Genomic DNA, 140,753 nt, shown 5'->3' on the forward strand with positions numbered 1-140,753 from the left:
GTGGGGAGGCACTGGGATTGGCTGAAGTTGTGGACTCCCCAACCTTGGCACTGCCCAAGGCCAGGTTGGATGGGGCTTAGGGTAGCCTGGGCTGGTGGGAGATGTTGGGCAAGGGTTGGGACTGGGTGGACTTTAAGGTCCCTTCCAACCCAAACCACTTTGTGATTCTGTGATAGCTTCTCACGCAAGATAGCTGTGGAATTTCTTGCCTCAATTAGTTGTAGATGTGGAAGCTCATGTGAGCTCAAGGAATTACTGAAGGTTCCTGGAAGGATTCCTCATTAAATCAGAGCCATGGGCAGAGGCACAGTGCTGCCCAACCTCACTACCTCATTAACGGTGTTTGGAACTTGGCCTCATCTAGCACCAGTCATGGGGAGTGCTGACAGTGCTGGCAGTGTGGGGAGGTGTCCTAGGACTCCAGTGAGGGAAACTGGTCCTCGGTGGGACCTCAGATGGACGTAAGCCCTTGCTTGGAGCCACAAAGCACTGCAATGGAACTACACAGGAACTCTAGGAAAGAAGACAGACTCTTTAGCAGGGCCTGTTGTGATAGGATAAGGGGAAATAATTTCAAACTAAGTGAGGGGAGATTTAGATTGGATATAAGGAGGAAGTTCTTTACACTATGGGTGGTGAAGCTCTGGCAGATTGCCCAGAGAGGTGGTGGATACTCTGTCCCTGAAGAGGCTCAAGATCAGGTTGGATGGGGCTCTGAGCACCTGAACAAGTTGCAGGTGTCCCTGTTCACTGTGGGGAGTTGGACCAGATAGCTTTTAAAGGTCTCTTCCAACTCAAACCATTTCTATGAGTATATGATTTTGAGTACATTTCATAGGAACGTAGGAGCATTTGGACTGGAAGAGGTCCCCAAATCCATCCCAGGCTGAGCAGGGCACTTCCCACAGCGCCTTCAATGCAACCCCTGGAAACAGCACAGAGCTTCTCCCTCCACATGGGCAGCTCCTCCTCGCAGCTCTTTCCTCTCGGATTTGAAGCTTTCTATCAGGAGGTTGGAGGATTTTTAGGTTATTATGTAAATGCTCTGCTACCATCTAGCGCTGAAGGGGAGAAGGGCCAGGGGGAACCTGGGCTCAGCTCCCCAATGTGAGTGGAGTCTGACAGCTCCTGGAGCCATGCAGGTCCTGAAATAACAAAAAATCTGTGAAAACCAACAATGACCAGACCAGACCAAACCAAACCAACCAGTAAAAATATCAACAAATCCCTATAAAATGACAATAAAAGCTGTAAAAATTGACAAAACCTCAATAAAATATCAAGAAAGCCCTGGGAGATATCAATAGAAAAAGTAACCAACTGCTAAAAAAAGTAATATATATGTAAACATTAAAAAAACAAGACAAAAGCAAAAATAAAAAACAGTAAAAATCAATAAATGCCCTGAAATATCCAGAGGGCTGTAAAATATCAATGAAAGGTAAAATTCAACAAAACTCGATAAAACATGGACAAAACCCAGTGAAAATCAAAGCCCTATAAAGAATAAAAACAGAAAAAATGACAAAACTCAATAAATGAACAATAAAACCCCTGAAATAACTGTAAAAACAGTAAAAAAAAAGACAAACTCAATAAAACACCAAGAAACTCCCGCAAAATATCAACACAAATCGTAAAAATCTTCCTAAAAAGTTATATATAGAAAAACATAAAAACCCAAACATAAAACCAGAAAGAATTAATAAATCCCAATAAAGTATCAAGGGAACTCTATGAGATAGCAACAAAGCCCAGTAAAAGCCTACAAAACCCTGTAAAATATCAAGCAAAACGTTTTAAGCCAAAAAGAAACTTCTATAAAATATCAAGAAAATCCTGAAAAATATTTAAAAAATGGTAAATATCAATCAAATCCTATCAAATGCCATGAAATCCTGGGAAAATATGTACAAAACCAGCAAAACCCAAGAAAGCCAGCTGGAAATCAATGAGCGCCCCAACCCTCACTTCCGGGTTCTACCACTGCCCGTTCTGCCACAGCGCCCCCTGGCGGTTGGCGGAGTTACGGCATGGAGGCATACGCATGCGCAGCGCACCTCTCCCGCTCCCCCCGGTGTCTTTCCGTCGCTTTCCGGCAGCGCGACGCTTTTACGACGGGCGGCGTGGCTTTACGGCAGCAGCCCGTGTGTGAGCCGTGGGGGAGCGGAGGCGGCGGGATGGGGCAGAAACGGAAAGGTACCGGGCGGGGGGGTTGAAGCTTTCAGGAGCTGATGGCAGCAGCTGGTGCGGCAGGGTTCATGGAGCTGAGTTCTCCTCGTTGCATGCGTCTCTGTGTGCTGTGCGCGCCTTGCCTCGTCTGCTGGCAGCATCGCACCCGTCTGCTGGTGGGCCTTGAGTCAGAGAGTCATTCTGCTCGGAAAAGGCCTCAGAGATTACCAAGTCCAATGTCAACCCATCCCATCGTGCCTCTGACCACATCCCCAAGTGCCACATCCGTGCCTCCAGGGGCCATGACTCCACCAGCTCCATGGGCAGCCTGTGCCTCTGCATCACTGCTCTTTTTCCTAATGTCCAACCTGAACCTCCCCTGGCAATACTCGAGGCCGCCACCCCTCATTCTGTTGCTGTTACTTGGGAGAAGAGGCCGACCCCCAAGGTGGGCTTTGTCCTCGAGCGTCACTGGGTATGCACATCGTTTGCTTTGTTCTCATTTCAGACCTCAGCCATGCAGAGCTGATGATGATGACGATAGCTGACATCATAAAACAGTTAATTGAGGCTCATGAACAAGGAAAAGATGTGAATCTGAACAAGTAAGTCACTCTGATGACACTGAAGGGCTGGTTCACAAGTGTTGAACATGTCCTGTACTTTAATTTATATTATATTGGTTTGGTTTTTTTTAATGTTTTATTTTGATAGAATCATTTGAGTTGGAAGGGACCCTTAAAGGCCATTTAGTCCACTTCCCCTGCAGTGAGCAGGGACACCCACAGCTCCATCAGTGCTCAGAGCCCCACCAGCCTGACCTTGGCTGTCTGCAGGGATTGGCACCACTGCCTTTCTGGGCAAGCTGTGCCAGTGCCTCATCACACTAATTGTAAAAAACATTTTCCTTATATCCAGTCTAAATCTCCCCTCTTTTAATTTGAAACCGTTTCCCCTTGTCCTATCACACCAGATCCTGCTGAAGAATCTGTCCCCTTCCTTTTCACGGCTCCCTTTAGATACTGACAGGCCACTCTCAGATCACCTTGCTCTTCTCCGGGCTGCTCAGCCTCAGATCTCAGCCTGTCCTCGTAGGGAAGTGTTCCGTCCCTGGGGTCATTTTTGTGGCTGTCCTCCTGTTGGATGTGCCCCAACAGGTCCACTCTCTCTTTTCATAGGGTAGTCTCACTACTTTTGTCTGCATCTGATGATGAAGGTACTGTGATCTGTTAATTACTGTAGTGACTTGAAGTCATGCATTGCTTATTCATTGGTAGTGCTACATGGCTTGTATTAAAATAGAATAGCTCAGTTGGAGGGGACATTCCAAGATCATCAGATCCATCTGCCTGATTGCATCATGGCTAGCTAAAAGTTAAAGCTTATTAATGAGGGCATTGTCCACTATTGTGCTGTTGAAAAGTACTAAGAAACTTGTCATGGCCTTTAGGTGCTTCCTCCTGTGTTCATCTTACTAATTCCAAAGCCCTACTGGGGAAGAGAGGTTTAATTATAGATAAAGTTGAAATGAAACTTTCTTAGCAGCATTTTTTGAGTGAATTTGCTGCTAAAAGAAACCTCTTCCTTCTTTATATGTGTAGAATACTAAAATGTAGTAAAACTAAAACAATAAGACATTGTCCCAATGCTCCTGTTTAAAGTACACAACATAATTGCAAACTTTTTGCTGATACTCAACTAATATAAATGTCTTTAGAAATGAACCGAGGTGGAGTTGGTGTAGTTTGGAGGTTAATTGTATAGAAGTCTTATGAAAAAGGTTAAATTGCTGACAGTGGGTGAGACAGCCTCTGGGCAGCTTTGGCAGTGCAGTGTTTTGGTAGAACCATATTTAGCTGTAAACTTACAGAAACTCAAAATGTTGGCAATTTTTGCATGTCAACTTTGTTTGGAGTTTATTTTGTGGAACTTCAATACCCAGCACATCTGTTGCAAGGAATTACGCTGTGCTTCAGAGGCAAACTGTGTGGGCACACCTAGATCTGCAACAGGCAGAACAGAAATGCTGTGGAGGAGAGGTACAGAAGTCTGAATGGGGTTGTTAATGTGAGGTGTTCTTGCTTCCAGGCTGAAAACCAAGACCTCAGCAAAGTATGGACTCTCAGCACAGCCACGGTTGGTTGACATCATCGCTGCTGTTCCACCGCAGCACCGCAAGGCGCTGGTGCCAAAGCTGAAGGCCAAGCCCATAAGGACAGCTAGTGGGGTAAGCACAGAGTTATTCTCTCCATCTATCCACCACCATCCTTCTCTGGTCTCAGTTCTGGTAGGTCTAATTGTTTTCAAAGTCAAGGATGCCCAGAAGCTTTAATGAAGATGTGCTGGCTGCAGTGCCAGCTTCCAGCCTTCCTTTGTGGTGATGTCACAGGGCTGTTGCTTCCAAAGCATTTGGGAGAGGAGAAAGAAGAGTGGAGATTTTTTCTTCAGAACAATGTATCTAGTTTTTTAGTTGCTGTAGAAACTGCAGCTTAATTGTTAGACCCTCTCAGTGCACAAAGGTTAAATGGTAGGATTAATGCCTTTCTTTAAAAGGTCTTTCATACTGGAATCAACAACAGAGGTACAGCTGACGTTCAGCTGTGTGCTTATGAGTTTTCTGACTGTACATATGGCATACCTAAGATGAAGTTAAGAAAAAAAGAACAATGAGACCACCAGAAACCAGAATCACAGAACTGTAGGGGTTGAACCAGACCTCCAGAGATCATTGAGTCCAATCCCCCTGCCAAAGCAGCTCCCCAGCCCTGGTTGCACAGGTAGTCATCCAGGTGGGTCCTGAACATCTCCAGACAAGGAGACTCCACCTCCTCTCTGGGCAGCCTGTGCCAGTGCTCTGTCACTTAATCCCAGAAGTGTTCTGTTTTTATAAATTAAACATCTGAATTTTGTTAAGAATTTCTTGTTTGTGGTTTCTTCTTTGTAGTTACAGAATATCTCACTGAGCTCTTACTCCAACCAGAGTTTCTGAAAACTGGAAATGTGGTATCCAAGATGGGTGCTCCAGATGAGAAGACACCAGAAACCTTACATGTGTGTCTCTCTTATTCCCCTTACTCCTGTGGAAAGGGAGGGTAGCTTCGTATGTTACATTTACATTTGATGTGTGAAAAGCTGTGTGAGATCAGCCTGCAAAAAAGGCTCATCTCAGGTGGAAGGAAGAAGCTATTGCTATTGTCCTTTTGTCTTTTTCTTTCTTGTCACCTCCCCCATTTTCACCTTGCAGGTGCTGTTATTGGTGCACTCTCACCCTTGCATCATGTTAGATGCGTGCTAGGTGGTCCTGGTCAATACCTGCATGTACAGTGGGATATCTTTTCAGTATGGTTGTTAATCACATTTCATAGGACACCTGCTTCTTCATAAAACTCTGCCAGCTTATTCTGAATTGTGAAAATACTTAATAATAGGATTCATTTTGCTTGATCCATTTGTAATCTTCTTTTTCTCAAGAGTTAACACGCAGATATTTTAGGTGGCAGACTGAGCAGAGAACATCTTTAAATAGAACCTCGCAGTTGCACGTTTACGTAGCCATCATCATGCACTTCATCTTTGTAATTACTGTAATTTCTCTCTGCTGTGATTCTGCTCATTACAGATTGCTGTCGTGGCTGTGATGTGCAAACCACACAGGTGTCCGCACATTAACTTCACGGGCAACATATGTGTGTAAGTATGACTGACTTGGGTGACCTAAAAGAGGACTGTTTCCCAGTGTTATTGTATAAGATTGTATCAATTGCAGTGATAGCTTTAGGGATAGACTTCCTTTCTGCATAAGTGCAAAGTTGCAGCTTTGCTGGCACCTGAATGTCACACTAACAGTTAATCTGTTGACCATTTTTCTTCAAGCAGAAAACCTTTCATTGGTCAAACCCTACTCTTTCACACCTTTGTGAATATAAGAATCAGAAGAATAAGTGAATGACCCAATAGAAGTTGTATTGCTGTGAAGGTCTGGGGGTTTGTTGTGCTCATGAGAGTAGGGTGGGTGTGAAGCAAGATAGGAGAAGACTCAGTGAGAAACAAGCAGGGCTTAATCTAACAAGTTTGAAAACTGCTGAATTGAAACCCACCCGAGGAGGTGCAGGTGTTGTCTACCAAAAACTTGCTCAGTGCTGGCATTGCTTGGCTCTGGAACAAAACGAGAGCACAGATGGAAGACCTGTAGCTGCCAAGAGCTTGTGGTATCAAGGGAATAGTTTCGGAGTTTTATTTGATTTGAGGAACCCAAGCTCAATTTACCTTGAAATATGTTGCCTCTGGTTTTTGACCTGCAAGTCTGTGCTCCTGTAGTCTCATCTGCTTTTTGTGGTTTTATTTCTTCCTGAGCATATCAGTTCATTATTTAAAAACATTGTTTTTCTTTTCCACTTGTGACTTCTGAAACATCAGTGCATCTCACTAGCAGCTGCCCAGCAGAGCGAGCTGGCTCCATTCTTTCTTTTTTTTTGTTGTGTTTGTGATGTTCCAGGTAATGACGTACGTGAAATCTCTTCAGCTGAATTGCCCAAATTTCACTAGCAAATTAATTTGGCCACGGTAATTTGGTAATTAATTTTATAACGGTGACAGGTGATTTGGATTGAGTTTGCAGGGCAGGCAGTAAGGAAATGAATCCGTTATGCTGTGAATTACATATTTCTGGTTTGATAGAGGTGGTGTTTTGACAGCTCCGTTACCTGTCTGCTGGCTCTGTTTGGTACATGCACTGTCAGCCTTCCTGCCTCAGGTTGTGTTTGACTGTAGAATGACTATAGATGGGCCATTAATCCCATAGCTCTCAAAAGAAAGCTGGAGATACATCAGAATAAATTTACTTTCTTTTTAATTGCTGTCTGCCATCTACTAATCCTCTCATTGCTAGCAGTCATACTGTGATTGCTGTGAGTCTTCCCTGCTCTGTCACAGAGTTTCAGACCAACCTCTGGAGGCAGCAGTTGTCATTTAACACCAATCTTAGCATTATTTGAGTTGGAAAAGACCTGTAAAGGCCATCTGGTCCCACTCCCTGCTCTGAGCAGGGACACCCACAGCTCCATCAGTGCTCAGAGCCCCACCAGCCTGACCTTGGCTGTGTGCAGGGATGGGGCACCACCACCTCTCGGGGGAAGTTGTTTCTGGTTAAATAATTGATATTTTAAAAATCTAATAGTCTGTAACTATTTGTCCAAAACTCTAGAGCAGCTCCCTAACGTAATTCCATGTTCCAGAACTGTGCTCACTGTGTGGCTGTAGTCATTTGAAGGGTCTGCATTGGTTTTGACTCTTCATTCTCATTTGAGTTTGTGCTCCCCCACCTTTCTGATGACAGTTGGGATTGTCAGAGCAGTGCTTGCTCTGCCTATACTCTTCTATATTATATATCCATACTTCAGACAAGTAATAGCTACTGTAATTGCAAGAGTTTGATGCCTGATTTTCTATGTTTTAATATTTGCAGGTACTGCCCAGGGGGCCCTGATTCCGATTTTGAATATTCAACTCAGTCTTACACTGGATATGAGGTATTACTTCTGTCTGCCACCGTGCTGTGCCTACCCTCTCTGTAAGCTTGGGTTAGGCAGCTCATTCTTTCTACGAATTCACCCATGTTGCAAGAGTAAGAAACAAAAACAGACTTTGTAAATGCAGAAGTCTAAAGCAGCTCAGCTGCAAGACTGGAACTTCTTAATTCTTGCAGCAGTTGTTTTTTTTTTTTCCTCGTCTCACTTCTTCTGATGCTCTTCTATGCGTACTGTGCTGTAGAGCAGCCTGTGACTCTGAGCAGGGCAAATGCTGCTCCTGTACTGCAGCTGTGTGGGACCTGCTGGTGTGAGAACAGCTGTTAGCTTGAGTTTCCAGCTATGGTAGGTGATGAGTGAGTAAGAGCAGTTGAAGGTGACATTACTGACTCCCCTGGGGCACTGCTGCATGCAGCTTGTAGAACCACAGCTAATATTCATTTCAACAAGAGTTATCGGTCTGTGTCAGATTTTTCCTAACTGAACAGCCCAGCACAAGCAGAAAAACTTTGCCTGTGGCTCTGGAAGGGTCTGAGGGAAGGGTATAGAGAAGGCAGAGCTGTATCCCTTCTTGGAGCTGCCCACTGGAAGGATAAGAGGCAACAAGCATGTCTGGAAACATGGAATGTTGTGACTTAACATAAGAATGTTTTAACATGAGGGTCTTCAGACACTGCAGAAGGGATCCAGGAGGTTTTGGCATCTCAGTCCTTAGAGGTACTCAGACGTTAAGTGGACAGTGACCTGAGCATCCTGCATGACTGGACCTGCCTTCAGTCCTGCCATGGTGTAACAAAGGTCAAGCTCTGGAAGAAAGCTTCTGGTTGAGTTAGTGCCTCTGAAATTCCATCTGTGCCCTTAGAGTATCCTGATCTGAGAATGTGTCTCTGTCTGCGGTGATATCCCACCGATATATTTAGTGAGCCAAACCAAAATAGCTCTCTCCTTTTGTCTGCTGAAGGTGTAACAGCAGAAGATGTCATTCTGACTAAGTTATTGTGACTACACAAAAGGCTCACAGCCATTGCACAGATACAGTGTTGTAAAGTGAGGTAAAATGCAGTCTGGATTAATTTGGGAACTGGTGATGCAGCATCCTTCTAGCATGATTTTTTTTTTCAGTGGTTGTTCATTTTTCAATGACTTGAAATTCATTTCTTAAACATGAGCATAAAGCAGAAGAATCTTGTATGTATGTAACTGCTTTATAATGCAAGTTGTTTTGGATATGTTTTAGTCATTTGTTTAGTACCAGCAGCATGTGGGAGTTGTGCAGGATTAAATGAGTCCTTATCCTTTAGAGCTGTTAATATAAGTGATATGAAATACCAAACCAATGCATGATGCACAGGATTCTTCAAAACCTTCTCTTGGAGGATTGCTAATAGGCTTCCATCAGCTAGTTGCATAGGATGGAAATTAGGGGCTTCAAATGGAAGACTGTATTTAGCTGAAGGAGTGTTTAACTGGGCTCTAGAGGACTCTCCTTGGATAAGTTGGGCGAGTAAAGAGAAATTGAAATGAACAGGACAGAAAAAACAATACTTGGGAAAACATTTTAGTTGTGATTTGGCAGTGTTTTTTTGTTTTTTGTTTTCAATTGCTTCAGAGGTTCTTTATCCATCCCGTTGTAATACACTGAAAAGTTGAGAAGTTGTATCATCCCCCTGATGTCATCTTGTCTTTTGTGGTTTTTGTCCACTGTTTTGTGGTTGTTTAAAGAAGAAAAATTGGGGAGCCAAATTCAAACGTGCGGTTGGGTGAGCTCTCTGGTTGCGAGTTTGAAGACCTTAGGGTTGAGTTTTTATAACAGTAAAGCATCTGTTCCTATGCTAAAAATTGTCTGGGTTTTTTTTTTTCTTCAACAGTCTTGAATGCCATTAACTTTTTTTTTAATTCTCTTTGTGGTTTTTTAGCCTACGTCCATGAGGGCCATTCGGGCTCGGTATGACCCCTATCTCCAGACAAGGCATAGAGTGGAACAGGTACTTTTTTACCGTGAAAGGGGAGCATGTTGTGGTTGGGATCAAAATGATGAAAATACTTTGAATTGCCTGAGATGGTGGGTGGGAAGGGTTGTGATGAGAAGCACTTCTTCCAGCTGCAAGCCAGTCGCTAGCTGTATACCCCAGCTGTCAGTATAGGTTGGGGGAGATTTACATTAGATATCAGGAGGAAATTTTTCACTGAGAGAGCAGTGAGGCCCTGGCACTGCTGCCCAGAGAAGTGTGGGTGCCCCATCTCTGAAGGTGCCCAAGGCCGTGGATGGAACCCTGGGCTGCCCATGGCAGGAGGTTGGGGCTGGATTGTCTTTCAAGTCCCTTCTAACACCAGCCATTCTGTGGTTCTGTGACTTCATGGTGGTGGGGGCAGTAGTATTGGACTTCTCTGTGAATGAGCTAGGTGCTGGGCTAGAGCACGCTGTTACCAAGTGCAGATGACACAGAACTGGGAGAAGTTTTGGTGCACCAGGGGTTATACTGCCAGGACAGGCTGGAGGAACAGGCTGACCTCAGGAAGGTCAGCCAAGGGAAGTGCCAGGTCTTGTCTCTGGGGAGGAGTAATCTTGGGCAACAGCACGTGCTGGGGACACCCAGATGGGAAGTAGCTTGGTAGAAAAGGTCCTGATAGGTACCAAGCTGAAGGTGAGCAGCACTATGCCCTTGTGCCAAGAAGGCCAGCAGCCTCCTGGGCTGCATTGGCAGTGCTGCCAGCAGGACAAGGGAGGGATCCTTCCTTTAAGCTCAGCACTGCTGAAGCCACATGTGCAGAGCTGTGATCAATTCTGGGCTCCCCAGTAGAAAGTCACGAGGCTCCCTCTGAGCAGGAAGTGCTCTTCTGCTGTGTGAGAGGTGGAGCACTGACACAGTGACCCAGAGAGGCTATGCAGTCTCTGTCCTTGGAGATCCTTGATGCTTGTCTGAGCACAGTGCTAAACAAATTGCTGCTTTGAGCAGAGAGCCTTGGCTATGTGACCTTCACAGGTCCCTTTCAACTTCAGCTTTTCCATAATTCAGTAAGTATAAATTAGCCTGGTGGAGTTGAGGTGGGTCTGCTCATTGCAGGAGAGTTGGACGAGATGACCTCTGAAGGTTTCTTCCAACTCAAATGATTCTATGATTGATCCCCATTGAGGAATTATTTTCAAAGCTTTTAATTGTCTGTCATTTCCTCTAGATGACTAACAAATTTTGAACCTCTTGTAAGGTGTCATCTTTTTTGAACAGTGCTCGATTACTGATGGGAGACTATTACAACAAAGTTTTAGAGGTTTTTATGCTACTTGCGTGTTCTTGATCATGTAGAATATAATTCTGAAAGTGCCTCCCAGAATGATTTTTTACTTTTACTTTTTTTTTTTACTTTTTTTACTTTTGTCTTTGCTGGAGGATTAAATGATCTGCTTCTGAATCTTGTTCCAGTTTTTACTGATTTGCAGTTTATCTCCAAATCCATTGGAAAAATTTGCTGTGGATTCAGTGTAGTCTCCTTTTTCCCTCACAAGCTTTTGAGGACAGTCCTACATGGAGCAAAGTAGGAGCAAGGAAGCTTTTCCTACTGGCCACATCTAAGTCAGCTTCAGATTAGAGCACTTTTAACTACACTGGCAAGCTGCTGTGCTCCAAGTACTCTGCTTTGTCAAGACAATCTGTTGCACAGGGCACAGTGTCTCTGCTGTGCATGATGAAGGAGTCCCTGGGTTTCTTGAAGGATTGTAAGAAGCCTTTACCAAAGTGTTAATGGTTTGTCATTCAAAGGGGATAGGATAGCTGATGAAGGAAACAGTTGAACTGTGTAACTGTTTTTTCCCCTGGATCTTTTCTAGCTGAAGCAATTGGGTCACAGCGTGGATAAAGTGGAGTTCATTGTGATGGGTGGAACTTTCATGGCCTTGCCTGAAGATTACAGGGATTACTTCATCCGAAACCTTCACGATGCACTTTCGGGTCACACTTCCAATAACGTAGCAGAGGCTGTCAAGTAAGGACCTTGGTTTTCTTTAATGTAATTATTTAAAATGAATAGAGGATACAGAATATTTGGGTCTCATTTTTTGACAGGCAAGATTTATCCCGATATATATTTAGGCAGGGAATATTTATAGCTCAGCTTCCAGCATTGCTGCACGTAGTGCTGTGGTTTATCTGTTTTCTCAGGTAGGAAGTGCTAAGCTTTTTCTCATTTTCTGGCATTCCATCTGGACTTGTGCCTTTTTATGCCTCATCACCTTGATTTGGAGTTGTGACGAATCACATTGCCATGGGATTTATTGCCTTTCTCTGGGAAGGGGAACTGATCCTGGCTTGGAGGGAGGCCAGACGTCAGCTCCGTAAGGGATGACTCAGCCCCAGCAGCGTCACTGCTCCGCAGCTCTGCGCCCCTCAGCTCTCCAACGCAGTTACCCTTGTGCTGATTCTGAGTGACAGCAGACGTTCTTCTCATTTTACAGTAGATGGAGTGAAAATCAGAGACTGTTTTGTGAGCACGTGCTTTGCTTCATCAAATACACAACTTCCACTACGTTTTGCAGGCTAGGACTGAGAAGGAAGGTGAGAAGGATGTGATGTTTTGGAGCTGTTAAAGCTAGGTGGTCGTCCCTGCTGATAGTCTGAGTTCACTGCCTTGTTGTACCTCAGTGCAGTGGATTTTCCCTGCTATCACTGTCAGCTTCTGAAGCAATTGGTTTTAAAGCTGGTTAGGACTAGCCCTTGTCTCACCTCATGCCTACTTTCATATTTCAAAGCTGTAATTTCACTTGGTTTTCCTCTGGAGGGCAGCAATCACTTCTGCTCTTATTTTTTCCTCTATTAGTATTAGTACTATTATTATCTTCCCATTCAAAGACCAGACAAAAAGTGCTGTGCTGCTCTTTGCAAGATGAACCATCGAGGCCATAAAGTCACTAACAGTTTGGGAAACAAACTGTTCTTTTGCTGTGATGGTGAGCAGCTCATGATGGGAAGAGGGGTGGAGTTTGCAGGTTGGCTGTTCAGTTTGTTGCCGTGCCTTTGTGTATGTCAGGTGGTTGAGGACATGGTTACTCAGGGCTTTCTGCTGCAGGTGCCTCGTTAATATTACTGGAGATGAAATTGCTGTCTGTCCTTTGCTCTGCAGATGACTGAGGAAACTAATTACGACACAGACTTTGTCACCAAGTAATTTTAGGTGCGCGTGAAAATGAAGCAACTCTGAAGTCAGTGTACTGCCTTGCAAGTACACAGAGTGAGCAACATGAGAAAACTGCACTAACAGTGTGGGTTCTTTTCCAGCACATAAATAAACCCATCTATATATATATATAAACATAAAATTCATGTTAAATGCTCAGTAAATGGAAGTATGTGGGAGTTACTCAAGTTGCATTTCGTAAGTATTCTAGAGGCATGAAAATCATGTTTGGGATGAATCAGACCTTTTTAAGCTTCTTGCTTACAGCTGTTGAACTGTGTCACTGCAGTGCTGTTTTATGCTGGTCAGTGACACTTGGAATAAATAAATGCAATTTTGCATGTTTCTTTTTGTACTTGAGGGTTCAGCCCTTCTCCCTCACTGCTTCCATTAATAGAAGCCATGTTAATGATATTTTTGTTGGTTTGTTTGCCTGTAACCTGGGATCTGGTCTCTTGCCCCTTAGAATCAGAACAGCCTGGGTTGAAAAGGACCTCAAAGATCATCCAGTTTCAAACCCCCTGCTATTACAGGGTCACTAGCCACTCGAGCAGGCTGCCCAGGGCCGCATCCAGCCTTGCCTTGAATGCCCCCAGGGATGGGGCATCCATAACCTCTCTGGTCAACCTGTACCAGTGCGTCACTGCCCTCTGAGTGAAAAACTTCCTCCTAACATCCAACCTAAATTCTCCCCTGTCTTAGTTTAAAACCATTCCCCCTTGTCCTGTAACTATCAACCCATGTAAACAACCCTTCTTTTTAGTGGGACCTTGAAATTTTTCCTTTTCTTCAAAACACTTCAGGTTTTGTACAGTGATCTCCTGCATGGCAAAAAGGCCTTCAGCCAGGTTGTTTCTTTTAGAAGCATTTTTAAGCACGACCTTTGATCAAACCATCATCTACTTACAGATAGGGCTTCAGTGCTCCTGTCTGTGAACTGTTTTCCCCTTCAGTCCACTCATTTCCTGACTTTGTCCTGAACTTGTGGTCTAGTTCCGCATCACATGCTGTCTTTCCAATGACCGTGGTAAGCTGACCTTTACTGAATTGTGCAGCATCAAAGGACTCATCCTCTTGATGTAATTTTGATTTTTTCTTCGTAGAATACTTTGTCTTCACCGCCCTACTGCAGCATCCAGTCCCAGGTAATCAGATAAAAGTGATGTGACCCCGTGTGGTTTCAGCGCTGTGACTGCAGCCTGCCTGGAGGTATCTCCTGTTCCTCACAAAGCCAGCACTGCATGTCTGACTGAAGAAATAAGTCCTCAGATTGTGTTGGCCCTTGAATTCCTGCTGACAAGCTCGGCTGTTTCCTGGCTTGCTTGGAGATCTGGAGTCTTACCCTGGCCACGTGCTAAACCCCACAGCTGGAAAGGCAGCAGTGCATATAGGGAGCAAGTTATCTCAAGGGAGTGAGGCTGCAGCCAGCTGCTGTGGGATGAATAAACCTCAAACTCTGAGTGCAGAGAGTAAGACCTTCATGGGGTAGTTCAGAGCAGCTAAGCTAGATGGCTGCTTTTCACTGTTCATGGGCAGGCTGGGGCAGCTAACCTGGGAGATGTGAAGAACTCCCTTCATGTCTCTGTTTATAAAGCAGTAAAAAGATCCTTTTTTGTTCATAAGTGGACCTGAAGTGAGCTCAGTCTGTCTTTATTTTTACAGTGGATGAGCATAGAAGGGATCTTATTTACAAACAAGATCTGGTCAACCAAAAATGCAATTTCTAAAAGATAAACAGAGGATCTGTGAGGCTTTCAGAGAGATTCTTTTGCAAATGGAGGAAGGAAACATATTCTCTGAGAAAGTGCTGCTGATATTTCTGCAGTACCTTCCCATGGAAGCAATGAACAGTTTTTAGACTTTTCAGACAGAAGTCTGCTTGAGGTGCTGTGGTATGCTTCAGAAACGAGCTGGCCAAGGGATGAGGAGAGACTGTCTGCCTTTGCTCTTTGGTGAGGACAATGAGAATGTGAACCATGAAGGTGTAAAATCCACATGGAAATGAAAATAACTTCTCCCCAGCATTTTGCTCCTCTCACCTGACCTGTGAGTCATTAAAGGTGCTGGGCATATTTAACTGCAACTATGAGTCACCACTTAACCCTGGGGGCTGAGCACCTCTTCTCCAAGCCAGGATCTGACTTTTAATTAGTGATTGAGGCTACAGGAGGACTCGGATAGGTCTGTGTGGACTGTGCTCCCATGCAGCTCCTTGCACTGCAACTTCAAGCCTGGCTTCTCTCAGTGCATTTAAAATGCACAGGAAGTATTTGTCAAATGTTGGTTTTTAACAGCATCCTGTTTTTTTTCTTATGTTCCATCTCCTTGTAAGTCATGTTCCTAGAGGCAAGGTAAGAAGGGAATAAAACTGCTGGAGCCTCTCTGCAGTGTGAGCATCTTGTATACCCACTGTTTATGTAATGGTATTTGGGTATACAGCAGGCATAAGAACAGTTTCCATAGCAGGTCCGTTAACCAAGGCTCATTTTCCATGTGCATCAGCCACTGACACCCAGAACAGAGCACAGCTGGCTGTGTTGGATTCTTTGTGGAGCAGCTGCAGCTCCTGGTGTTGGCCAACATGTAAGTGCCTCAGTGCTCAGGCTCATCATGCGTTGTTTTTCTCCCTTTTGAAAAGACTCAGTGGGTCTTATTGGTTTTGTGATTGGTGTTTGCACCCTCAGCTGGGCAGGAGAGCAAGCAGCAGTGCTTCCCTTGTCACAAATGTTTTCATTGTTCCCCTGGAGAACACCTGTAGGCATCCCAAAAGCTGTGCTGGTCTCTGGCAAGCTGGAAGCGGATGGATCCTGCTACTTGAGGGCCTCCTCTGAAAGAGAGGACGCAGATTTTAAATAACCACTCGTTAGGTCTGGGTTGTATCTCCAGTTTTCAGACTTGTTAGCCTGTCTGGGGGAAAAAGCCTCAAACACTGGTGGTTGCAGCAGCACTCTGTTGCTCAGGGATGTGTTGGAGTCACCACCCCTGGAGACAGTCAAGAACCATTAAGACGTGTCACCAAGGGACATGGTCAGTGGGTATGATGGGGTTGGACTAAGTGATCTTAGAGGTGTTTTCCAACTCTGTAGTTCTACAGTTGGTTTGTATGTGGAGATCTTATGCATTTTAAATTCCATCTGGAAGCTTGAGTGCACCAGGTCAGGAGAACCTGTGAAAAATGGGTTTGGTTCAGTTACAAGATGATGTGCTTTCTTAAAAGATCCATATATTAGAATCATAGAATTGTAGAATGGTTTGGGTTGGAAGAGACCTTAAAGATCATCCAGTTCATGTATCAGTAATAACAGAAGCTGCAGTTTCTCTGCGGGAAGTGGTGATCGTGCAGGCTGACTGCCTCTGAGCAATTCCTAATCTTGCTTTACAATAGCAAAGAATAAACCCATCTTTAAAAGGTCACTGTTGTCAAAGTTGAGGTCTGCTTTAAATTTCCCATTCCCAGGACTTGAGGAGTTTTGTTAAGATGTAGGTTTCTGCAGAATGTCGCTATGATTTTAGCAGGGTTTAACTCATCCATGTCCTCTTGGTTGCCTCTTAGGACACAGCTGTGCAGTGAGGCTGTGTGGGGCAACATGTGAGCACATTGTGCCCGTGCTGCTCACCTTGTGCGTGTGTTTCTCCCTCCCCTCTGTAAGAAACTCTGGTTCACCATGAATCTCAAGGAAAGAGGTTTAAGCACACATGCGTTTCCTTGTGGTTAGCAGAGGCTAAGGAGTACCTATGGCCTGGGTGCCTCGACAGAGATATGGTGCTTGTTATGCTGATGTATCTTAATTGAGCTTCCTGAGTACTAATTGGGACTCCAGCTATGATGGCTGAGGAGCCCCAGTGATTGATGCTGGAGCGATTTGGGAAGTCACTATTCTCCTTTATCTACCTTGACCCTCTGCTTGACGTGACTGCTTCCAAAGCAGTTGTCCACCTGTCAGCTGCCAGAGCTCATCCTTGCCAGGTGAATGGAGCTGCAAATTGCCCTGCTGCAAATGGCCCAAACTGGATAGTCAGATCTCACCTCGTCACTCACCATGATGGGTAGGTGCTGTGACAGGTAAGCTCTTGCAGCACAGGCTGCTTTAACTGCTGGTTTAAGCCCTGTTGTAACTGGAATTTGGGCAACTGGAGTGTGGGGGTACTTGACCCGCTCTGCAACTGTACGCAGGCAGCAGCTCCTGGCAGAGGAGAGTGGATAGCAGGAGGCAGCAACAAATAGCTGTGGCTGTATCCATCAGAGCTTGTCTGTCACATCCCTCCCTTTGCTGTGCCAGGCAGGAGATAACTGGCTGCTGGTTTGGTGCCAGATCATTTACAACAAAGATTCTGCCTAAATTTCCTTTTATTTCCAGAGATTTAGAGGCTGGTTCCTAATGTTCTAGAGAGGTGGGTGGATTTGCTTTGTTTCCAGCTTTTGATCCAGCCCTTCATGGTGTAGGGGCAGCACTTGCAGTTAAAACCTAATATTTTTTTTTTGGAGAACATCTACCCCTAAATGCCTTCAGTGTGGCTGCTGGCAGAATTAGAGGAGGTGTACCCCAAAGCTGACTGCCCTTTGTAGGTTCCCTCTTACTTTGGCATTGCTTATTTCCTACTGCAACATCCCACTTCCAGCTGCTGAGGTGTGATTTGTGAGGTGCAGGAGTGGAAGTCTGTCCGTCAGATTGCATCCTAACCTTACTACAAGAAGCTGTTTATCTTTTTCCTCCCGTCGCTATGGAAGGTGATTGCCTCTCCTGGTATCTGTCCTGCTCAGTATTTCCACAGCGGTTTTTTTCCAGCGTTGAGTACTCAGGTTTGTGCTCAAACATTGACTGGGGACTGTCAGTTGAGGGATCCATACCCACATGTGTAACAGGGACATGGGCACCAAAATGCTTTTGGTGTAGGTCTGTGACGTGGTGCTGTTTATTCCTAACAGACATTGCAGCTATGCCAAATTCAGCCCTGTTTGTAGATCTGTATTTCTTCTGCATTGCTGGAAAGGACAACGGCCGTAGCGGTCGTGACATTGTCAAAACTAAATAATGAATTTCAGTGTGGTTTGTTGTTTTTTTTGTGGTCCATTTTCAGCAAATTACTGCTGAACACCTGCCAAAGGGAATACTTGTTTCCTTTTTGCTGCTGTGCATGTGTAATATGGCAAGCATAACAAGTTCTCTGGCGACCTGCACTGGAGTGTTAATGCTAGGATGGGATCCAAGAGGTCAAGTGAGATTGGGAAGTGGGAATGGAGTTGGATCATGGCTTGGTCACATGTATGAACGTGAATTTGACCTGTTTATTATACACTTCTGGTTCAAATTTCCTGCTGGTCCAGAGGTGATGGCACAAAGAGAAGATGCATGGTGTGCCAAGTCAGCTTTCTGGCTTAATCTCCTTGGGCTTCTCTGACACATCACACCTTCCTGAGTATCACAGAGGGAGCCACCCCTTTGCAGGCAGGGTCTTGTGCTGCCTGGATGAGGTGTGGAAGCAATCCCTGATGGATGCCCCGTGCCCTGGGACCTCTTGTGTGACCTGTGCTGCCTTTTCTCCTTCCTATAGCAAAGTCTGCTTTCCATCCTGAATTAAAATGTGCTGGTAGAACTGAGCTGCCGTTTTATCATTCCCTCTGCAGTGCTGTGCTTGCCTCATTGGTGTTGTAAGCTGAGATCCACTGCCTTTCTGCAGCACAAAGCTAGTTTCAAAGGAAAGTCATATTCTAGTAATACGGTGATGCAGTATGCACACCAAAAAATGGCTTCTTCCAGTGGTGGTTCCTGCTCCATCCAGGTTTCTCCTTTTCTCCACCTTCTCCTGTCCGAAACCACTAGTCTAACACAAGTGCCCACTCCCTAGCTTTGGTTTGCCTGTAGTCCTGTTTTCCTTGTTTCATGTGGTCTCCTCTGTGCTGTGTTTTGGTCCAGGCGTGGCCTTTGCAGGGAGGAGGAGCAGTGGTAGGAAGCTAGAAGCTGAATTACTTAAAGCAAGGTGGAAATCTGCTCATTAAGGATCTGTAGCTGTTGGTTGGAGCTGTGACAGGTGACAAATGGAGCCCAGGAAACAACTCTGGGAGTCTGGTGCACGAAGTGTCTTCTTGAACACGTCGCGGAGAAAAGAAATGACTGTATATTTTTGTAGCACCTTTTTGAGGGAGCTCATATTGCTGCTTTATAGGTGAGGGAGTTAGTTTGGCAAGAGAACAAGATGAGCTAAACCACAGCCTTTCGTCGGCACTTTTGGCTGATGACTGCTTTTTATTAGCTCTGCTTATAATTTTATTGCTACAATTCCTTTGTTTCCTCAAAGCAGCAATCAAGCTGTTTTCCTTCCTCAAGCTCAGTTTTTATCGGATTGTCAGGCGGGGGTGAGAAGAGCTGTGTGTGTTGGGTTGGGTGCAGGAACTACAAAGTGAGCTCTTCGCTGGACGCTGTCTTTGTGTGACAGTAGCTCTTAGGGCTGGTGTTCCTCAATAACAGCAAGGAAGTGGTTGTTGCTAAAAATATGCAACCTTCCCTAGGCCACGGTGAGTCAATATCGGGACTGAAATTGGAACGGGATTTTTTATTTTAATATGCATTAAATCTCACCTGGTGCAATCTTTCTCATCAACTGTAGCAAGAGAAGCTTCGACTTCAGTTTAGATTTAATAAAAGAGAATGTCACATCGCTTCGTTCATAATTTTAGATCTAAGCATTTTTCTCCCCAGTCCCTTTTTAGCCTGTGTCTATAACTGCATATTGACTATTCTGCGGTAAACTGTCTATATAATTATGACTTGATCGTTGCTCATATTGATTTGGTAACAGGCATTTCAATTGTTGTTCCTTCAAGTTTCCCTGAACTAAATTGCACAGCAAAGGTGTGAGAAATGAAGAGCCAATCGCGGGCATCTCCCGATGCGGGTTTTCTAACAAACAGTCTTTGTTTGGCTGTATGGAGGAGGCTGACGAGCTGCCCGCATCTCGTTGTCACAGCAGTGACATTGTTCCTTGCTCGTGGGATGTGATGTCTGCTTCTGTGCACTTGGATGAGAAGAGAAAGGGACGTAGAGTAAAACATGTCCTCTGGGAATAGCACGTATCGATTGCCTGGTGGAGGTGGAATTTAACTAAAGGTCAAATAAAATTGTAGTGGAATCCACATAAGGAACGGTTAAAATGGGGCTAAAAAGCCACTTCTTTTTGGGTTATATGTTGCCTGGTGGAAAGATGCCAGAAAGTCAATAAAAAATGACCAGGATGAAGTATTAACCAAATGCAGCCAACAGCTACACCTTCTCCTTTTCTTCCTCAGTGTGGGTCAAGGCTGTCATGCTGCACGGGGCTGATGCTTAGAACAAAGAGTGGGATTCTGTATTTAGGGCTTATCCTGCATTACTGGGCAGAATTTCCCAAATTGATCATAAGAAATGCATTTGGTTCTTTCTAAAACTTTGTAGCTTGAAGCATCTCCAATTTTCTTCCGTTGTGCTGAATGTATTTTTTTCCCAAGCATTGCTTCTGCACCACAAACCAACAAGTACTTTTGAAAATAATGCTGTTTGAAGTTGTGTGGGCTTTTTTCCCCACTTCAGGAGACATCTACGTGGTTTGGGTACCCTGGGAAGGTACATGGTCACTGTTTTCTTTTCCAAATGCTGAAATTCAAAACTGTTTTCTTTTTTCAAATAGGAAAAGAGCTCTGCTGTTTGGCACAGGAAATCTTACCCTGTAGGAAGCCCAGGTCTTTGTAGTGTCTTCAAGCTTCTGGTCATCTTAATCAGTTATAGAATCATTCAGGTTGGAAAAGACCTTTGAGACCATCAAGTCCTACACCAACCCATCCCCACCACCAACCACGTCCCTCAGTGCCACATCCCCACAGTTCTTGAACACCTCCAGAGCTGGTGTCCTCACCACCTCCCTGGGCAGCTGTACCACTGCGTCACCGCTCTGAGAAGAAATGTTTCTTGATGTCCAACCTGAACCTCCCCTGGCACAAGTTGAGGCCGTCACTTCTCGTCTTATCATTGTTACATGCAAGAATTGGCTGATTCCCACCTCCCTGCAACTTCTTTGTTGTTGGGAGCAATGAGATCTCTCCTGAGCCTCCTCTTTTCCAAAGCTCATCTCCAAACTTCTTCCATAGCTCCTTTTCACAGTTCTATGGCAAGTCTTTCAGGTTTGCATTCACAGTTTCCTCTTTTTTTTTTCTTTAGTCATTTTCAAATGCTGTTAGCAGTAATCAGAGGAGGTGAAAAATTTGTAGAAGCATCCTGGGAGCAAGGGTAGCAATTTTACAATATGTGGTTGAGTGCATAGGTAGCTCACCTGTAGTGTAATCCACATATGGTTCATAGAACTGTCTGTCCTGGCTTCTGGAGGCTCAGGCTGGAGCACTTGGCATGGCGTGCTGGCCTAGCTGCATCTTCTATACACGTGATGGATGTGGTTTGGGATTTGTATTATTTTTTACTTACATTCGTATATTAGTCTGAAATTTAAAGTATTTGGCTCATGGTTAAGATTGGATGGGGTCCTGGGCATCCTGATCTTGTGGTTGGCGACCCTATCCATGGAAGGGGGTGGAACTGGATGGACTGCTTGAAATGGCCCAAGGTTTCAGTGGAACTTCTGGGTTGTAATGGTTGGTTTTGGAGCTTTTGACAAATGTGTGAAAATTCACGTGGATTTTTCCTAAGTGAGATCTTTCACCAAAGCCTCTGAAAGATTGTGGGATCAGATTAAAGGTCTTGCATGCATCAATGATTGAAAGAAATTGGGAGGAATTAAGTCATCAGTCTTTGCAACAGAGGAGGGTCATTAATTGGTGCCCCAGAAGATCAGTGCAGATGAAGAGCAGTGTGTGTGAGGGTTCTTGTTTTGCTGTGGGACAACAAGCTCCAAGTTGACTAATGCTACCCAGGAGCCCAGGTAACAGTGAGAAACATGGGCGTGTGTTTCAGCATTACTTAAAAGTAGCTCAGTGTGAGGAACTATAATGAAGGGAATTGGGAGAGCGGAATGGGAAATGTTGTTGTGCTTCTGTGTGATACTGTACAACAGGGGGGAGATATCAGAGAGTGATACGATAGAGGATCTGTAAAATCTCATGTATTGTGGAGAACAGATGATTATCTCCTACAGCTCAAGGACTGGGACCCCCAGATGAAAGGGGAATTCAGGATGAAGGTGGCACTTCTGCTGTGGGATGCACAGGAGGGCTGTGGGGAGTGACTGAACACATCTGTAGGAAAAAACTCTGTGCAGAGCTGCCAAGTGCTAATGACACCTGCTACTAAAGACATCTCTGGAGAGAAAATTAGGGGTATTGTAGGAAAGCAGCACTGCAGCTTTCCCTGCTTGTGCTGTTCTCATGAACGCACCTGCAACCAGCCATCGTAGGGTGGAGAGCTGGGCATAGCAGAGCTTTGGGCTTGCCCAAGGGACTGTTGGTGTTACTGGGGCTAATTGTTCCCCCCTCTAGAGCAGGTCAGTGTGTTAGTGGCATTCCAGCTGCTGTCTGAAGGTGGATTTGTGGTTTGTGTCTCCCTTGGCTGCTGTGCCAGGAGGCTGGCACTCATCCTGCAGCCCGTGTTCTGCAAGAGGCACGAAGAGTTCAGCTTCCAGTGCTGCCACTTGGCTCCGCTCACTGAGACAGGTTTGAGAAGGGCAGAGAGCTAGCATAAGGGAGGAGGAGATAAGCACTCTCCTGCCCATTTAAGGCTTATTTCTAGGGTGTTTTTTCCCCTCAGACCTTCAGCTTTGACAGAGAGGGAAAACAGAGGTTGTAACTTGGCTCTGGGTAGAACCATGCATGTGCAATTTTTCTTGTTTGAAATATTTCACTCTAGCATATCCCTATTCATCCTGTTGTTTTCACTTACAGCTTGCTAGTAATTTGTAGCTGGCACAAACATTATCTGTATTGCTGTCGCCTTGAACTTGATGGATGGGAGCTCACAACATCAGGCACCTATGTCAGAGGTTCTGTCAGGGTTCCTGCTTGCAGCCTCTTTTATCTCCTGAACTAAGAAAAGCCTTTCAGGCCCTTCTCATGTGTCCTTTGGGAACAGGCAGTGATTATGGCATTGGAAATGATCGTGCACAAGCCCCTTCACCCAGCAGTCCTTCACCCCTGCTGAAGGCTCTGTGAAAGCTGTGAGTGATGCAAAAATAAACCCAATGATGCCCTCCATCTCCATACCAGCACTGGTGCCTCTTTGTTACAGGCAGGTGTTGAAGCTGCACTTCTGGACAGGATTTTCTAATGTCAGAGCATTTCATTGTGATTACAGTTTGATAAATGAATTAAGAAAGAGAGGAAAGTAGCAAGTTGAGATTTGCTTTATTTTTTTCTTCAGAAGGGGTATTATTTTAAATGTGGTTCCTGTCGAGGATTTCTAACACCAGACTGTGCAGCAGGAGGGAGCAAAATGCCTATGAGTTATGTTAGTGGCATTTAGGGGAGAAAAAAGAGAACAAATATTATTCTAAGGGGTATAAATACTGTTACTTTATCAACATTGGGAAATTACATTTTAATCAGTAGATTATTTTAGGTGGCTGAGTTTTTCAGCATGTGAGAGCTGAACCTTGTGGAACTGATGTTAAGAAAGCACTGCAGTATCTCATACTCCTGGTAGTGATGATAAAGGAATCTCTGAAATGCTGTAATGAAAAGAGAGCTGTGTGAAGCCAAATAACTGGAAGTTGAACTCTGAAATATCTGCTCTGGGCAATCATCAAAAATGCAACTTCTGAGACATGTTTGGTGAGTAAGCTGCCACCTCTTTTGTTTACTAGCAGGAAATTGTAGACACTGAGTTAATTACTCTAGCTGTGTTTCAGAGATTGGCATAGTAATAAAGCAGAGCTATTACAGATCAAGAGAAAGGAGGTCATTTGAGAGCAAAGATGAACGTGTGGTGCGTAAGGTACTTGTGTGTTTTATCAACACTTTGCTCCTCAGAAGCCATCGGTGTCACTTCTTTGGTCTTAATTCCATCGATATAGATGCCATCACCTGTCTGGAGCCCCTGCAGGTTAGGGTTCCTTTGGGCAGTGCTTCTTACAGTCAAAGGTGCTGTTGGGACTGGGATGAGGAGTATGGAGCACCATCTTTTGTGGAGGCTGTTGCTGCCGGGTGATTCTCTAGCCATGATGCTGATGGAGTAGAGTGAGCAGCATCGTTATTTGCTCCATCTTCAAGGTGGTTTTCTTTGACTTTTGAGGTCACATTGGAATACCTGGCAGGGGATTATGGGGCTGGATGAGTTTTTCTAGATCTGTCCCTTCCTCCCATGCTGACAGGCACACCTAAATCTCCTTGCTCTTGGTAATTAGTTTCTTTTGGTGTTACCTTTGAACTGTTCCTGCTGTTTCTTCTAACTTTTTCTGCTTTTGCCTCTGTGTTTACCTCTTTTTGTGTACTTTCCTACTTTGAAACATGTAAAATGGTGTACAGGCGTGCGATTACCACGCTGTGCATGCAGTGTGTTGACCCTTGCTTGATTCTTACAGTTTTTCTTTTCTGGGCTCACTGGGACGAAGCAATGCTTTCTGTTCTGCATGGCATCCTGCCACTGGTGCCAGCCAGGGAGTTCGGATGCTGCTGTGGTGTGGATTGTAAGTAATTGATTCTTTGATGTTCAGGTCTCATGGCTGATGAGGCTTTTGTCTCTAGACCAAAGTTTAATCGAGGGAGAGCAGAGGCTTTGTTAAATGAGTTGTTTTGTGCCAGGGCTGCACTGTCTGTTTTTTTCCCTCTAAATAAGAGAGTACCTGCAACCCTATGTCACGCTGCTGTGTCTGGTGGGGAAGGAGGTACTTTTTGACATAAAATCCCTGCTTATTTAAGAAGCAGATTCTGATGTGACACTCTATTTTATGTGCCAGCTTTGTCGGAAAAATCACTCAATTATTCTCTAATGATTCAAATTAATAATCTTTCCTGCACTTCATCTTGATTCAGACGGTTCCCTAATCATACTGAAAACTCACTTAACACCAGCTTTGTCTGTACTAATCTAAGTTTCTCTGGATCTCATTTCTTTCTTTTGTATGGCATCTATTTTATTTGCACAATTCAGCACTGTGATTGGTCTGTTATTAAAATGGCCCCCTGTCATCTTGTGCTACATACTTATCTTGATTTCTGATTGTTCTCGGAGTGTGATTTTCAGATCTTATTTGGGATTCTTCAGCATTGCACAGGTAGCAAATAAGACTGTTCCATGGAAGGAGAAATACTGTGAGATGTTTGTGAAGATAGAATTCCTTTGCACTCTCAGACATCCACATCATAAATACTACCACCAGAATGAACCTGGAAACCTGGTGGACTTGTGTATACAAGACCATCATGGGGGGTGGAGTTCTCAGCTTGTTGAGTTCGTCTTGATTTTTAGGTCTTTCTCTGTCACTTCTTTTGGTCTTTGTTCACCTTGGCCATCATCAAGGTCATCTTAACCTCTCGTGACTGAGCATCCTGAAGTAGCTTGTTTCAGAGCTGTAGATATCTGTTTTTCAGCCTCCCTGCCTAGTTGGATAGCATCTGTTCCCTATTAATATGTTCCTTGGCTAGCATGCCATTCCTGCAGGATATGTGGCTAGATGTCTGTTGTTTTTAAAGATTAAGTAAAAGCAAATCCATCATCTCTATTATCATGATAAGTTACTGTATGCTGTTAGTGAGCTTACAGGGCTTGTTGGAACATTGAAGTGTAACATGCCTAAACTTCTCCAAGAGATTTGGCTTGGTATGGTGAGATATTTTCACATTAAGAAAGAGACGACAACAACATGTCGCTGATTACATTGGTTTTTGAAACAGGCATAGCAGAAAATTATTCTCATTGACCTGAATGATTTCTAATAGGATTCTGTTGTTTTTGCCTCTGGGCCTTGTGTTTAATACTTGTGTTAAAATAGTAATTTCTGAGGGTTGGCAGATGCTATCAATATTGGAGATGGGCAAATAAGGGATAAATCTGTATCCTATAGTAAGTTGTATATGAGCAAGCTGGGTACTTTATTATGGGAAAATGTAAAGCTGTTTTTCTAGGAATGGTTCAGGATTCTATTCTGAGAAGCAGCGAAATATCTAGAAAAGACTTAGGAGTTAAGTCACATTATCATGAGCTTTCTGTATGATTCAGCAGCCAAATTACCCTTGACTGTATAAATAGTGGAAAATTGGATAGGAATAGGCAAATTATATTCCATCTGGATTTAGTACTGGTGTGTCTGCAAAGTTCTGTGGCTGTTTTTGATATCAGAGGCAACAAGAATGCTTAAAAACCGGAGAGAGTGCTGAGAAAAGGCATGAAAATGATGCAGGGATGATAATAGATGCACTACATGAATGACATACTGAACTCCTTAAATCCAATCTGATGCCCTGAGACCTGCTAGAAGGGCGATATCATTGAGCATGATTAATTTAGTAGATTTCTGGAATGCATTACAGTGATATTTCGGGTAGACCATGAGCCAAGTGGGAGAGCTGGTCTCCTGGATCTGCTGCTTCCAGAGAGCTGAGGGACAACTTTCAGGTTCAGGATGGGTATTAGGAAACTTTCTCAGGTTGGTGCTGCACTGACACAGGTTGCAGAGGGAAGTGCTGTGGTCACCATCCCTGGAGGTGCTCTTGAACAGAGCTTTCAGGCAGGAGGGGGATGACTTTTTACGTGGTCAGACAGTGACAGGACAAGAGGTAATGGTTTTAAACTAAAATGGGAGATTTAATTTAGATGTTAGGAGGAAATTTTTAACTCAGAGGATGGTGAGACCCCAGCACAGGCTGCCCAGAGTTGTAGGTGCCCCATCTCTGGAGATGTCCAGGCCATGGATGGACCCTGGGCAACCTGAGCTGATGAGTGGCACGCAGACCACAGCAGGGGGTGGAACTGGATGGACTTTAACGGGCCCTTCCAACCTAAGGATTCCATAATTCAGTGATCTTCAGCAAGTTGGGCACTCTGGGAGGGGATGTGATGCACAAAAGGGTGAAGCCCTTGTGAGACCTCACAGGTTGAAGGGGCTGTGAGACTTGAGAGGTTCCCAGTGAAGGAAAGCAGCACAATTCTGCCCTTGGGAGGGAGAGAAGAACGCCTGGGCTCCCTGAGATCAGCACGGCTTTGTGCAGGCAGCTTCCAGGGTCAGGAGGATGACCAGGAGGAAGAGCCTGCCACTTGAGGTCCACAAGTCAGTGTGACGTTTGGAAGACGTACTTAATCACACACACAAAGTTGTTGTATCAAGTATGCATCTGTTTGTCATTTCTCTTTCTGTGCTGGCTGGTAAAAGTGCATCTCATGTCCTGACTGTTATTTTAAAATAAGAGACACTGCCAGGCTGACAATAAAAATCAGTTTCTGTCTAGATGGAAATCCAGTGTTTAGTAGGTAACGTTTTAAATAGTATTTCCTGCCCCTTTCAGGTCTCTGAGCTCCCTTTTGTGGCGCACCGTAGGCCCTTTCTGTAAGAGCCTGGCATTCAATGTATTTAGAGTAAAATTACAAACAGAAGATTTTTGCAAAGGGAAAACATGCTGAATATCCAAATGACTGTTTAAAGTTCAAAAGTCAAGAAAAAGAACAAAAGTCAGATTTATTTTTCTCTGCTTGGGAAACGATAAAGATATGTTGCCAGAACTGCCTTCAGTGGATGGTTGACTGTCACATGTTTTTCTCTCTTCCAGTTAGCTGAAGGGAGACTGATGAGTTCAGACTTTTACACTGTTAAAAAGTATTGGACTGCACTCTTTCTGCTTACCAGTACTGTTCTGTAAAGCCTTATTAAACCTGAAGCTGATGCTTGACTGGATTCAGCTCTGTCTTTGCAGGCATCTCCTGGTTAATTTCTTAGTCCCATGCAAGGAAGCTGCTGGGTTCCCAGGATGTGCAGGGAGAGCTGGAGCATGTGTGGCTCAGGCTGGGAATGTGTGCTACTGAGAGAGGATGCTGATTTGAGGATGTTCATTACTTTTCTTGGAAATCACAGAGTCATTCAGGTTGGAAAAGAACTTTAAGATCACCAAGTCCAACCCCAACCCACCCCCCTGTGTGCACTGACTGTGTCCCCCTGCCACATCCCCACGGTTCTTGTTTCATCCCAGTTAAGGCACACTTCTTGCAGCACAGACAAGACAGCTCTTCCAGCCATGGCACCAGGCTTCCATCCTGTTGATGCTCTTAGTAGATGTTATAGTCTGGGGTCTGCTGGTGTTCGTTAGATTCAGCATTTTATAACTCGGCCATAAATTTGGTCCAGGGGGAGAAATAGAATGATTTTTGTCTCCCCTCTGTATTTCTAGCCATGGTTGCAGGTGCTTGGTACAAGCACATTTCATGTGGCGTAATGGGTGAGTTATCCGGTGTCTTAGTTCTTCTCCCTTAGCTAAAACTTCTCTCCTTTTTTTTTTTTTAAATTATTTGGAAACAAAATGCCTTTAAAAACAAGCATTTTTTGATTTGCTGCTAATGAATCACATGTTGGCAATGTTTTCTCTGACATGATAAACAATGTTCTGGTTGTCTGTCAGATTAGTGAGCCACAAACCCTGAAATGTTTTATGCCTTTTTTAAGATGCCAATTTTGACAGCCATTATAGTCTACCCCCCCAAATATCTTAGGCTTTATCAGTCTGAGTGGAATTAATGCTTTTGCTTTGGGATCTGAATGTACCTGGTTTTTGTCAGGTTTCTTTTTTTGCTTTTTGTGATATTTTTCTGTTATCAAATTGGACCTCCATCATCCTGAAAGCTGAACTCTGGAGCTTTCCACCCATCCAGAGTCAGCAATCAGTTGATGAATCCTTAAAAGATACCTAATAGCGATCTGAAGTTCATCATCCTTGTGATTTTGGTGCGCAGCATTCTTTCAGGTATCAGCATAACATCTCTCTTACTCTGTCTCTTCTCAGTGACATTTAATGTGAATACTGAGATCTTCATCATTTGGGACCATTAAAGAGGCCAATGTGCTTCTTGGAGAGTTGCTGTTAATCCTGCACACATCACGGTTTGGGAATTATCCAGCTTATCTCTGCAGTTCTACACGGCTTCCAAAGTGGAAGTTTTCTTCTTGCTGTAAATCTTCCCTATGCTGCAGTCGTCTGTTACACAACCACCAGGTTGCAGGAAAGGCCACTGCTATGTTGGGGAGAAGTGAAATGATTCTTCTATGGAAATGAATGTGACCCCTGCTGATGATGTAGGAGATTGTGTTGATTTATGGTTTCCTGTTGTGAACTTTGTTTCAAGTCTGCTGTGGATTCCTATTTTCTTCTGTTTTATTCTCTCATAGGTCAATAACTTACCATTTGTCATCAGCAGAGGATTTTTACACTAGCTGGAACAATTAGTCTCACTTAGACATCCAGTGATAAATAGGGTGGATGGGGAAAAAGGCAACCAGTGAGTTTTGTTTCACTGTTAGGCTTCGATGGAGCTGGGACTACGTGCCTTGCTCAGAAATAGGGAGGATGTGTATAGTTTTCGTGGACCATCTGGTATGTTTTCAGAATTTGACTGGCTTTCGTCCTAATCCCTGCATCTTATCTGTATTTTGTGTCAACCAAACAGAAACATGCTGACTGTAACAAGCTCTCCCTAACACAAGATCCCCCATGGTCATCATAAACTGTGTGGGAGCTCTGCTTGTCTTTGGCTTGTCCCCAAAACCAAACCCAGTTCTCATTGCTCCTCCAGCTTTCCCTTTTTCTGGGTGATGATGAGTGCTGAAGGCTTGGTCTGTTCTGTGAGCACCTTCCTAGGAAGCTGTGCTTCAGAATGCCTGCAGGGCTACCACAGTCCTATTCTCTTATGTAAAAAGCAAATGCCAGACTTTTATCAGCACTTGGCATGCATGTATTGTTTCCTCCATGCGTTGCAATAAAGTTGATGGCATCCTGGCTGCCAAGACCATTGGGTTTTTAAGCTGGAAGACAGTGGAAACTTCTCGAGTGACAACTTCCCAGTTTTAATAGAAGATGGTTTTGTTGCAGGTATTCTGAACGAAGCTTGACAAAATGCGTTGGGATAACCATAGAGACCAGACCAGATTACTGCCTGAAGCGACATTTGAGCGACATGCTGTCCTATGGCTGCACCAGGCTGGAGATCGGAGTGCAGAGCGTGTACGAGGACGTGGCCAGGGACACCAACAGGTGGGAAGAAACTTTTTCAACTCATTGCATGCTTTCTGGAAGCAAGTCTTAACCTGTTAAGAAAAGAATAATAAACTGCAATCGATTCATGGAATTCATTCTGACCATGGCTTGAGTAACGTAGAGTTTTGCGATATTTTATTGTAAAACTTATGATCTGTTGTATATTTCTCTCTTTTTTATTGCTTCGTAAATAAATGCAGTATTGTGAAGTAGAAAATATGCCTGGAGAGCGTTTGTAGATCTTGTCCTACATGATTCACAACCTTTAGTCTTGAGTAGATATAATATGGTATAATTTACTGTAGGTCCTTTGCTAGCCAGCAGCCTCTTCTCTGTACCAGATACCTTATTTGAGAGGAGAGATGACATTGGAAAGTGCAGGGGGTAAGGCACAGCCAAAACCAGCACCTATTGACGGATTAACCACAGTCATTCTAGGTATGAAGGATTTTTAGGGATGGCAAAATATGTTCTCAGGAAGCTTGTGATTTATTCCTCGTAGTCCTCGACCTGTAGCCAAAAGCACAGCTGTCCTACGTAGGAGCGTGTGCAATGCATTTTTCATCCCATCCCTTACGGGCAAGAAAGCTAATCTTCTTTTTTTTCCCACTGCAAGTCTGATAATTCTGTAGATATTTTGAAAGAAGTGATTCTTCTGTCGATGGTTTTTTCACTTGTACAACTTTCACTCGTACAACTTGCCTTCGTTCTTATTGTGTATTCCTGTCACCTAGCAATTGTCTTTGATAACTGTAATCATGCATAATGATAAATGGAGCATGGTTCAATAAGCAGAACGTATTTTTGTTAATGCTCACCTTAAAGGCAGTAGTGCAAAACCGAAAATGTTGGACATTTTCTTTTTAGAGCTTTAAAGAATTGTAAATGAGTTTCTTCCTGTGGGTTTGGCTGTAGTTTTGCTTGTTTGTGGAAGTGCAGGACTCAGTGGAGAGGAACGGCCATTGATTGAGCAGCCCAAGAGTTAGCAACTAACACTTATAGGTGGTGCTTTCCTCCTGTAGATGTCAGAGCTTTCCAAAGGAAAAGTTCCATGCTAGGGAGTTTAGCTAGATCTCACTCTTAGGCTGGATGTATCCACTAACGGTTTTTACTGACACATCATAAATTTAAGAAATCATTTCTTTTAAGCGCTTGAAATCTTTTTTTTTTTTTCACAAGCTCCTTTTCAAGATGTCCTGTCCTGAAGCGGAACTGTGAAGCTCCACTTAGCTCTCACTGCAGTCATCTTCAGGTTTCCTACAGCGTGCTAGATCAGAGCTGATGCCATAAATCATTCAGAGCTTTATGTCACTTCTGGCTTGTGAACTGCCTAATGAACCCTTGCTTTCCTGCTGATGAACCAGAGGAACAATGAAGTTGTATATTACTATTTCACTCAGAAATAATGCTGTATAGAATTACAGTTCTAAAGATTTTTGGTGTTTTTCAATGCTGCTTGCCGATTTCCTAAAAGACTTTGCAGGCTCTCCCAGGGCAGACAAAATAAAGGCTGTCGTTCATGCAACCCGCTCCAACGTTTTTGAACAATGAGTTGGAGTGCACTTCTAGAGAAGGGTGATGCAAGTTTCTCTTCCTTTTGAAATGACCTCATTTTGCTTCTGTTCTTCTACTTTGTGGGGGATGTGTTTTGCTTTAAACTTTTAATATTTTGCTTGTAGCAAAATGTCAGATTACAACCAATTAGGCTAACTGTTTGGAAATTACTTTCTATTATGTTCCATAAGTCATTAGTGAGGTTTTTGAGTGCCTTGGGTGGCTGTGAGGCAGAAAAATATTCAAGAACAGATCTAGGCATCAAATAATCAAGTTATTGATGCAGCTCAGATTCCACTTCTAATAAGAAAATAATTTTTATTTATGAAGCAAGTCTCCCATTTACTCCCCTCAGGCTACTCAAGGTCTTGAGTAATTCTGTCCTTGAACAGTTTCAGAAAAATACTGTAATACTTCTGGAAAAAAAAATCAGTAATAAACCTATAGTCATAAAACTACAGGAAGGGATTTAGCAGAAGTGGAATATAACAGTAGGGAGAAAGAGAGGAAAGGATACTTAAAATGAGGGAAGTAGCTGTTCGGTTTTGTAGAATCGTGGCATCATTAAGGTTGGAAAAGACCACTAAGTTGATCATGTCCAAACATTAACCCATCCCCACCACGTCCACTGACTGTGTCCCTAATGTTTGGTTAACATTAGGTCTCAGCAGAAGGTATGCATTCGTAGAGATGCTGCCATTGCATTGATTTTTCACCCAAAAGACTATTGAGTAGAGGAAGAGCCACCTGCTGAGCTGTCCTGTTGTCAAGGGGTGAGCTGGTGGGAAGGTGTGATGTTAACAAAATGGGCTCCATAAGAGAAAGCAAGTGGCAGATGTTGACAGATAGAAGTCTCTAGAGATGTCAACCAGTGCTGGAAGAGCCTGCAACTGGGCAAGATCAGAAACAAGAACTTATTACTGTCATGGGAAGGCTGGTCAGCTGGGATGGGAACCTTCCTGGAGCTGTTGAGTGATTCTGACTGCTCCATGGAGGCTTTCAAGAAAAATGGTCAATGTGGCACTTTGGGACATGGTTAGCGGGCACGGTGGGGGATGAGTTGGTGCTTGGACTTCATGATCTTAGTAGTCTTTTCCAACCGTAATGGTTCTGTGATTCTGTGGGGAGACAGAAGAAGTCTCCTGAACTGCAAAAAGTGGAAGAAGAGGACTTTGCTTGAGGCTGATGAGCTAGATGTGATTCAGCCTTTGTTCCTGCAGCCGTTTCCCACTCTCGATGAACTCCTGCAGAGCAAATCTGAGCTCCTGTGATGTAATGTCAGTGACAGGGAGCTCAAAATACTTCCAAACTCTCAATCCAGCCTATGATTGGGAAGTTTAACATCTCTCAGAAGCCACAAAGAGTTTGTTTTTCTCTAAAGGGAGTGCTTGAAAGTTTGGAAAGCCTGGCGCAGAAGATTTTCTAACTAACTGGCTTTATGTAGCACCCATCCTTCTCCTTTTCCTGTTCTAATACTTCTGTTTCTGGTTACACTTGTTTTGATTATACGTTGTCCTCAGTGCAGTGCGCCCTAGCTCATGCTGTGCCATCTCCTTCTGTCACATTGAAAGTGAATTTCAACAGCTCACAAAAGTTCCTAAGGCTGTGGTTTGGAAAGCTGTCAGGTGGTTCATTTGCTGAAGAAGCAGTAAACTTGACTACTATTTGCCCTTAGTTTAGCTTATTGTAGTAGAAGCCGTGTTTCAAGATGTGAATGGTGGTAGTCTGGTAATAGAACTCATCCATCCTTACTTCCTAGAAAATAATCTGAATTAAATATGTCAAAATATGTCTTCTTCTGTGTGGTCCTGTGTTGCCTGTCTTGGCTGTTTGGGGCTCTGAGTCTCTCTTTTTCTCTCTTCTCAGAGGTCACACCGTGAAGGCTGTGTGCGAGTCGTTCCACTTAGCCAAGGATGCTGGTTTCAAAGTGGTGGCACACATGATGCCTGATTTACCAAACATGGGGATTGAAAGGGACACCGACCAATTTGTTGTGAGTATGGCTCAGGATAACCAGGAGTTTCTGGTTTATTCCATCTTATGCTGCCTTTCCTTCTTAGCTCAGCTACTAGTTACGATCGAGGCCAGAATTGTTTCTTAAGGACAAACAATTTAAAATTCACTTTTGAAGGTGGAAGGTAAGAAAGATTTGTTGAACTACTTCATCCAGAAAATTATATCCCTGCCTCATGAAAGACTGAGTCACTCAGGTCTCTGTGGAACAGAGTTCTTCTGATATTAACTAAGGCTCTTACTTTTCTCCTAGTTGGTTCTCTTTCCTTGGCTTTAGAACAGTACCTGTTTCAAAGTTAGAAGTGTACTATCTCCATGGTAATTAATTGCAAAATGGAGTGTATAGGTGTATTATATAGCGACTCTTTTCCTGGCTCAGTGCTGTTCAATGTCTTTATCAATGATGTGGAAGAAAATTTAACATTATCTATAGAGAGATTAAAATGAGAAATGAAAGAGCAAATGGTAAACATTGTAGGGAATTAACCACTTTGTCTGATAATGTAGATTTTGTTTTCATGATCTCATTATTGTAAAGTCCAAATTCATCATCTTTTTAAAGTAGTGCAGAAATTGCAGTCACAACACGGGAATCATGGGTATATTTCAGTGCAAAGTCAGCTTTCTGGCACTAAAAAGCTGTCAGTGCAAGTGGTTTTGTGCAGGATTCCTTGAGTGTATTGGTATCACGACCTCATAGTACATAGGAAATACTATGTTCAGGTGACAGTATGAGGTTGGGGCAAAGTGATAAAGTGATGCACACAAAAGCTAGGGATGTAGTCAGTGACAGAGCTGAAAGTTAACTCAAAATTCCTGCTCCAGATTCTGTTGCTCCTGGACTATTTTCTTACAGTGCTGAAGGAGATGGAGGGTAACAGTGGGCATCAAATTAGCCATGTTGTCGTGTAAGTGTTTGTGCTGAAGGGTATGGCAAAGTCTGACTCAATATCTAGTGTGGTTGCAACCGTAGTTCTGGATTCTTTAATGGATCTGTCTTTACTGAGGTTGAATTAGTCTGGGGAGGATTTATGATGGAAGAATAGCAATACCGACTGAAAGATTTAAAGAGCTAACCTTGGATAAGACTCAGCAAAGAGAACACAGTAATCCAAAGTATTTGCAAGATGTAAAACTGGAGAGGGAGGAATTATTTAAGGCAGAATTACAAGCTTCTATGAAAAGTGTTATTTTATTTAATGATGATTATTCTATGCTGCTTATCCGTGATAAGTGGCTGAGGCTTTTCCACTGCAGAATCTGGAGTTACTCCTGCAGGAGCTTTGGGGAAGTATTTTTCCAGGAGTCTGCTTCAAGGGTATGGCTTCATGTGATGCTCAGCTGCCCGCAGGTTGTGCAGCTTAAGGGCTGCCCTGCTTGTCAGGGTGGTGCCATGCTGTGTTTCATCCATTTATTAAGGGCAGTTGTTGGAGAAAGAGAAGATTCATAAGGCAAAGTCCTTGTCCAAAAACAAGAACACGGTGAAAATGCAGCAATTGTGTGAGAAGGGATTAAAAGAAAGCTGGGAAAATCTTAGAACCATAGAATTATTAAAGTTGGAAAAGACCTCAAAGATCACCAAGCCCATCCCACCCCACCATGCCCAGTGACCATGTTGAAGCTCGTATGATTGGCCTCAGCCCATTGATCAGCCCGTCCATCTCCCTCTGCAGGGCTTTCCTACACTCAAGAAGATAGAGCTTAGCATTGAAAAACAAGAGCAGAAAGCAAAGTGGGGAAGGCCAACTCATTTAGAATAATTTTTCAAGAGAGATCTCAGCTTTAGAAGCTGGGAATTTGTCTGTGCTGATGTTGTGCCAGCTCTGGAACATGGAAGGAAGGAATTCACATGCTGTGACCAGGAGGGACAGTGAGGCCAAACAGAGAATGAGGCCTGAAGAGCATTAAGAAATCATTGTTCTTAGGAAAGGAGGAGTCAGAGAATCATAGAATTCTCCAAGTTGGAGGGAACCTGTAAGGATCATTGAGTCCAACCCCGAGCTCCACAGAGGACCACCCAAAAATCAGACCATAGTGGAAGGGTAAGATGAGATCAGAAGTTTGGGATGAGGGACTGGAATTGGCTGGAGGACCAGGAGAGCAAAATGTGAAGCGATGGAAAAAGAAGAGCTGGTGATGGCTTAGGAGGGGGATTCAGGAATGCAGAGGGGGTGATGGGGTGATCAGCTCAAGTGACAGCCACGTTAATGAGTTCAGAAACATGAAGTGGGGCTCACAGATCAAATTAAGATTGGATGCCAGTGAGTGTAGAGGTGAGGAGCCAGAGGATGAGTAATCAGTGTGGAGGATAAAGCCCTCAAGTAGTAATGTGAATGCTGCAGAGTGAAGAGGAGAAAAAGGACTCAAAGAGGTGGGCTGCTGGAGAAGGGCTGAGAGATGGCAGCAACACAAAGAATTATAGCCATGTTGTTTTAAATAGAGGAAAGAGAGAGGAGATCTGCATGAAAGAGGCAGCAGCAAGGTGGGTGCCCAGCAAAGTGATCACCGTGTGCTTCACAAAATGAAGCTGCAGGGGATGGGAGAGGAGAGGTTGTGGATCACTGTGACATGTTTCAAGATGGAGTGGTAATACGGGCATGTTTTCTCTTTCAGATTCTCAGTGCTTTTCAACCTGCCTTAAATGTTTTATAACTTATTCTTGAAAGATCTTTTGTCTTAAGGGAGGAGGACCATTTGTTTCTTTTGTTTTGCCTCACACTGGCAAGCATAAGAGAAGTGCCCAGCAGATCGCAGTTCCTTCTATCTGGCTGAATCCCCAGGAAAGTACATTCTCTATTTCCTACCCCAAAATTTTATATCATGAGTTTTTAAAAACAGCTTATTTTTATGTTGTGCTGTGTAAGTGTTGGCACCTACTGGTAAATATTTAGACACTTCTGTTGCATAAAAAATACTGTGATAGCAAAGAGAGGAACCAAATGGAGAGCACCTGTTGCATTCATGCGAGAATCCAGAGCTGCTCATCAGTAGAGTAGTGCTCTGTTACACAGTTTGGGATTGCTTGTTCCTCTGCTTCACAAAAACCTTTATCTTGCTATAAGATAGCTCTAATTTTGGAGCGACCAAGACAGCTGCACTTTATCGAGGATCCCTACAGATTTTTGCTTGTGTGATATTTCTAACCAAGTCTAGAAATTTATTTACTGTGGTGCTAACTGTTTCTTGACATGTGCTTTTCAGAGCAGGGAAAGGTAGGACAAAAAGGAACCAAGATGACTTTAGAAGGTCTAAACACTGCCTTCATTACCAGTTGATATATTAAGGATGGAGGTTTCTCTTGGGAAGATAATAACTTGCTGATTGTGCTGACTGCGTACTAAAAATACTGGGTGCTTCTTCAAATTGAACAGGCAATTATGGTGTCAGGAGTAACATTGCTTCTGTCCCTCATGACCTATTGATTTTGAAGTGTAACCTGCTACTTCCACCCAGCAGCGAGGTCAGTTACTCTTTTGCAGGCGTTTGTGTATTGCAACTCTATTCCTGGAAAGCATCTTAATAGTTATTAAGAACTGTAATTTATGGATAGGAGCCAATATATTAGATCTGCCTTTTGGTATCTGTATGTGTTCTCTCTTTCACAGCGAGTAGCAGGTGGGTGGCTTTCTGTCTGCCTTCATTATGAAGATTATTATGTTCTTTTTTTTTCTTTAAGCAGAGTGGATGTGCTAGCTCTCTTTCTCAGCTATGATGTGCTTATCCACCCCTCCTTCCCCCTTTTCCCTTTTTTCCCCTGTTACTGTTGATTCTTTTTATAGCCTCAGAGGATTTCCTTTCCACTTCAGATCTTCTGCCTGCATTCCAAACATGGGAAGATGCTGCAGGAGGCAGCATGCTCTGCTTCCCCCCACCACCCGTGTCCTTGTGCCAGGAAGGGAGGTAGTGTAGTGTGCCCACACGCGTGCACGCGCAGCCACACGCAACTCCACTGCTTACTGTTGGCAAATGCAAACAGAACAGATTAAGACTGCTTTGCAGTGTCTCACGTAGCAGGTGGTCGGAGAAAATAATTAGAATAATAGCTAGAATAAATCAAGGGCTCAGCGGGAATAATGGAATTGTTACCAGAGCAGACACCTCATTCTGTGGAACACGATAAACACTCGGCTCTGCTCTTGTAGCACGAGAGAGATGAGGTGACTCTAGGGGCAAATGGTTGGGAGGATTCATGAATCACACTTGCCAACAGGGCTACCAAGCAGAACTTTAGGATTGAAGCAGAAACTTTAGGAGGTTGAAGAATTCCCAGTATACTGTTGCTAATTCCTTGTTCTGCATCTGCAGAGTCACTGAGTGGCAGTGGTATAACCAACAAACTGTATCTGTTGTATAATAATTACTGCTAAGGTATTAACATTTTCTAGTGTAAGCTGTGTTGCTGTGTTTGCCTTTACTTTGTTAATGATATCTGCCTAGGCATGGTTTGCTGTTGGTGCATTCTGAGAGATGGGTGTAAGCCCATCTCAAATGACTTGAAGGACCTGTGTAAAGGAAAAGAACAGGGAGGAGGACCAGAACATCATGAAATCATTCAGGTTAGAAAAGACCTCTTGAGATCACCCAGTCCAACCCCACCCCACTGGGCCCACTGCCCACGGCCCTCAGTGCCACATCCCCACGGTTCTGGAGCACCTCCAGGCACGGTGACCCCAACACCTCCCTGGGCAGTTGTGCCACTGCATCACTGCTCTTCTGGAGAAGAAATTATTCTTAATACCCATCCTGAAATGAAGTTTCAAGTGTGGGAAATGTCACAGCAAGTCACTGGCAGAACCTTCCAGCTCTGAAGGTAGGCATTGCATAAAGTTAGGAGATGCTGCCCAGAAACATAGTGTTGGTCCCTCTGTGCTGAGAAGCTGTTTTTCCATTGAGGAAATCCTTGAGGAATCCTTTTGATTTCATTCTTTCCATACAAAGTCTCATATAAATAAAAGAATGAGGGTCAGAGCACAGGGAGGGCCGATTACTGGTCAGTGCTGGAGTTGAGTATCAGACTGAAGAGGTCTGGTTCCATTCAGTAGAGCCGTTCTTACAGTCTTGAAATAAAATGCGCTCATTGAATTATTTTGGTCCGGTAAAAAAGAATCCTTTTCTTACAGTCATGTGTCAGGCTGTATTTTTATTTTTGTATTTTTTTCCTAAAGGAATCGCTAAATAAGCACTTCTCAGAAATAGACTAATTTTAGTGAAGTGCCCGATGCATCCGAGCTTCGGTAAGCAGAAAGCAGCAGCCTCACTTTGGTGTGGTGAACATCAGGGAGGAAAGCGATGGCCAAGTCAGGCAATGGCTGCTCCTTCCCACTCGGGTGTATTTGCTGTTGTAAAACTTTAAATACTGTTGTATCACCTTTAGCTGTAAATAAGGAGACAGTTTTCCCGAGGGCTTTCGATTTTATTAAGGAGCTGAATTTCATAATGAAGGTAATATATTACAACTCTATCAGGAGCTTTTAATAACTGTAATAAAAAAAATAGTTAAGCTGCTGATCTCCATTGATTTTTTTTTTCTTTTACTCGTTTGGGAAGACAATTATCTGTGTTTTTAAATATAGCTCTGAAATGTTTAGTGGGGTAAATGATTTTCCTTTCAATTCCTACTAAACATCTCATTGAAACACCACTGCTGGCAGGTAGCCAGCATTACCTCTGAAAACTTTTTCTTTTTTTTTTTTTTCTTCATGAGCACATTTGGAGAAACTGATTAAGGAATATTTAACGATCTGCCCTTCTGCAACAGCTCCGAGAGCCTCTCCTGGAGGTTTACTGAATGTTAGAGTGAGAAAGCTCTTCACCAATTCGAGTTTCATGAGCTATGGCCAACGCCGTGGTAATTTTTATGTTAATGGGAATCGTGGTAGTAAGGAACAGGCTATTTTTAGGAACTGTTTTCACAGATAATTGCACTCATATTTCTGTGGATAAAATACCCAGATAAAGGCCCAGTGTGTGCCCGCTTCTGCAGATGGTCAAATTGTGTGCACAAAGCTTCTCTCCCTTCTCCAGTGTCTGTGTGGAAGCAACTTTTATTTGCTCACTGGGTGTGTTTGCAGCAGCTCTGGGTATGCTGCCTCTAAAGCACATCAGATTTCTCTCATTGGTTGTGTGCAAAGCAAGAAAGAAGCGAGGGGTAAAGCTGCAGCACTCAGTGTGATGATGTGCAGGAGCAGAACTGGTTGAATAGTACAACTGATCCCTTCTGCATCACCTGGGGACCCACACGTAACGTGTGTGTCACAAATGGGAAATGCAGAGGGTGAGGATTTCAGGGGCAGCACAATCTTAACCACATTGCATTGCCTTGCTCAGGAACAGCGTGTGTTCTTATACCTTTGGTATGAATATGATAAATTGCAAGGCTCCGTGGGGAAAAGCTACGCTTATTATGGGTCTTGGATTGCTTCCTTTGTCTTTCTGAATCAGTATTTTGTCCACGCATGCAATTTCCTGCAGCGTGCTGGCCGTAAAAGTTATGATAATAACCATTGCTATCTTTAAAATAGCTTCCCATTCAGAAGAAGCTTCCACTAAATATGAAGGTGCAGATGAGACCCTTTTTCTACCCAAACTAAAAGATCATTTTGGCACTTAACAATCCCCAAACAACTGCGTGTTGCGTAGGCTCACGCAGTTGCTCTATCTGTTCAAGTGGTGATTTTCAAGCCAGCATTCTGCAGTTGTTTTCTGGGGCTCTTTCGCTAAGGCCCCTTGCTGCTGAAGTCAATAGCGAGCATATGTCTGGGAACATAAAGCCAAATGGAAAGGAGCAGAGGAATAACATGATGCGTCCTGGGTAGGGGATGCAGATTTTCTGGTCATTTTAGGCAAAATTTTTTTTCTTTTCTCTAAAGCATACTGGAAAAACATAGTGGTTCTGCTGTGAACATAGTAATGGAAGGAATGCTTTGTAGGGCTGCGTGGGGTGGGAGAGAGCATGTGGTCATATGGGTGCCTGTTATGGAAAGGAGAGTTCTAACAAAGGAGAATCAGATTATCAAAAACATTGTAGAGTTGCTGGTCTCAATGATTTTTCAGGTAGAAGACATTCTTTAAAGTGATCCGTGTTGCAAAACTTGTGTACTGATTTCAGACAATGAAAAATGTGTTATTTCCTGTACTTGGCCCTAGGGGAAAACTGACCCTCCCAGAAACGTGAAGGACCAGAGTCCTGTGCTTGGTAAATGTGAAGGTGAAACTTCACAGCAAATTGATTGAGGTATTCTCATGGGTTTCTCCAAAACTGCGTAATAAATGGAGAGTCACTTGGAGCACCTGCAAGATGGAGCAGATGGGACTGCTCGGTGCGGTGAGCACAATCTGGAGAGACTTGTCTGGTGTTCACGTAAATACTGTGTTCAGGAGTCAAAAGCATGCTCCAAGGTCGTGCTGTTGATGCCCAAGGCGTCTTCCAAATGTTAAATGTCTCTTTTATTATTGAGTTGTATTGTGGTGCCTGGGACTGTCATAGATGAGGATCATGCAGAGAGCGACTATCCAGCAGTGTTTGACAGGAGGCAACCTGTAGATCCAAACCAGAGATAAAAGAGACTCTGAGAGGTACAGGATGGCAGTCAGGTTCCTTGTTGACCTGGCAGCAGCAATGTTCTGTGCCGTGTGCAGAATTAGGGTATTTATGATACTGAGATGCATGGTGTTGGTAAATAACTTATTGAGAACAACATGTCATCTGTGGACTAAATACTCCTGTAAATTAGTTTGTCTGCACTGTCATTGTGGTGTTGCACTCCAAGCAAGGATCGTGTGATTCCGTGTTTAATGTGACAGTGCTTCCTTAATGAAGCAGACTATCTAACTTGTGTTAGACACTTCGATATATCCAACCAATTGGGGTATCAGGAAACATTTCTTCTCCAAAAGAGCAGTGATGCAGTGGCACAGCTGCCCAGGGAGGTGGTGGGGTCACCGTCCCTGATGGTGTTCAGGGATGTGGCACTGAGGGACGTGGGCAGTGGGCACGGTGGGGTGGGCTGGGGTTGTGCTGGGTGACCTCTGAGGCCTTTTCCAACCTGAATGGTTCTGTGTAGATTGTGTCTTTGAAGCTACTGGGGAAGGTGAATAAATAACAGCTTTCTGCTCCTTGAAGAGTGAATTACAACACCTTTTACAGTGTTTTTCTCTGGACACTGGCAGGCATGTCCACTTTCCTGATTTGGCACTCGACGTCTATGTATGAGGCATTACAGAACAACCTCAAGGAGGCATGTAGCTTATTCTGTTAAGTGGCAACTAGAATGTCTGTTTTTGTTAACTTGAGCTATCATAACAGTTCAGTGTGAGATATCAGGGTCCTCTGCAGCGTGCTGCTGGTAAAATTCTTCAGTATTGTGAACCTGTACCTGTAGGAATTCAAAGATTAGCAAAATGAATGTGAAACAAATTTCCTACTGTGCCGCAATGTGCTCTGGTGTGTTTGGTGCTTTTTTTTCCTGCGGGTGTTAATATATACTGTTCTTGAAGAAATTGGCAGACAGGTGGGCTAAAGAGGGTGTTAGTCATAGTCACAGAACTGACCTTTTGTAGCAGATATGTTGGGCGTTATGGCACTGTTTTCTTGGCTTAGTATTTCCCAAAATCACATTTTACCTATGATACGGTGAAATTTGACAGCTTGAATATGTCAGGAGCAGAAAAGATTTTATTACATAGCTGTCAATAGGCAGGAAAATTGTAACAGTCAACTGGAAAATGGTCTTTGTTCTCTTCATTACAGAATGCTTTGCAGCTGCCATTTGGAGGCTGGAAGTTGGGATCATTGGCTTTAGAACCTTTTTGCCCCATGGCCACGTCTGTAGATTTTGTCGTGAGTGCAGGCATCAAGCACAAGCAATGTGATTTCTCTCAGCTTTAGGCCTGCCTGCCTTTGAATCGGTTTTATAGGGATTCATTATCATATTTATTCACATTTATATATATGTTAATGTACGTGTTCTAGGGGAGGTTAATTAAGAATGTTGCCACGTGGTATTGTGTTTGCATCAGACATCAATGATGCAGCAAGAGGGTTTTCTAATTGCAACGTGGAGTCAAGCCCCTAAAGAGCTCTTTGGTGGACACAATGTCCATTCTTTCTGAGGGTAATGCTCCTATGCCTCGCAGGTCTCGTTTTCTTCTCTGGAAATATTCAAAACCTGCCTGAATGCTTCCCTGTGCGGCCTGCTTTCTCAGAGGGTTGGACTGGGGGATCTCCAGAGGTCTCTTCCAACTCCTGCTGATCTGTGGTTCTGTGATTTGACACGTATAATTCCTGCATGCCATCTTTATATAAACCCAAGGCAAGTTTGGAAATTCCCAAGGTTATATTAGAAAAATATTTCAATTGTATTTTAATTATATGTATTTAAGATAAGTGCCTGTTAAAGATACTGTGAAGTGTGGGTGTGCACAGACAGCAGAACAAGCTTCAGCTTGCCATAGGTGAAGTACTGGAGTGTTTGCTTTTCTCTTTCATAATGGGCTGATCTGCCTTATTGTCACTGCATGTTTTGCATTGTCTTTGTGTTCACATAGGCCTTGCTGGTTTTGTGCATAAGATATTTGCAGAGTTATGGAGTGGTTGGGGCTGGAGGCACCTTTGTGTCCTTCTGGTCCAGCACCGTGGCCAGGGGCTATGGGAGATCCCCAAAGAAGAGCCACCACAGCTCTCTGTGCCTGGGCTCCAGTACACACCCAGCACAACAGTGCTGCTGATGGGCAGCTCCTGGGCTCCAGGTTGTGCCTAACACACAGAGCCCAGCTCTGTCTCCTTGCATCTCCCGTGGGGATTTATGGCCATGGTGGGGTTCACCTGAGCCTCCCTGACTCTCAGCCAAGCAGTCCTAGTGCTCTCTGCTCTCCTTCCAGCTGAACTGTTCCAGAATAGTGATAGCTTTCTTAGCAGCAATTCCTCCATGCCTAAAAAATTGTGTCCACATAGACACTTGTGAATATTTATGGAGACCAAACAGTGCATCTGGGCACAGTCAGGTGGTGGTGGTGTGTTTCAGCAGTTATGACAGTGATGTGAAGGGAGAGCCATGATCTAGACAGCCATGTGCAGCTAGTGCCAGTGTTGGCAAGCATGGTGAAAATTTGTTCATTGCTGGCAAAAAAAACAGAACTCATGACTGTTGAAAACTGGTGCTACGTCGCTGAGAATTTTCTCTACCAAATATTGTTATTGTGCTCTTTGTGTCCATGTAGTATCCAAGGAAATAAATAGGAGGCATTACTTTCAGAGCAACCAATATTTATAACAGCGGCCTATTCCAGCGTGCAATAAAAAGGCACTGCTTGGTCTCTGCTTCTCGGTCAGTAGGCCATTGTAAGTGTCAGTGAATACAGATCCTATCATTACATTTTAATTAGACCTGCATTTACAAGAGAGAGGGGAAAATGCAAATCTCAAGTTAAAACGGAGCCACATTTTTGAGCCACGAGCTTCTATTAATGCATATAATTAAACTACTAAGTGATTGTTCATTCCCTGTAGAGTTGGAAGTGTCACTCAACTCAGTAGCTTTCAAGTGTTACCACTATTCATGGTTATAAATAATACAGCTGGTGGAGATAAGGAATGCTGTAATATGGAGAGTGAAGATAATGTTCATCTTAATGCAGACGGACGTGAATTTAATCATCTGCTTAATACAGGGGCTATAGTAAAGGAACAGTTTCAAATGTGTTTATGGAATTAGATTGAGAGGCACGTGATTTCTAGTGGGCAGTCATTAAAAAATAGGCTTTGGTGACCTTTATTTTTAACAAAACCTGGCATTTCTATAAATGGCTTAACAAAAACTGCCTCACTTATCCTATATCCTATCTCCTACAACAGCTGAACATCTTGAGAGCAGGAAGATTAAAGAAGGCAACTGGATGTTTTGTAAGAAGGTGAAATGGAATCCCATAAAAAAAAAAAAAAAAGGAAAATGATCTTTTCGGACCAAGGGGAAGAACTGCAGCTTTTGGGCCCTTTCAAAATACGTTTCTAATTTCTCTGCTCTTAGAGCTGTACAGTCGGATTAAAGCAGAAAGATGCTATCTTTTAATATGGGCTGGTGTGTGCTATGGCCAAACTTGAGAATGGGGCTGAACCACTGCGTAGTCTGATTATGGTTCCAAATTGCTTGACCTTTCTGTTGCAGCTGTGGACAGATGCACGACGGACGGATGGGTTTATAATTCTAAAAGCTTGCTGCAGATGCACGTGGAAGTGAAATATTTGAGCACAGATCTTCATCTCCTCGTTCCATCTCACATTCTGAGCTTCTTTTGGGTTCTGGTTAGCGTTACATTGACTTCACATTGTAGTGTCAGCGGTGTTGGACGGCAATCACAGTGTCGTGCAATTTTCGGTACTCAAAGCAATTGATGGGAGTTGAACAAAAGAATTCCATCGTGCACTTTGATACGTGTGCCTTGATGGACAAATCAGCAGCTTCTTGGCATCTAAATGACTAACTTCACACTCATCGGGCCCTGGTTGCTCATAATGGCAGGCAGTTTATGAGGTGCTGGATGAATGGATCCTACAGATGCTGTTAGCTTTAATAACAGGGAACTTTCTTCAACAAAGGTGTATGCTAGTAAAATCAATTACTGTTCTCATAAAACATGTTAGCAGCTAACTTGTATAACCTTGTAGGCTGAATGTGTGCTGATGGGATCTTATTAAGATTCATTGTTTGTAATTCATAGAGCAGCTGTTCCTATGAGGAAAGTATGTTTAATGGAGCTCAGGTGGAGCACAAGAATGTCTGAATCCCAGGATTCTGTGGTTACTCAGTATATTATTTGTTGTGAAAGAGCACTTAACTTTTCTCCAACACTGCATAAATAGGGCAGTGTTACGTGATGTTATTTTAGAGTATGAAAAGATCTGTGTTTGTGAACCTCCTGGTTTAAAAGTTTTGGCTGATGGTAATTTTTATATGTACTTACATTTATTGAAACACAATTGCCAGTCCCTCCCTTCCTGTCTTTACGCACACATCTTAAATTTTACTCTAGCATTCCATCTTCATTATAAGAGAAGTGCTAAGTGCTCCTTGGCTTAGTCTTTAGCTAGAGGGGAGAAAATGTGAAGCTGAGAGAAAATTAGTTTCGTAGCTTTGAAGTTGTTTGTATTTCTGTTTGGAATAGGTGTGAGAGAGCACTATGCCGCATCCTCAGGTGATTGAAAAAGGCTGGAAATAGATAGGAATCCTTTCTCCCAGTGTCTTCTTTAACCTTTTGTATCACAGTGCATTAGCAGATGTGGATTAAGTCACGATGGAGTGCTTGCTAGGCCTGATGGAACCCCTCCTGTGGACTGCAGTGATCTTCGGACAGTGATCTATGGAACAAATATTGTTCAAGGGATTTAAACTGCTCTGGCTGGAAGCTGTTCTGAACAATTTCATCTGTTGAAGACACCTTCTAAGGTGTCTAATTAAAGAAAAAAGGGAAGGGAGGGGAAGGGAAGGGAAGGGAAGGAAGGGAAGGGAAGGGAAGAAGAAAAGGAAAAGAAAAAAGAGAAGAGAGAAGAGAAGAGAAGAGAAGAGAAGAGAAGAGAAGAGAAGAGAAGAGAAGAGAAGAGAAGAGAAGAGAAGAGAAGAGAAGAGAAGAGAAGAGAAGAGAAGAGAAGAGAAGAGAGAGAGAAGAGAAGAGAAGAGAAGAGAAGAGAAGAGAAGAGAAGAGAAGAGAAGAGAAGAGAAGAGAAGAGAAGAGAAGAGAAGAGAAGAAGAAGAAGGGAAGAGAAGGGAAGAGAAGAGGGAAGGGAAGAAAAGAGAAGAGGGAAGGGAAGAAAAGAGGAAAGGCTACAGTTACTAGTAAAGCTTTGAATGTGTTGTCATTTTATAGTTTTTCTGTTTCATGGGAGACTTAAAACTGTTAACAATTGTGCAGAGGTGAAGCTTTTAAATGTTGGGATTTACAGAAACCTTTTTAAGTTTACCACTGAAAGAAAGGGCTTTAGGAAGAAAGGTGGCACTGCTTTGCTGTGTTTTCCATTTTATTTTTCAAAAATAATGATAGTTATGAGTTCAATATCTTGAGAATATCTTGATAAGTAGTTTGAGAAATACATATGGAACGCTGTTACTATTTTAACATCAGCGTTACTGAAATCCGAAGCAGCATTATCAGCTGGTGTAATGTATTGACATAAAATAAGCAATACGTAGGAAGTGGCAAAATTCATGCTGTGATTGGAAACCCTAACTTTGACCTTGCCTGCGACTGCTGGGTGATTTTAACTTTAGCACTGTGTTGATGCGTTTGCCTTTAATCTGCAATGTAAATCAGCGACTGTTTTAAATATTCTGACTAGTGAATCATAGATGCTTTTGCATTCAGTTCAGTGTTGTTGCAAATATTAATGCACAGCCTCACTGGAAGCTTTTTTCCTTGCTGGAGTGGCATATTTACCTTCCCGTGGCTCATTGTGGAAGCATCATTGCTTTCTTACTGTAATGTTTTTCTCTTCTTCAGTGCTGCTTGGCCACATTACTCCTCTTATTAGAGAAGTCACTTACAAGATTGTCTCATTCTTTCTTTCACAGTTGCTTTCTTTTATGTCAGAACACATCTAAGCACCCACAGAAGTCTGTCCTTTTGAATTCAAAGAATTACACAATGGCTTGGGTTGGAAGGGACCTTGCAGATCATCCAGTTCTAAGCCCTGCCGTGGGCAGGGTTGCAACCCACTAAATCAGGCTCCAGCTCAGGCTGCTCAGGTGGGCATGGATGGCTGCCTTCTCAACCAGCCACCAACAATATCCATCTGTAATGTCGAGCTGACCCCTCGGTGCCAGCAGGCCACTCTGGAGGAGTGCACTAAGTGGACATGCTGTTGTCTCATGAGCACAGATCCTATTTCTGATTCACTTCACCTCTGTTGCTCGATAGTCTGCTCTACGAGCCCTGGCCATTGCTAAAACAAAAGAAAAGCTCTGCCCAGGTTGGCTGTCCAGGTCATGGAGGTGAGTCATCCTGGCTAGGGCTGCAGGTGTGGGCAGGGGCCAGCCCAGGGTGCCCTCAGTACATCATCTGTGTCAGAGATGACGGTGTTTTCACTGCCAGTTGATTCTCCTGTAAACACCAGCAGATGAAAGAACATGCTTACAACGAAGAGGAGCATTATAGAGAATGCACAAAGAGTCATGGCAAAAGAAGCACACCAACCTTTTAACCTCTTTGATACCCACACACGCTCCAGAGTGAGCACCATGGTGCTGGGGTCTGCTTCTGCCTGTCTTTGACTCATTTCTTTTTAGGCTAGTTCCTTGCAAATAGCAAAGCTGACTGGGGCTCACACAAGGTGCCTTGTCCCATCTTGGATACTTTACGAGAAGAAATGCAGGATTGGACAGCTCTGTAATTTTGTTGTAGCAGTGTAGGCTTGACCCATGGTCCTCATCTTGTTTTATTTTTCAGACTGATGGTGGTGCCAGTATCTCTGGGTGTGTGCCAGTGACTCAGGCTGCTGCTGGCACTGGGGTCCAGCGTTAAGGGCTTTACACCCAGCAGCAGGAGACCTTGCAAAGTCTCCAGGTGGAGCTGGGACACATGAATGAGTGGCAGTCAGCACCAAGGCTAGCACAGGGCTGCCGTAGCAAGCCATCAGCTCAGCTGAAAGAACTTGAATTTCTTTTTATTACAACAAGAACACCGTGCTGTAAGTAGGGTCAAGCTGTAGATTTCACATGTGCATTAGTGTAATGCAGTGCTTGTAGCTGGTGTTGGAAGGAGGGCCATGCCATCCCTTAAGGCAACTTAATGGTTGGTTGGTTCAGAGTTCCTTGCCCATCATTTTTTTATTATTATTATTGTCTTTTTTAAGTGATTTTAATTATTGTTCTTAAGATTTAATCTGAGAAAAAAAAACCCACACCACTTGCTGTGCAGTGTAAGCTAGTGGTGTTCAGTTTGCAGCTTTATAGTGGGATTTGGGCATAGACATTAGCAGGAGATACAGTCTGTCCTCCCGTTCTCCGGGATTGTTCAGAACATCATTGTAGAATAAATCTGTTTTTCGTCATTGCTATTCAAATGATGTGTCCCAGACACATTGATTAATCTCTAAATGTGGCCTGCTGAGATTGAAGATAAGTACGCTCATTTCTATTGTTCTAATTCTGAGCAGAGTCTGTTACAATAAATGGAGCGGTATCTATTGAATTCATGCTGAAAGGTAGCAGTAAGGCACAGACTTGATTCATTGCATTATCATGTGGATTTTTTCTTCAGCAGCTTTTTCTTTACATCTATAATATAATATAAATCTAAAAGTGTTGGAAACTGATAGGTACTGGGAATGCAGTGCAAGCCTGTCCTCCGTAAGGCGCACTCACAATTGTGTTTTACAGAACCTGAACGTGAAATTCGTTTTGTTGGGGCACCGAAGCCCCAGGAAATCTGGTTTGTTTCTCTCTGACTCACACTTTCCTTCCACGTTGGCAGGAGTTTTTTGAGAACCCTGCTTTTCGCCCGGATGGCATGAAGCTCTACCCAACCCTGGTGATCCGTGGCACCGGGCTGTACGAGCTCTGGAAGACTGGGAGATACAAGAGCTACCCCCCTAGCACTCTTGTTGATCTCGTGGCAAGAATCCTGGCTCTCGTCCCGCCGTGGACACGTGTGTACCGCGTTCAGAGGTAATTTTCTGTGGTGGGCTTTGTGTATTGATTTATTGCACTTGGAGGGATTCTTACTTTAATTACAGCCAGATCTGACTCAGCCTGTTAGTATTTTTCAGTCGTAATCGTTAACGCGCTAAAGATTTTTAAACTGCTTCCGATCTGTTCCGAATGGGAAAGGCCACATAGAATGAGAAGCTATTTAAACTGAGCTGCCTCTCTAATGCACCCATAAACTTCAAGATTTCTGGAGGCCCCATTTTCACTGCCAGTCAGATGAGCATAGGATGTGGCACACGTACTCTAATGATAGTGATGGATAATTGCCTCTTGGCTGTGGGCGAAGTTTCCTATATTTATTACAGGAGCTACAAGGCATTTCATTTTTTTTGGCTCTAAAGACTTCCTGTCTTCCCCCATGGGCATTGCAGGGTTTTTCATAAATATATTACGTTGGTGCTATTATTTCCATTCAGAACCCTCACTTCCAAGGACGATAGGTGCTACTTGCCCTAGCACTGTGTTTTCAGTGTGGGGTCCTTCTTGAATTATTTTTCTTCTTTTATCTCCTATGTGTCTAACATTTGGAAGGGAGGCTATGGCATACTTACCTGTTCTTGCATGTGCAAACTGTGCTCTGTTGGCTTCCAGCTGTATGAGCTGGAGACAGTGCCAATGCCTGGCTCTTTGAGAGTCAGAGTCATAGAATTGTTTGAATTGGAAGGGACCTTTAAGGGCCATCTGGTCCTGCTCCCTGCAATGAACAGGGACACCCACAGCTCCACCAGGCTTTCAGAGCCCCTTCCAGCCTGATTTTTCTCCAGGGTCAGGGCACCCATCACATTGCTGGGCAACCTGTGCCAGTCTCTTATTGTGAAAAAACCTCTTCCTTATAGCCAGTCTAAATCTCCTCTCTTTTAGTTCGAATCCATTTCCCCCTATCCCATCACAACAGACCCTGCTAAATAGTCTTTCCTGTTACTCCCCTTTAGATACTGACAGGCCTCAGTCACCTGGCAGCCTTCTCTTCTCCAGGCTGCACAGCCCCAGCTCTCAGTCTGTCCTCATAGGAGAGCTGTTCCATTCTTTGGATCATTTTTGTGGCCCTCCTCTGGATGCACCCCAACAGCTCCATGTCTTTCCTGTACTGAGGACTCCTCATCTGGATACAGCACTCCAGGTGAGGCCTCAGCACAGAGCAGAGGGGCAGGATCACCTCCCCCACACTGCTGGCTCATGCCCAGCTGCAGTCCACCAGTTCCCCCAGGTCCTTTTCATCAGGGCTGTGCTCCATCCTCTCATTCATCAGCTTGCACTGATAGCAAGCACTGCTGTAACCCAGGTGCAAGAGTGTGCAGAATGAGAAAGCCTTGTGTGGTAGACCTCACCTGTCTGGACTGCTGTATGGCATCTGACTTTTGTGCTCATTCAGAAATACGATGGAAGGACGGGAGGTGGTTGAAGGTGAGAAACTTGACAAAATATGGGCTGAGGCTTATTAGTGGAGTTTCTCAAACATGTCTTCAAAAACAAGACTTGTCAAAATCTTACTTAAATCCCATGACACAGAATGTAATCGTGCACTGAGGAAACCTCACAGAAGCTGAGAAGCCTCATTGAAAGAAATGATGCACCAGCAGGATCTGATGGTGTTGAAGCTCAGAGTGATAGAGGTGGGAGGAGATGCAGTTCTTGGTTTGGAAAGGACCTCAAATATAATCTTGTTCCAGCCCTCCTGCTGTGGGCAGGGTTACCAACCACTAGATCAGGCACCAGATCAGGCTGCCCAGGGCCCCACCCAACCCAACCTCGAGCACTTCCAGTGACTGGGGAATCCACAACCTCTCTGGGCAGCCAGAGGAGGAAGTTTCTAGTGCCTTGGTCTGTAATATATACAATCTACTGTTCAGTGCAGCTTGGGAAAATGTTATTTTAGGATGCCTTTTTAGAGACAGAAGTATTAGTGCAGACAGACTTTCCTAAGACCTTATCTGAAATAATCCCTATCTTCAAGAAAATGAACTGTGGAAGTATGTGCAGGGGCACATCAGTCCTTTGTTTGAAGGGCAGATGCAAAGAGAAAATCTCTGCAAATCTGTAAGAGATAGAAAATGACTCTATAAAAATGGGAAAATTGATTTGGGCACAGAACAAAATAGGAAATAGCCCTGCATAAAGTGAGAGCAGGAGCTGGGAATTTCCTGTCAGCCAGGGGAATGAGATTCTGGAGCAGCTTTGTAAAGTTCCCAAAGAGGAATAGAAGAAATTATGAATATGGTAAAGCTTGATTGGGCTGATAAGCATGATGGTGATTCAGCAGGCTGTTAACAGAGACATGGGTGAAATGTGTGGCTGTACCTGAACTCTAAGAAGGATGTTTTACTAATGAAGAAGGCAAAACATGTCTTATAGGAGACATCCACTTGTTGTTGCCTCAGGCTTTTCACATCAGTCATAGAAGCATTATTAAATACAAACTCTGGTCTTTTTTTCTCTCTGCATATCTGTCTCCCTCTCCCTGATGGATTCCAGCATAGGCAGAGTGTCCCATTTCATGATGCTGTTCCCATAGAGTGTATCTGGCTTTGTTCTTAGGGGGCTGCAGGAGTTTGCAGCCTAGCAAATCTTTCTCTGAACACAAGCATGGAAGGGTGTCTACTTGGCATACTGGTTTCCTTGAGCTTGACAATGGGTCTCTTCAGTCACCAGCAGCAGCCTCCATCCAGCTGTCATCCAGTTGTCAGTTATTATGTTCCAGCAGAATAACTGTTTTCTTGCTGACTGGCTCACGTTATCTCAAACTTGTTCTTGGTGATTACAGATTTGTACACCTCCAGTGCGAAGTCCAAAATCTATTACTTTGATCTAAATTGCTTTCAGGGTCATTGTGTGGCTCTGCAGCACAATAATGAACGAAGCTGGATTTCTGAAACATTCGTGGCCTCTTCCCAACACTGCTTCACTGAGGATAGTGGTAGGACAAAGGGGAATGGTTTTAAACTGAAAGAGGAGATTTAGATTAGTTGTTAAGGGGAAATTTTTCACTCAGAAGGTGGTGAGGTGCTGGGCACAGGATACCCAGAGAGGCCAGGGATGCCCCATCCCTGGAGGTGCTCACACAGCCAGGTTGGATGGGGCCCTGGGCAGCCTGATCTAGTGGCTGGCAGCCCTGCTCACATCAGGAGGTTGGAACTAGATTGTCTTTGAGGTCACTTCCACCCCAAACTTTCCTATGATTCTATGACAACCCTTTGGAATTTTCTTTCTGTTTCGGGAAACCAAATTAAATGTGTAGCATACTCATTGCTAGTGGTTGTTTGGAGGGGAATATCTCTTCATGGCTACTTCATAACTGTTGGAGGTGCTTAAAACTGTATTTGTCCTGAATGTTTGTGGAGCTGATTGGCACTGAAGTGCTTTGTGTGGAGAGGTGTGAATTGACAGCAGCAGTGACACGTCTTGAGCTATTTCCTTTGGTGGATCTTGGTGTTTTGTATGGATGTTATTTTCACTGGACTGGTGGGGACATGCAGGTATGAAAAAATAAAATACTTAACTGAGATCCTACAGCAGCTTGTGGCTCAGAATAGTAAAAAAGCTCCTGTTCATAGCAGGGAAGTTGGACTAAATGACTTTTAAAGATCCCTTCCAGCTCAAACGGTTCTATGATTAGAAAGGGGTTTTGACTTCCACTGTCTATTCCAAGCAGCTGGTTAATAAGTGTCCTAAGTGATGCTGAATAGTTGAAAAACAGAAGGTGAGATGGTCCCCATTGAAGCTTCTGGCAAATGGAACACTAAAGTTAATAAGGTCAGGATTTAATCTCCCACATCCCTCCAGTTGTTTAGCATGTGAACAAGTCCTGAAATTGTGAGGACAACACTGTTTGGTGTCTGTTCAAAGTAGGCTGTTATGGGTGTGCTAATGATGCTCCCAGGGTATTTATTTAAATGTCGTGCCCTGGTTTGAATTGGTGATAGAAAACCACTTTGTTTGCTTTTTCTCAAAAATCTTATTTTTCACATTCATATTTTAATTTGGTATGTTCCCTAGCAAGCAGTTGAGAGATGCTCAAGTTACCATATCTTGTAATCTTTCATTTATTTACAGTAGATTATTTACTATTTCACATGCCACTCTGGATTTAGCTGAAGACTTAGCTCTAGAAGATGTCAGGGCATTTTATCTGCGTCCCTCCAGGGGAAATGCATACAGTCTGACTTCTTGGAGTCGTTCCATAATTAGAAGAAAGGCGTTTTAGTTAGATTATCACTGTAGATCTAACATGCCCTGATGAAAATGCCGTTCTCCTCTGGTGTGTCCTTTAGTCACAACGTGAAGTGCTCATTTCCTCTAATTGAAGCTCTTTGAAGTACGTTGTGTTGGCTCTATGGTTTTGTATTTACTCAAAGAAACCCACTGAATAAATGAGCTGGTTAGCTAATTGTATTTTGCCTCAGCTTTTGGCACACGAGTGTAAGAGCTGAGAAACGTTTTGTGTATCTTTTGCTTCATAGAAAGAATAGCAAGAAAATCAGGGTGGGGAAGTAAAACCCAAGACATGGTCAGTGGGCATGGTGGAGTGGGCTGGGGTTGGACTTGGGGATCTCAGAGTCTTTTCTGACCTTAATGGGTGCACGACTCTGTGCTGAAATGGGATAGATCCCTGAAGACTGAAGCATTCGTTTGCATTCTTGACAGTAAAGGAAAAATTCCTTTTCTTGCCCCCTTGCCATGTGTCTCACACTTGTGCAAGGCTAAAGCAAAACAAAGATGTAGTCTTTAGGACCCATGAAAACCTTTTTATTTTTTACAGCTACTGCCAAAAACCAGTAATTGTTAATGATGTGAATGCAGGTCCTCAAGGAACTGAATAGATCAATTAATACGTTTTACAGAGGTCATCAGACAGCTGCTAGATGGTGATGAGTTTCAATCACTACTGAACCAAGATGGATTAAGCTAATTACATTACCAATTCCCTGAACCATCCCGTTCTCTGCATGTTTTTATGGTACTCAGTTCTCTTCCTTGTCTATGCAAACTTAAAAGAGAATAAGAGGATGAGTACTCATCAAGGAATGTAGATAAGCCACATTTTAAGACCAGCCTACAGAAAGTCTTTCTCACCTGTATAGTCCTCATTTCTCTGTAGAGGATCGGAGGGATTTTGAATTATTTACTAGTGCATTTGGGTGGTGTGTCATCAGAAGTACCATGGTGGAGCTGCAGCAGGAAGAGGGAGAAGAAGGGTTTGGAATCACTGGAATACCACGTTAGACAGAAGGGCAGTGTGGTTGGGATGTCCAACTAATTGCCATGCTTCTTTTTCAGTGTGATTGGTTGCATAAATCCTCCTTTCCCCAGTGGGACAATATGACTGCTGTGAGAGGCAATGGAGAAGCCAAATCTGGTCTTCCTTTCCAATTTCGTTTTAGAACCTCCCTCAGAGAGCTCAAAGAGAGGGTCTTGCCATTTGCAGACTCGCTGATTTACATTCCCACAGGAAGACTCTAGGTTTTCTGGCTGCAAATCTTTGGCTCAGCAGAACTCTCTGTCTTATAAGCAGCAAATTTCCCATTATAAACATCTTGTAATTCTCTTGAACTTTCCTGATGGTCATTCAGCTCAGAAAGACACGGTCTGGTTCCCAGTTGCTGATGTCCAACAGAAGGCATTGTGAGGAGTGACTGACCTGGAGAACTGTGCTAGTCATGGGCTGGAAGGTCCTTTTTTTTCCCCCTTTCTTAGTGAGGAGCTAAGAGCAAAATAACAACCTATTTCTCAGTGTTGTAAAAGCCTACTTTTGTCCTCAGTCTTATTACTAAGCTTTCTTCCTTCATTTTTCTCCTGCTTTTAGCTGTTTATTGTTTGTTTGTTTTGTTTTGTTTTGTTTTGTTTTTTCCCTGTGTTATTTCTTGTTCAAACAAAGACTTGAAACGAATGTATTTCAGGTAAGTTCTGTGCTCTGCTACTTGGGATCTTGGCCCAGGTGACCATCATGGTGCTTTATGGTTTATTGTCTGCTAATGCGGTTGCTTGAGGTTGTTTTGTTTTCCTTTAATACACAGAGACATCCCAATGCCACTGGTGAGCTCTGGAGTGGAGCATGGGAACCTGAGGGAGCTTGCCTTGGCCAGGATGAAAGATCTTGGGACACAGGTAAGGTATTTGTTAGTCAGTATCTGCGGAGAGCTGCTTGGTGACATCACACGAAGTAACATCATTTTTGAGGAGTGACCAGAAGACACATAGGAGCCAGTTTTACTGCTGAATTTAAACAGTCTGCCAGCCTGATATTTCAGTAACGCTGGACTAGAACTTGTCCTATCCCTGAAGGCACTTAGTAATAGTTTGTAATATTCTGGTTGGGTTTTTTTTTTTTTTTTTTGACAGGAGGAAACCTTTTAAGCCAGAGAGAAGGATTTATTTTTAATTTTATGCTATTAGAATTTCTCCTTGATTTCTATTTTCCCATGCATGCACTTACTTGACTGAACAATTGGAAGAAAAGCTCTTAGTCTGAGGCCAGACAAATCTTTCAAGAGACATTTCAGCGCAAACAAATAAGACTTGATATTCCTGATATTTCTAAGGTCAAATAAAGATATGAGCAGGGGTGGAGAGAAGGAGGGGGAAGAAGGAAGTGCATTTATGTTTGAAATCAGAGGCAGGTATGTGTACCCAGCCAAATTTTTCTCAGGAGATTGCTGTGGCAGTCAGCATTCGCAGAGCCCCACGCTGCCTGCTCTGACACTACTTGCTGGTTGAACCTCTCTCCAAAAAGCATTCATCAGCCACAGTTTGCAGGCTCTGTAGCCTCTGATAAAGATATGCCCAGGGTCTGCCTTCTCTTGGGACAGCCAGCTTGGTAGACAGAGCATCACATGAACCCTGTGCTCCCTCCCACTGCTCCAAAGGACTTTCATTGCTTCGGTGTCCTGGTGCAGAGGCAGATCCTCGCTGCAACACTTGCATGCGTCTGTGATGTGACTGAGTGCTCCCTCCTTCTAGCTCACCTTTTCTTAAAGTGGTTTTAAGGCATTACTGCACCCACAGGAATGGGAAAGAGGCAAAAATGAGGTGACCTAGGCTGGAGTGGGAGCCTGACTCTGCTAGGAGGGAATTGAAAGCCAAGTCCATATGTGTGGCCATGTGTGCTTCTGAGGATACTGAGTGAGTTAGATTCTGTGTTATTCTAATAGGGGCACAGGGATGGGATGGAGAAGGCTTGGGAAAAAAAGCAATGAATACAAAACAAGTAAAGGAGTGGTTTGGGGCAGTGCAGTAATGACAGTTTTTGCAGATGTAGCCTCTAATCTTTTTGCTTAAATACCAAGGATACTGAAGAAGCAATAACGAAGGCTTCATCTCTTAGTAGCTCCATATAAACTTGTGTTGCTGAACCGTATGATTGGTGTTTAACATGGATAGCTCCTTACTGCCTTTGCCATCTCACTCAGATCTTGCAGCTGCAGTGCAAAAGATCAGCAAATAAACTGCAGTGTCTTCCTTCCTGCTGGGCTTTCTTTATCTACTTAATCTCTCCTAACCTGGTGCCCTGAACTTCCTCCTTAAATCATTCCTCACAATCTTTCTCCAGGAGGAGGCCAAGATTTGGCAGAGAGCTTTGCTGGCCACTAAAGTTTCTATCCCTCCCACTGATTTTTCACTCCTAAGCCAGGCAGGGGAGTCAGCCTCCCTGCTGCAGTGAAACCTTTTCAGTTGAACTCTTTAGGGCTGCTAGTGGACCCTTCCTGGGTTTGATGCTAGAACTACATCGTTTAATCTGAACTTGATCAAAACCAGCTGGAGAAGCAGGGTTGTCTGATCTATGGCACTCAGGGCTGAGCCCAGTAATGGAGCTGAACTGTTAAGGGCTTGTCAAGCTGGCAGTGTTCACTGTTAGAAGAACCAAATCTGTAAAAAATCGCTGCTGTGCACATGATTATAGATTTTAATTTAGTGAGGCAGAAACACTGCAGCTGGTGGAATGAAGGACCAGTCTGCTGCAATACAGCTTGAAATATAAGGTACTGTTGTGATTTTCTCGTGTCAGAGGAGAAAGCGATAGATTTGCTTTGTCCTTTCTTCTTGAGCTTGGAAAAGGAGAGAAGGCCAAGGCAAGGACCTGCAGGAATTATATTTTTGTAGGCTCCCTAGTGAAGATCAGCTGGCTGTGGCAGTTTTGGCTTATCCCATCTTTGGGGTATGGATTAGTGAGGAGTTTGTTTAAGGGATGGGGATCAGTTATGCCAGTGGCACAACTGGTGTCTGTGATTGCTGGAATGGAGTTACTCCTGAGCATCGTGGTTGGAGGCACAGTGTGCTCAGCCACTGGGTGCAACTGGAGACATGTGAATGTTGGATTGGGACACAGAGTTTCAGAACATCTTCCTGGAATACGTTGTCCTGGGGTTCCTCATGAGGAGTGGGTGTTGTTCAGCCTTACTGTGCCATTCATGTAGTCAGAAGTCATAAAGCAGAGAAGAGTTTGCTCTAGAGTCCTGGTGCTCCAGTAAATCCCAGTTTTACGACAGCCCACTGTAACAACCACACTTCTTTTCATGCTGTATGGGTTTTCTGTTGATAATGGAATTTAAAGGCGTTCAGAGAAGAACTGGACATGAGAGAGAGAGAGAGTGCTTGTTCTGGGTACCCTGAATTTCTGTGGGAATTGGATTTTCACCCATTCTGTTCCTGTCTCAAAGTCTGGCTTTTGGAAGTACACAGCCAGGTTGCTGCTGATAGAGCAATTACAGCCCATTGGCAAAGGTTGTCTTCCAAGCCACAGCTCTTGTGGAGTGAGCAAGCATTTGAAACAGCTGCTTTGGGTAAAAGAGGTACTGCTTTGGACTGCGTTTGTCTGACAAAAGTTGGATTAACCTTCACTTTGGATGTTAACGATAAACCCACCAAGATGTGAGTGCCCTTGGTCTTTGCAGTAGAAGTGCTTATACTGTCACAACTGCTTACTGACATGAACAGCTGTCAAGTTAATCAGCTTCCATTGGTTTTGCTGAGATGCACAAAAGCTTATGCAAGCTATAACCCATCTCAGAAGCACTGAGTTTGGGGCTTTTTCTCCTCTTCTGTCTGACTTGTAAAAGAAGAAAGATTTAGGCTGTCTTTGTTTTCTTTTTTATTGGTCCCAAGTGTCTGTGATGCACCGTGGAAGGCAGATCAGCATTATATTTGGGTAGGACTTCTACAGCAGTTCTGGTGTGATCATTTAAGAGCAAGTGTAGGCTCACAAAAGGATTATTTAAAGACTATAAGACCTTAGCATGTATTTGCCGATGTTACACCTTTCAAGTGTAGGGTAAAAAAAAGGGTTATGCCAAAGCCTTTTCTGTTCTTTCATTTAGGCTGACTTCCCCTCCAGACTCTGTTAGTTGTGAATCAAAGGGTATATTTCCTGGTTGCTTAGTGAAGTTATTTTATACCAGCATGTATTTCCTTTTAGCACTAAGACCTCTTTCCAAGGTGTATTAGGGATGGATTGATGAGCATTTTCATTTCACATTCACCCTTGCAACCACATGCTATTTCAGCTTAGTTTTGAGCCCAATGGGTGGCTAGAAATCTGTGTGTTTCAGAGCCTAATGTATTTGTTCTTTGTGTTTCTTTCCCTTTCTTTTCCAAGTGTCGTGACGTAAGGACAAGAGAGGTTGGAATTCAGGAAATTCACCATAAAGTGAGACCATATCAGGTAAGTTTTGTCTCCTCTCTAGGAGCTTGCTTCAGACACAGTTTGTTACATGCATTTAGTGTGGAGGTGTTGGGACCCATTTGTTGCACATCCATTCCTGCAGTTTGCCTTTGTAGCTGGATCTGATTTTCCATTTATTTTCTCAGCAGCTTTGGATGTCTTTTCTTTAAGTGCTGTCACGTGCTGAAATTTATGGACCACCATGTTCAGTAAGCTGACTGTAGTCACCAGTTATTTGAGTATTTGCACTGCAGCTCTTTATTTTGCTTTTCAACCTTTCTTTTTATCCCCTCTCATTTAAAAACAACAACAAAAAAGATTTAGGGTATACCAAAGCCTCAATATATGCATACTGAACAGGAATGAATATTTAGCAAGATGAACTCACAACCTTTTGTAGAAACATCCATGTTTATGTAGGCAAACAGTGCATGTATAAATCTGCTCTGCGTGTGTATGTATATATTTCTGAGTAGATCCATTTAGCATATGACACATATGCTGTGATTTTCCTTCCTAAAATACTCCACGAAAAGATTACTGTGCTTGTTTTATGGGAAGGAAAATATATGCTGCTGAATTTCAAAGCGTCCAATTCAGGAAACCAATTCTCCATCTCACTGTAGTTACAAGGAGGTGTCCATCTTTCTGGAAAGTGGTCAGGATGTCCATGTTTTGGACCCAAGAAGATGAGCTCTCTAAGATCACATTGGCTTGGGATCCATAGAGTAGAACCATTAGGGTTGGAAAAGACCTTTGAGATCCCCACCCCACCATACCCACTGACCTCATCCCTCAGTGCCAGATCCCCAGGGTTCCTGAACACCTCCAGGTGACCCCACCCCTCCCTGGGCAGCTTGTTTATGAGAAGAAATTGTTCCTAATACCCAACCCGAACCTTCTGTGGAACTTAAGGCTGTTACATAGATGTGTGCTGCGGCCAATAAATGCAGCATGAAGTGTATAATGATTCCTAATAAATTATCTTGTTCTTACAACTTTTTAAGAACTGATGTTGTGCAGACTCTTTTGTACGTAGGCCATGCAGCCTTTCTGCTCTCTCCTAGTTATCTGATCTGTGGTCATTTCACAAAATACCTTCCAAAGATGTCCATGCCAGCAGTGCCAGTCTTATCTAAATTGTACATTTCTTGAGTAGTTAGCAAATAGCTTATCACAGGGTTTTCAAAGCAACGTTATGTTGAATATTCCCTTTGTTCAGCTCATCTGTCTGAGTGGCAGGAGGATGTCATTATGTAGTCGTAGCAAAATTTATCATGACAGCAAGCAAGGGAAATATTCTGAAAATGGTATAATTTTTCATGAGCTATAGACTAATGACAAGGTATGGTGTTTTCTTGGCTTTGTAAGTAAACAACACATCTTCTTGATAAGATTGGCTATCATGTCAGAACAAAAATGAATTAATTGTTTCCTATAATTAGTTCCACTTTATGCAGCTTCCTTCTGCTAAGGATCAGTAGGCTGTATGTATTTTTGTAACAGTGATGGTGTGTCTGCTCTTAAAAAGTCTTTGAAAGAAAAAGAAAATCAATTTGGAGTAGATTACTTGCCCATAGCTGCTTATTTACAGAGCTGTCTCCAAGCTCCCTTTTCAATTAGTGTCGTTTCTCCATAGCAGTGGAAGGTACTTGCCTGCTCTCAGAATGGTCAGAGCAGTGCAGCACTACATAATGGCCTTAAAAATACTCTGCTGAATTGTCGCTGTGAAGTGATGTTGGACTGGCAGTTTTTGAAGGGCAAGAGGCAATGACACTCCTGCTTTAACACTCATGTGGGTTTGTATCTGTTACAGGTACAAGCTACTGTTTCTGCAAAACATGTTGTTTTTCCCTTATCAAGATAATTATCTTAATACAGAGTGAGAGCAGCACAGATTTCAGAGCTCTTTTAGGTTGAGTATAATCTGCACTTGGGTTTTCCCTTTGTCAGGATAAGTTTGGCAGTGTACAAAATGTCTGCATAATGAAATGGACATTTATCAGTTGACCAGGAGGTGACCTGGTTTGATTTTACCACATTTCAACAAGTATCTCAGAAGAAAAAGGCTTTGGCCATCTCATGAGTCACTGCAACCTCTTTGAGTGGAAGTTTTTTTCAGTGCTACGACCCTCTGTTATGCCCAGAAGAGTGGGGAGTACAGAAGGCTTGATCCAGCAGGGACTTCTCTGAGCAGTTCAGGTGGTCTGGTATGTGCTATAACATGCACGTAATACAAAACCTGCTGGTGAAGGTTCCTCTAGGCTTAGTTCACTTCTGCCTACCAGAGCCTGTTGGTTGAGCTGTGCGAATACCAGGGCAGCTGGGCACTAAGGTGGAGCAAGCAACGAAGCCATGTTTTCTGTGTTACTTTGAGTTTGTTCTTGGGATAAATCAGGACTTCTCCAATCTTGCCATTTAGAGCTCTCCGTATGACATTTTTGGCTTTGTTTTTTGAAGTAAGCATTGAGTTACAGTGCTTTTCCACAGCAACATCCCTGAATGTCTGTAACAGCAGAACCTGCTTCTTCTAAAAACCCTCGTGCTCTCCCGTTTCCCTGTACGTTTCCATATTCCTCGTGGTGTTAGGTACACACCAGCAGACCCAGATCAGCCCGTGCCAGCTGTCCTCAGCAAGCTGGAGTGTAGTTGTGCTCACAGAGAGTTTGGCATGTTGACAGGCATCTGTTTGGGTGCTTACCCCACGAGCTGTGTGTCAGTGTTGAAATGACACTGCTTCTGCAGTCAGTACGGGATTTAATTGCGAGTTGCGTTCACCCAGGCTTTGTCACGGAGCAGAGCAGGCAGGCGACAGGATCCCTTATGGCTTTTCTGTAAACAAATCTTTAATTCATGGATTTCTATGTAGTAAGGGATTTGTAGAAGGAATACAGGGATCCTTCGCCTCACGAGGTTCAACAAATCCAAATGCAAGGCCTTGCACCGAACATGTGCTGTGGGATCATGAGGTCCTTAATCCCACAGGCTGGACGAGGGCTGCCACTGCTCATCTGTTGGGCAATGTGGGAAAGAGTGTTGGTCTGCTTAGCAGCTGGATGTTGCAGGTGGGCAAGGGAGCCCCTGCTGCAGGGATGGGCACGTATTCCAGCTATACCAGCTCAATTCAGAGCACGAATAGAGTGACTCATCATGTCACCACAGATGTGCCTTTATTATCATCAGCAACAGGGTACATCAAATTAACTCAGTGCGAACCCCGCTACAAAGAAACGCAGCTTCCATTGTGTGAGATTGGATCAGGTCTCACATTGCAGTAAAGAATTTCTGAACTTGTGTGGTTTCTTGGGTCCTGGGGCTGCTCCTTGGTGATGGAAGGTCACAACTGTCTGAAAAAAGAAGTTTCTTTTCTTCTTTCTTCTCTCTTTTCCATCAGTTAGTCTTTATAGCTTCTAGGTGCTCTGCAGAACTAATTTCTTCTACCCAGGCATGATCTTCATTGTATGCTCCACAGTCAGTCATCTCTCACCTTGCTTTTCCCTTCCACTTGTTGTGGTCTTCAGAACTGCCTTTATGTGGATAATTATCAGAACTGGTCAGCTCTTGGGATACCTGTTGAAGTGGGTTTGGTGTCTCCAGTACCATCTGAAGGAGCGAAAAAAACACTTCCTACTGATTCTGTAAAAAAATACGTTGTGATTTGTGATGTGTTACAAAGAATTCTGGAGCTCAGTAGGTGCACACAGATCCACTCCTGTTGCAGTTTGCATTGTAGTTACACCCAGTGTGTTTGCTGGAAGGAACCAGTTGATATTTAGTAAAGTTGGCTGCTTCATAGACACCTCAAGTCTTTTCTTTTGTGAAGCAACAAAGACGTGGCCCTAAATGCAGGTTTGATGAAGGCAAATGCAACACTACTCGCTCTGCATTAGCTAATTTGTCTTTGGAATAAATTTCAATTGTAGCTAATTCATTGAATAAAATTCAATTGAATAATTGAATAATTATATAATAAATATAAATATAATTGAATAAAATTCAATTGTAGCTCTTGGTTACTGGTAGGAGTTGCTGCCCCTGTTGATCTTGCAGTGCTCAAGTAACTTATAAAATTCGGTTTTAGGTTGCTGACTTAGAAACAGGTAGCCATGTGGGTTACCAGCCCTTCTGGAAAGCATGCAAATAGGCATTGAAGACTAGTTCAGTCCCACTGACAAATACATTTCTATTAAAGTAGCCCATGTCTTTAATGTGACTGCAGGAATATCAGTTCTTTTACAGTACTGCTAAAATCCATCTAGAACTAAATAGGCCTATAAGAAAGCACATCATGTTTTCTCTGAATCATAATAGTCCACTAAGTTTGTTTTTGTCTGTTCATCGTGTTGCTTAAATATTTTAACAGTATTTTTCTTTTCCTCTTTGTATTCTTCATTACTACTTCTGTTTGACCAGATTGAATTAATTAGAAGAGATTACGTGGCTAATGGTGGCTGGGAGACTTTCCTGTCCTACGAAGACCCAGAGCAGGACATCCTTGTTGGCCTCCTACGACTGCGGAAGTGCTCAGAGGAGTCTTTCAGAGCTGAGCTGAAGGGAGGTGTTTCCATTGTGCGGGAGCTGCATGTCTATGGGAGCGTGGTCCCAGTGAGCAGTCGGGATCCTTCCAAATTTCAGCACCAGGTACCTCAAGCCATCTTTATTTTTCATCTGTACACACCTGCTCCTCCCCGCTCCTCCTGGTAAAATTGGAGAAGGACATTCATTCGTTGTTTGGATTATAGTCTGCTGCTCCATCTCCAAGCAATTGGAAGAGAAGGTTATCAGGAGTGCTAACATGGATTTACCAAAAGGGAAATCATGTTTGACCAACCTTGTAGTTCTCTGTGATGTCACCACCAGTTGGGTAGGTGGGGAGAGAGCAGTGGATATTGTGTACCTTGACTTCAGCAAGGCGTTTGACACTCTCACGACATCCTTGTCGTGAAACTTGTCAAGAAAGTGTGGGATAGATGAGTGGATGGTGAGGTGGATTGAGACCTGGGTGACTGGCAGAGCTCAGAAGGCAGTTTTGAGCAGTGTAGAGTCTGTTTGGAGGCTGTAGCTAGCAATGTACCCCCAGGGGATCGGTGCTGGTTCCAGTCTCGTTCAACATCTTCATCAAGAACCTAGATGAAGGGATAGAGTCCATCCTCAGCAGTTTGCTGGTGATACAAAGCTGGGAGGAATGGCCGACACATCTGAAGGCTGTGCTGCCATTCAGCAAGACCTGGACAGACTTGAGAGTTGGGTAGGGAGGAACCTGATGAGATTTAACAAGAGCAAGTGTTAGAATCTTGTGCCTGGGGAGAAGTAACCACATGCACTGGTACAGGTTGGGGAGTGACCTCCTGGAGAGGAGTTCTGTGGTGAAGGACCTAGGTGTCCTGGTGGACAGCATGTTGGCCATGAGCCAGTAATGTGTGCCCCGGTGGCCAAGAGAAGAGGGCCAATGGTATCCTGGGCTGCATTAAAAAGAGTGTGACCAGCGGGTTGGAGAGGTGATCCTCCTCCTCTGCTCTGCCCTGGTGAGGCCACACTTAGATTGCTGTGTGCAGTTCTGGGCTCCCCAATTCAATAAAGACAGGGATCTCCTAGAAGGAGTCAGCAAAGGGCCACAAAGATGGTGAAGGGCCTGGAGCATCTCCCATATGAGGAAAGGCTGAGAGACCTGGGGCTGTTCAGCCTGGGGAAAGGAAGACTGAGAGAGGATCTGATCAGTGTTTGTAAATGTTAAATGGAGGTGGGAGGCAAATGGGTGAGGCCAGGCTCTTCTTGGTGGTGTGTAGCAGCATGACAAGGAGCAATGGGCTAAAACCTGTGCATAGGAAGTTCTGTACTAACATGCGGGAGAACTTCTTGACAGTAAAGGTGACAGAGCACTGCTACATGTTGCCCAGAGAGGTGTTGGAGTCTCCATCTGTGGAGGTATTCAAGACCCATCTGGACACTGACCTATTGTTGGGAACTGCTTCAGCAGGGGGTTGGACTCATTCATCTCCTGAGGTCCCTTCCAACCCCCATGATTCTGCATTTCTGTAACAGAAGTGCAATTGAATTTGAGCCTCTCCTTGCATTTCATGTTCTGAAATCCTGCTGCTTCTGAGGCTTTGCTGGTTTGATGATGTTTAAGCATTTGCTACTGCTCTGACATTAAAAAAAATAAAAGCATGGCTGAAAGCTATCCGCCTTACTCATGTCCACACAGTGTGAGAGGCCAGCTATGCTGCTGCTCATTTGGTTTCAAGTGCTAAGCATCTGTTTCAAGTGCTAAGCATCTGAAGTGTCTTTCTTTTGATATCCTGTACTGTAGATCTGACTTCACTGCAAAAGTGAAACAGAGGTGATACGTCCACCGTGCGGGTGTATTTCCTTCTAAAGAGGATCTTGTTCAGTAGAGAAATTTCACTTCTGAAGTCTAAAGTAGTTACAGATGGGAAGGTGAGGGATCTTGAGGCCTACCCAGTTTTCTTTCAAGGAAGCATTTATTGAACGAAAGAATTATCTGTAATTCCTACTACCAAAACAGAAGGAATTCAGTTTTGGTTTGGAGATGTTTCCTGGTGTAGGCAGTGTGGGGAGGCTTTTGAGTAAAGCCTCTTAGTTATGCCTGGTAGTTTATTTTTGCTTCAGAGCCACTTGTGAGGGCCATTTCATCTGTATCTTAAAAGCATGTGAGGAATGGACTGGAAAGCTGTGTTTCTAATTCCTCACAGCGAGTCATATGAAAATTGCACATTATCCCTCTGCCGCGTGTAACATGCTGTGGCTTGCAGCGAGCAAAAATGGGAATTACATTTTGCCCTGGTAGACGTTGAACCTTTCGAGTGAGCTTTTAAAAAAGCAATCAGTTTGTCCTCTGTGCCAGAACTGCTCAAGGCCGATGTTTTAAATTAACTTCCCCGTATTTATTAATCATTCCCTGAGTATGTGTGCATTAAGATGCAGTTCGGCTGGGCGCTGATGACGTTTGGCCGTGAGGCAGAGACTGTTTAAAAACAGTAATTAATAAGGGAATAGTGAGCACATGCACTGTAAAATAGTTCACGTTTCACAATTTTGGAAGGAAGTGGCCATCCCAAGTATTAAAAAATCGTTAAAAAAAGTTGACAACTATGAGCCTGTTTTAGGCTGGAAATGGAGATGTCACGGTGTGTGACGTGTGATGCTCGTTTGGAATAGTCAGTTGTTAAGACGTTAAGCAGAAGGAGTCCTTTGCAGTGGTGGGGACAATTTCTGATTAGAACAGTGCTTCAGAATGAAGATTTCAGTGTGTTACTTAAAAATGCCTGTAAGTGTTAAGTGTTGTTAGAATTAAATTGCATCCGCTTCAGTTTCAACACAGTCCAAGTCTGTACATCTTGTCAGGAAAACAGATGAACAAATATCCAAGTGTAATTCCTGCATCCTAATGTTTGAAGTGAATTAATCCGATCAGTTATCCCCAGATATATGGGACAACTAAGCTGTTAGAGTGGAAAGGCTGTTCTCTTGTTTCGAGGCATTATTTTGATGGCAGTAGTGCTCGTGCTGTGCAGGATTTCCAAACATAAATAGAGGCATGGATCTGATCCAGTATTTTAACTTTGTCTCCTGCAATTTCTTTTGCTTCAGCATCATCCATTCTATGAGCTGAGCCTCCTGGCTGTGTCCTGAGCTCTGGAGAGAGGTGTGGCTCTGCAGGAGGCATGTGGGGACTTGGTGTGGGTCTTGAGGATGGCCCCAGATAGGTCCTGTAAGGGGTGACAGCTCCTGAGGGTGGTGAAAATAACAGTTGTGAGGCAACAAGGCAGTGGTTGTATCAGAAACGCCGATGATTGTATCAAAAACTTAATGGTTATATTGGAAAGACCAATGGTTATGTCAGAAAGGCCAATGATTATATTGGAAAAAACAGTGGTTATTTTGGAAAGGCCTGTGCTTATAATGAAAGGCCAGTGATTATACCAGAAAAGCCAACAGCAGCTCTCCGGCTCTGCCACAAAGTGCCATAGTGTGGCCACATCCATCGCAATCCATCGCAACTGACGCCAGACTTGCAGTTGGGCAGTGTCTGCAACTGCAACCAGTGTCTGTGCTCTGGATTTGTTTAATTCCCATAAACAAGCCCAGGTGTAGCAAGGCAGCTGTCAGGATGGATGATAATTGTTTGGTAATCTCAGCAGGGCAGACCTGCTCAGTACCAACTCAACTCAGCAGTTGCTGTGTTTAACTTCGTTCTGTTTCTGCCATGGAGAGGCTGTCAGGCACTGGAGCTGCCTATGAATAATTGCACAATTAAAATAAAAACCAACCCAGTGGTGAGAAAACTGCTCTGTGAAGTTCAGCGTTAGCACACCTCTGTTCAGTGCTCTTCCTGCACAAAGATTTTGGTCATTCCCATGCCTGAACATAAGAAGTCTTCTGGAAGTGTTCTGATGCTTACAGTCTGACCTTGCTTACGCTTTCTATTTTTACAGAACTTATCATTCCTGTTATTTCTTCTTCTACAGGGGTTTGGCATGCTACTCATGGAGGAGGCAGAAAGAATAGCCAAGGAGGAGCACGGGTCATGGAAAATTGCTGTAATTTCAGGTATCTTTGCTTCATCCATCCCCCCTTTTTTTTCTTTAATCTGAAAACAGACCCACTACAGCCAATGCCAACTGCTGTGACCATTGAAATGAGCATCAGCAGATGCTTCTTAGTAACAGAGTCAAATTCCAGCCTGGCTCCATCCAGCACAGTGCTGCCAGAGGATGCTGCAGGGAGCCATCCTGCTCTGGGTGCCGGGCTGTGTGACCATGGGTGCCTTCCTCCTCCCAAGGATGCTATTTCTGAACTCGCTGCTTTGGCCTCGTCACAGGTTGTTATTGCTGAGGGCTCACTTTCCAGAGCTTGTGAGGATAGAAAATTGCCAGCCTCCATTTTAGAGCCTTTCTGCGAGTGCCGTCATTAGAGTGGACAGATGTGCTTTTAGGATACATTAAGCATTATGATGGAGAAGCAAGTTGTATGAGAAAGAGCTGTAGCCCTTTTCTCCTGTTTCATTTGCAAGGTGCTGTGACTGAGGAGAGCGGCGCCAGCTCATGGTGCGTGTGTGGGAAGTCAAGGTCAGGACTACCTTTGTGCATTAATTTATTCTCATATTAGAGGTCAGAGTGGCTGTAGAAAGCTCTTACAGGCATATAGGTTATGTAACAGAGGGAGAAGAGTGCTGGGGGACTTGACCAGAAGAGCTATAATACAGACCTCATACAAAAATAATAATCCTCTCCCACTCCACCAAAAAAATACACTGAAAAGCAGAAAACCACCAGTTTGATCCAAGCTGCTGAGTGCTGAATGAGCAGCCTGTGTGTGTGCTGGGTGACGTCACAGCCAGATGCTTAGCGTGGAGATGTGGCCCTGAGGGTCATGCTTAGAGGGCAGCATTGGTGATGGGCCACCAGGTGGACTTGATGACCTCAGAGGTCTCTTCCAACCTTAATGATTCCATGAGTCTGCAATTCTATGAGTGTGCATGGGGATGATGGGTTGACAGTTGGACTTGGTGATCCTGGAGGTCTCTTCCAACCTTAAAGATTCTGCATTCTCTGGGTTCCCTGTTCTTAAGACGTAAGGCAGTCATGTTTCTCTGTTTGCTGCTGTAGAGGATTCAGTGTGAGCTGGGAATCTTGCGTGGCTGAGAAATGCCCGTACGTGGTATTTCTGTTTTACTAACAGAGAAAGTGGAAACGTTTTCCTTTTCACTAATAACATCCTGAGTCGGGCTGCGTGGGGGAACGTGTGGTGGTAATCCCTCTGCATTAAAGAACATTTCGACAAGAGCAGAAAATGTACAGCAATTACTGAAGAGAAAAGATCTGCTAAAGCATTCGTGTTACTAATTTTACCTTTAGTTCAGCAAACTGATTCAGAGAATGCTTTCTTTGCATTGAAATGCAGTGCCAGAAGTCTGCCTTGGTGCATGCAGTTTGTGTCATCGTAGGAAGACTTCAGCTGTGATTTTTATCTTCATTTTCCCCTGGACTGTAAAGTACAATATGGTACAGTTTGTCTTTATAACAGAATACTGCAGCATCTGCAAATAACAGTTTTCCAGCTGTTTCCTTGGAGATGTTATCACTTGAGTTTCAGTTCTCCTCTTAAGTTTTATCTGAAATACACATACAGCCAGAGGTTCTTTCTCCAATGGAGGATGAACTTGGTTTTGCTCATTCCGCTTTCAAAATACATTTTTAATCTGGGAACCCATTGCAACGTTTCCAACGTAGTGCAGAATATTCATGACTGTTTGGAGAGAAACGCATAAGAGAAATCTACTTTGGAAATCTCTCTCGTAGGGCCCTCTCTCTCATTTTTGTGCTTCGTGTTTTATTAATGCTTTGTTGCAGTGGTTTCTTTAATGGTGTCCTTTCTTCAACAGTGCTTTCCAGTGTGGAATTTAATGGCTACATCAATACTAGTTAATTAAACAGTGCCAGAACACCCAATGTGGGGAATGTGGGAACTGGGTATGTCAGGGGGCTCCAGGAGTCATAGAACCATAGAGAGGTTTGAGATGGAAGGGACCCTTCAAGGCCATCTGTCCCACTCCCTGCAGCGAGCAGGGACACCCACAGCTCCATCAGTGCTCAGAGCCCCACCAGCCTGACCTTGGCTGTGTGCAGGGACATCACCACCTCTCTGGGCAGCATGTGCCAGTGCCTCACTGCCCTCTGCACTGTGTCCATCAGACCCTCACTGCTTCGAGACCTCTCTCCTCCACATGTGAGCTGCCAGAGCTCCTCTTTTGTCCAGACAACCCAGAGGCATAATCTTTTCCCCTCTGCTTTCTTCCCATGTATAAGTCAGTCAGTACTCTCACTGAAACATTATGTCACCTCCCTGTGAGCGTGGATGTCCCTTTGCTGGGTTGGATGCTGTGCCTTGCACTCTCTATCTCGCTCCCGAGGAGGGCTGAGGTTCCTCCCCCTGCAGCACTGGGTGAGGTGCTCACATTATCAGGCGTTGCTGTCAAATCACTTGACACAAACCTGCAAATGGGAGACCAGTGAGTAATTTACACTTGTCTCCTGATTAAGATCAGTGGGACCGTGATAATCCGTTTGGGGTGACTGCTCCCAGCATCTTTCTCCTGAGCCAGGCACTCACAATCACAAGGCTGTGAATGGGAATTAAACCAATCCCACCTGTTCTCTGCAGCCTCCACCAGAGATGAAATGGTTGGCTGTCGTGGGTGACTCATCCCCCAGGCTGCTCGGGTGTACTGTCTCATGTGTTTAAGGAAGCTGTGCTCCTCCTGCCTTTGCCTTTTGCGGTCACAGATAATACAGAGGTTCAGAACTTTCTAAAAGTAAATCTGATGCATCACGCCAGCCTTAGATTCACCTGCGAGGAAAAACGTTAACCGAGCTGGCATATAAATCAGAGGGAAAGTTCCAGGGCACGTTTGATGGTACTCTGAAGTATCTTAATTTGCTTGTGTAAATAGCCCTTTGGTCTCCATGGAAGTAATAAATCACTCGAGTAATCAGCATCCCATACTTCATCTTGGATGTTGGTTCGTGGGCTGCCTCGGAGCTTGCTGAGTGGCAGAGTGTGCTCCAGGGCTGTAGGACAGAGCTCTGAAGCACTGCAGGAGGATGGATGGGGTTCAGCAGGGCTCCCAGGGGCTCTGCTGCCATTGCAGGGCAGTTATTGTTAGAAATGCCGATCTCACCGGCTGTTAATAAGAAGTGGCTCGAGATAAGTGGGAACATGGGAACGGTAATGAATTGGCTCTGTGATGTTTGCATGCTTTAGATGGATAGCCTTTGGAAATAAATTAATTAGATGAGTTTGGGAGAAGCCAAGGATAAACCCATGCTGGCAGATTGGTGCTGGGGAATAGCTGCAGCGTAGTTCCTAATGAACTTCAGTTTTGAAGGTTTAGTAATGTAACAGCTTTGAAAATAAGCTTGGTAGGGTCCGAACTGGGATTTCAGTGTAGGCATGAACGGGAATATTGTTGTCCTTAAGTAAGGGTGCAAACCCCCCATTCTGTGTTTTGGTAGGAAGCTCTTCTGTTTATATGTATACAGACAGACACATAAGATATCAAAAACCTTTCTCTGTAGCCTGTATGAAAGTCACATGACATAACTTCTGCGTAGTATGGACTAGAGACTTCCATCTTTCTTTTCTCACCTGTTCCAGCTGAGCATATTTTGGAAAGTGGGAACCAATCTTCATTTATTTAGGCTTTGTGCATGTGGACAGTCCACAATCTCTAGGCAATAATGCACTGAAATAAGTTTTAAGTTTTAGAAGTCTGATCAGTTCAGAGGTATGGAGCCTTCTGCCTGGTCCTTGCATGCATTCATTGCCCTTCTCTGGACACACTCCAGGGCCTCAATGTCTTTCTTGCAGTGAGGGGCCCAAGGCTGAAGACAGCACTGGAGGTGCTGAGTACAGCACTGAGTACAGCAGTTTCCTTGCTGCTGTGAGCTCCATCCCGCTTTTTCTGTCTCCCTCTGAAGGAGCTTTCCTTGGAGTAGGCAGAGGAGGAACCAGTAGGACAAACCTTGCACTGAAGGCAGTGGGCAGGAATTGAATGGGTGGAGGTATCTTTCCCAAACAACTTTTTCACCAATCTCAACCCATATGATTCCCTAGCCTATAGAACCCCAATAACAATGATCACAATGGCGATAATATCAATCAAACTCAACAAGAGTTTGGATTGGTCAGGATGTATTTACAAATCAGACTCAAGAAGAGGTGGAGGTGACGTCCATCGGAGTGACTTGTAACGCGCAGCGGTACACATAGACCTGAATCAGAACTGCAAGCTTTTAGGCATTTAAAAATAAATACTTTTCTTTCATGGGAATCTTCCTGTCTGACCAGCAGCGTTCCCACACCGCCCACCGCTGGTAATCCTCCTTTTCAGAGCTGTGTGAGGTGAAGGGATTAAAGCTTGCTTTCACAGAAAGCTTTGAGTGTCGATTTCCTCCGGTTGCAGGTTTCATCTGTCGTGGTTACAGTCTCGATCTGATGCGGGCTGGCTGTCCAGCTCTCTGACTGCTGCTTCAGGCTGGAATTACGTGTGTCTTAAGTTCAGGGCACCGTGCTCGCTTCTGGAGGCTGATGAGGAACGTCCTGCTCACCCCGGGCAGCTTCCCACATCCCAGAGCAGAGCAGGGCGAGGACTTCTCCCTTTGTCAAGAGCTGAGCGCTCATGAGAGCTAGCAGATTTTCTTTCTCAATTACATGCAAACCAGGACTGTACAAACAAATGCCATCAGTGCCTGCGCTCCTTCAGAGTACATTTGCTTGCACTCCTAGGAACAAATTTCAGTGCTTCCCAGCGGACTCCTAGCAGAGTATTTTGTTCTCCCTGCTGTTCTTGGAATAAGCAGGTTCAGCTGAACCTGTCTTCTCATAATGCATTTCTTTGCTCTTAGAGGTGTTTAATCTACAGGCAAAAAGGGAAGAAGACGCAGCAGGGTTTGAGCGGGTTGCCTGAAAACCATGCAAGGTTACTTCCAAACAAAGGAAAATCTGAGGTCCCCAGCTTTGGGAACCCAGGAGCCATCGTGGGCAGTGAACCGGGGAATGATGCACAGAGCAAGCTGGGCTCTACGGCAGCTGCCTGCCAGAGCATCTCGTTAAATATCACTTCATTTGAAGAGGGCCGGTGGGAGAAGCACATTTAATTGACTATGGAATCGATGAGTGCTTTTGTAAGGGAAGATGAGCATTCGCAAGGCAGGAAGGGCACTTTGGGTTCTGGTACCACGGAGGGAAACGATGGTACCGATGTGATGGGGAATGAGAGAAGTCATTGCTTTGGGTGCTGATGGTGCGGGGTGTCTGACCAGACCAACCAGAATCCAATCGTTGCAGCACTGTGAAGCTGTGTGCAGGGCGTGTGTGCAGAGCCAGCACTGCTCTCCCTGCTCCTTCTTGGCGAAGAGGAGGTGCCCCCCACCACCTAAATCAAAGGGCAAAGTACAAAAAAAAAAAAAAAAAAGCAAGTGGCTTGTTTATCATGAAGTCGTTGCTCATTTAAGGTAATTTTCTGCATGAGTGGTGCCTTTCTACTCTTCTGATGTGAGTAGTGTATTAGTATGCAGGCTTGGGTAGCTGAATGGTAGACCCTGGGGGCATCACTCCATTATTCAGAGCTCTGGGGAGGTCTGATCTGAAATGTCTGTTTTTCCATTTTCTAGCATTTGTAATTGCATGTGTGTTTTCTTTGCCTTTTGTTGTTGTGGTTTTTGTTGGTTTTTGTGTGTGTGTGTGTGTGTTAGTTTTTCTATTTTCTTTCTCCTTCCAGTTGTACCTGCTTTGAATTTACGTCTTTTTTCCCCTTTAAAAAGTCCCCCCCTCTTAAACTGCACTAAAACACTGGTAAACGTGTTGCTCCTTTGCTGTCCACAAGTCCTTTGGGCACTGGAAACACCCAGATGTGGGGCTTGAGCCCAGTGGCTGGGCCAGGAAGCTCACCACACTTGTCACCACTTCTCCCTTTCTGGCAGCAGTCTGCGTTTGGTACTCGAGCTCTGCAGTCAGCACTTCCCCTCCTCTTCCAGTCCTTCTGCTCCCATTCCACCACCCGAGTGGCAGGTGTGGTTTGGGTGAGCTCGGCCTGGGGGCTGCATCTCCCTTCCTGCAGCCCGTAGGTCTCAGCACTTTCCTTTGGGAGTCAGTGAAGAGCAGATGCATGCGGTGACTCAACCATTGCGGATTTTATTTCGGTCAGAAACCACAGCATTCAGAGGATGATACAGAACAAACAAGCGAGCCGTTGTTAGCCATATTCCTGTGCATAAGCACAGTGCAGCCCCCAGAGCTGTTGTTCTTCTTGTCCCACTTGCAGTGTGTGTGCTCCAGGCCGTGCCTTTGCAGCAGACCACATCAGTATCACTTCTGACACTGCTGTGTGTCTGGGGAAGGGAGGAAGCAGCAGGCAGAGATATGACACCTTCTTGCCATCCAGCCGTTGGCTGCCCAAGGACTTCTGGAGTTGCAGAGAGTGCCTTTGTATTGGATAGCCCCCAGGGGCATCCTGCCTTGCCAGTCTGTCTGCCTACAGCAGCTGATAAACTTCTCACCATCCCTTTCCATCCCGCATCCCTTTCCATGAGCTTTCTGGGGTTGGTTGGAACACCTCGTGTTGTACCTTGATCTTGGAAGAAGTCACCCTTCAACCTAAGTCAAGGTGGCCAAAGGACAGCCCTCTTTACTTTAATTTCTTAGTGTCTCCTCGAGCATTCCTGTTAGCATAATTCTGACCTTGCTGCCCCTAGTCCTGTAAGCAGCCGTGTGGGATGTGTGCACTGGTGACCCAAGGTAAGATGTGGGTTAGTGGGCATGGGTTGGGTCGGGCTTACTGATCTTTGAGGTCTTTTCCAGCCTTAATCATTCTGTGGTTCTGGGACAGTTGGATTGGTGTTTTTGCACCGCAGTGCTTTGGTTTCAGGAAAGTCACACACTTGAAGAATTAATTGCACTGTTTCTTTCACAGTGCACCAGCTATGAGCTGATGGAAAGGAGTGTGTAACAAATTCTGAATTACCAGCAGTCCTAAGGGACTCACGTGGAGGGGTCGAGGCCCGGCTGGACATGGCCCTGGGCATCCTGCTGTAGTGCCTGTGGCAGGGGTCAGAACTGGGTGATCTTTGAGGTCCCTCCTGACCCAGCCCATCCTATGAGTCCTCCCCCTCCTAACCAACAGAAGCTCAATGTGCTTGGACAAATTCATCCATTACAGGTCCTTCATTTTTCCCTTGAAGCACCAGTGTAATCTCTCTGTTGTCACCCTCCGATTTTGAAGGCTGCCTTTCACAGTTAACGGTGACCAGAGAGATTGAAGCCGGTGCTTTACAGCTACTTGAAACATCTGAACAATAGAATTTCAGGACTGATGCTCTTCTCCTCCTATTACTGTACCTACACATCACACTGAAAAACACACGGCAGAAAAGTTCCTCTGCTTCCTTTTAAAAGAAGAGACAGCCATGTGTCAGAGGCTGTTTGGGCAGCCTGGCTTAGTGCCATGCTCCTCCAGGCTGCTCGTGTGCTGTTGCACTTGGCCAGCTCCTTGCCAAGCCCTTCATCTCATGCTCCTCTCTGTGAGAAGAGTCAGGGCAGTGCCAAACCCACATCCTGCCCTGGCACCAAAGCACCTTGCTTTGACTCTGGCTGTAACATTGCTGCATGCTTTGGGCTTTCTGTTTTATTTTAAAGGACGTGTCCCCTCCAGTCTCAGGAATAACGTGTGGTTTTCCAGTGGCGTCGTCTCAGAGTGCTCTCAGTACCATCCAGCACTGCCTCTCTGTGCCCTTCACGTATTCACACCCATCTGCTCTGTGTGACAGCCACTGAACCTCACAGCAGTGGCACATGCAGAGCGCTGCAGGCACCGGCTGCATGTCAGCACAAGCTCCCACCCAGCCCTGGACACGGCAGAGGCTGAGTGCCATTTAACTGTGACAGCACTTGGCTTGTTGGTTTTACCTCCACAATCCAGGTTTCACCTGCCAAGATGAGGCTGTGACTGAGGATTCCTTCCACTCCCAGTGGAGGAATCGAAGGCTGTCTCCATCCCGATCTACCTATCCTAAAGCAGCTGCTAAAAGGAGACAGACAACTTTATGCTCCCATGTATTCCCTATGGGACTGGTGTCTTGCAGGCTGGCCCTGGGGGCACACAGCTTACAGCAGGTGCCTGCCGTGGTGAGCCTGGAAGCCACGGTGCCATAGGTGAGGCCGCTGGCAACTCCAAGGGCAAGGGCCAGGAATGCACAGACAAAGCAGTTATGTGTCGTGAGGATTGTAAATGATTTTCCCAGCCTACAAGGCAGCTCTATAAATGCAGTGCTCTTGCACGGAAGAGCTTTTTCGACTGCAGCGGCTGCTGTGACGTCTGTCAGCGTTATCTGTTTGTGCTGGCATCAGGAAAGCAGGCTGGCTTGGCTTGTACCAACAGGATTGTCTCCTTATCTCTGCACAGAAGATGCTTGTTCGGGAGGGGTGAGGGATGAGATTGAATTCCCCCACCGCAGGTGCTTGCCCTGTTAAAACCGATCGCGCCGAGCTCCATTAACAACCACCCTTTCCTTTCTCCTTTAAGTGCAGGCATTTTGTCACCTGTGCCTACGCCGTCTCCGCTCGCCTTGAAGCAAAACTCATCGATCATTTGCTCCCAGGCTGGGAGAGGTGTCTGGAACCACAGCCCGGCTTCCGAAGCAGCTCTTTCATGTCTCCCTGCAGTGAGATTGCTCCGTAGCCCCGCTCGGTCCCGGTGACGTCGCAGCCTTATCGCGGCGTGGAGGTCTGGCACCGCCGCCGCTCCCCGCCGTAAGCTAATTACTATGCGGCAAGATGATCAGTTTTCCCCCAGACCAGGTTTCTATTTGTGTGCTGTCAAGTAGAAAATTAACATGGACACAGGCCAGGAGTGCTTCACGCCCGAGTGCGCCGGGACCGGAGGTGGTGAGGGAAAGGCAGGCTGGATTTCTGAATGGCGGCGGTGTGGGATCAGGTGGTGCCGGGCGTCCTTAATGGGAGCAGCAGACGAGCTGAGGAGATGGGGAAGAACCAGAGCAAAACCGCCCGGCTGCACACGCTTTGTTCAGAACAAAGCTGGTCGGCATTTCGTAGAACCATAGCATCGTTTGGGATGGAAGGGACTCTTAAGGATCATCCCTGCACTGAGCAGGGACACCCACAGCTCCATCAGTGCTCAGAGCCCCACCAGCCTGACCTTGGCTGTGTGCAGGGACATCACCACCTCTCCGGGCAGTGTGTGCCAGTGCCTCACCACCCCTATTGTAAAAAGGGGTCTTGGTGCTTTTTAGGAAGAACTTGTCAGGTGGTAACAGCCAGGCAGAGCCACCACAGCTGCTGCGTGTGCCTGTTGCGTATGGGAGCGCGTTGCAGGGTTCCCTGCTGGCTGTGGGGCTTTCTGCTCTTTTCTCCCACTGGTTTTAGTCACCAGAGGTCATTAGTGTCTGATTGAGCTATTCAGCTGCAGCTCTGTGGCACCTTTTAGCTGTTCCTCAGCATGGAGGCATTTGTGTTCAGCGTCCTCCTCCCGGCTCTGATGAGCAAGAGAGGGAGCTGAGGAGCGACGGCTGATTTCAGCCCCTGCCTTCCTGAGCTGGGCGGCTGCTGGAGCCAAGTCCCACAGCTGCGTGGGGAGAGAGCTCCTTAGGGGGTGCCGTGGGAGAGGTGGGGGCACAGGTAGGCTGCTGTGCTAATAACCGAGCACCTCACTCTTGAGATTGCCAAGCGTTCCTCAGCTCTGAAAGCCTCCCAGGCCTTCGGAGAGAAAATTGATCGTGAATTCCTCCGGTGCTTGGTGAGTCATCCCAAATCCCTGGTCTCTCAGTAATACTTTGCCAGATGGGTTGAATATTTCAGCAACCATCGCTGGATGAAGCCTCAAGACATTGCGCAGCATCCAACATCTCGCAGACCTTTAACTTGACAAATTCAGGGTTGAGCGGTGGAAACATTTCACTGTCTGCATCTGTCCAAGGCCTGGAGGTTGCACCGGTGGCAGTGCTTTGCTCAAGAGTAAGAGAAGGGTTTGCTTGTAAATATTTAATTGTGCCTAGTTTGAAGTCAGGAGATCCATGAGTTCTGGGCTTCATCTGTCACCATAGAGGCAGTGCTGGCGTGGTGGCTGCACACAGAGGGTGCTGCCAGTGTAGCTAGGTTGGGCCAGACCTGTGTAGTCATTAATGAAATGTTGCTTCTGCAATAAAGCGATCAGTGAGATGGAAGCTCACCATCTGGAAGCTCCGCAATGGTTCTTAACTGATTTTTAAATGGTGAGTCTGCAGCTCTAACCATAACCAGGGCATCTCCTGTGTGCTGAGAGACACCCTGAAAGTTGGATGCTGCAAAACCGGTGCTTTAGTTCTACTTGCTAGTACTGGTGACAGTCTGAGGTTTGAGATTTGGCCTTATGACCAAATAAGAGTGATCCGTTTGGTAATACCAGAAAGCTGTTGCTGTGGTTTTCCTTGTAGGGACCTCCAGGATCACCCAGCCCACCCCCACTGTGCCCACTGCCCATGTCCCTCAGTGCCACATCCCCATGTTCCCTGAACACCTCCAGGGATGGTGACCCCGCCACCTCCCTGTGCAGCTGTGCCACTTCATCACCAGTCTTCTGGAGAAGGAGTATTTCCTGATACCCAACCTGATGTCCCCATGCCATCCTCAGGGTCTTCCCACAGGGATATGGAACGCAGAGCAGATAAGGATCCTGCCTAAACAGAAGGCTTCCATCTCGTCCAGCGTGTGCCCATCCACCTCAGCTTTCAGAAGAAAACCCTAAGGTCTACATGTTGAACAGGGAGCTGATTCCAGGGAAATTCTAATCTGATTACATGTGAGACCAGAAATACCTTAGAAGAGCTGGTCTTCAATGGTTTAGAAGCTAACATTAAAAAGTTTCTTTAAACCCATCAGAAATAAGGATGGTGATGGATTGGACTGGGTGATCTTGTAAGGTCTTTTCCAACCCTGGTGATTCTGTGATGCAACACTTTGCTTTGCTACAACTTCATCAGCAGTTCACTGAGTTACTCTGTCAAGATTCCAAAGTACCCTTCCAGAGCAGCACTGCTGCCTTTGCACCTTGCAAGCACTTGGGCATGCAGGGCTGTCAGGCTCCTTGCTACAGTCTCTGTTGTCCCTTAAGGAGTTAAATACAAGGATTAGGGGGATGCAAAAGGAGAAGAGAGCTTTTCAAACTGGCCAGGTCGTAGACCGGGTGAAGTCATTGTAGAGTTAAATTGGTTTCCGTTAAAGTTGTGCTGTGTGAGGAGCAGGTTGCAAAGGGGAGAGCAGAGGTCTGCCTGTTAGTTACCTGGAGGAGTTTCTCCCATCAGTCATGTTTATCGAGCAGGAGGGCTGACCACGAGCTGGAGCTTTGGCAGAAGGGGGCTGATGCTTTGCATTTGCGTCACATCCGCAGCGCTCCTTCTGACGTGGGCTCTCCTAGCAGAGGATGGATGTGGCTGTGGGGGAGCCAGGGGGTGCTCAGGGCTTTCTGCCTGTGGGTCGTGCCTTCAGGAATAATCCAGCCTCCAATCTGAAAGTGTTCTGTAGCAGAGGAGTGAGTCTGGGAGCTGATGAAGGGAGACCCAGGCTTCAAAATGCTTATCACAGCTGTGATTTGAGATTTCAGACAAATTGCCCGTCTGCCTGGGATCTCAGCTCTTCTTGTGGGACGTGGCGATGACAGTACCTCCCTGCCAGGCAGAGGTGTTGTGAAAACAGCAATTTAACAATGCTGGGAAGCAGTCTGTGCAAGAAGGAAGCGAGACTCTAATTTGACAGAAGAAATAGAGGCGTTGAGGTGTGGGTTTCTCCTCCAGGCCCCCCAAAACAGCAGCACTAAACACAGGTTAGGCACGATTGCTGCTAGCGGGTTTGGTGCTCTTAATCATTTAGCCCTTACTAGAGAAAGGATTATGGAGTGCTTTGCATAATCATGTAAGTACATAAAGATGTATCTAAATCACAAGTCTAACTGCGACGCTAATTAGCTCTTTGTGGTCGCTGCGGCAGGAGGAGGTCACCAAGTGCTGAACTCTCCCATCCTGTGCTTGGTGCCTCCAGAGACTGCTGAAACATATGGGAAAGATGGCTCTGCAGGAGAGTGCTCCGGAGCCCAGGGCTCTTCCTATTCTCACTTTGCATTTCCCAGGGAGTGTATTCTGACGGCTGCCAGAGCATCAGTGGTTCTCCATAGTTCTCAATAGAATCGGTTGGTCTAAAAGAAGTGAGCGTGTCTGTGCCCTGTGCTCATCTGAAAACAGAGTATCACATTTGTGGGATGCTGGGTAACATTTCCAAACCCCCCTGCATGTAATTTTTATCTCCTAGATCTTTGGGAGCTCTTGAGAAAGAAGTTGCCAGTTGTCTAACGTAAATTTTTGATTGCTCTGAAGTGCTCAGGTTTGCTCGGCAGTGTTAATAGTTGGGTTTTTTCCACTTCCTTGGTGCTGATGAGGTGTGTGTTATGGTTATCTCACATCCTTTGCTTTTGCCCCGTTGTTGCCATTCACAGCGGTCGGTTGGTAGAGATTCACATGAGGCAGCCATGTTTTCCCCAGAGATAAAAGTCCAGCATTGTGAAGACTGTAAATGCCAAAGCAAACTGATCTGAGGCCACGGATGGATGTTCTGTGCATTCTTAACTCATGCATCATCTTGGAAACACGATGTGGTTTTTTTGGTTAGCGTCCAGTAATCAAGAGAGAAGAAAAAGTTCTCTCATCTTTCCCTTCTGCTAGGTATTCAAAGCCGTGGGTTTGGCCCTCCCTCACTTAACTAGGTCCTACCGACGTGAAGAAGTCCCGTTGCCTGGGCTCTGGATGGTCACTGGGCAGCTGCCAAGTGCCACTAAATGCCGGCTGTGCTTTGAAGTCAAGACTCAACAGCAGTGGATTTCACAAGGAGGCATTTTCTTGCAGCCAGCCAAGTTTCTTCTTGGATTTGGTGGAGATTGAGGCAAAGAAGTATAAAGAAAAACGTAAAATTTCTCTCTCTCAGAAGCAATCCCAAGTCCCCACTAATGGCCATGGGGAAGAAGGGGGTTGTGTTGGCTTGCACATTGTTCACATCAGTCTCCGAGTCATACGACCTCATGTCTTAAGAGCTCCAAAATGTGAGCTTTGTGATCCCTGAATGATGGCCTTTGAATGCCCCTATGCTCTGGCAGCGTCAGTCTGATCACGGGAGACATGCCTGGAGGATGAGGAGTATTCTCAGAGAGAGCCTTGGCCTCAGCCTCAAATCCCAGAAGCTGGCTGGGGGTTCACTGCTGGTCTGGGTAAAGTTCATGGCACTTTGACAAGTAGCATTTCCTGCCCCATCGCCTGCAGGCACTAATAATCCTTTGCTCAGATCCTCGAAGGACAACCCTACCCAACAGAGATCCTACAACTGATTTGAGTGCCACGATGTCTCTGCTCAGCAGAGATCCTATAGCGATTTGGGTGCCCATGCAGCGAGCCCAGGGCTCTCTCTTCCCAAAGCAAAGCACAAAGCGAGGCAGTCAGTGCCATAAAACTTGGCAGAGCTCTGGCTGCCAGCAGAACTGCAGTTGGCCCATGGGTGGTTGGAGGCAATTTGGAAGGTTCAGCTGATGTGGGTTCATGCTGCCTGGCATGCGGGGCTCCGCTAACTGCTTCTAAGAAATGGATCGAGGGGGAAGGAAGCTGTGAGATGCTACATGCCCTGACTGTGCTGCTTCGGGAAGGAGTTCAGTGGTTGCCAGAAGATGTGGAGGCCTGTGTAGAGATAATTCTCTCGTGTGCCTCGGTAAGTCTCTGCTATGGAAATTTTATGAACTATTAGTAGCTCTTTAATGAGCCTGAAAACAATCTCATTTTCACTTAGTTCTGTGCCCAGTGAGCCATGGTGAAGGAATCTTTGAGGATACTCAGGCTCTGCTGCTGCTCTGCAATATTTCTGTGTGGCAGAGCTGAGTCAGAAGGGTGTATTTATGGGCTTTGCATAGAAAGGTTGCGGGCAGGGGGCTTCACGTGGGCAGTGAAAGCTGATTTCCTCTGTCCTCCTTCAGGGCCAGAAATGTTTAACCCTGACACCGTGGTCGCCTTCCACTGTTCTCCGTTTGCTTGTGACAGCTTCTGGCTGTACTCTTCCTTTCCTGTGCGTTATTTCTCTTGTGGTACTTCGGGAACGATGCTGCTTTTCATGGGGGAGTGCAGATGTGACTTTGAGCTGTAGGTGCACGTGCTGTCAGAGCAGCAAGGTATCCCAGGGGTGTTCAGGGCTGGGTTGGATGGGGCCCTGAGCTGCTGCCTGACGCAGTGGTTGGCAGCCCCTTCCAAACCAAGCCATTCTGTGAAGATGCTGTGATTGGGAGGAGAGCTGGTGCCACCCATACCTTCCTTTTAGTATTGTCAGACATCGTGGATTGCTTCTCCAACCCTTACCCTGGCGTGACTCGTGAGCACACGAGATGGCACGTTGCTTTAATGGCTCTCATTCTCTTACTTCTTGCACACTGATGCTGTCTTGACCAGAAGCCAGCAGCACAGCCCTGCTCCTTTGTCTATTTGGACTTTGTGTTCGTACAAAGTTGTGTTAATCTCAAGAATGGAGATGACTTCTTGGTAATTTATGGGCAGTCGTTCATGCCCCACGGATCTTTTATTCCATTCAGCAGTGCCTACAGGGTTCTGCTTCTCTCGTGGATGAAGGCAGTGTGGCTGCTGGCTGTCAGCCTGCTTTTAATTCTACCTTTCAACACCCCATTTCTTTCCCAGTTGTGTCATGCTCATTGTAAAAGGTCCTTCCTCCACCCTGCCTGTGATTTCCTGATATTCTCTGACTCCAGAGAAGTGCCTTGGTATTAATGGCGTCCCAGTGAATTTTGCAGGCTGGGTCTGTTGCTGTTCAGGTTCTGAGCAGCTGAAGTGAATCCTGAGCTCATCCTCAATTGCTGTGCATCATTTTGCTTCATGGGGTTCATGCTGCATTTCAGCACAGTTCCTTTCAGAGAAAAGTAAGCCACAAGCTGTGCTCCAGGGGCAGATCCAGCCCAGACCCCAGGGTCAATGCACAGCGCTTTGCCCAGCTTCAAACCTAGCATGCACATTCTGTCATTCTTTCCCTGCTATTATTATTTTTTTTTGCATCCATGTGTTGAATTCCCAGCTCTGTTAGGAACTGATGGTCCAGTGGTCATAATCCCAGATGCTTGGCTTCCACACTTCTGTACCCGAACCCAGTGGCTGCTTCTCGGAATATCTTCGTAAGAGCATTTCCCCTCAAAAAAAGCTTCTTACCTTGAAAACATTCGCACAGTGCTAGCAGGATGCCCCAAGATTTCATTGAGGCACCTCCTGCCTGCTCCTTTATGACTGCCTGATGCTGTAGATACCTCTGGAGGTGCCCAGGGCCATGTTGGATGGGGTCCTGGGCAGCCTCATCTGGTGGGTGGCAGCCCTGCCTGTGATGGGGGTGCATGGGGTGTAAGATCCCTTCCAACCCAACCATTCCGTGGTTCTGTTAAGGACAGTGGTTCTGTGCAGGAAGTTTTGCTATGAGCACGGCCTGCTGACGACAGAAGTGCTTCACGAGGCAGCACTGCGTGGGACCCCAGGAGCACGGGGCTGCCAACTGCATCATCAGCCTTGTTAATGGCTTGAACCCATTGCCCTCAGCGAGGAGGAGCTGGCACTTCACTAGGGCCACTTAATAGCTCTGAGATTAATGGAGGCAGCACACGATGCTCCGCTGCAACCTCAGCTGCCTTCCTTTAAAATCCACACATTTCCCAAGAGTTTGAGGGGGAAAAAAACAAAAAATGAGAAGCTTTAACCAAGGTGGTTTGGAAACCATCATCTCCATTACCCTGTTGTCCTTTAGCAATAAGAGGATTCTTCTTCAGCTTTGATTTTGCTGGAGCTCTGGGCTGCAGGTCAGCGATCCAGCTGTCCTGGGCAGGGATCACAGAACCATTTGAGTGGGAAGGGACCTTTAAAGGCCATCTGTCCCACTGCCTGCACTGAACAGGGGCACCCACAGCTCCATCAGTGCTCAGGGCCCCACCAGCCTGACCTTGGCTGTGTGCAGGGTTGGGCAGCCTGTGCCAGTGCCTCACCACCCGTAGCACAAAAGTCCTCTTTATATCCAGTCTAAGGACCAGGAGGAGGGGTTGGCTGGAGCTGTGGTGCTCGAGCACCTTGCTAAGCACTGCAGCATGCATTGGGGAACACATCACTGCTCCCCAACAAGGCTCCTGTGGCAAGGTGGCCGCAGGTGCACGGGCAGGAAGGGGTTACGCCAGGCACCGTGCTGGGGACACAGCCATTCCTGGAGAGCTATTTCCAAGTGCCATGGTTTCCAGGAACTGGCTGGAGGCTCTGAGCTTAATCACAGAAGCATGGGAAGGCGTAGGGTGGAAGGGACCTCAAAGATCAGCCGGTTCCACCCCCATGCTGCGGGGTACGGGAGGAGAGGGCTGCGGACTCTGTCCTCCTGTCCCTGCCCACCAGCTGCAGGGACAGCGGTGCTGAGGGATGCTGAGCCCTTCCTCTGCTGATGACTAATGTCTGCATATGTGAGTAATTAGATAAGGTGAGGGGGGGAGGCTGCTGGCACAGCCGCGTCCTGCCGCAGGATGCAGCAGGGTTCATTAGGAGAGGACGACGAGGAGCAGAGGCGCACGGAGCCTCCACTTCAATGAGGAAATTGGACTGCGGAGCCCACTTGTGGAGCTGAAGTGGAGCTGAGCTCATTTCTAGGAGCGCTGGGACAGAGCCTGCCAGGCTCTAGAGCCCTTCAATTCCTGGTAGAGGTGCCTGCAGCTGGGCCGCCTGCTCCTGGGAGCCCGCCTTTGGTTTTCATCTGAGCTCCCAGCTGCGGTTCAGCGCCGTTCCCCTCCTCTCCCCCTCGCAGCTTTTCTCAGCGCAGAGGACAGGGCAGATAAAAGCACTGCTCTAAAGCCTTCTTCTCCTCGCAGGCGTTGGCACGAGGAACTACTACAGGAAGATCGGCTACGAGCTGGAGGGGCCGTACATGGTGAAGAGGCTGCAGTGAGCATTGCACCAAGGGGACACGGCTGATCCAGGACGAGAGCTCACGGTGGTGGCTGGAAGCTGAAAGCCAAAGCTGCCAGCTGCAGAGGACTTGCTTGTGCCCGTGGCAGCAAATGGGGAGCTGGCTTTGCTGCGTTGCAACACGGGACTGAATCACAGGTGAACAGAAGGCAGCCTGGTGTGGAGAAGTGCCCGTTATTGCTACGGTGCTGCCACTGGGCTTTTAAGATGCGTTGAAATGGAGTGCGTTATTCTGCAACATAAATGAATTCCTGCTCTCTGCGTTCGTATTGCCATGGCTGCTTTTTCTCCATCCCAAGCCGTGCACTTTGATCCTTCTAGGAGGCTCTCATGGGTTGGAAGCCACTGCTCACCTTGCTGGTGGTAGGATTTGTGATTAGAACTTAGCCAAAGCCTCTGTGGGGACACAGCCACAGGCTGCAGTTCAGCCTCCCTTAAAGCAAGCTCATCAGGTGAGGTTGCTCAGCACCCTGTCCAGCCAGTGCTTGTCTATCTCCGGGGTGGAAGGCCTACAACATCGAGGTCCCTGTTTCCATATTTGACCGTGTGTGCGGTGAAAAAGTCAGGGAAATAGCTAACAGGAGTTGGGCACTTTGAAACCCGTGCCCCTGCCCTGTGACCTGGCACTGCACACCTCTGGTCCCCCTCTTTTCTTTGCACGTGGTGTACTCCTACGCCATAAGCAGCCTCTGTTGGCCCCACTCCAGTTCTGTTCATTTCCATGCTCCGTTTTCTGCTCCTCCATCCTGGAACTCAGTGCTTTGGGCACTTTGCTCAGGGCAAGGTGAACAGCACGCCCCATCCTCCTTTATCTAAGCAGCTTTGGGACAGGACTAATTCCTGTGCCATTGGGAAGCAGGGCACGTTAAGCTTCCACCACCACAAAGCACAGGAGCTGAAAATGGATGCACTGCAATCTCTGTGCTGAATCCTCAACGCTCCCCCTAGAAGGGGCTCTTGTGGTGTTGCTGATTTGCTTGGCTCCACCAGCCTTCCTCTCCAGGTAAGCAAAGCTCAGCCTTCTGGCAAAGCCACAACATGCCAGATACATTTATTTCTTTAAGGTTTTTAAAGTTTACTGGTAGTTTCATCAAGAAATAAAGCCTTTATTTCAGTCTCATTTTCAGCTCGCCCTTGGCACGTTCTTTCCACGGTCGCATGCTGCACAGCTGCAGGTTGGGTGTGCTGCATCCAGCCACCCCATTGCAATGCTGGTGCTTCCCCTGGAGCTTTTCCTTCTGTTGGAGACATGGAGTTCCTCCAAAGCCCAATGCCATTCTCTGCCGTGTTTTGGGATGGGATCAGCTGCAAAGATGGGAGTAGGCAACTTGAAATTGTGGAAAAGGGAGTGTTGGGATCCTGGCCCCGCTGCTGCTCGAAGCATTGTGACCTCCCCTCTCCAGTTAAGAGAGAGCAGGTAAAGGGAGAGCGTGGGGGTCACCCCAGTGGCAAACTGGGGAGCCCAGTGGGGCTGCAGGCACTGAGTGGGGCTCAGCAGTGCTGAGCTGCTCGCACCAAGCTCTGTGCAAAGAGCTGGCCGTGCTCGTGTTTTCAGCCAGGCCATTCCCCCCGAGGCATTAGCGCTGTCTGGTGACAAATTTCACACATCGAGGTGAAGTGCAGCAGTTTGGGACCCATAATTTGCACTTTGCTGCCTGCCTGGCGTGTGGGCTTCACGGCCGGAGGGCTCGAAGGAGATTGAAGGCTGCTTCGACGCACACTGCACCATTTGAAGCCTTTATGTTGGCATTAAAAGAAGCAAGCCTCACAGAAGCCTTTTCTGCAAAACAATGTCGTAAGGTTTTTGATTATGAATTGTAAATTTAATAAGCATGCACTGATACAAGGCAGCAGTTCTCCGCTAGCAGACGGCAGCACTGTGCCATAAAAGCAATGCTTAACGATGGCAGTGCTGAGGAGTGCTTGGTGCATGGGGCACAGAGTGGGGATCAGCACCCGAGGGGGGCAGCATCCCCGACTCCTCCGCAGTGAGGATCCTTTGAGTCAGCCAAAACATCATCCTCAAAGGTCACATCAGTCACCCAGAAAGGTCCTTACGTCACTTTGTTTTCTCATCACTTGAGCTGCGGCTGCGGCAGAGCAGGTAGCTCCTTCCTATGGAGTGGGGGGGTAGGAAATCAGCTAATTGCATCCTGCAGTTAATTGCAAAAGGGAGCGCTGCTTTCAAAGCAGGGAGAGTTGCACTTGGCTGCAGGTGGCTGTCACGGGCAGCCCTGCCTCGCCCTGTGGGGTCCCAGCACAGCACCTTCTGCACGGCCCGCAGCACAGGTGAGTGGGTTGGACAAACTGCAGCTCTGTCTCCCTCCAAAGATAGAGGCAAAGTAGATTAAGCAAACAGAAGCTTAGCAAATCAGCCCTAAGTTGAGCAAAGTCAAGAAAATGGGATTTGGCTATAAAACCAAAGGGCAGTGGCTGCCCCCCAGCTGAGGCACGGAAGCCCGGGGTGGGAAGGTCTGAGTTGGATAGCTGCAGGTTGAAGAGTGGCAAAATCTCACCAACCCACAGCAGCCTGGGTCAGGTAGAAGGGTTTCCAGGCTGATGCTGTCCAGCAGGAAGGGCTGCACCTCCCTGCCTGCTCCCATCACAGCTGGCAGGAAAAGCAAGCAAGAAGCCATAAGGAAAGCAAGTTGTTAACAGTGCAGCCAGAGCAGCACACCCTGCTTCCCTCATTGCAGCTCTGTGCTTTCTGATCTGCAAGGCAGCCCCTGCCAGCTTCAATATTTCTCTTGCTTCTATTTATATGCCTTTCTTCGTTGCTTGAAAATTACCTGCTGCCCTGCCTTGGTAGCGCTGGAGCACTTCGCAAGTGCCTGCTAAGTGCACCTCTCGGCTCCACACACAAGGGCTGAGCAGTGGGTTCCTCTCCTGCTGCCCCCAGCTTTTGCCCCCCACTCTGAATGAGCAGCACAGGGATGTGCCTGCGTTCCTGCAGCAGCTCCAGGACCCTCTGCTTTCTCCCTGTGTCACCACCACACTGAGTCACCCCGCTGCTGCTCTGCACTGCTCTGGTGCTCAGCTCCAGCCCGAGGAACCCCACGGGCATCACTGCAGCAAAGACCCTAAAAGCACACCAAAACAACAAGCCTCAGGTGGCCAAGACAAAGCACCTCTTCCAGAGAATGCACAACTTGAGAGGCACTGCTGCCCAGAGAGCTGTGGTGCCCCATCCCTGGGGGTGCTCAAAGCCAGGATGGAAGGGGCCCTGAGCAGCATGAGCTGGTGGGGGGCACCCACAGCTGGGGTCAGGGGGACTTTAAGGTCCCTTCCAACTCAGCCATTCTGTGACTATGAAACAAGAGGCACCACATCTAAGGAGATGACCCTAGGAAGGCAGCTGTGCTGCTCTGCTGTCATTCACATTAAGGGCAACCTATACATCCAGCAGGGCTGTCTGTATTTGAAAGATGATGAATTTAGCACAACAAATGTTGTTCAGCTTGGGGGGAAATGAAGAATATCCATTTTCAGCTTCAAGTTGGCACCTCCTGTGTCCAGCTGGTCACCCAAAGCCACACTTAGCTGCGCCGCTTCCTAGAACCCCAGCAGCTCTATCCATTAAGGAAAGTGAACTGGAAACTAATAAATAGAAAAAAAATAAATAAATAACCCAGAAATACCTACAGCCAGCAGGCAGTGGGAAGCCTCCAGCAGGTGCTGAGTGCAGTGCCAGCAGTGGTGCAGGGCAGCACCCGATCTGTGCCCAAGGAGCAGTCTCCTCCTGCCAGGGTGGGATTGTTCTGCTCTCGTGTCCTCGCTGTGGCAGCAGGAGGGGCTGCCTGCTGCCTTTGGTGCAATAAGCCATCGCACCAGGGGCTCGGGGAATTTGCCGCGACTCTGTAAAGAAAGAAAATTAAATGAAGAGGAGCAGGAGACAGAAAGGAGCTTGATTTTAAAGAAAATACAGCTGTCACAGTCAGCTCTGTTTAATGAGAATAAGAGGCGAGCGGTTTGAAACAAAAGACCACAAAGCCAGACCTGAGGTAAGCAGCAGCACAACGTCCTTGGGCTCCTCGAGCCCTTTCCAGGTGGAGGCAGCAGTTTGCCATCGATTTATTGACACTGCCCTGTGTCAGGGGTGTGGGCTTGCTCAGGGCGAGCTCTAGAAAGCATTGTAGCACCCACTGATGTTTCCTGGGTGCCAGAGCAAGGTCATAGCCCCGACTGCAGCTCTGTGAGGGCTCAGTGTCTCCCACAGCCCTTTCAGGTCTCCTCCTGGCTGGGGAAATTCGAGCTCCCACATCCTCAGCAGGAGCACCTGTAGGGGATTCTCCCCCCTCCCCTTACACACTGGGCCCTCAAACCCCTGCACCACCGCATGCAGCAAAGTAGTTGTGGGAATTTGTTTCCCGTGGGTTCATTTTCTTGAAGTAAATCACGATTCTGTTTGGGTTGACAACTTCTCTAGGCTTGCTGGGATGAGTGGAGGTCGTAAAGAAGAGGTGGTGAGGGCACAACACCAGGTCCTGATCCCAGGTCTGTCACACAGGGCCGGGATCCACATCACAGCTCAGCTTACACGAGGCATCCACAAACCCAGCAGGAAAACTGCTGCCTCCCTGATTTAAAAGGTGCAAGAGGGAAAATATTGGTGGGTTGTGGGTACTGAACTCGTGTCCTGTTGCCACCACACCAACCCAGTGCTGGGACAGAGGCTCTCACCCTCCCCTCTGGCCTGGCCTCCACTGCTATCGGGCTGCTAGGAGGTGTGAATAATGCCACAGACTACACATTGTTTCCATTTAAAACCAATTGAATCTAAATCCTCTGATCCTGCAGCTCTGTGAGAATAAAGGAGAGCTTAGAGGGAGAAAACCACTGCTTCCAACTTCAAAAAGCCTCAGCAAAATCAATTAAGAGTGTATGAAGAACCCTGAAAGAACAACAGGGACTGACAGATCGAACTATGCAGGCTCATTACCTTTTCACATCCAGCCCTTGATGATGTTCCTGTACAACATCAGCCAGGGCACGTGGGTGTCTTTACATTTTGGCTGCAAGTACCTGTATCGTGCTTTGCAAAGAGAATGCAAATAACACTGGTTGTGTTTTGTGTGCCACAGAAGCAGGCTCCTTTGAGAAGGCAGCAGCTATTTAGTGGAACAAAGGGAAAACGTATTGGAAGTCGGGGAGGAGAGAGGAGGAACGATGTAGCTCATCTAAGAACATGAACTGAGCACCCAAGGCACAACTGCCTGGTAAGGCTGCCGCAAGCACTGGCTTTCTGGGTAGGAAATAGCCTTCATCTTCCAATGGATTAAGCAGCAAGGGTGGACTTCGTTCCTGTGCTAGGTTGGTGCACAGCCAGAGCTAACAGCCACTGCAGAAGTATCTTTCCAGGTTCAGGCTGTGTGCCACACACCTGAGCCACTGCACACATACCGCAACGCTTCGCTCTTACCTCTCCACCCCAAAGAAATTCAGTTGCTCACCGCTGCACAGACAGGTGCTCCTGGCTGGTGAATCAGGATCACGCAGGGACGGGCACTCTGTGAAACAGACCCCAGCAGCAGATGCTGGAGAACCAGAACCAGCTCTGGTGTGTCGCTCCCTCGTGCCCTGGCTGCACACACAGGTTGGCAGTTCTGCTCTCCTTATCTCATCTGGAGCCCCTGCTGAGATAAGGCACTTAATCCAACCCGTTCCCATGCCCTCTTCAGGTGATGCTGCCCCATCTGCATGCTGGCCACTGGAGCCCCTCCATCGTTCTCTGTGATAAACAGACCTGGGCATTTATCTCCCCAACATCGTCCCAGAAGCTGTAACAGCACCAGCTACTATGCTGTATTTAACGAGCACAGGAAAAAGACCTTCTGCTGGCTGCTGAGCTGAGCTGGAAATTGTGATGAATGGTGGGTGCTGCTGATGAATAATTTGGATGCAGCACTTAATTTGAGAGAAAAACAGAGTAGCATCAAACCTGACTGGGACAGCAGCAAGTATTGAATTCTTCCCCTGACAAATCCAGCCCCTAAATACCTTCTGTCTCAATGAGTGGTTATTTCTGTCCCGTTTTAAAAAGCCACAGTTAACCAGTCTGAAACACCCTTAACCCAAAGCAATCAATGCAAGTGCCTGCCTGCAATGGACAGGTGGCATTCAGAGACCAATCCAACCAACTGCTCTGATGCACACCGGGCTCCTCACAGGAGAGACCAACGAGGAACAACTCACCCATTCCTCCCAGTCACAGCAGAACAAAGCTGCACCCTCACTGCCTGCTCTCCTGAAACACAAAGCTGAATCATAGGTCTGCGTTGCCCTCCATTCTTTTTTCATCAAGACAGACTGTGCAGATGATAAATGGTGCATCCTTAGAGTCATTCCAGCAGCTATCCCACCACCAAAGCAGCAGTTTTCACAAAGCCCCAGCTGCTTGGATGCAGTGGGAGGGATGTACATGGATATTTGGGGTTTGGTGCTTTACAGGGAGAAAGGATTCAGCCCAAAGGGCCTTGATCAGGAAGAAAAGCTGTTTAGGAACAGGGCACTTCAGAGAGTAGCAGTACAGGAACTCCCTGAATGTAAGGCTGCATTAACCCTCTGCCTAGTAGCCCCTCACAGATGTACCTCCTGGGATTTCATATGAGCTGAGCCCTCGTAGACATCTGCCACCACCAGGGAGCTGGGCCACACACCACACAGAACCTCCACGTCCCTCTGAACAAGAAGAGAAGGCACACATCAATAGGAATTCACCACCCTCCATAACAAACCTGACTGAACAAGCTCCCACCCCCCCCCCATCCCAAGTTGCCTTCATCAAACTCTTCCCTACATTTTCTTCTGTAGCAACAACAGTGAGAGCTGCACACGGCTTTTGAACCCAGAGAACCCCACGGATTCACACGCTCCCATTTCATTATGCTCCCTCCCGGTTACAGACATCACATTTACCTTTCAGATCACTACTGAATAGTGAGCTTGTTTCCAGAGAGCTACACCCAGCAGCTCTGGGATGCTCCCCCCCCCTTCCCTGAGCAGTCACTTAAATTAGAGGCTGTCATTGCATACATTCATTTATCAATTCACTAGGTGTGAGACCCACTAAATCGGCATCACATCTGACACTTCTTAAGAAGAGGCACTAAGTGTTACTGTGCACTAATGCATTAGTAAGAAAACCACAACAAAAACAACCACGAAACACACAGCATTTTATTAATTTATAAGGTACAGAGGCTCGAGTGATGGACATATAGCTAAACAAACAGCAGCAGCTGTGGGGATGACATCCTAGCGTGGCAAAACAAGGAAGAAAAGGAGTAAACAACCATTCTCACACCCCACATTTTTTCCCATGCACACAATCCTATCCACATGCCAGAAAAATGGCCTGGAATCAAGTTATCCTGGAAGGCCAGCAGCATTCACCTGCTCTGAAAACAGCAGAGAACAGCAATGGGTGCAGCGGTTATGGGATGGGAAAGAGAAAGATGAATGAAGAAGCTATACATCAGAACAGCAGCTCTGCAGAGCACAACCAAAGGGAAAGGAAAAGCCCATGTACAGTTATGACTCCACAGAAAACAGAGGTGAGCAGCAAACCAAGGCAACAGCTAGAACGAGGGAAGCCTGGGTTGTTGTGTGGGTGCAAAGCAAGGCAGACCTGGCTCCAAAGCAGCCACCTCACAGGAGCTGGGACAGAAGTGCTCTCCTGAACAAGGTCACTCTTGGACAGGAGACAGAGCCCCACCTGCAGATTGCTTCCAACCACCAGCAGAGGCTTCAAGAGCCAAACAAGCTTCAGAGCACCTGGCCTAACTGCAGAGTCACCCATCTCCCAAGGACACCATTTCAACTCTGCACAATAGAGGAGCACAGGAATCTTCCAGGAGCTCCCAGCTTCTTAAGGAAAGAAGAGATCAGCAGTAGCATACAGACCCATAAAAATATTTTTCAAACAGGGCACAAATTAGAGTCCCCATTTACCTGCCAAGATTCCAGTTCAGTCCTTTTCATTTCTCTTGTAAGAACAGCTGGCACAAGCAGCTAACACAGCAGGAAGCATGATTCCTTAAACTACTTTAAGTGTTAGTGACGCATACGTTCTAATCAAGAGTTGGCATCTTTAACATTCTTTGTATTTATTAAGAAAGCATTTTAGTTAATCTAAGCAAGAATATTCAAAAGCTACTGCGAGGAAAATACATTTTTGTTTCTGTTGAAACTTTTCAAAGCAGACGCCGAATGCTGTGCCAGCTCATCCCACAGACATCACTTAGTTCTGTGGCTCAGCGACACGGCGTGAGGAATCACACAGAAAGCTCCAATTAAACCTTGAGAAGACAACTCCTGTCTTCCGTGCCAAGGATGAGCAACACAGCACTGGCAGCACGAAGCCAGGGCTGAGAGCTAACCAACATGCAGCAGGGCAGAGGTGCCCATCTCGAGACCGTTTGTGCCCATTTCTTTGGGGTCCTCCAGCAGAGCAGGCACAGAGAGGCAGCAGAAGGATGCATGAGGGCATTAAAGAAAACAACTCCACAAATCCCTGTGCCACGTGTGGCCAAACTGGTAAGGTCATCCCAGCCAGGATGACCAGGTGAGCCCACCTAGTTGCTGCATCAAAGAACACACGTTAAAAAAGAAAAAGTTAAGCTTGCATAGAAATAAAATGGTTGCAGTTCTCTTAAAATTACTGTACAAATAAATAAAGTCGTCGTCCGTTTAAATAAAACCGTCTGGGGAAACTGAAAGCAGCACAAGGTCTCCGTGTCCGTCCTTCACCATCAGTTCACCTCCGAGGCCTCCAGAGCACAGTGGGACACAACACCTACAAACAAAACAGGCCAAAGTTGCAAAGTAACACCCAGCTTGGCAGGAAGAGCACCCATCCCAGAGGTCCCCACACCCACTGTTCTGCCTCAGGAGCAGTAGCACACGTTCAGGGAGCAGCACAGAGCAGGCACACAACCCCAGTTCTCAGCATTATTTAATGTAAAGACTGCTCAGATGATGGGCTATACTGGTCTCTTTGTCTTTAAATTCAAGGAACTAAACTTACTGAGGTGTCATTCACACCACCCTGAGATGCCCAATGCTTTCTCACATCGCTATGGCAAAGGTAGACCTCGTCTGATCCGAGCTCCCTGCTGCAGGTGGGACTGCCCAGAACTGCAGATTAATCAAGTGGTTTTCAGCAGTAAAACCTATTTCCCCAGGCAACAAGTAGTGCTGGCCTTGTCCTCTGAGATTTCAGTGAATCACTGGCTGTAGTGCCACGAGGCAGCCTTAGATAAACAGGAGAGGGCTGCAATTAGTAAAGAGGAAATCGTAAGGCAGTTAACCAGGCCCGAGGGAAAACTGAAATGGATCATTCAGAAATGAAGAAGCTAGAGCAGAGTTTTATCAAGATTGGCCATGGACTTGTTAATGAACTGCTTTCACTAACGTCCTCAGCACAATAGGAAGTGAGGCAACAGCGCAAAGCTGGAGGTATTCTGATGGTAAGAAAGGACAGAGAAATACTTGGGGTCATTGAGCATTTCTTCCAACTGAGAGGGGATGAAAGTGGGGAAATAAAAACTCAGGTCACGCATCTGTGAACAAAAGTCACTGCTGTAACCCAAACCATTATTGATTTGAAACAAGTCAGAAAGAGCTTCAGGATACAAAGTAATTATAAGATGAACACAGGTATAAATGAAGTGATTCTGGAACATATCAGGAGGAAGACTTCCAGATTAGATAGTAAATGCTGGTGTTTCACAAGGACCTGGAGAGACTCTGCAAGTAGAGCAGAAGATAATTGCACATAGCAGAGATGGAGGAGCCAGCCTTGGTGGAACCATAAGATCCAGGGTGGGAAGTCTGCTTGCCAAAGAAAACACTGCTAAGGTTGCCACTGATCCCTGTAAGAGAGTTCACAGTGGGTAAACACCTCAGAAGGAAAAAACACCTTGTGCTAAAGGACAAGTCTGGCACATGGTCAAGAGCATGAAAGGGATCAGAAACACTTCTGTACTGTAAAGGGTCACATCATCTAAAACATCTTTAAGCTGACAACTTCTGTTACACCTAAAGGAGGTGCACAGCTATAAGCATACAGCAACTCTGACCGTTTGCTCACTTTGGGTTGCCTTTAGCTATCAGATGTTTTACTAAATGAAACAACACCAGCACAGGTAAACGTTGGAGTGACAACGTTATGGAAGCTGTTGGGATTTAGGGTAAAGGACAGGCTGACTCAGACACAGACAGCTCAAGGCCCAGCACAGCCAATTCCCTGAACACACACCACTGAAAAGGAAAGGTCTCTTTGTTAGAGGTAATTCAATGGAACGTTTTTTTCCTCTAGTTTGACCACATCTCTCCAGTGCCAGGTTTTCCCAACTGCTACAGGTCACATTTGACTTAGAGGGCTTTGACCAGAAGGTCAACAACAAGTCCCCTGTCTGCTCACACAAGAGGGAGGAGCTTGGCAGAGACACTAACCTGCACGCTCTTTGTCTCTACGAGGGGGAGCGTTGGCACTTCTTGCCGTAGGAGATCTGCCTGATTCGGACTTCCAGCTGGAAGGCATCCAATCTTTTCTTTGGGTTAAAAGCTAGCATATCGTGCAGGAGCTTGCAGAGATCATCTGGCATGGACTTCTTGTTCTTCAGAGGAATCTGTAACTTCAGGTTGGGATTCTCCAGCAGCGCTTCTCCAAGAGGAATAAGCTCCTTGCCTTGGCAGATGTAAGTTCCTGAATACAGGTGAGAAGGAGTGAGCTTACAGAAGAAAAATCTAGCACAAAGCACTGCCTTGTACACTACAGACAGACAGCCTGGGAAACAAAACATCTGAAAGATTACCAAAAAGATCACTTAATAGAAGAGACTGCCAAGGCAAACATAGCGAGAGGCTGTTATCGGAACAGGCTTCAACCTTCCAACAGTAACCAAGATGTTACAGAAAGCTGTGTGCACAGCCACGGCTGGAAACAAACCTCAGCATGGCACGTTTGCCAAGCATTGACCAAAGTGAACCTCCTCTGTTTTCTGCTGTTTCACCCCAAGAGCAGACCTGGAAGCTCTGGAAGAGGGAAGCAAGCAGACTGCGCTTGGCTCAGGTGACTTGAAAGAGTTAAACACGAGACTTATTTGCTCAGCAAGTCAAATCATTTTCAATTAAAATGACAGCATATGCCATTTACCGTTAGCCAACTTCTCCTCAGCAAGATTAAGGAAGGGAAATGTAAATTTACTCCCGGTAATCTAAATAATTTCACCGGTTGTTGAAAATGATTAACCGGCTTCCAAAACAGACAGTGAAAACAGCTTTGCTCACTCAAGCTCTTCTGCCCCTGCACCAAGCAAAGAATAAACGTTTCAAAGGCAGTGACCTGCCTGTGTATAGAAAAGGTTGGCCACACAAACTCCTTATCTCAGGTTGGCGGGTTGCTATTTTAATGAAATCTGTTGGTGCTTTGGTCTCAGCTGCAACCATTTGCTTGTTTTTGTAGGCAGGGACTAAAACATTTATCAGTGTTTGGCATTTTGAAAAGAAATAAGTAATGCAATTAGAATGGAGCCCATTAAAATAAAAAATTTAAAGGGGTAGAGCGAAAGCTTCTCCAAGTTCCTGCAAAGAAATTCCTTTTACGTTGAGAATTTAAGCATTTAAAAGACAGGTATTCTGTGATCTCAGAGGCTGGGTAGATGTCTTGAATTATTATGCTAATGTGCATGACCGGCATTCTCTCCTCTCAAGATGGATTTTCCACTGCAATATACTTCCCTGAAATCATTTGGTAAAAGTATTTCAAGCGTGCATATGTGTGGGGGATTTGGAAGAAGGAGGTGGACAGAGAGCGGGCCATTGGACGAGTCATCCCTGGGAGATTTTGCATCTCCAAGCAGAGGAAACTCGGCCAGAGAGCAGCAAAGCTCATCTAAACATCCCATCCAAGTTTACAGCTTGAAGCACTGGAAGGATGTTCCAAGGAGCCAAGCGATCCCATCGCCTAAAGGAGAGGGAGGCTGCTCCACATCTGAGGGAGAAAAATGCAAGGTTTGTGCAAAGACAAGAGCCACATCCAGCAACAAGCTGGAGTGTGACCAGTAGAAAGCTCCCAGAGGATCCCTACAGAGCATCTATGGACAACAGGACAGCACTGATCCTCACCAAGCAGTTCTTTCTCAGTGTCCCCATCCCGGAAGGTGATCCTCTCCACCATAGCCCAGAAAATGATCCCAAGGGCGAACACGTCAGCCTTGGCTGTGTAGTGACCCTCCCACACCTCTGGAGCCATGTAGAAGTTTGACCCACACGCTGAGGAGAAGCGGTGCTGGTTCACATTCCCTTTCCCCCGACACACCTTGCTGAGGCCAAAATCTGCCACCTGCAACACAAGACGAAAAGAAACAGCAGCTACTCACAACCACCAACTTTACAAGCGCATTTACCAACAGCAGCTCAATAAATTCCACTCTGCCATCCACCTTGGCACTAACAGCCATCAGGGGCAGCCCTAGGGGAACAGAGAGGTATTTCCTGAGAGGTGCCCACTCCTTCCCTGCTGTCTGCTCTTCTCCCTAGGAAGGAGAAACACAATCTTTCTGGGAAGCTCATTCTGATGAAATCTAATTGGGCATTAACACATCTCCAACCACAGCTATGGCAGAAGTGGCTCTCACTGTTCCACAGTGAGCACTCTGAATCTCCTCCTTTACTGTTATTATCCAGTGATTAAGATGACATTGATTTAAATGTCCCCTGACGGCTCTACAGGTCGAAGTATAAATACTACTATTGATCTAAGTGGTCAAGACATAAATTATCTGCAATGCACTGAGCTATTATTTTATGTCCAGCTACAGGAGCTCCTGGGACTGAAAGTTGAGCAGCAAGCTGGCTTCCAGATTTTACAGCTGCTTTTTAGAGAAATTCATAGTTTTAGTTTGGTGCTAAAAGAAATGCAGCTGGCTATCTTTACCTCAGTCAGGGCATCAGCCCACACGAACTCCCCACTTCCCTGAACATCAGTATGTGCTTGAGGCAGCAATATTGGAAGCGCTAGCTGTTGTAACAGGACAGTATGTTCTCCAAGTTTAAGGGAAGAGAAAATATTGCTTCATCTTTGGCTGATCGTGATCTCTCTGATTATCAAGCGTGCAGAAGCTAGACAACCCCGAACTGCAGCCCTCAGAGGCACAAGTAGCACAAGAAGTATGTTACAGACACATGCCATCGTGATCTAAACGTCCTTCCAAGTCTCCTGAAAGCCAGCCCACGTGTGACGTCGAATGTTCTGAACACATTTATTACAGGCTACAAAGTAGAGCACATCATAAAATTCACCAAAGACCATTCCTCAGCATGTAATGCAGAAGCACAGAGATCACAGACTCGTTACATACAACTTTTATTCCCTTACCTTTACTATGGGACTGCCACGCTTGTGAGAGATCAAAATATTGTCCGCTTTCAGGTCCCTGTGCACGATCTGGTTCCTGTGCAGGAAGGCCACAGCACTGCTGAGCTGCTGCATAAAGCTGTTATTCAGCTGTGCATCAGGGCTGCGGGACAGCAGGTACTCATTCATGTTCCCACCATCACAGAACTCCATCACAAACCACAGGAAGCAGGCTGATTTGGGGTCCATGCACCTCCGCCCTTTCAGACAGGTCTCAATCAGCAGCAGGTGGCTGTCTGACTTCCTGTAGCGGTGACTAATGGGCTGGAAAGCTTGGCCGTTCTGCAGGACACACTCCTCCAACTGGATCACATTTTCATGCTGCCTCTGGATGCTTTGCAGGGCCCAGAACTCTTGCAAAGCCAGCTCTGCGTTTTCAGGCACGTTACATTGCATCCTTTTCACAGCTACTTTGCTTCTGGTTTTGTTAACAATTGCCTCATAAACCACCCCATAGTTCCCTCGGCCTACTTCCCGAATTATGCTGTACTTGGCTTCTGCAGCCATCTCCGACTTCAGCCCCGTGAACAGCAAATCAGAGGGAAATGCTTGAAGTCATGACAATCAGTTGCCACCTGCAGCAAAATCCTAGAAAAGAAGAAGATAAAAAGCTTTAAACTACCAAACCTAGCAGCTCACCAACTATCGTGTGCAAATACTTCCAATTGGAGTCAATTTTAGAGGTATGTACATCATTATACACTGCAGCTGCACGAGGACTGACAGCCAGAGCAGGGTTTTAAGAGGAAGCCAATATCCATGGTAACTACGAGGCATTATCAAGTACAATCCTGACTGCACAGTAGGACACAACAACATGGGAAGTGACATTGATCTAACCACAGCAGAGCAAGTTTTGTGAGAAAGAAAAAGGGTGACGTGGACACGTTCGCTGAACAGGGCAGGAAGGGGAGGACAAGACCTCCTGGGTAACAGCTGAACTGACTTGAACAGAATTGATTTTTAAAGGGGAAAAAACGAGCCCAAACTCTCCTGTTTGGCAGATCTTTCAACCTCACTTTTCCCTATGTAACCATACTGATCCATCGGTGGATGCAATGCCTCCCTGCACACTCACCACCAGTTTCCTATCATTCCATACCCTGATGCCAGCCCCAAATCCTTCATTTCCAACTTTTCAGCTCTGGTAACCACCCCCTAACCCATCCCATCACTCTCCTGCTCACCACCCTCTGCACTCACCCAAACCTCCCCTTCCATCCTCCCATCCCCAAGGCCACATCTCCAGCAAACCCTGCTCTGTGTAAAAGCATCCCTCACTCCTTTGCTCCACCTCTCCCTCTTCCAGCCGCATCCACGGCCACAATCCTTCACCTCAAGCTCCCTGTCCCTCCTCAACTCCTCTCTCCCAGTCCCTACACCCCATGTCACTCTTTATTTGGGCCTCTAGAATTCTCTCGGTCACTTCTACAAGCTTTTCTCCACCTTGTCCCCTCATTACCCAGCTCCCTTCCCCCTCCCCCATCTCCAATGGGACTCAACACCACCTCAAGTTCTGCTCTTTTGTCCTTTACCAAACCCTCCTCTGCTTTCCACCCAACGCCCCAAACATCCCTCTCCCGATCCCCATAGCCCTCCCCGCATACACCTCCCACCCCAAACTCTGCCCAGACCCCAACAAATCCCCTCTCCCCTCCCAGCCCCCACTTCTCCCCCCCTCCAAGCCCCTTTCTCAAACCTCACCCAACCCTCTCCCACCCCTACTCCTCAGCTCTCAGTAACACCACCACAGTGCGAACCTCGGCCTTCCCCCAAGCTCACCCCACCACATCCCCCCAAAGGGCAGCAGCTCTGCTCCTCCCCCAGCCCAGGCCTTCCTCAGCCCCCAGTGCCCCCACAGCCCCGGCCCCCTCAGCCCCGAGTGCCCCCACAGCCCCTAGCCCCATCCCGGCCCTCTCCAGCCCCTCATGGCCCTAACCCCATTTCGCACCCCCTTTTCCGACTCAAACCCCATTCCCTCCCCTCTCACCCCCACCTCTCTCCTCACCGCACTGCCGCAATTCCCGCCGCCGCACCGCCGCCCCGCCTATTAGCGAGAGCTGGCCAATCAGTAGAGAGGAGAAGCTGTTTGACCAATCACAAACCAGAGAAGGTGTGCCCGGCCTCTCCCTCGGACCAATCAGCGAGCAGTTCGCCTCAATGTAGCCCAGCCAGGGATGTTCTGCGCCTGCGTGGCGGTAGGACGATGCGGAAGAAACTACAAATCCCATCAGTCTCTGCGGCGATACGGGTGCCCGTTGGAGTCGAAATTTCTCAAAACGCGCGGCTCGCTCCCTACGCAGAGAGGCAGTCTTTGAAGGGGACCTCCAGCCCATGAATACCCCCGGTGGCCACAGAGCTCTGCCAGAATCCCTCTTTGGGGGATTGCTGGGGAGAGCCAGCCCTCCTGATTCTGTAGCATGGTTCTGGTGTAGCCCCCAGAGATCTTGGCCTCAGAAAGAGGGGAAGAGGGCTGCATCCAAACATTGGGTGATTTCACTGCCTGCATCCCCCAGCAGCTCCGGTCTGGGCCATGCCGGGAAGGTCTGTGCTGATTCCAAGCATGTTTGCAGTGTTTTCAAGTGGTGACAATGGAATGTGGCCTCCTGTGATGGTGTAACTGTGTCAACAGATAAGAGAAGAGCCACTGATGTCATCTATCTGGACTTCAGTACAACCTCTGACACCATCCCCCCACCCATAGCATCTTTCTCTCCAGAAAAGAAAGAGATGGATTTGACAGGTGGACTATTCAATGGACGAGGAACTGGTTATGAGATTGTCCCCAGTGAGAGGTGGTCAGTGGCCCCATGGCAGGATCGGTGACCAGTGGTGTCTCAGGGACCGGTGCTGTAGGTGCCCCTGCTCATTGCAGGAGAGTTGGGCCAGATGGCCTTTAAAGATCCCTTCCAACTCAAACCATTCTATGACTCTATATTTTAATGGAATGAGTAAATAAATAAAGATAACCAAAGTCAAATCCCAGCAGAGGGATTGTTAAGCACTGAACCCACCAGGGCAGTTTGGACTCGATTAAAACACTCTGCACATCCCTCCGGTGACTCAGAGGTTTTATGTGCAACGACAACAGTGATGTAGCAGTTTTGCTTTTAGAAAGCACAGCGTGCCTGATTTGGGGTTTGGGGTTTTGTGGCCCTTGGGATAGCAATGGGTGGGATGGGGAGAGCAGCGTGGCATGGGATGAGCAATTTTGTGGATGCTGAGCAGAGAAATCCCTTATGGTTATTTATTGATCGGGGAATGCATTGTCTGTGCCTTGACAACCCAATCCTGACCCCAAATCCTGCCACTGCCCTAAGGGCGGGTCACGGTCCTTGACACCATAGGAGCTGGTTCTACATTTATGGTTGCAAAAATGCTGTGGGGATTTTGGGGTTCATGATTTGTATCATGGGAAGGAGCTTGACATTGTGGAACAAATGGCCAGGTGGCTCCAACACCCCCTATCCTGGTCCTTTGGGTGCTAGCCCCCATGTTTGAGACTAAATAGGGCAATTCTGAGCTGTATTTGTGGTGTTTTTGGAGCCTGAGCCAGAGTTTGGGCATAAACAGAGCAACTCTGGGATGAATTTGAGCATTTTTTAGACTCGGAGCCCATGCGTGTGTGTGTGTGTATGTATGTGGACCCATGCTCACCACAGCACCTCCTGAAGTCCTCCACTACAAAATTCCCTCACTATCCTAAAGGTCTGGTAGGGATCTGCATAAATTCAAGAGCTTTTCCCCACAGAATTCAGCATATGGTTCTTTCGAGCTGATTTCCCCTGCCTATCCCAGGCTCAAGCCTATCTTCATCATGGTGACCCACTCTTGACATGAGCGGGACAATACAAGGGACAGTGTGTTAAAGCACAGTTAGTGTCTGATCTCCATTTCTTTTCACAATGAAAATGGGATTTGTTTAGCATCCTCCATCCTCCCCTTTTTCTCTTTGTCTCAAACACCAGAGCCAAAAAACAGCTGCAGCCCTCCCAATGGAGATGAATGGAGAGCAGCAACCCGTGCCCATCCATCCATCCATCCATCCATCCCCAAACCCCAGCACTGGCACCCCCGTGGGCAGGAGGTGATGGGCTGCAGCTAATAAGTACTGCTGCACGCTTTGAGTGACAGCTAAATGAGTGTAATTGTGCTTTCCATAAAATGCAATTTGGAGTAAGATGACACAAATCCTTGTTGGTCACACTGAGTTTGTGCTGCTGGTGGCTGTGGGGATTGGGGATGGTGGGATTGAGTATGGAGTAACCAGGAGGAAGGGTTGTGATGATGGTGTGTGGAAGTTTTGGGGTAAAAATAACCCTGAAGAGTAAATGGAATGATCAGTCAAGATGTCCTTGTCCTAAAACCAGCACTCAAGGAGGGATGGAGACTCTGGATCAACCCACAAAGCAGAGTGGACTGCTAGAGGGTTTCTGGTGGAGTGTCACAAACTTCTTCAGCCTCCCTGCCATCCAAGAGCCACCCCATCCACCTATGGAGATGACCACATCCTGTATCTCCTGGGGCTGAAACAAACCCCAGTCTATTCATTTACATGTGTTACACACGATCATACATTATACATTTTTATGTTTAAGAAGTGTCCTCCTGGCCCATTTCTGTTCCCTGCTGCCTTCTCCCCTGCTTTGCTCAGGAAGCCATGGAGAGGTGGGATGAGATCTCCTGGTCTCTCTTTCTGGTTCAAGCCAGATAAAAATAGGACCAATCTCAATGCATCTCATTGGAGGGTGATGTTCTCCTGTTCCTCCCATCCCCATTGCAGACCCTCAGAGCCCTTCCTGAGCTCACCCAATTCACTGAAGCAACAGAAACACAATGGTTGGGTCTTCTCATGGCTGGGTGAGGGGGCAAATTGTGCCTGTGGGAGCATGAGGAGCCTTCATCAGGTTCATCCTCTCCCCACCAGGTGCCAGACTCCTAAAATGATGGAAACCGTGAGCCTTAATTCTGCCCTCATTCTGCAAAAGGGCTGAATCCTCCCCAGCTCCTAAACGTACTCCCTCTCCCAGGGTTTAGGTGTTAGACCTCCAAGTTGGGCATTATTCCCGCTTAATATGAAGGCAACCCCTCCCACCAATCATCTCCCCCCGCCCCCAAGTTAATTAGCAAGATCAGCAGCGTCGTCATCCCCCTCCCCCGATGTCATTTCCTATCAGCTCAGCCCCATCCAAATCACCAACATAAAGCTCATCCTTGGAGTCGATTCCTTTGGGGGAGATCTGCTGCAAAATGCCCCCCCCCACCGGTGGGTCCCCCCTGCCATCCCCTTCCCTCCACTTTGCTTTTGGAGAAAAAGCCCTTCACGAAAAACCACGGCAACCTGTGTGGTTAAGGCAAGTCCAAGCAATAGGGATATTAAAAAAGAAATCGGTGCTCGGCCAGGAGTGCGGCAGGGAGTGCTTCTCCTCTGCCCCCCCCCCCCCCCACCTCCCTCCCCCCCCAAGGCAGCTTTGCCACTTTTCAGCAGCTCTATAGGTTTCTGGCTTCCGATGCCTTCCCGAGCATGCACGGAGCAGAGGTCTCAGGCAGGACATTAAGCGCGCTGTTTCAGAGCCGAAGCGAAAACAAAAGGAGCCGTTTCGCTCTGCTATCCGGCCCTTCCCAGGGAGTTGTTAGGGGGAATTACTGAGATATGATCTCGGTGGTGCTGCAGATTTGATTATTGAATCGCCAGCGTGGGGCGGCGAAGGATGCTCGGGGCAGTGAAGGATGCTCGGGGTGGCATAGGATTCTTGGGGGCATGCAGGATGCTTGGGGCAATGATGGATCCTTGGGGTAGCTCGGGATGCTTGGGTGGTACGAGATGCTTGGGGCAGTGGAGGACGCTTAGAGTGATGAAGGTTTCTTGGGGTCACGCAGGACACTTGGGGTGCTGCAGGATGCACGGTGGCTTCGAGGAGGGTGATCCATGAGCTCACCTGGATGGCAAACGAGGTGATGCTGCTTGGCGTGGGACAGGGCTGGAGGTGGCCGTGACCCTGAGGTGGGAGTGCTGGGACACACCTTGTTTGGAATGGACCCAGTGGAGCACGCATCAGTCCCATTTTGGGGTAAGGAAAGAGGTCCCCTCCCTTTCCAAATGAAAAGTTTTAATTTTCCCCCTCTGGCCACTGAGCTGGGAATCAATTCTCCCCATCCTCCTGCCTGCGATCAATGCTGGTCATGCTCATTAACCACACCTGAGCAACAAACCTGATCAGCCCCTGTTCCCCCCCCCCAACCCAGAGCTGTTTTGAGGGAGGGGGTGCCCCATCCTGAGGCTGCCTCAATGAAAAGAGCAACATTTCAATGCCATTATGCCCTAAATGAAAGAATGGGGCGAATGGCGGTGGGTACCCCGCCATGCTCAGTGGATGCTCCAGCTTCATACCCCACGGCTGAGCTCCCCTACCCCACAACCCCCCCCCCCCACCCCACCCAAATTCTGCTCCCCAGGATGCTCAGGGGCACTGCACCAGGGATGAACAGAAAGGGATCTGGGGGTGACAGCTCAGGCTCACACACCGTCCCCAAAACGCGATAGCGGAGGACACCCCGCTGATGGGAAGCAGTTCACGACACAGAGGGGCACGGAGAGGGGGGGGACGACACATATCCCCTGTCCCCAGCTGTCAGTGCTGCCTCAGCCCCCGGGGGTGGGCTCAGCCCACGTGCTGGGGGCCGGGCAGGAGGTGTGGGGACGGGTGTGCACACCGTCTATATATACCACCGAGGCACCGACGCCGGAGGAGGCACAGAGCAGAGGAGCCGGCGGCTGACAGCACACCGCAGGTAGGAGATGGGCTTCGGTTTGCAGCGGATCGGGGAGGGGGGTGTGGGGGGAAATTGGCTTTCTTTTTTTTTTGTTTTGTTTTTTTTTTGCTGGGTATTTTAGCCCGAGCATCAATCGGCGAGGCTTCGATTCATCCCGTATTCCCATTCCTCAGCAAGGGGTTAAAGCGAAATATCTCCCCACAAAGCAAAATGCACGATGCTTGTCCAGGCAGGCACCTGCAAAAAAGTTTCATCTTCCCCCAAAATATCCCTTTTTGGACCCAAACCGACTGAGGGATGCAACAGGAGCCCGATGTGCAGCGGGGCGGCAGGTGAGACACGAAGCGTTTGGGGTTTGATCTGACACAAAGCACCCGGCTCTGTCCCCACGCTGACGGCCTGAAGGGAGAAACCACAGGGCTGCCAAGCCCCATATTTCCCCTTTTTGGTGTTTTTTCCTTTTTTTTTTTTTTTTTTGGGGGGGGGGAGGGTGGAGGTGGGGGCATAATAGCCAGGACAAAAGGGGTAGGGAACTTCTCAACTTCGGCACCGTGGGATGCTCCGGGTAGGTGCCTGGAGGTGCATCCTTTCCCCCTCTGACAGAGCACAAAAGGGAGAAAAATGGTTGGGGTTTGTTATTTGTTGTGTTGGTTTTTTTTTTGCTTTTTTTTTTTTTTTGCTTTTTTATTCTTGCCGTCCCCAACAGAAAGCAGGAATGAATGGGGACGGCCGCGGGGAGCAGCCCTCTGCCCAAGCTTTTACCTCTAAATCGCTCCATCGCTGCCCCATCTGTGTTGATCATCTCGCCGCAGTCTGTAATTTTGGCCAATTATGGCCAATTACCTGATGGAGGGACTCAACAAAAGGAAGCATTTGTTTTTCCGCCGAGCACGGTGAAGCAGGAGGGGGGGGATGCTTCCAATCCCCCCAAACCACAGCACAAAGATGTGGGGCACGCTGGCAGCACTGCCTTCCCCTTTGGCTTTTCCTTTTGCTGGTGGCAACTTCGCGTTGTTTTAATGCTGGAGGAGAGCAGGAGGGGAAGTGTTTTACCGGTGCCAGTGGGGGGACACCGTTGGATGATAGTGGGGTTTGGGGCTGGAAGCAGCTCCGTGCCCTCCGGACTGGGCCTTGCGTTGGGCTGGAATAGTGGGATTTAGATGGAAATAGAGCAATCATTGGGGCTGGCTGAGCTCTGGGCACTGTGTTTGTCCCCCACGTGGTGGCACAGACCCTAACCCTAACAGAGAACATTCCTGGGGAACACAGGGTTCAGCATCCCTGAGCGGCCCCATTCCGGCTGATTTCAGCCCCAAGCTCACAGTCCACAGAAAAACCCAATCAACCCAAATCGAATGAATGAAAGCGCATCGCAGCAGCACCTGCTGCCCTTCCTCCTCCTCCTCCTCTCCTCAGTAATTGATGTCAGAGCCAGACCCCACCACTATCTGAACCACAGGCTGTATTTCCACCCAAATCCCTCCTTTTTACCCCAGCGCTGTTATTAATGAGGATAATTCAACTCAGTAGTGACGTTACCCCAGGGCTACGGGGCTCACAGCAATGTTTCAGAGGATGCTGCATCCCTCCATTCCTCCCCCCCCCCAAAATAAACCAGACGGGTGCTCTGCTTCTGATGGGCTGATTGCATTTTTGGGGGCATCGATATGTAGTGCCCACCCCTCATCCTGGAGCTCGCATCCTGCCTGTCCCATAGCCTCCTCCAGTTGGCCATCCAGTAATTCCCCTGCTCAGGGCTCTGCACAGCAGCCCTCATGGGGACACTGGGACACCTCCTTCGGGGGCATTGTGGGGATATTGGGGTTTTGCAGAGGGTTTCTGGGGGGTTTGTCCTCTCCTGGGAGCATTCTGCCAATCCTCTGACTCACGCCGCCAGCCAGTTTTAATGAGACTCGGCGAAGATTAAGCCTTAATTCTGGCTCCTTATCAGCTTTCCCTCCAGCAAATGACAAGCGGCTCTGCGGGGCTCTGTGTCACTGAGCTCGAAGGTGACCGTGGCACCGTGCAGAGTCCTCAGTGCTTCTATTGCAAGATGCCCCCACCTTGGTGGAAAACAGGGAGTGAGCCCTGAGCCCTGCCCAGAAAAGCAAACCCACCCTCAAATCCCCCCCGAGCGCCCCAACGTGCACATGGATCTCAGGTCACAAAGCCACCGCTGTCACCACCGAGGTCTTCTTTACCTGTGAGGGGCAAAGCTGGGCATGTGGTTCCTGGATGCCCACCAGAACAGTGGCAGAAGACTGGAAATCATGGACTTAGAGGGGAATGAGGATTTCTGGTCTGCTGGTGGAGCTTGAAGAAGGTTTTAGACATCTTGCCCATCTCCTTGCCCAGGACATGACTTTCATGAAGGGACCAAGGTGCCACCAAGGGCAGCCCCATCATCGCTGTCCCCATGTCCTCAGCCTCACTGCTGGCACACAGATGTCCTGCTTGGGGACAGCCTGAGACGTGCCACCTCACCACGTCCACCTGCTATATTAAGCCCTGCTGGTACTCATGTCACGAGATAGCCTGGGAAAATGAAGCTGGGGGTGGGAGGGAGGCTCATTCCCATTTTGGGGTGGGCTGAGCATTGCTCCAGCCCATTTAGGAGTAGTGCCAGGGCTCACGGGTTTTGTCTCTGGCCGCAGCCCTGCTGTTGTCACCATGAGGGCTGTGCTCTGGGACCTGCTGCTGCTCTGCCTCTTTGCTCGAGCACGGAGTGACTGCCGGGGGGACTGCCTGCGCTGCGACCGCCACTTCTACCGGGACGGCTTCGACCTTCTGGTGAGTGCCCCTGCACCCACAGTGGGGTTTGGGGTCCTGTGGTGGTAAGGCATGGGGAGTTGTGGGGTGCTGAGGAGCCTCGAGGGTGCTGTTCTCCTTGTCCCATCTCCTTGGGCACATCGAGAGGATGGATACACGTGGTCATGGTTGTCATTGTATACCATCAAAATCCACCAGATTGTCCCCAGTTGGGACAAAATTGTCCCCAGCTGCTGAGAGTGATGGCAACAAGGCTCTGATGGCCTTGGGATGGAACTGGCATCACTGGGGAGGGTACAAGACCCCCAGCATGCCCTCCTGGCACCCGCATCACATGCCCCTGCCAGAGACACCAGCAGCCAAATGGCCACCCAAAAGCTGTGAGCCCCACCAGGACTGGCAGCATGCCCCACTGGGGCTGCAGATGCATGGTGAGATGCAATATTTGGGGCGGGCAGTGATCCGCAGGGCTGCTGAGCCCGTGGGAGACGTGGTGACAGAGGAAATTTCACACTGCAAAGGGATGAATCAGCCCATTCCTGCCTGTAATGCTTTCCTTTCCCCTTCACTGAGCCATGGCCGGACTGTGGCCAGGAGCGTTTCTTCCCTTCCCATTCCCCTCCACCCACGAGGAAGCACTGACTGCCTATTTGTTAGCAACGCTGCAGTGATAAATCATGGCTTACTGTGATGGGGGAAGCCCCTGGGGCTGGGAAATGTCCCTGAACCGATGGGGAGCAGACATTTGGTGGAGATGTTCCAGCTGCCCCAGAGCCAGACCATTGCTGTCCCAATGGGGGAGAGATTTGGGGTGCATCACCCTGTGTTTGGCCCCAGAATTTGAAAGCTTCACATGGAGGTGTTCAAGTAGATTTCCAAGTGCTGCAGAGCTGTGACTTCAGGGTAGGAAGAGGAGAGCCCCCTAAGTGATTGGCATGCCTGTATCATCCAAGAATCAGGTCTTCAAGATGTGGATGTTCAGCCCACAACCTGCTCTCCAGAGCCACGGAGGGGTGGTATAAACTCAGAGTGGCACCACTAATGTCAACTGAAGTTTGGAAAGAGCCTCACCAGCCTCTTTTGCCATTGAATGTGGAGGAGCATTGGGCAGTGTTTGCCAAGGGTGCCCCAAACACCATGAGTTGGCCACATAAGAAGCTATTTCCTTATGATTTAATGTAACGGGGTGATGGCTGAGGACCCCAGGGTGCTTGTGAGGCTGTGTTGTGAATGGGTGATTGGACTGCTGATGGCTTTCAAGACCTGAGTCACCTGGGGACAGTTCTTTTTCTTTTTGTCTGAAGAGCCTGGCTGGCGTCAGGCATGGGCATCGTGAATTGCTGCACAGACAGGTGCTTGAGCTGTAGCCCTCAGACCCCGTGTTGGGATTTTCAGGATCTCTCACCCACGGAAGTCAAGGAGCCCATGGCAAAGAGTGTTTCTGCCAATGATTTGCCTTGAGGATGTCCTGTTCTGGAAGCTGTGAGATGTACCCCAACATGTTTCAGCCATAGGATTCCCCATGTTGGCTTCAAGAGTTTCAAAGATCCCATCATGAAGAAAAGACTGAGATGGAACCACTGCAGGAAAGAAAAGCCCTCCCTCCTGGGATCTCCAGCTCCTTGGGATATTTGTTGATTTTGGCTCTGCAAGGACATTCTCCTGGATGGTTTCCCCTGGGTGGTTTCCCCAGTTGAATCTTGGAAAGGGATGGGATGTGGGTGCTGAGGAAACCCAGTGACATTGTCAGGTGAATCTTGGTGTCCTCTGAAGGAATGTGGTGACCCTAGGGACTGAGGGAAGGCCAAACTCACTCTTAACGTCTGGGAAGCCAGGGGCTGGTCGGCCTCACAGCAATCCTGAGGCAGATGGCAGAGAACGTCATCCTGGAGAGCTCTTCCAACCACATGAAGAACAAGAAGGTCACTGGGAGCAGCCAGCGTGGATTTATGGAGGGGAAATCATGCTTAACCAACCTGATCGCTCTTTGCAGCAAGATGACTGATTTCTCCTGACTTCCATCCTATGACAGCTCAGCTCTGGTGTGACCTCCACCACCACAGGGACTGGAACGGTCTGGAGTGAGAGTACAGGCAACCAGAACAGGAGAGAACATGGCTTTGCCACATGCTGAGTGATTGTGGTCTCCATCCTTGGAGATGCTCCAGCCCCAACCAGACCGGGGTGCCCATGCTGGAGAAGATCTCCATAAATCCCTTCCCACCTCCACCATCCTATGGCACACTTGGGGCTCATGCCTGGCTGAAGAACCCAGCAGCACCCAGCAGGGGGAGGTGGGACAGCGTGGATGGCAGTGGGGAAGGGGTATGAGGGGCAGTGCAGGTTCGGGTACAGCTCCCCAGCTTCTCCATCACCTCTGGGAGCCTGGGAATGGCCAAAACCCTGAATTTGGTCACCACATGGTGACTGGTAAGAATTGATGTGCTCCTTTCTATGGTGTCTTCCAGCATGTTGGTTGGACTGGAGGTGGAGTGACACCCAATGGTCCAAGGGGTGATAGATAAAAATGAAAGAGGTTTAGATGAGATACAAGGAAGAAATTCTTCATGATGAGGACGGTAAGACACTGCAATAAGCTGTGAGTGTTCCATCCATGCCAGCGCCCGAGGTCAGGCTGGATGGGCTTTCGGGCACCTGGTCTATGGCAGCAATCCCAATGGCAGAGGTTGGGACAGGGTGGGACCTCCGAGTCCCTTCCAACCCAAACCTCTCTGGGATCCTACGATCTGAAAGCCGTCCCCCACATCTCCCCACACAGGTCTGCATCCTGGAGTGCGAAGGCGAAGCCGTGCCGCGGGCCACCTGGGAGATGTGTGCCACCAGCATCCGATCCGCGCCGCGTCCAGGTGCCACCGGCGTCCTCGGTGCCATGGAGCCGGCCGAGGTGGTGGCGAGCCCGCTGCAGGTAAGCGAGCTGCTGCGGCGCCGGGACACTGAAGACGGAGGTGTGGAGATGGCACCGGGCGCTTTCCCATCGCAGGACGAGGACATTTCCCGGCGGCTCGGCGGTGGCTTCCCACGGGGGACACGCGGCTCGTGGCCGGCGGCCCGTGGGGTGCAGAAGCGATACGGAGGCTTCATCGGGGTGCGCAAGTCGGCGCGGAAGTGGAACAACCAGAAGAGGTTTAGCGAGTTCCTGAAGCAGTACCTGGGCATGTCGCCCCGCTCCAGTGAGTACGACATGGCCGGAGACCTCAGCGAGCACAACGAGATCTAGCCGGCCCCGCGGCACCGCGCCACGGACACGCCGCGCCATGGCCAAAAAAGTCAATCCATTGCCCCAACCCTAAAACCTCCGTTAGGAAGGGTTTCTCCAGAAAGCGATGGCTGCTTGGTTTTTCTGTTGTTTGTTTTGCCTTTGTACCCTCAAAATACCACAATTTTATCCCCTCAGCCCCCACCCACCCTTTGCCCCCTTTCGCTTTTTCGGTTGGCGTGTTCTGCCCAAGAGATGCTGATTTTGCCCCACTGAATGGCAGTGCTGGATCTTGGGATGCTCCAGTGCTGTGTTCCCTATTACCAGTGGATACACATTAAAAATGGAAGGGAAAAAAATAATTAAAATGGCTTGGAAACATCAAGCCTCACGGCTGGACTGTGAGTCCCTATGCCAGTGACACCCTAGAAAAATCCCTTTGCCATAGGTCACATTGGAACTTTAGGCAGAAGGGTTTTGTCCCCGACACCATTAAAGGTGTGGAGAATGTTTCTGTCCCATCCCCACCCCCCCAAAAAAAAGCAGAAAAAACCCTCAAATCAAACCAAACCTGTTGCTTCTATAAATGAGATGACACTTTCCCAAAGCACCACATTGACAAAAGCCAGTGGTGAGCGGGGAGCATCCCCTGGCCCCGGGAAGCGGTGCCAGGATGCTCCGAGCCCCCATCCCATCCCACCCCATAATGTTGAAATTCAGTGGAATTTTGGAAGATTTAATTTTCCCCCTTTTTCTTTTTACCTTTTTTATTTTTTTATTTTATTTCATTTTTATTTTTATTTTTATTTTTTGCTGCAAAGCATCACCCTAAAATCGGGGGAATCCCTCCCCCAGCCCCACAGCCTCCAGGGCAGAGCATCTTGGAGCAGAGCATCCCGGGGCAGAGCATCCCGGTCCCTCTCTTGCACCGCTCTCAGCTGCCAATTTTTATTTATTATTATTTTTATTATTATTATTTTTATTTTTTCTGTTTTGTTTTGTTTTTGTTTTTGTTTTTGTAGCGTTCCGGCACCGCGTCCCAGCACCTTCCGCCAGGCACAGGCAAAATTAAACCCTGCTCCTGTCCACCCAAGCAGCCTCCAACCTCTCTCTGATGGACCCCAAAGCGCTTCAGACTCGCATGCGTCCCGAAATCATTTTTCTCCCTTCTCAAGAGCAGCCAGACGGGTGCAATTTAAGCCAGGACGGGAAAGGATGAGGCCACCGCCGGAGCCAGGAGTCGTGGGGTGGGCAGTGGGGCAGAGGACTGTGGGGGTTGTGGGGGGGACCACCCCTCAAAAAAACAACTAAAAAAAAATGGGATTTTGGCAAAATTTGTGCCCTGCTTTGGCCATTGGGAACACCCAACATGGGAAAACAGTGATAAAAAAGTTTTGCTTTAGTGCCCCTCACAAATGGCTTTCGGGTATTCCCTCCCAGCATCGTGTGCCCCCCCCGCCATTTGGGGTTTGCATCTCAAGATGGCTCGGACCCCAGGAAGGGACCAGAGCACAATCCAGCCCCCAGGGCTGGGCAGAAAGCACCTGGAAATGGCTTTTTTTTTTTTTTTTTCTCCACTTAATATGATTTTTTTGTTGTTGTTAATTCCTGGGTTTTACTTTTTTGAGTGAGGTTTTCTATGGACTCCGGGGTTGACTTCTTTGCTCAGCATCGCAGCGTGTTTCCGTCGCGTCCCCCTGGCATGCATCGCGTCCCCGCTGCCGTCCCACCGCCGCAGCCCGGGTCCCCCCCTTCACCGTTTGTACAAAATAATAATGGTAATAATAATAACATTAATAATAATAAAAACACCCCCACGAAAATGAAAACCCACACAACAAAACACAGCAAAAAAATATATATATCTCTTTCACCCCTTCCACCCCCAGCCCAACCCCCCCCCCCCCCATTCTTTTTAATTGTTTCATACGAAGGTTTCTCCATTAAACTTGTACATAGCAAAAGGATTAATAAATTAGTTTACTGTTTCTACGATATCAGTGCGACTGGCGACCGTCACTTGGGTCAGCACTTGCCCTGCTGCCATCCTCAGGGGCTCAGCTGGGAAAAAAAAACCCAACACATCTTCAGGGGAATAAAATGAGTCTTTTTGGGGGGGGCAATGTGTATGGTTCTCAGCTGAGGTCTCCCCTTGCATGGGCTGCAGCAGTGTGGTATGGGGGGGTCACCCCGTTGCCTCACGGCCCTGTCCCTCAAAAAGGGATGGACACCAAGGCCTGGGCTGAGGCTGCAGCAGCTCACTACAGTGATGTCCCCATCCTGTGACACAGGAGGGGTTCTTGGGGCTTTTTTCAGTGCTTCTGGGAGCAGATGCCAGGCAGCATTTGTCCCCTGCAGGTGCCACACGATGCCAGCTTCTGTTTTGGTCCAGTTCCGCCCCATAGCTTCCCACCAGTGCTGGGACCAGGGGTGCCCAGGCCCTCTGACGGAACCAGCTCCTGTCAGCTTTCCTCCCGCCCTTTTCTTTTTCCACCTCCTTGTGCATGAAGATGGAATTATCATTGCTTTTCAACCCCAGGAGGCAGCTCATGAGCTCAGCAGTCCCATTGTAAAGGCTCTGCACTGCCCCGCAGCAGGACACGGCTCAGGAACACACTACGCACACACCTCTCCTTGCAGCTTGGAAACTTGAAGGGCCGGGGTTTTTGGGGAGGGAAACCAACAGAGAGGAAGGATGTGCCATCGGCGGGCAGACACTGCTACCTAGTGGTGCCACAAGCCGCTGTGCCACGGGGATGAAACTGTGCAGGGCACAAAGTGCCTCCACCTCCACCTCAGGGGACAGGGACACGCGCTGCAAGGACCAGGCAGAGCCAGCGAGCTACCAGGCAACGGTTTCTTTTTTATTTCTTATAAAATATATTTCATATCGCTGCTGTAAAAATTACATTTCACATTTGTTTGTTTTTTTTTCCCCATATTTTTTTTTCTTTCTTTTTTTTACAATAAAAATAATACTTGGAAGACAGCTGAGAAAAGCTCCAAGACAGAAGTTTCATCCTCCCAGCCCTGCTGGGCAGCAGGGGCCTGCAGGAGCACGGGGATGAGCATCCCCAAGCCCTTCCCCGTGCCAACACTGCATGTCACCCACCCCGAGCATCACCTGATGACAGTGGGGCACAGTGACAGCATGGGGTCACCCTGTGCTGTTTTCCTTTTGGGGTGCCAGCAGCGAGGTGTCGCCAGGGCTGGAAAAGGAGAGCAGCCTCCAATTAGTGCCCAATTAAGAGGTTCCTATTTACATACATACACACGGAAGGGCAGCTGGAGTGGGAGAAGTCTCCAAGCTGAGCTTGTAGTAGGGGTTACCCACGGTGGGGGGGTGGAGTTTGGTGAGACCAAGACTGGAGGTGAGAAAAGAGACAAAAAGAAATCGGGACGCCTGCTGTCACTGCTGCAGAAAGACAACATTCTGTCCTTTCTGAAGTGTAAAACAAAAGAAAATCCAAGGTACTCCCAAAATGAAAAAGAAAAAGAGAAAGCCACGAGCAAAAGGACAAATCTGTCCCACTAAATCCGTACCGCAAAAGCCCTCAGCAGAGCTGTGTGTGCCCCTGGGAGAACACCAGCAGCACAGCCCTGTGCAGGGTGAGCCTGGGCTTAAGTGCTATGGGCTGTGCACCCCATTTCAGGCCCTCAATTCGCTGGGGATCCAGCATTCCAGGAGCCATTCCTATCTTTTTCTTCCTATTTTTCATATAAAAATCACCTTTGACAAGAAAGCAGAAAGTTATTCCCATTTCCTTCTGCTGAAGTTGAAGTTCCCATCAGTGAAAAAATAGGATTTGCTACGAAGGAAGAAGGGGGGGGGGGGGGGGCAAGTGAGGATTGTCAGACGCTACACCCTGGTTTGGGGAACGAAGCCCCAGGGGGTGACACCCCCACATGGCTTGTGTGACATTTCCTGAGAGATGGAGACCCACACAGGGTCACTCTGGGGCAGAATGGGCAAGAAAAGTAGGAAGGGAAAAATCTCTGGGTCTGAGTCATGGGAGCAAAGGCACAAGGTCTGAGGGAACCACAGCTAATCCCTTTTGTTAATTATTATGTCCAGACTCTGAGGGATGCCACGAACCTCCTACAAATATTTGGGAAAATGCAGCTTCTAGAAACCCTGCAGAGAGCGACCTGCGCCTTCAGCACCACAGAAACCCGTCTGTGCTGCTGCAGGGGCCAGCAGCAAGCTTGGGTGCTGCCAGCTCTGTAATCTGAATGGTAGCAAATGCCCAGGGGCCCTTCTTTTATCTAAATAAAAAATAAAAATCGACAATAAACTCCTACTTCTGAGTAGTGCAATAACCCCAGCACACAACCTGCTGCTACCAGGGTGTGGAGCGTGGACCTGCAGAGCTGTTCCTGCAATAGATGGCTGTGGGGATGGCTGATGGCCACTGGGAGAGGAGAGGGCTTTCCCAGCATGGCAGCCTGATGCAGCCCCAGCAGGGATGTGATCCCGAGCCAGCTGCTCTCCAGGAAGACATGGGGTTTGAATCAGACCTGCACTGAAGGATGCAGCCTGGGGGAGTTCTGCTCCTACTTCTCGATTCCAAATCTGCCCATTTGGTACCAAAGATCAGGTTCTGGAACGAGATACTGTTTAGCTATACAAAATTACAAGAAAAAGAGGTTGACAAGCACCAGTATTACACGTGTACATCAATGCTGGAGCACCAGCAGGGCGTGCAGCCATCCAGCAGCAGAACCATGCTTTCCCAGCCCCAGAATTTGCCTTCAGAAGGGAGCTTTTGTCACACTGCACGGTCCTGACCACGTGCAGGGATCACCCCTGGTTGTGCCTTATGGGCTGTGACCATCAAAAATGAAGCAAAAGAAAAAAAAAGAAGAAAAAACAATCCAGGACGCAGATTTGCCGCTGCCAACGGGTGCAAAAGCAAATTTCAACATCATTTGCCAAACTGGGGCCACACTGTGATGCTATGGGAAAGCTCTTCCCAATCCTCCCAGCTTGCCAGCTGCCTTTGCTGGTGAAATCAGGAAGACATTTTTTTGTTTAAAAACAAACAAGCAAAAAAAAAAAACCCACCAAACATTCGCTCTCTGCTTCTGAAAGACACAAGTGAGGGCCACAACATAGCTTTCCATGGAACTAAGTAGATGTGCAAAGCCTACAACGACAAGGAACACCTCCTTTTGCTTTAAAAGCTCTCAAACTTTTCCTGATTAAAGAGGCTTTTCCCCCAGAGGCCTCCAAACCTGACCAAGTGGAAGCAGAGCCACGTGCAGGCTCTGGCTGCAAAGCAAGCCAAGAGCACAACCATGAGGCCACGAGGAGAGAAACCTGTGTCTGCTGCCACAAGAACCAGCCTCATGTTTTTAAAGCTCTCATCCCTTTCAGGACACGAGGGATTTGCACTTCATAGGTAGCAAAGGGACAGGGGGAGCTGCCTCAGCACCTCGCCCTGACTGCACTGCAGCAGCTCGGGAGATCCTAGCACTGACCTGGGCAATGCAGGGAGCTCTTTGGTCCCCAGATCACCTGCACCATCCCCCGAGCACCGAGCCACTGGCTTCCTCCTCCCAGCCTCAGTTTTGAACTGTACAAACGGGAGATATTCTTCACGTTTTAAAAAACAGATTTGGAAAAAGTTTAAAAAAAAACAACAACTAAAAAAAAAAAGAGCAAACCCAGCTGATGTACAATATACAGAAGGAGGCATTTACACGCAGCTCTGGAGGGCTCTTCTGAAGTCCCAGGAGTTGCCTCCAAGGTCTCTGGGTGCAGCAGTGAGGGACTCCAGTGCTCCTTGGGTGGGAGCAGGGAGGGAGGTGGCACTGCAGGGCCACGCTCAGTCCAGGAAGCGTTGGCAGGCTTTTTTCCACCGGCAAGCTGTGCACCACTGGTCCCGGTGCTCGATGCCGTACACCTTACGGCACTTCTTGGCTTCGCCGCGAACTTTCCTGCAAAGGGACATAGAAAACATACCCAGCGTTGCAAAGTTTCAGAGATTTGCGTCCCTGCTATACCTTGAGCACCTTGAGGTTGACATGCTCAGGGTGCACTGTGCACAGTGAGAGCCTCACCTGGCACCAAGGGGCACGCGCGGCGGCGAGGCGACGATCAGGTGGGACTTGAGCATGGGCGTGGGAGGATGGGGTTCGCTGAAGCTGAGCGACCGGCTCCGCACCTGTGGGGACATTGAGGGCCACGTGGGATAAGGCCGAGGATGTTTACAGCCAGGATTGAGCCTGGGAACTTCTGAAGACCCAGGGAGAAAGGATGAGGACTCACCGGTGACAGGGACGGGAGAGTCGAGGTGGCAGTGGCCCAGCTGATGCTGGTGAAGATGTGTGGGGACACTGGAATCTGGATGGAGGGCAACGCCTGTGTGGGGAGATGGGAAGAAGGGGGTCAGCATTAGCCCTGGTGGGTCCTGTTCCCATTTGCCCACTGGTCACCTTCTCCCTGCAAAGGCCAGCTTGAGGTACCCTCAAACTGGGAGCACTGAGGGTGGGGAAGGAAATCCCCTATGCAATCCCTCCTTCAAGCAGTGCTGGAGAGACACTGCGGCAGGGGACATGGGACAGGGACCGCAGGTGGGGCCCGTCTCCAGGTTCAGTGAGGTGCAGGATCTGGCGCGGCCGCATTCCATCCCCAGCTATCTGTGGCAGAAGGGCGTGTTGCATACCACTGCCATGTAACTGCAGGTAAGCACGGACAGCAGGCAGCCCCTGAGCCCCTGCCCAGCTGTTAAGGGAGCAAGAGGTGGCACCAGCTCACCTGGTAGGCGTGATCAGCCTGGATGTGCCAGAAGGAACTGGGTGCAGACTGACTGAGCGCGCTGCTGGCCAGAGCGGGCTCCAGCACCGGTGGCTCCACCAGCAAAGCCTCCGGCTTGGCCAGGGCTTGCTGGATGATGATGGGGGCAGATATGGATGTGGGGCTGGTGGTGGCAGTTGCATCTGGTGCGGGCTCTTCCTTCACCTGCACTTCGGTGTAGTAGAAATCCTCTTCCCGCTTCCGCTGGTCAGAGTCAGCTCTGTCTCTGGCAGGGAGAAAAAGGGGAAAAGACTGAATGAGCAGCTCCTGTCCCAGAGAAAGGGGGTGCCCAGCTTTGGAGCTCTCATGCTCTTAAGAGTCACGTTAGCTGTGATCAGCATGGCCCATGCTTCTATGACAGCACTTAGCAGTTTGAAGGAACATCAAGACATCTTTCAGCACCTCCAAAAACACTTGGTAGGGTGACCAGGCGCTGCTGAAAGTCCCCTGCTTTCCCACTGAGCTCATTTAGCATGGCTGCAAAGTCCCGAGGTTCACTGATCAGGAAAAAGCATAAAGGATCTGACTGTTTTCCCACTATGATTATCTGGCACTGGATGGCAGTCCAGCACTGCCCACTGAAAGGCACAGCCTGTCCACTGTCACCTCTCCTGGAGCATTTGAACAATTACAGAATCACAAAGGCTGGAGAAGACCTCTAAGATCATCAAGACAGAAGGAGAAAAATGCATATAAGAGGAGATGTATAAAAGCACAAAGGGAGACTCGGGTGAAAATTGTGAAGGAACCACAAGAGACAGCAGCAAAACTGCTCCCTATACCCTAATTTGGTGCCTAACACAGACCCGAAGAAGGAAGGGGAACTGCTGGCTGCCAGCACATTCAGCAAAAGGGTGCATGGACTTCATGGCTCAGCAGAGGCTGAGGAGGTGAAACCTGTGCCTCACCCGAGGTGCTGGGTCTTGACGTGACGCTTGATGCCAACGATGGAGCGCAGGACTTTGCCACAGTTCGGCCACAGGCACTTGTACATCACCTTCACTGAGTTCTGGAGGGGAAGACAGTGTGTGTCACCACCTGCATGAAAGCAAGGTCCCCTGCAGGGCTGCACCTGGGGTGCTGGGGTCTCCAATACCTTTCTCTTCCGTGGAGCTGGCTCGTCGAGAAGAAAGGGGTCAGAGTCGGTCTCAAAGCCATCATCAGCTGGCAGGGAGCTGAGAGCCTCACTGGAGTGCTTGGGACTGCCCTCGGGATGTGGGGGTGATGGAGTGGAGATGTCGCTGCCCCCACTCCAGTGCCCACTGGTGGTGCTGCTGCCACTGTCTGAGACATCGCCGCTCTCCTTCCAGGGATCACACACTGCTCGTGAGGCTGAACATGGGGAACACGTGGCCACTGTCACCACAGGGTGGTGAGACCAGCCCTGAGAGGCTGATAAAACTATAGCAGCATTTTACTTCTATTTTTTTTTTAAAGTGAAATATTTGCACCTCTGCTCAGTGCCAGGTCCCAGCTTTATCCCATTTCCCCACAAGCACAACCCTGCAAGGGACAGCCAGCACAGGGGCATGCACATTTCCCACGGCTCTCAGCTGCTATTTTTATCCTTTCGGCTCCATTTGACTCCTTGGGAATGAAAGAGCCTCTAAAAAAAGGAGCAGCCAGGCAGGGCTCCCCAGTCTGGGGCTCCCCGGCCCCCCAGGAGGGTGGCAGCCAGCAGGATCACCCCTTTGGCACCGTCCCAAGCACTACAGGTTCTTCCAGGAACAAGTACTGCTCCTGATCACCTCCTCCCCACCACAACCTGTGCCCCAGCTGCTCTTCGGCACCGAGCTCAAGGCACCAGCAAAAAAATCCCTCCAGCATCCAAAGGGCACAGAATATTCCCCCCTACTTTCTTTTTTTTTTTTTTTTTTTGTTATTTTTTTCATCCTGGATGCTGTTATTTTTATTTCCCAGTGCACACTCACAGGGGATGCTGCTCTCGCTGGCAGGAGGGCTCTGCACCACGGGGCTGCAGGAGAGGCTCGTCAGCACCATGGCTGCAACCATCTCGTCCATCTCCACAGCTGTGTCGGCTTTCCTATGCCACAGACAGAGAATGCATGGAGGAAAAGAAGCAGAGACACATCCCATTAAAAGCAGGAGAGCCACCGTGCACAAGGGTGCTGCATCTCGCAGAGGCAGCGTGGCTCCCACCACCCTCTTGCAGTTTTTAAGTCTTCAGGAAAGACTTTTTTTTTTCCCTTAAATCAGCATTTGCAGAAAATAAATCCCCTTAATCCTGAATGCTGCTGTTCCCTGGATAACCCATGCTCTGGTAAGGCAGAGATATCCCTGTTGTCTCGCTCTGTCAGTGGAAAACCAAGCATGAGCACCACGGCAGCCCCTTCCCATCCTGCTGAGGTACTACCAGCCCCAGGCACAAACCTCTTGGGGACATCAATGCTGTTGGACACAGATCTGTGCAGCGCCTCAGGCACATCCTGCAGCCTCCAGCACGTGTGCAAGCCCTGCTCTGGCTGCAGCACCTTCACTTTGTCGCTGGGAGGGTTGTGCTGCTCCGCCAGCCCCGTGCACTCCTGCCCACTGTAGGTGACAAGAACCTGAAAAAGCCAAGGGAGGTTTATTGCTGCTGTGTCCTGATCCACAACCCCACTGCTCAGGCCCTTCGCCCACAGCAGGGGGATACTGCAGGGCACCTGGGGGTGAAGGCTGCCCCAGAGCTGCCCCAGCACAACAGTGGGTTGCCAGTGCCCCAGTCCCACTGCTGAGGTCTGCCCATGAGGCATGCTCCCCAACTCTAGCAATCCCATGTTCAGCTGCTTCTCTGAGTATCACAACTTTGGATGGATTTTTCTCCAATGAATCTGTCTGCTTTTGCTTTGCCTGCGTGTCATCTTGCAGCAAGGATGCCCATTACTATTGCACCCCCTGGGAAAGCACATAGATGAGAAAAGCCAGAGGAGAAGAGAGGTCTCCTGGGTGCAGTAATCCTAAAGTCACACCCTAGTTGCTTCCACCACAGCTCTCATAGCCAGGAAGAGACATTCAAAGCTCACCTGCTCCTCTCTCACAGGAGCTCCCTTGTTTCTGTGGGCTGTTTTCCAGCACCACCACCCATGAACCTATTTCTGTTAATGGAAATGTATCTGTGCCCAAAGACGTTACATGTGTCTCCAGCTATTTATAGGCACAGGAGCATCTCTTTATGGAAATGCAGTGGCTGTCACACAAAGAAGCTGACATGGGATGGACACAGGCACCCATGCACTGATCAGGGAAAAGCACACAGGCCCATCCCAGGTGAGACACCCAGCAGAAGGAATGAGGTGGGAAAAAGACACAGCTGCTGGACCAAGGCTAAAAGGGCGAGCACCAGACCACTCTGATCTCACTCACAGCTTCCAAAATCCATATATCTTATCCAATGCTTCCCAAAAATAAGAGTCAAGGCTCCACAGTGGACATCGCCTGTTCATGTGTGCAGTGCACTGCACAGGGAGGTTGCACCTCCTTTGGCTTTGCAAAGACATTGACACCAACCCCAGCTGTGTCACACTATTTTTTAAGTCATTTCCAGAAGCAAAGCAAGTGAGCAGAATCCTCTGTGCTGGAGCACATAGGAGAGAACAGATCTCACTGTCCTGTGGCTCACAAACACTGGGCAGGAGGAATCTGCCCTTCCCACAGCACAGTGCTGGGCTCAAGAGGAGCCAGAAAAGTGAACAGGGGCCTTATTTACACGGCCTTTCACAAGCTCAGCCCTCGGCAGCTTTTACAGCTCTGCAGGTAGAAGCCAAGAACAAGCACTGCTCCCCACCCCAGGCAGCATGAGGCCAAAGCACAGCCACCTGCAGGACTGGACAGGCGTTTTGGGGACCCATAGCACCTCAGTCTTCCCTAAGAGCTGCTTTGCAAGGTAGGTCTGTGCCACCAACCATGCTCAGGTGGGGTCTCCAGACCCCATACCCACAGACCCTCAGCTGTGGTGGGAATGCCCCGAAGCTCAAGCAGGTGCCACGGGGTTCAACACCTCCATAGCAAAGCTGGGGGGCTCCTCAGCATGCCGACATCAACACAGGTTATGGGACAAGTTCATGGAAGAGAAGTCCACCAGGAGACAGTGCTGCATGAAAACCACCTTTAGCCTCAAATGACTGGGGAACACCACTGGGAAGTGCCCAGTCTTCTGTGGATACACACTTTTGGCTAGGATAGGAGGCGAGAGACAGACCTCCACTTGGGGCAATACATTCCAAACCCAGCACCAACGCCCGTTAGCAGCTCTCCCTAATTACAACTCCTCCTTGGAGCAATTAGGAGGAGCCCCAGGAGTTTTCTCCCCCCCCCCGCCAATGCACATCCCACATCCAAATGCCTCCTTACTTGCTGCTGGTGACCAGGGCTGGGCAACCTCGGTGCCCGGCCGCCCTCTTCTGCAGGCTGCGGGCAGGACACGTCGTCCGGCAGCACGGCGTGGATCTGGGGGGCTGCCAGCACCCCATCAGCCAAAGCAGTGGGGGCAGAGACACGGGTGCCGAGCAGGGAGCGCTTCCCCAGGCGCCTGGACAGCACGCTCGCCATCGCGGCCACACTGCGGGTGACAGAGATGCAGTGACGTTACCACCAGCACAGGACTGCAAAGCTCAACCCAACGCAACGGGTTCTCCACTGCCACCCTGGGAGCCCAAATTGCAGCTCTTTGCTGCTCCAGCACCCGCACGGTGTCTCCTCTGAACCACATCGGGCACATGGGGATGGTGGCATCCCTCCCTGCGTCCCATGGCTCTCATCATCACGGTCATCACTGAAACCTCTTTGGAGAAAGGGGAGCAAAGGGATGAGTTCCCACCTGGGCCTTCCCTCAGTGCCTCCATTATGAAGACACAGCACTCTGTCCTGTTCCTGGCTTCTCCCTGCCACCGCAGGGTGCTCCCCAAAAGCCTCAAGCTTGTAAACCCTTCTCTGCCAGCGAGCAGGATCCAGTTGCTATCACTTGCCGCTGCATGGTGTAAGTGATGCTCGGGGCAGAAAGGAGGAGAGAAGCACGGCCGCGAGCCAGAGAAGCAAAACACACTCCAAAAACCCCTTTAAAACACCGGGATCACCTCTGCCTCCAGTAGACCCCGTGGCCTTTGAAGGCCAGATCCCGTTTCGGTGCTCCAAAAATGCACAAAGCCAAGCGAGAAGCGGGCACTGCGTGCTGCCCCGAGTGCTCCCAGCTGTTTGCAATCACGCACCGCAGGGGTCAGGGCCGGCACCGCTCCCAAACTCAGTCTCTCTTCCACGCCGGCTGTGCGTTTTGCAGTTGCCAGCTCTGCGCTCCGCAGCAAGGCCCGGGGAAAGGAGGCACTTCTGCACGCGTCGTTTGGCAAACCAGGAAAGCTTGGTTTAGCCAGAGGGGAAGGTCTGGGGCAGCAAAGCCCAGGCTGCTGCAGGAAGGCTGCAGGAAAGGTTGCTGCTCTGTGCACACGTGTGTGTGTGTGTGCAGTGTGCACGCACGTGCACCATGCATGTGCATGCACGCACAGCAATTCCAGCACAGCCTGCTTTTCCTCGTCTTTCATACGAACTCAAAACAACAAAAAAGCAAAAATGAAACAACCCAAACAGATGCCGATAGGTTCCTCCTAACGCAGCCCAGCTCCTGCTGCCGAGCAGCAAAGCAGACTGTAAAATCCATCTTTTAAGAGCCTTCAAGTGCTGCAATAAGTGATAATAAACCGCGGGTTTTCCAGCTTCCCAAAGCCCCCTCTAAACCCAAAGCTCCTTGACAAACCGCAGCACGGCAGCAGCATGGGCGGGAAACAGATATCTGCACAGAGCGATCCCCGCAAAGTTTGGGGGTTTTGTTTGAAAAAAAAAAAAAAGGAAAATAAAATAAAAAGAAATAAAAAGCAGCTCCTGAGAGCGGGAAGGCGACGGCTTGGTGCAGTGCCAGGACGCGGAGCACAAAACCCATAAAGCAACTCCAGCCAGGACAGCAAATTCCTCCTCCCTCTCCAAACCGATATTCTTCTGCAAAAGTAAACTTCAGTGCGTGGGGAGTGCAGGCGGGCAGCAGCAGCAGCAGCAGCAGCCCCGTGGGGTGATTCCCGAGGAAAACACTTTCGGAAGAGGCCTAAAAATGCACTTTCCGGCACAGGGAGGAGTGCAGCGCGGCTTCCCCCGGGAAAGGGCCCCCGGGCTGGAGCTGCAGGGAGCCCGGCCCTGCGGGAAGGCGGCCAGGAAGGAAAAGCGGCGGTGCAGGCAGCGGGAGAGGTGTGCAAGGGTGGCGTGGTCAGGCACGCAGCGTGTGCACCACGCACGGGTGTGCAAGCGTGCAAAATGACATGGCCGAGAGCAGGCGGTGTGTGCCCAGGCCTGCAGCGGAGGGAGGCACCGGGCGGGGCACGTGTGCGTGGGGCGGGGGGAACACGAGTGGGGTGGAAGGGGAGGGGGGGAGGGGGCACGCACCGGGCAAGCCGGTGGGCGGGGCACGCAATAAGGGGGGGGGGGGGTGCATGCAGCGAGCATTGCTGGGGGGCGTGGCATGCAAGGGGGTGCCTGCAAATTGGGGGGGGGGGGGGGGTGTATATTGCAAGAGGGGTGCTTGCAACGCAAAGAGGGGGTGCACGGTGCCGGCGGGTGGAAGATTTGGGGAGGGGAGGGCGGGGGAGGCTGTTCGCCCACGGGGGTCGCGAAGCAGTTTGGCACCGGTGTGGGGGGAGGAGTTGGAGGTTCCCCCGTCTCGCAGCGCGGGCGGGAAGCGGCCGCTGAGCCCCGTGAACCCCCCCACCCCCGGCACCGTACCTCGGCGGGGCTCCCCCTCCCCCGGCTGTCCCCGACCGCCGCACGTACGCGTCCAGCAGCGGCGGCGGAGCCGGGAGCGAAGGAGGCGCGGCCCGGCCGGGCGGGAACCGCCGCTCCCGCCCCCTCCTGGCATTTTTTTTTTTTCCATTTTATTTTTATTCTCTCCCCCCCCCCACCCCCTTCCATTTCACCACCCCCTCTCCTCGCCTTTCCCCCAACTCGTGCTGCGGTCACCCGGCTCTTCCCCGCTACTCACGGCGTCCCGTGGCCGTGCCTCTCGCCTCGCCGCCGGCCGGGTTAAAGCTCCCGGGGCCGGGCTGCTGTAAACAAGCTCCCCACATGCTCGGCCCCTTCCTGCGCATTGGCTCCGCCGCGGCCTTTCCATGCACGCCCCCGCCGGGGCCGCGCTGCCCGGGGGAAGGAAGGAAGGGAGGGAGGGAGGAGGGAGGAAGGGAAGGAGGGCGGCAGCGATGCTCTCTCCTTTTTCTCCCTCCTCCTCCTCCTCGTTCTGGCGCTCGCTTGAGCCCTATGGGGTCGGGGAGTGCTTTAGGGCTTCGGAACTGCCTTCTTGAAGCGAAGCCCGTCCGCACGGGCCGAGCTCGGGGCGCCTGCTTGGTGGGTTTGGGTTTTACGCTCCCCTCCGAGGGGTTTTATTTCCCCCCATGCGGTGTGCCCCGGCTGCACCCCGACCCATAGAGGCGGGGGGGGGAGGGGGGGTACGGAGGGACCGCCGCCCTCGAGCTGGCGCGGAGAATGGGGGATCGCTCGGTGGGAGAAGCGCACCAGGAGAGCCGGCCCAGAACTCAGCTCTAGTTTTAAAGCCAAAAATACACGGGCTCGATCCCACCGTGTTCCCCCCCCCCCCGAGCACGGCCGTCCCTGGCGCGCGTGCCCCCGCCCCACCCGGCGCTGAGCGGGAACGCCGCGTGCCCCCTCCCCCCCCTCCCGCGCTGACTACGTGCTGTTCCCCACGTGGAGGCCGCACGCGCCCCCCGGCCAGGGAACAGCCCGCAACGCACGTTCGCGCCCCCGGCCGCCAGGCGGTGGGGGTGGGGGAGCGCAGCCAATCGGCGGGCGGCGGGGGGGCGGGCGGTGAGCCAGGAGGGACCAATGGGAGGAGACGGCGGGGCGCGGTAACCAATGGGAGCGCGGCTCGCGGGGAAGCCCCTCCCTCCGGCTCCCCTAGCGGCGATGTGGCCGAGTGAGGCGCCGGTTCGGGGCGGCTGTGGCGGGAGGGAGGGCTGAGGGTGGGGATCTTTACTCAGCCCGGGCGCTGGTGAAGGAGCGATCCCAAATCCAACAGTTGCTCCGTACCATCAAAACCTTCGGGTGTTGTTTGCGTCTCCTTCCAGCTTGGCGACTGCTCGCTTCACGGATTCCTCCGTTAGTGACGCAGTGTGTGGTGGATGCTGGATGAAAACGGCTAAAATTGAACTAAATGGGCTGGGATGGAGCTCGGGAATGCCCCGGCCCTAACAACCAAACCCACATCTGAGGGCTGGGTGTACGTGGGGTATTTCACGGCGTTTAATAGTGGGACGAAGAAGAAAGGAGGAAGGAAGGAATAAAGGAAAGGCAGTAAGAAGGAAAGAAGGAAAGAAGAAAGAAGAATTACAGAGGAAGGAAGAAAAGGGAGGGTGATAGGAAGAAAAGTGTTGTATTCCGTAGTGCTTAATAATTAGATGAAGAGCAATGAGAAGAGCTCTTAAATGAAGAGCAATGAGAAAGAGGAAGGAGGTAATAGAGGGAGGGTGGAGGAAATGAAGAAATGTATTCCATAGCAGTGCAATGGAGGAAACAATGAGAAAGAAGGAAGGAAGGAGTGAAGAGGAAGAAGGAAGGAGTAAAGAAGGAGAAGAAAGGGGAGGTGAAAGAAAGGATGAGAGGTGTGATATTCCATAGCATTTGGTAGTGACATGAAGGAAACGAGAGAGAGGAAGGAGGGGAGGAATAAGAAAGGAAGACAGAAAGAAGGAAGGAGAGGATGAAAGAGAAAGAAAGGAAAGAAGGAAGGAGAGGAAAGAAAGGAAGGGAGGAGAGGATGAAAGAAAGAAAGAAATGAATAAATGCATGGTATTCCATGGAATTTAGTAATGAGGTGAAGGAAACTGAGGAAGGCAGGAAGGAATAAAGAATAAGAAAGAAAGGTAGAAAGAGGCAAAGGGGAGGATGAAAGAAAGAAAGAAAGAAGAGAAGAGAAGAAGAAGAAAACTAACTTCTGTTGCAGTTAGTAATGAGATGAAGGCAGCTTTAGAAATCATGCACTGAGATCATTTCACACAGCTTTTAGAAGCTTTTCTGTGGTTAATGGTCCACTTCTAATCTTGAAGAGCACCATCCTGTCATGGTTAATAGCACTAATGCACCCCATATCCATTAATTTTGTCCCTTTTTGAACCCTTTTCGTTTGCTCAGTCTCCGCAGCATCCCGCCCCGGCCGGTTCACCTGCAGCTGATGTGCTACGTGAAAAAGTTGCTTCATCTTGTTTGCTTTGGGATTTCCTTGATGTCCCCAGCTTTTGTCCTACCTGTATGCTGTGTGATTATTTTAGTCTGCCTGGGAACATCCTTGACTGAGGAGCTCTTTATCAGATTTCCCCTGCCTGCCCCACCGAGCACGTAGTTTGCAAAGTGTCCTTGGCTTTTCCGTCTTCCCTGGTACAGAAGCTGTCTCTGCTTACCTTGGTAACCCTTCCCTGCAGCCTCACTGATTTTACATGTGCTTTTGGAGACGGAGCGGCCGGAACTGCATCAGTCATCAAATCTGATGCAGCATAGATTTATGCAGCAACATCGTGATGTTTTGGTTTCTCTTCCTTTCAGAATAGCTGCCAGCATTTGATTTGGCTGCCGCTGAGCACTAAGCTGATCTCCAAGAGCTATCAACAGTAACCCCAGATCTCTTTTCCTGAGAGGTAATAGCTGATTTAGAGCCTGTAACTCAATACGTATCATTAATGTAATTTTCCCAATATTTTCCTTGTTGACATGAAATCCCACCTGCCATTGTGTCTGCTGTGAGATCTTCCTCTGGTTTTGGCCACAACTGGGTTAGTTCTGTCCTGTGAACACTGTCACATCACTGCTTGCTCTTTGTTCAGAGCTTATGATAGTGTGTTAAACAAGTGATGGTCCAGTGCAGATCCTGAGGGATCCATCTGCTAACCTCTTCCCTTGGGGAGTAGCTGTAAAACTGCTTATGCTGCTGCCCAAATTTGTTTGCTTGTTTGTTTCCTTTCTAATGAACCAGTTACCTACAGGTCTTCCTTCCTCATCCCACAAAAACCTGGCCTCTTAGACAGGGAATCTTGGTGAATCTCCATGGGCCCTTAAGTGAAAAATTGCAGTTGAAAGTATTTCGTGCTGGTTTAGCCTGTTTTGTGTAAGTAGAACTAAAATATGCCAGATTGTGTTCTCGTGGCTTTATAGTGTTCCCTAGCACAGAGTTTTCGTGCTGTGATGTATGCAGTGCGAGCAGCATACCCAATTTTTGAATTATTGTGCAACATTTTAAAACAGAGTGGAAAAAAAAATGTAGAGAAAAATCCAATACGTAGAGCTGTGTCCACAGGATGGTCATTGGTTACAGCCTTAATTGCAGTTAATATTAAATGTTAGCTTGAGTCTACGAGTGCTTAGCAGTTGAATAAGCTTGGCTTGGTTTTACCCACCCACTGCTCTGCCGAGCGTTGTGCTTTGGCCGCTGTCCCTCAACCTCAAGAGATTATTCATTTCTGAGTACACAGGCTCAGGATAAACTGCTTAACTGACATTTTGAGTCTATGAATATCGTTCATTTTGTTTTGGTACGAGATGAATCAGAGCCACGCCACCAAGACCAAATTAACCAAATCAACTGGAGGGTTTGGGGTCAGTTTCTAGTGCCAAATTTTCCTACGTGTCATTGATGTTATAAAGGACCAACGCGTACTGAGGTCTGAGCAACTCTGGAGTGTGAAAATCCACATCGCAGTCTTAAAGTGACTCTCATTCTTGTTGCAAACGTTTGGAGCGTGTCGCTTTTCAACTCCTCAGCTCCTGGGATCAAGTAATATGGGAAGGAGAAAATGATGTACATTTATAGCTGCCACACTGTTGAAGAAGAGCATGGCATTTTCCAGAAGGGCATCTTCCATGGATCTGGGTGATTCCATCTGGGCTTCCTGAGCTGTTGCACTGCCTCGTGCAGCTCTACTGACCCTCCTTGAGCTCACCCTCATTCCCAGCATGAGTTGAGTACAGCAAGAGAGCCAATGCTTTTGAGACTCGAGGTGCAGGTGCTTCTCTGTCACCTCTTGCCAGGACAGCCTGATCCTGTGGCCATTCTTTTGGGGTGTTTCATCCCAAAGGAAGCCTGAGCTCATTAGCACTGCGATGTTGGCCATTGGTCTTCTAGTGGTGAGGCCGGAGCCTCCGTGCTGTGATGTGGTGCCTGTTTTAGGTGGCCATCACCTCGAAATGGTCTCACACAGTGCCTGACTGTGGCATCTCAACTGATCCCAAGAAGAGTCTGGACAACTCTCACTCACGTGGTCTGGTTTTCCAGGAGCCGGACTCGGTGATCCTTATGGACCCCTTCCAACTCCAGGGATTCTATCATTGCCACGGTGGCGGCAATATTACTGAATTTAACAGCACCACTGACCGAATCTGCCCACATCCGTGCCCCTGGAAAAGAGCTGCATCCTGGAAGTCACCCACAGCTGATGCCAGCCCTGCACCAAGAGGGTTTTATCCGAGTTATGTCCCATTTCCCGCAGCAGAAGCACAGTGCAGCCAGCACAGCCCTCCCAGCTGACACAGCTCACGTGTTAAAGAGCTTGATTTTGTCGTCTCATGGAAGCATGAAAATGTTTGGAAACACGATGCCAGCACTCCCCAATAGCCTGAAAAACCAGTGGGGTCAAGCAGGAGCCATCGAGCGTGTCTGTGGTTGCACAAGCCGCCTGGCGCACAGTGTGCTCGCAGTTCTGGCTTTGGCATGCCCTGCTCCTGACTTTGATACGCTCGGGGCTGGCGTGATGCACATTTAACTGTTCCAGCCCAGGCCTCAGAAAGCAAAGCCCCCAGGCCAGCTGCTCTGCTCCTCCAGCACTGTGTCCTGCCGTTGATAATTCAGCTGGGGAGCGGTCGCAGCTTGTGGCACGGCGTGTACACCATCAGCCCCGCAGCACAGGAGTGGGTGTGGGTGTGGGCAGCTCCTCCGTGTGCAGGGACGGAGCACACACTGCTGTGGGTGCAGCTGTTGTGCCATGTACCCAGCTCCTTCAGGCGCCCGCAGCCTGAGCTGGGAGAAGCCAAGAGAGGAAGAGACACTCACGAGGTTTCCTTTTCTGCTCTTTGCCTCCTTATGCTTTTATTTTTTTATAAACTCTGGCCTGTTTGCTTCCTCCCCCCCTTCCTTTGCCTTGCTCCTTTTTAACTCTTTGCTTCCACTCCCAGCACTGCTCTTCCAGTGCTAGCTCCAAGTGTCCTTTAATGTACTCCATGCATACCTTGCGTCTCATCTTGGCTTATTTTGGGTGCTTCATTCGAGGGAGCTTCACTTCCCTCGCTTCATTCCAGGTAGCAAATTAATCATTAACCAACTTGTCCTTTGAGCGGCACGCAAAGAAAACCTGTAACACCTGAGGGTAACGCCGGCCGAGCCCTGGAGCCTGCATGCTTTTGCTGGGGAACCACTCCAGGTGAGCAACACCGCACTGGAAATGATTATCTAACGGTTAATACGTTATTGGGGAGCACATGGACACCTCTGGGCCCTACAGCATTGGGATTCCCCCAGCACTGCCCTGCAGGGCTCCACGGGCACGTCTGCGGACATTAGGAAGTGCTGAGCAGAGGGCTGAGTAGTGCCCCTGATTTCTGCTGGCTCTGAGCTCCCCAGATCTTGCGCTGAAATGAGTCACCCCATGCAGCATGCCGCCAGCCATCGACACGTGAAAGCAGAACCGTCCCCAGCTCCCATGCCAGGAGTCACGTCAAAGGAGTTATTTTTTTTTCCTTTAAAGCAAAATCCCTTTCTGCTCCATCTGACTCAGCTCCAGCAGAGCCATTGCTTGAGGCAGAGCAAAGCCCAGCCTGGTGGCACAGGGAATTACGCTGCGTCCCCACGGGATGCAGATGAGGGGGAACTCTGGGATGCCGTGATCTGAGAAGACCCCGAGTTTCCCATACTCCATCAGTGCAGGGGGAGCACCGAGCTGGTCCCAGGGCTGCAGATGTGTGGGGACATCCCAGCAGCAGGCTCACAACTCAAACCCAATGTCTGAGAGCGGTGTCCCAATGCTCCCTGAGCACCAGCAGGTCAGGGCTGTGCCCACTGCCCTTTGGGGCGCAACCTTTCCCCGGCCTTTTCCTAATGTCCAATCCTCATGTCCCTCTGTCCCATCCTAGAGGATGTCGAAGTGCTTCTCTGGCAGTGCTGGAGCTGCCTCTTCCTCAGGCTCGGTGCTGTTGGCTACTGTGTGCTGTGGTGCCCGGGACACTTTGCAGATGCGGGCGTACACGGGTATGGGGCTGCCCGGGACACACGGCTCCTCTTGCACAACAAACTCCTGCACCCCTAACCCTAACACCGAGCTCTCATCGTCCTTGCAGGGTATTTCCAGCCCAGCATTGAGCTTTTGGGATCTGTAGCGGATGCTTTCGTAGATGGGCCCTTGGGCATCCTGCCCTGTGTCTGCTGCAGGTGCTGTGGTGTCACCAGGCACCAGCGGGAGCTGCCGGTGCCGTAGGAAGTCTGGGGTCCTCGGGGGGGGTTTAGGGGATGCTCTGGGCCGTGGCGACCCAGGGATGTCCACGTTCCCCTCATCAGTGACATCCATCCTGCTGCGAGGCGATGCACCTGCAGGGAAGGAGAGGGAGAGGCTGAGGCAGGCGAGATGCTTGGGGGCACCCCCTAATTTCAGGGTAAAGGAGCAAGGAGTACACATTCTTAAACATGAGCTTTGGTGTGGTTCCTCCCACCTGGCAGTTCTATCCCTTCGGTTTTTGCAAGAAATACAACAGAAAGCAAAGGAAAACCCCGTGCTCCCCGCCTTCCCTTGCTGCTCAAATATTTATTTAAGGAGGAGGTTCTGCCCCGTGCGCAGGATCTGTCAACAGCAGGAGATGGCAGTGGGTGCCGAGCTGGTTTGTTCACCTCCGAGATGAAGGAGGCTCTGGAAAAAGTTTCCTTCCTCATCTTGGTTGTTCCTGTTGTAGAGCTGCAGGGACGTGGTGCTGTGGGACGTGGGGTGCTGGTTCCCTGCAGCAGGTGGTGGGGTGCAGGACCACGGGGAGGAAGTTGTGGGGTCAGATCCCAGCCAGAGCTGTGACCTCTGTCTGTGTCCTGGATAACCTCTACCCCATGAGCATCCCACTGTGATCATCCCAATGGGACCCAGCATGAGAAGCTCAAGGGAGACTCTCCCAAAGAGAACTTCTCAACATGAGCACCCCAATGCGGACACCCTCCAGTGTGTGCACCCCAACAGGAGAATCCCACTGTGAGCATCCCAATGGGGACATCCCCAGCGTGAGCACCCCAGTGGAGATGCTCCAACTGTGAATATCTCAAGGTGAGCACACCAGTGGGAGCATCCCGATGTGGGAATCCCAGTTTAAACATCCCAACCTGAGCACCCCAAGCGGGCAGACCAATGTGAACACCCTAAGAGAAACATCTCAAGCTGATCACCCCAACAGGAATATCCCAAAGTGGGCACCCCAACCTGAGCACCCCAGTCCCCATGTGGGCATCCCAATGCAAGTATCCCAGTGTGAGAACCTCAACCTGAGCACCCTAAAGGGGACATCCTAAGGTGAGAACCCCAATATGGGCGTCCCAGAGCGGGCCCCCCAATGTGAGCATCCAAATGCAAGCATCTCAACCTGAGTATGCCCGGGTGTCCCAAAATCAGCAACTCCAATGTAAGCAGCACAACACTGAGTATCCCAAAGTGGACATCCCATCGTGGGCCCCCCAACGTGAGCATCCTAATGCGAGCACCCCAAAATGGGCACCCTGATATGAGCAGATGACTAGATGATCTTGTAGGTCCTTTCCAACCTTATGAACCTATGAGCACCCTAACACAAACATCTCAAGCGGATCACCCCAACACAAAGATCCCAAAGTGAGCACCCCGAACCGAGCACCCCAAGGTGGGCACCCCAAGGTGAGCGGCAGCTCAAAGTCCCGCGGAGCCGCGGCTCCTCCAAGTGCGCGGGGTGAGCAAATGATTAACCGCGCCGGCAGCACCGCGGCGCGGACCTTCGGACCGCAGGGGCACAGCGCACAGAGGACGCGTGCATGCACACGCGTGTCTGTGCGCGTGTATTTGCCCGCCGTCCCGTACCTCCCAGCAGCGCTGCTCCCCCATCGCTGCAGCCCGGACCCGACAGCGTCACCTGCAGCAGAAACCAAGAGTCACTCGTGCACCCGCCCCAAACCCTTGTGCAAGACTCGTGCACTCCCACGCGGCTCACGCCTGCCCCTCGTTGCTTCTCATTGCCCCCCCGTTGCACGCCGGCACCGCGCATACCCGCTCCGGGCTTCAGGGGCGCGCTGGGCTCATTGCCACCCAACCCCACGCGAGAACCCCGCTCCCCGAGGGCCGTCCCCGCGTCCCCCTGGTGCTTTGGGTTTGTACTCTGGGGGGGGGGGGAACTCGGGGCCGTTCCCGCTGCCGACGCTGGGGGGCTGTCCAAGCCCGTGCGACAGCGCTGTCCCCAAGGAGCGACGCGGTGACACCCGGCAGCCCTTCGGTTTGGGTGAAGGAAGGAGGGATTCGGCCAACGCCGGGGGTGGAGGGGGGGGTGCACAATTCGTCCCCTTGTCCGGCTGTCCCCGCGGGGACGGAATGTCACGGGAGCACGAGAGTGGGGAGCGACTGTCACCGGAATGGGGACGTGGGCATTAAGGACACGGGGACAAGGAGGGGATGTGGGGCACAGAGCGGAGCCCCCACGGCCACGCCGTTCTCACCAGCCCGGAGTTCTCTGCGGCGTCCCCCGTGCTCTGGATGGAGAAGCGGCCGCCTGCCCTGTGGAAAGGGGGTGGTGACACCGATGTCCCCATGGCCGTGCTTTGGCATCCAAAAAGGCTGGCATGAGCCCCATGGGGCGCCGCGTCCTCGCAGATCTCCCACGTGAGGGCACATACCTGGGGCAGAGCACGTACCTGGGCCAGAAGGCGCAGAGGAACAGCAGTAGCAGGAACCCAATGGGGGCAGCTGCAGCCAAACCCCACGCCAGCACCGGGGCCATGGATGGGAGCTGGGGAAGGGGCAGGGACACATCAGGCTGGGTGCAAGGGGCAACCTCACTCTGCTCCTGGGAAGCTTTTCCCATAGGAATTCCCATCCCTTGGTCTCGTTGGGATACACAGCACTGTTCCCCCCCATAGCTCAGCCTGCAGAGGATTTGGGGTGACTGTAGCGTGGGCAGGACCCTATACCCAGTGTTGGCACCCATGGGTCGTGGTGCCTGAGGGCTGCAGGAAGCCGTGCCCCATCCCAGGCCCGGATTGCTGGCATAGCTGTGCCGTGACACAGCGCTGTCACACCCCCTGGCACCCAGCTCACCTCACAGCTTTTGCTCTTACTCGAACACCCGCATTTGGTGGCTGATCTCCCCTCTATGGCAATGGGGGACGGGTGAAACGGGCTGGGGCAAAGGGCTGCATCCCACTGCATCTCTATTTAATCCTTCCTGCATCTCTGCTGCGTGCCTGTTACATCCCTCCTCCATCTCCATTGAAACCTCACTCCATCCCACTGCACTCCCACTGAAACCCTGCTGCACCCCACACCGCATCCCTATGGGGACATTTCTGAACCCACCCAGGGAGCCCCCCCTCCAAACACACAACCCCATTCTCCTCCCCCCAAACCCCAGTTCTGTCTCCCACCAGAACACCTCCCAGTACTGATTGGGGGAAGCTTTTTCCCATGGCGAGTTTTGGGATGGGAGCCCTGCAAAGAGAGCCAGGAGCTGCCCAATGGGCTGAGCCTGCTCTGCCAGCTCTGTGCCACCCTGCCCGGTGTTGGCACCCTGTTGTGCCCCCCTGTGCCCAGAGCACCCTGCCTGTACTGTGAGGCTGTTAGGGGTGAGTTGTCCCCTGCATGGGTGGGCGACAGGTCATATCCTGGAGGGATTTTTCCCCTGAAATCCACTCAGTCAAAGACTTGGTTCTAAGGGATGCTCCAGGTGAGCACAGGGCTTATTTTGGATGTGTCCCATCTCTCCGAGCCCACCCTGCCTCAGTTTCCCCAACTGTGCACTGAGACCATCCTCAACGTACCCATGTTCCCAACAACTCAACCTCAAGGCCCAGGGTACCCCATCCCCCTCTCCGTGCTCCTCCCCAGGCTCAGATACACTCACCTGGACGCTTCAGGCCCCCTGTGTGCTGCCGGCTGCTGCTCGGATCAACTTTGGCCGGGAGCAGTGGGTGGCACCCGCCACACCCCAGCTTCCTGCTGCTGCCTGGCCCGGCCCCATGGAGCTGTGCCCTGGGTATGTGTGGGAACCCTGAGCCCCAACAGCACCAAAAACAGCAACCTGGGGGTCGGTCCTTGACACCCATGGGAGGTCCTGCAGCCCAGGGAGGTCCTGCAGCCCTAGTAGGGGTCTTTGTGCCCCCAGACTCAGTGCTATGGGACCCCTTGAGGGAGCAGCTGGGAAGGGCTGAGCTGAGCTCAGAGCCACCAGGAGCAGTGCTGGATCTCCCTTATCCAGGATCCACAGCCATCCGGGATTACCTCTGTCTTGCACTCTCTCTGTGTACAGTGCCCAGCCATCCTACAACAGATCCCCTCCGTCCTGGATCCCCTCTATTCCAGATCCCTCTCCATCCTGGATCCTGCTCCATCCCTCTTTCCCAAGTCCCCTCCATCCTGGATCCCCTCTACCCATGATCCCAGATCCCCTCCATCCTGGATTTTCCTCCATCCCATATTGCTGCTCTCCCAGTTCACCCTCTGTCCCAAATGCGCTCATCCCAGATCCACTTTTGCAGCTCCAGGTGGGAGCAGCTCAGCTCTAATACCCCAGCAGCGCTGTCCCCGCTCTGTGCTATTAAGATAAATTTCTCCTGTGATGAGCTCATCTCTGCATTGTCACTCCATTAGGATCCAGACACCAAGGCACATAAAAAGCTGTAAAATTATGTTAGAAGCCAAAAAAAAATCATTTAATTACAAAGCAAGGCAGAAGCCTGCAAACTCCCCCCATCCCCGCATGGCTGTGTGCTCTGCTGCACTGCTTGGATCCATGACCCTGAACCAGGGAGCATCAGTGCCATTTGGAAAATAGAAACAATTTGCTCAGAACGCAATACGTACCAAAGGCAAAATCTGAAAAAAAAATCTTCCCTTCCTTTCCCTTCCTTTCCCTTCCTTTCCCTTCCTTTCCCTTCCTTTCCCTTCCTTTCCCTTCCTTTCCCTTCCTTTCCCTTCCTTTCCCTTCCTTTCCCTTCCTTTCCCTTCCTTTCCCTTCCTTTCCCTTCCTTTCCCTTCCTTTCCCTTCCTTTCCCTTCCTTTCCCTTCCTTTCCCTTCCTTTCCCTTCCTTTCCCTTCCTTTCCCTTCCTTTCCCTTCCTTTCCCTTCCTTTCCCTTCCTTTCCCTTCCTTTCCCTTTCCCTTTCCCTTTCCCTTTCCCTTTCCCTTTCCCTTTCCCTTTCCCTTTCCCTTTCCCTTTCCCTTTCCCTTTCCCTTTCCCTTTCCCTTTCCCTTTCCCTTTCCCTTTCCCTTTCCCTTTCCCTTTCCCTTTCCCTTTTCCCTCCCCACCCCTCCCCCATGCTGATACCTGGACACAGCCATGACAAAGTTGACTCCCAAGGACTATAATTCACAGCACACAGCATCATTCCCAGCACTATTCCCCCAGGAATATTCACCATGAGCCCACTCAGAAGGTGCCTGTGTGTTCTGCAGAGGGCAGCACGGCCTCGGTGTTGGGCCATCACATCACTCCCAGTGCCACTTGTGGGTGCAAATCTGCATTTTTCAGCCAAGTGCTCGATGGGCGAATCCCCATGTCCATTCAGGCTCCTTACTGCCAAATCACTTTACAAAAGTTCTTAATGAAATCTCATCTTTTCTGCCTGGTTGTGGGGACTGAAACAAAGAGGTGACGCGGTCACCGTCTCTGGAGGTGTCCCAGAACCATGGGGATGTGGCACTGAGGGATGTGGGCAGTGGGCACAGTGGGGTTGGGCTGGGGTTGGACTTGATCTTAGAGATCTTTTCCAATCTGAATGGTTGTATGATTCCATGACTCCCTCCCCAGGCTGGCAGTGCCTGATGGAAACACAGCTCTGAGATTTTGGCACGATGAGCCCACGCTCCAAACCTGGGAGCAGTGGTGGCATTTGACGATTCTGTCCTGCTGCCGTTTGCAATGAAGCCATATGCCTCCAGCAGTCATTTGTCACCCTATTTTAAGCCTGCTGGAGCCTGATATGCCATTCTGATGGTCTTAAAAATTTAATAACTCTTAAAATTTTCCGTAAGGCTGAGAATGAATTCGTGAGTCTGCATCGCAGCTGCATGGTGCTGCCAAAGGGCATGTGTCTCCTCCTTCCCATGTTCTCACTTAGAGCTGGTCTGTTGGCATATTTTATCAGTAGTGCCACCAAGAAATGATTAGTTGTATTCAAAAGCACCAAAAGTGCAGAGAACAAAAAAAAAATTCCATTTTTAGTACAGTGGGAGGGAAAGCAAAGCCCAGAGGGGAGGCCAGCTGCCAAAGTGCAGTTTTCAGAGCAGTGGTGGTACCATTGGTGTAGCCATCCTCCATACAACACCACCTGCAAAGTTGGCTTGGCCCCATTTTGGGCTCCTCCTTAGGGATCTCCCACAGCCCCTGGCCATGGTGCTGGGCACCTCGATCTGGGTGGCCCTGATGGGGCAGGAGGGAGCAGAGGGACACAGGGATGCCTCCAGCCCAAAGCACCCCAGGGCTCTGTGAACTGGGCATGGTGGTGGATGATCTCACTGGGGCTCCCTTTTCCACCAAGTGTTGGTGATCCCTCAAGGCTCCTTCCCACTCAGACTGCTCTGTGATTCTCTTTACAGCTGTTTCAGTGTTGGGAGCAAAACTCACCTGAAAGTCCAATGAATGAAAGCCATTTGATGGATAGGTGTATGGGAACTGTTGAATCATGGCTTGAACCACTGGTTGATCACCTGAGGTGAGCACTGAGTCAGCCACAGGAGCACGGGTGAAGGCAATGCACCTGTGAGACCAGAAGGGGTGGAGTCTGGCTCCACTTCTACTGGACCTCATTTAAGAGCTGACCACCACTGGGGAAGGATCTGTTGTTGGAGATCGCTCCTTTGGAGGTTCCACTGTGAGCCTGGGACACCAGTGAGCATTCCATCTCTTTTTGAGATGGCCTTTGTTCAGCACCACCGTAGCATCCTTTACCCATTCTTGCTGTACTGTGTGCTGACTTTGCTATTCCCCCAGCCAACCCCAGGCTCAGCTCCACGTCGTGCATGCCGCTCCCACGTGTCTCAGTGTCTCCAGCGGGGCAGGATCCATGCAGCAGGGTACCTGCATTGGGACTGCCCTCTGAAATCCCTGCCGGCCGCTGGGGCTCCGAGCTGCCTGGCCAGCGGCCAGCAAACCACTTAAGTGCACACTTGGCTTCAAGCATGCAAGCCCTTCCAAACAACCTTAAGTGATTTGCTGGATCTAAAACAAAGTTATTAGCACCTTGCAGCACTAAGCCTCTCCGGTGCATGTCACCAGCTGGCAGTGGTGGCCAAACTGGGATTAGGGCGAAACGCTCCTGTTTCTTCCATCCTTTCTCCTGCAGGCTTTGCCATGAGCTCCTGCAGCACAGGGACAGCTGCCCTTTGCATCTCTTGCTTCTTGGCTGTTTGCGTGCTCATTGAACGATGCCTGCCAGTTTTGGATTATGTTTCTTTGGTGTTTTTTTCTAAAGTGTTTATCTAACAGACCCTGTTTTATTGGATGCTTATCCTTAGTAAGGATACTAAGATTTCTGCTTGTTTCTTTTTCCACTTCTGAATGCGTTACTGTACAGCTCTGCCTCTCTCTATAAATATGTATCCATATATAATATATAACATACAGATATTTCTGTTTCCTCCTTCTCCCAGGTAACAGCAATAGGATGAGAGGTGATGGCCCCAAATTGCACCAGGGGAGGTTCAGGTTGGGTACCAGGAAACATTTCTTCTCCAAAAGAGCAGTGATGCAGTGGCACGGCTGCACAGGGAGGTGATGGGGTCACCGTCCCTGGAGGTGTTGGAGAACAGCAGAGATGTGGCACTGATGTGGGCACGGTGGGATGGGTTGGGGTCGGACTGGGTGATCTGTCATGGTTTTATGATTTTTGGTACTGGTATTCCACATCATAACATCATGTAGTGCATTTAGAGTTAAAGAGTTAATGCTCCAGCTCCGTGGACCATCGATAGTTCCAGGTATGCCTGTCTCAGAAGAGAAGAAGAACTCCATTCCCCAGAGGACTTTGCGATGCTTTGCGTTCTTACGTGTTTACGCTCAGAGGGAAAGATAAAAACTGTCTGCAGTCACGGGACTCTCTCTTCCCTTCGGGACCGAGCTCGGCAGTGGGTGTTTGTTGCAGCCGTCCGCCTTCAGCGTTAGCGTAAGGCCTTCGGTTTATCGGACACTCTCTCTCTTGCTCATTTTATTTGATTCATTTGCCTCAATTCCAATTATATTATATTATATTGTGTTATTTTCCTTTCTGATATCTTATTTAGTAAATTAGCTTTCCTCCTCAGATCGCTGCCTTTGTTTTGTTCCTGGGCCCATCTCCCTTCTCCTTTTTCCCTTTTCCCCCTTCCCCTTCCCCGGGGTGTGGGCCCGTGGGTCCCCTGCCTCAATTGTCACGGTACCGGGTCGAACTGTCCCGCAAACCGGTGACAGTGATCTCAGAGGTCTTTTCCAACCTAAATGATTCTATGATTCTACGATTCTTTACATGTATGTGCATATGCAAACATGTACATAAAGTCTTGGCACATCGGTATGAAAGCAACACTTTAAAGTTCCTTCCCTTGCTTTGGTTCTTCATGAGATGCACACAAGTTCCCCCTTCTTTTTGGTACAAATTCAGAAGGAAATGGTGGGTTTAGATCCTGCTGCTGTAATACTTCTAATGCAGCCCAAGTGTGCTCTCAGAAAACTACAGTGCTTCTGAGAATTTCAGATTGTCCCTCTCCCTGCTGAAACAGCAGACAAGGCAATGCCAAGCCATCAGATTATCTATTTTCTTAGATCATTCTCTTGTCTTTGCAGATGTGCAAAGCTTCACAGAACCTGGAATGAACTGGGCCACTGAATACTACCCATTATGGATAGATTTTCCAGGCTCTTGGCTAAATGTCTCCCATAAAGCATACTGGAAGGGATTTCTACGGTGGAAAGCTTTCTTTTCCCCAATTTGAAGGCCATATGTTCCCCTTTTCCCATTGAGGATCTTCAGCATGATGGTGAACAGCTTCCAGGGATGGGAAAGCATGAGCCAGGATGCCAGGGAAGCACACAGGCTATGCTCAAGGCTCATCCAACTTACCCAGTGTCCAATGTCACCTCCAAGAGTTGCATTAGTGCACTGCAACCAAGGGCACATGTCCATGGATGTCAACTGGCTTCCAGCAAGATCAGCTTATGGAAAGGAGCAGGGCATGAAGACACTGCCAATGCCATCACTAGACCACAGTCAGGATCCCATTGCTTGTGTCCTCCTTCTTCCTGGTCAAGCTTCATGTCGTCATGATGCTGCTTAGACTTGGCCCAGGATCTTTAAATATTCAACCTCATGCACAATCACCGGTCGTGTTAAAGCTCTCTCCATGAGCCTGAATCTTACTACACATATGTTGGAGTGTATGTGGGGGTATGTAGCTGACAGCCCATCTCCAGCTGAACCCTTGGACAAAGCTTAGCCCCAGAGGTGGCAGCTTCATTGTCCATCACCATCACCTCCTCTGGGTTCTGAAAGTCATATCTGTGGTCCCCATCAGATGGGACTCCCTCTTCCCGCACCAATCTCAGCAATTTCACACCTTGCCACAGCTCCTGGGATTTTGTAGCATTTTGAAGCTTTCCAAAGAGGCCTCACTTCCTACAACGAGGACAAAGGGAAGAGGCAGCCAGCCAAAGGCATGCAGGCTGGGAGAAGAAGAGCAGCTGGAAATCATTACCCTGAGGACTCAAGCAAAGCTGCAGTGCACTGGTGGGGGACATGTGTCCTGCTGCGTTCCCTGAGATGTTCAGCTCATGCCTGGTCCCCTGCAGCCAGAGCCATGGGGGGTTTGGGAATGGGACCTGCAGTCCCCAGTGTGTGGGAAACCCATCAGCATCACACTGCAGATGTGTGGGGAAAAGTTGGTGTTGTGAGGCCAAAATGTGTCGAAAGCACTTTGAGGAGGACAAGGTGGCACCATGCAGGGTGCAAGAGCTTGTTCACAAAGCCCCCTCACTTGTCCTCTTGAGCATCACCAACTTTTCCCACTTCCAA

General features: G+C 48.2%; 4 protein-coding genes across 6 annotated transcripts; 2 read left to right on the forward strand and 2 right to left on the reverse strand.

Moving 5' to 3' along the window:
• Positions 1-2,172: 2,172 nt before the first annotated feature.
• Positions 2,173-84,497, forward strand: ELP3 (elongator acetyltransferase complex subunit 3). Its single transcript, XM_065730501.1, has 15 exons — positions 2,173-2,199; positions 2,681-2,777; positions 4,261-4,399; positions 5,792-5,862; positions 7,637-7,700; positions 9,614-9,682; positions 11,524-11,678; positions 29,848-30,009; positions 33,433-33,559; positions 49,039-49,232; positions 55,286-55,376; positions 58,861-58,926; positions 63,340-63,567; positions 67,416-67,497; positions 84,413-84,497. The coding sequence occupies exons 1-15, from the start codon at positions 2,181-2,183 to the stop codon at positions 84,487-84,489; spliced, it is 1,641 nt and encodes a 546-aa protein (XP_065586573.1). The 5' UTR covers positions 2,173-2,180; the 3' UTR covers positions 84,490-84,497.
• Positions 84,498-94,897: 10,400 nt separating this feature from the next.
• On the reverse strand, positions 94,898-98,518 carry LOC136045279 (serine/threonine-protein kinase PDIK1L-like). Of its 2 annotated transcripts, none has more exons than XM_065731111.1 (3): positions 97,905-98,518; positions 96,639-96,884; positions 94,898-95,217 (listed from the first exon to the last, which is right to left on the reverse strand). In XM_065731111.1, exons 1-3 carry the CDS (start codon positions 98,434-98,436, stop codon positions 94,982-94,984), a joined length of 1,014 nt encoding a protein of 337 aa, XP_065587183.1. In that variant the 5' UTR covers positions 98,437-98,518; the 3' UTR covers positions 94,898-94,981. The 2 variants fall into 2 exon arrangements, with proteins under 2 accessions (XP_065587183.1, XP_065587182.1); XM_065731110.1 differs by having other exon boundaries at positions 96,639-96,855; positions 97,891-98,518.
• An 8,855-nt stretch (positions 98,519-107,373) lies between these two features.
• On the forward strand, positions 107,374-110,765 carry PNOC (prepronociceptin). The gene is made up of 2 exons (XM_065730531.1): positions 107,374-107,493; positions 110,252-110,765. Exons 1-2 carry the CDS (start codon positions 107,374-107,376, stop codon positions 110,708-110,710), a joined length of 579 nt encoding a protein of 192 aa, XP_065586603.1. The 3' UTR covers positions 110,711-110,765.
• A 4,990-nt stretch (positions 110,766-115,755) lies between these two features.
• On the reverse strand, positions 115,756-124,552 carry ZNF395 (zinc finger protein 395). Of its 2 annotated transcripts, none has more exons than XM_065730474.1 (10): positions 124,501-124,552; positions 121,839-122,046; positions 119,880-120,055; positions 119,420-119,532; positions 118,585-118,820; positions 118,397-118,497; positions 117,450-117,714; positions 116,961-117,053; positions 116,753-116,856; positions 115,756-116,629 (listed from the first exon to the last, which is right to left on the reverse strand). In XM_065730474.1, the coding sequence occupies exons 2-10, from the start codon at positions 122,034-122,036 to the stop codon at positions 116,518-116,520; spliced, it is 1,398 nt and encodes a 465-aa protein (XP_065586546.1). In that variant the 5' UTR covers positions 122,037-122,046; positions 124,501-124,552; the 3' UTR covers positions 115,756-116,517. The 2 variants fall into 2 exon arrangements, with proteins under 2 accessions (XP_065586546.1, XP_065586547.1); XM_065730475.1 differs by lacking the exon at positions 124,501-124,552 and adding an exon at positions 122,305-122,726.
• Between the last annotated feature and the right edge of the window lie 16,201 nt (positions 124,553-140,753).

The sequence above is a fragment of the Cyrtonyx montezumae genome, unplaced genomic scaffold (genome assembly GCF_038088225.1).
Source record: "Cyrtonyx montezumae isolate F1298 unplaced genomic scaffold, pur_monq_1.0 scaffold_13, whole genome shotgun sequence".
NCBI classification, from domain to species: Eukaryota; Metazoa; Chordata; class Aves; order Galliformes; family Odontophoridae; genus Cyrtonyx; species Cyrtonyx montezumae.

Bases quoted from the DNA above. Each gene is read 5' to 3' on its own strand.
- LOC136045279 (XM_065731111.1), bottom strand. From the start codon at position 98,436: ATGGCTGCAGAAGCCAAGTACAGCATAATTCGGGAAGTAGGCCGAGGG. The intron at 96,885-97,904 runs GTCCCATAGTAA...GGTTGTGAGTAG, and splicing joins GATCTCTCACAAGCGTGGCA to CTGCTGTTTCTTTTCGTCTT. The intron at 95,218-96,638 runs GTGAGGATCAGT...ACCTGTATTCAG, and splicing joins CACTGAGAAAGAACTGCTTG to GAACTTACATCTGCCAAGGC.
- PNOC (XM_065730531.1), top strand. From the start codon at position 107,374: ATGAGGGCTGTGCTCTGGGACCTGCTGCTGCTCTGCCTCTTTGCTCGA. The intron at 107,494-110,251 runs GTGAGTGCCCCT...CTCCCCACACAG, and splicing joins GGGACGGCTTCGACCTTCTG to GTCTGCATCCTGGAGTGCGA.
- ELP3 (XM_065730501.1), top strand. The intron at 30,010-33,432 runs GTGGGAAGAAAC...CTCTCTTCTCAG, and splicing joins GTGGCCAGGGACACCAACAG to AGGTCACACCGTGAAGGCTG. The intron at 67,498-84,412 runs GTATCTTTGCTT...TTCTCCTCGCAG, and splicing joins GAAAATTGCTGTAATTTCAG to GCGTTGGCACGAGGAACTAC.
- ZNF395 (XM_065730474.1), bottom strand. From the start codon at position 122,036: ATGGCGAGCGTGCTGTCCAGGCGCCTGGGGAAGCGCTCCCTGCTCGGC. The intron at 120,056-121,838 runs GTAAGGAGGCAT...TGGCTTTTTCAG, and splicing joins GCCCTGGTCACCAGCAGCAA to GTTCTTGTCACCTACAGTGG. The intron at 118,821-119,419 runs GTGAGTGTGCAC...CCCCATGTTCAG, and splicing joins CAGCGAGAGCAGCATCCCCT to CCTCACGAGCAGTGTGTGAT.